This window comes from Numenius arquata, chromosome 3 (assembly GCF_964106895.1).
Source record: "Numenius arquata chromosome 3, bNumArq3.hap1.1, whole genome shotgun sequence".
Classification (NCBI taxonomy): Eukaryota; Metazoa; Chordata; class Aves; order Charadriiformes; family Scolopacidae; genus Numenius; species Numenius arquata.
Window position 1 is genome coordinate 10,146,453 of NC_133578.1, and position 134,651 is coordinate 10,281,103.

General features: G+C 40.3%; 3 protein-coding genes across 3 annotated transcripts; 2 read left to right on the top strand and 1 right to left on the bottom strand.

The window, feature by feature from the left end:
• Positions 1–30,576: 30,576 nt before the first annotated feature.
• Positions 30,577–44,034, top strand: DDX18 (DEAD-box helicase 18). The gene is made up of 14 exons (XM_074145041.1): positions 30,577–30,778; positions 30,941–31,105; positions 31,345–31,491; positions 32,663–32,798; positions 33,529–33,629; positions 33,765–33,964; positions 34,053–34,167; positions 35,698–35,837; positions 36,682–36,843; positions 38,095–38,247; positions 38,974–39,087; positions 39,926–39,982; positions 41,339–41,516; positions 42,174–44,034. Exons 1-14 carry the CDS (start codon positions 30,661–30,663, stop codon positions 42,314–42,316), a joined length of 1,929 nt encoding a protein of 642 aa, XP_074001142.1. The 5' UTR covers positions 30,577–30,660; the 3' UTR covers positions 42,317–44,034.
• Positions 44,035–53,099: 9,065 nt separating this feature from the next.
• Positions 53,100–63,254, top strand: LOC141463262 (5-hydroxytryptamine receptor 5A-like). The gene is given in 3 exon segments (XM_074145582.1): positions 53,100–53,128; positions 53,167–54,076; positions 62,922–63,254. Coding segments are annotated over 3 exon segments (1,272 nt in total).
• A 9,042-nt stretch (positions 63,255–72,296) lies between these two features.
• On the bottom strand, positions 72,297–120,075 carry CCDC93 (CCC complex scaffolding subunit CCDC93). Its single transcript, XM_074145081.1, has 23 exons — positions 119,958–120,075; positions 118,766–118,879; positions 116,897–116,991; positions 114,210–114,321; positions 110,029–110,127; positions 108,550–108,606; positions 105,526–105,626; positions 101,280–101,319; positions 99,962–100,054; positions 99,432–99,482; positions 98,264–98,350; positions 93,752–93,868; positions 90,322–90,384; positions 90,064–90,137; positions 89,428–89,509; positions 87,884–87,955; positions 86,689–86,760; positions 86,309–86,417; positions 82,990–83,072; positions 78,805–78,842; positions 77,470–77,554; positions 73,653–73,766; positions 72,297–72,411 (listed from the first exon to the last, which is right to left on the bottom strand). The coding sequence occupies exons 1-23, from the start codon at positions 119,997–119,999 to the stop codon at positions 72,358–72,360; spliced, it is 1,854 nt and encodes a 617-aa protein (XP_074001182.1). The 5' UTR covers positions 120,000–120,075; the 3' UTR covers positions 72,297–72,357.
• Positions 120,076–134,651: the final 14,576 nt, after the last annotated feature.

Here is a 134,651-nt window from a genome sequence, read left to right on the forward strand (position 1 = left end):
AATAGCAGTAATTAAGAACACAAGGAACTGAAATAGTGTAGGAAGAGAAGGAAGAAGAGAGAAGAAATACAGAAGTAACAGAAGGAAACCCACCTGAAAAGTTTAACTCCTGGGGATTGAAAAAAAAAAAAAAAAAAAATTTAAATAAAAGTTTAAAAAGAAAGAAGTGAAAAAGAAATGGCAATTTTACCTTCAGACAAAAGCTACTAAGGGAAAAAGAAAGTAGAGAATGTAAAAGAGTATTTTCTTTAAAAAAATACTTTACATATTTCAATTCTTGTATTTCCCTTGGGGTTCGCATATTTCGGTCACATAGTTATCCAATTAAAATGAAAACTCTGCATTATCTTTTAGGCGAGGACAGCTGCCAGCTGCTAAGTTTTATAAAGTCTTTAATCTTGTCCATAAATATTTAACAAGAATTGGTTGGTACACAAGCCAAAGTAAAGTAAGAAATCAAAAGCGTGAGCTCTGCAGTAACCTCTGTATTGTCTGAAAGGAGATGAACTACTTGAACAAAATTATGACTTTTCTCTTCTTATGTTAAAATTATTATTAAAACATATCCAGGCAACTTTTCTGATCATTTTCCCATTTTCTTCTCCTCATGTAAAGTACAGAAGAGAAGCAAAGAACTAAACAGATTTCAAAACTGAGATAAATCTCTTTTCCAAACTGAGCTTACAGCACAGCAAACTACCAATCTTTGCCATTTTATCCTATATGCTTTCCATGTTAATCAGTTGTTTTTCAAGCACAGCCTTCAATAAAGGGTAACTTCTTTTCATGATCCGTTGGATATATAGAGACTCAGTAGGCAGAAATATACTCACAGGTGCAATGAGACTGCAGGCATAGCCTGCAACATCAGGTCTTTGCAGCATCAGCAACAGCACAGCCTACACATGGTGCACCGTCTAAACCCCGTGGCAGCAGCAGTGCACGCAGCCTTCTCGTTTAGACTGGCATCAGCTTGATGACAGAGCCGGCAGCCTAAGTCACAGCCAGGAGCAAGGAGGAGTCCTGTCTTCTGCTCTGTTTCCACAGATTGCCTGCACAGGAATGTACCTGGGAGGAGGCAGCCTTCAAAGGCACACGTCTGAGCAAATCATGGATGCAACAGCCCCATTCCAAGTCAGGCAAAACCGGCAGCTCTTGCTTGGACTCAGGATATTCTAACAGGTGCTGAACTGAGGGACTCATAGACTTATATTTGTAAGGCTACACGCAGTCATAGCCTTGCATAACCCCACTTTTGCAGCAAGCGGAGGAATAGTCCTGTTGTCTATAAGGAAAAGATAACTACCAACACCACCAAGCTCTTAATTCCAGGTCTCCAATCCCAATGTTATGTCTGAAAAGGATCAGCAGCAGGAGACATGGCCTTGCCCTGCAGCTGGACATTCATGATAAGCACACAGCAGAGTTACAGCATGTACAGCAGTAGCATTAAAGCATCGTCATCTCTTGTGCTCAAGAGAGCAAGCTCCATGAAAGCTCCACACGTGGCCCTTGCAGGACTGGTCTCTGTTTGTCTCATGCCTCTGCTGACCACCAAACCCCATCTCCATAGCCTGGACTATCAGCTCCAAGGATCCTACACCCATAGGACTAGGGAGTCCAGAGACCATAAGGAACAACCATGAAACAGCACCTTCCAAGTCCTGTATCAGTGATGGACAACCCATGGCCAAGACAGAGAATGACAGCTGCTGGTTCACACTTGTAGATCTCTTTTTCAAAATGTTTGCAAACAGAACCATATGTTTTGGTGCCTAAGGGGGTTTAGCCTGGTTTCACCTTCACCTCAAGTCATTATCTTAGTTTAATTTTTGTTTGGATTTAATACATACTGCTAAGTATAGTCAAACTGAGATAAAGTCCTTTAGCACAGCCTTAAAAAAATAATTAATGAGACCAATTTCTTGCTGAATTGACTGTCAAGCCTGTAGAAACTCAGAGTTGAGAGCCAGAACCTTGAGCATCTCAGTCTAATAAACAAACACACAACAGCAAGCACTGCTCTTAATCGGATCAGTTTGACAGCAGCTCTTTAAACATCATACTATTTCAATGGGCGGAATATTGAAAAATGTAAGCACAAGCTCTCCAAGCACAGATGACCCAAGAAGAGGATCAGCCAGATGACCTAATGATTTTCTTAATCTCTGTGACAAAGGTAGGTATCTTTCTCAGCTGAACCCAGCTCAGGTGAGTCAGAGAGATGCTTTTAAATTGATTGTTTTTTACTAAGGCAGCCACAGCAGAAACAAAACAAACAAAAAAATAATTTTAATTTTCAGAAAGACCATATCACTTATAACAACATAAAATAACTATTTGTGTCAGGATGTCAACCTTGATGTAAACAGACAGTTGGATATTGGAACCACAATCAGTAAACTAAAGCTGCATATGCTATAAATTGGTTATAAGGCACTCCCTGGCACAATGGAGCAAAGCACACGCTAGAGCTTAATCCTTCTGCTTTCTGAATCAATAGAAATATTCTTCTCAATTTAACAGGATGGGATGAAAACACTAGAATCAGCTTCACAGATGTGGCAGAGTGAATTGTGAGGGATGATGGAGTTGAAATCAGATGAAAGGGGTTATTGCCAGGACCTTTGTGAGTGACAAGCGCTTTTCAGAACTTTGCATTTTCAGTTTTAATCTGAAACCCGGAAATAAAGAAACCTGACTTTTCAAAGGAAGATCTTTGGCAATGTTGTTAAGGTGGGAGGTTGGGGGAAGAGGCAAAAGAAAAGGGTTCTTGTGAGATTTCTGGAAATTAAAACCTTGACATATTCAAAATCACTAGTCATTAATGAAAAGTATGACTCATTCTCCCAGCTCTGTCACTGGTGAGTCAAGTAAGCTTGGAAAATTATGGTCAGAAGTACAGGTGACTGCAAGTCTCTCTGAAGTTATTGAAAGCTGCAGAGACAAAGCACAATGGAAAAAATCAGCTCATTAATATTCCTGCACCTAAATTTCATATATTTAAATGTAATTCTGAGGAAATATTGACTCTTCTTCTTCTTCTTCAAGTAATCAAAATAAGGCCTTCAAATAAATGCATGAAAAAAAAATGCTTTAAATTCCTCTGAAGACAGACTCCAAGTACAAAGCCAGTGGCACATCCCACCCAATCTGCGATTAAGATGCTATTTGAACTTTGGATCCAGACTTAAGAGGTATTAGTCCTGAGTTCTGTTAGCCCTGACAGATTAGACCACAGTCCTTCACAGGACTTCACAGGACTGTGAATAATTGAACAAAGGAATTCACTGCTATGGTCAAGGTGAGCAGAACTTTATAAATATTTTCATGGAAGAACTCATCCTCATAAGAAAATTTTATAGCACAGATTCATCTCTGACATGTATTAATTATAGATGAGGGAGCTCAATGCAGAGATAAGCCAGGCAGGATAGGTACTATGAGAGCCTCAGAAAATTTGCACTTAGCCTAGTGAGCAAACGCACTTTTGTTGAAGAAAAGCTCCTCAGGCTCACAAGCCCTTAGGGCAGAGCTAATTAAAGTTCAGAAAGAGCAGCAAGAAGTGATGAGCATGACAATTCCTCTTATGGAGGAAACAATCCAGGGGAAAAGAGTGGGAAGCTGAGCATAATCACCCTGAGGTGAGATGTGTCAAAACTGGGGAAGGCCATAGGAAAACTGGTGATAGCTGGGTGAGCAGAGCTGCGGTAAGCAGCAGGCACTCCCATACTTTGCAGTGGGTGAGGAGGAAAGCAGTAAATTACATAATTCTTTTTTTTCCACTCAATAAAAACTTACGTTTTCTTCAAAAAAAGCACAAACATTTTGTGTGCTGAAGTACAGGGTGACTAACTGAGCCCAACCTCTGGACTAAACCTCTATGTCCAAATGTTTAGTCCTTGGGTCAGAATTAGCTGTACAGAGTGATATGATACTACTGGACGTAGCCATGGCTGCTGGCAGAAACGTTATGAGCACATGAAAAGATGAGCAGTTCAGCTGTATGGACTACCAGGGACACACGATTGCTACCAGCTGTAATGTGGCCTGTGACTGCTGTGGGCCAGTGAGGAGAGGGAAAGCACTTCACTTCCAAAGTATTAAACTGTTCAGCGGAGCGGTATAAGACTGGCAGAAGAGAGAGCAGTATCTTGCTTGTGTGCATCCAGACAGCTATGCACCATCAAGAAGCTTTGGTGAGAGGCACAAACAACATCACTCTCCCATTTTGGATCTCTCCTGCAAACAGGACACATAAGATAGAAGCACAGAATGGTTCAGGTTAGAAGGGACCTTAAAGATCATCGAGTTCCAACCCCCCTGCCACAGGCAGGGACACCTCTCACTACACCAGGTTGCTCAAAGCCCCATCCAGCCTGGTCTTGAACACTTCCAGGGATGGGGCACCCGCAGCTTCTCTGGGCAACCTGTTTCAGCGTCTCACCACCCTCACAGGAAAGAATTTCTTCCTAATATCTAGTCTAAATCTCCCCTCTTTAAGTTTAAAACCATTCTGCCGTGTCCTATCGCTCCACTTCCTGATAAAGAGTCCCTCTCCATCTCTCCTGTATCTCCCTTTAGGTACTGGAAGGAGCTATAAGGTCTCCCTGGAGCCTGTTCTTCTCCAGGCTGAACAACCCCAACTCTCTCAGCCTGTCCTCATAGGAGAGGTGCTCCAGCCCTCGGATCGTTTTTGTGGCCCTCCGCTGGACCCGTTCCAACAGGTCCATGTCCTTCCTGTGTTGAGGACTCCAAAGCTGGACACAGTACTCCAGGTGGGGTTTCACAAGAGCAGAGTGGAGGGGTAGAATCACCTCCCTCAACCTGCTGGCCATACTTTTGATGCAGCCCAGGATGCAGTTGGCTTTCTGGGCTGCAAGTGTACATTGCCAAGATCTACTACAAGACATATAAACAACTTGAAGTGCAGGATATATTGCAGTTCTATTTTTACCTGATGCTACATTGGAGAAGATTGCTATTAAGTTAGTAGAAACTTCTAAAGCAATGCCAACTGCCTTTAACTGATACTATAACTTTAACTGATTCTTTCAGCAAATAGCCAGCAATAGTCTTTATTTCCTAGGTTACTTCCTTGCAACAGTAATCGAATTCTTGCTAACAATTTTCAGTCATGGAGGAAATCTGAACAAACTAATCTCTGATAAAGCACCTCTGTTAACAGCTATGCAATCTGAAGGATTTCTGAGGGAGAGACATATTAAGCCTTGAAATTCTTCCATTTATTATCCTCATGCCAATGAGAAAATGGAACATTTTAATTGAGTTTTGAAAGAGTGTTTGCAAACTGCTGACCTAGAAGGAAAGCCCTGCAAATCATTTGCCATAGATTTCTTACAGGACCGGTGTGAAACCTGACATGAAGTAAAACAGCCGACTGCCACAGCACCGGTGAGTGAGTAGCGCGTACAGCTCAAGTTAATTGCCGTTTTTCACAAGCCTCAGCCAGAGCTACACGTAGCTTTCATTCAGGAGCAGCAGAAACATTTTGCACCACAGCATCATGCACACTATTTCAACTCTCCTTTAAGAGGAAAAAACAAGAAAATATAAACAGATACAGATCATCTGGTTTATAGTGCTTGCCTCTCAGCAGAGCACAGAGGTAGAAACTCAAGTTGCTTAAGCAGCCGTCGGCCTGTTCTCTAATTTGGGGTATCTTTACACAAGTTATCATAAAACTTAAAGTACATACGCTTATGTCATTCTGATAAGAATTGATTCAGGATAATTCAGCTCACTAGAAAATACACAGCACAGCACGACACCATTAGGCTGCAGTCATATATCTGCTTTAATGCCAACTTTCTGTAATAAATGATTCGGTTTTGATTCTACGACTCGATTTCTGATAATGAAACGTGCTATTAAGCTCAGAGATGCTTACAAATGCAGGGGAACTCACACCACAGTTATGAGGAAGGAAAAATATGGAATGATGTAACTCATATTCTTTCACTTCCAGACCCGGAGATTACATTTTGGATTATCTTGACAGGCTGAATTGCAATACTTGATATTTTGGGCAGAGTGCTCATGTCAAATAATTGTTCTATCAGAAAATGAAAGACACATTTATCAGTGAGAGACAGGTGTGAAAGCAGAGATCAAACATGCAGAAGCATCTGTGCAGTCTCCATAGTGCTAACTTCACATCTTAAAAAAATTAAGAAGTTTGACGAAGTTTAAGAAGATGCCAAAGGTCACAGAAAAAGCAAAGGTATTCAATGACTTGTCCACCTTGGCCTTTCACTGGTAAGGCTTGCCATCAGCAATCCCAGGTCCATGAGACCAGTGGGAAAATCTGGAACAAGGAAGACTTATCATTAGTGGAGGAGGATCAGGTTAGGGAACATTTAAACAGATTGGCTTACATAAAAGCACGCAACTTGATGGTGTGTATTCACAAGTGCCGAGAGAGATGGTCAATGTCATTGCAAGGCCACTCAATTACGAAAGGTCATGGTGATCAGGTAAGGTTCCTGAGCACTAGAAGAGAGCAAATATCACTTCTGTCTTCAAGAATGCCAAGGAGGATCCAGGGAACTATGGGCCAGATGTCCTCACTTCAGTCATGGGGAAGGTAATAGGACAAATTTTCCCAGAGGTCCTTTACATACAACTGGAGGTCAGAAAGGTGATTGAGAGTAATTGGCAGGGATTTATGAAAGGGAAATCATGCTTGACCAACCTGATAGCCCTCTACAATGACAAGACCAGCTTGGTGATGACAGTAGATGTTGTTTATCTCTACTTTATTATGGCTTTCAGCACTGTATCCTGCCACATTATCACTGACAAACTGAAATAGACTGGAAACAGGCTGAATTACCGGGCTCCAAGGGTTGTGATCAGCAGCATAAAGTCCAACTGAAGACCATTGCCTGGTGGTTTACACCAACAGTCAATATCAAGACCAATGTTGTTTGAATCTTGATTAATGATCTAGATGATGGGGCAGATCAGGAAGGCATTCTCAGGAAGTTTGCAAATGATACAAAACTGTAAGGAGTGTTTGATAGAACAGATGGTTGTGCTGCTACTTGGGAGGGACCTCAGCAGGGTGGAAAAATGGACAGAATACTGTTGGACTTCAGGAAGATCAACAAAGGGAAATGCAAAATCCTGCACCTGGGGAGAAATAACCCAATACACCAGTTCAGTCTGGGAACAACTGGCTGGCAAACAGCTTTGCAGAGAAGGACCTGGGAGTCCTGATAGACAAGTTAAACATGAATAAGCAATGTCCCTTTGTGGGAAAGAAGACCAAAGGTATCCTGGGCTGCAATATAAACAGCGTTGCCAGCAGGCCAGGGGAGGTGGTGCTTCCTCTCTACTCAGCCCTGATGAGACACAACTGGAGTCCTGTGTCCAGCTCTGGGTTCTCCAGGACAAGAAAGACAGGCACATACTGGAGTGAGTCCAGCAAAATGTGACAAAGATTACTAAAGGCTTTCAGCATACAAGTAGAGGTTGAGATTGCTGGGACTGTTCAGGCTGGAGAAGGGAAGGCTCAAGGTGATCTTCTCAATGTGTATCAACACTTAATGGGGGAATTAAAGAAAATTAAGTCAGACTCTTCTCAGCAGTGCCCAGTGACCAGACAAGAGGCAACGGGCACAAACTGAAATATGGCAAATTCCATATAAACATAAGAAAAAGCTTTTTCACTGAAAGGATGGTCATGCTCTACAACCACTTAGCCAGAGAGTTTGTAGAGAATCCATCTTTGGAACTATTCCAAACCTGACTGGACAGGATCCTGAGTAATCTGCTCTAGCGGACCCTGCTTTCAGAAGGGGAGTTGGACTAGATTATTTCCAGAGGTGCCTTCCAACCTCAACCATTCTGGGATTATGTGAATTTACCATTCTGATCAATTGTCTATATATCTTTCAGTGGGGTAATTCAACAAAATTGTGAGATGACTATTATTTCATCTAAAAAATGTATGTATTCCACTAGACAGGACATGTTTGGTGCTGTGTTTGACAGCTGCAGTTAGGGAAATGGTTTTAAAGTATATTTTCTGTTGCAGTGCATTAGTGTGACTGCTCCTACTACCTGGGTACCACTATTAGACAGAAGTACCTGAAAATGGATGCCATTGCTCTTTTCAAAGCAATGTATCTATGAAAGAGCCCAGCCTCTTTGGTAATGCACAAAGAAATTTTAACTCATATTTTATATATTTTAAAGCTTTCATAATTCAAAGATACCAGCACTTACATCTTATTGATTATACTTACAACTCCTAAGCCCAGGGTCTTGTTTCTCAGAGGCAAGGATCACCTTTTTTCCCCTCTAATCCATCTATATTTTTTATTGAAGAAGAGCTGTTTCACCCACAGGCACCCGCTTGTAGTCAGTTACTGCTTAATAGCAATCACTGCCTCTGTTTTTTCTCTTAGCTTTAGTATAATCTCAACAGAAATTCTGTACTGATTAATCTTACCTAAATTTAGTGTATATATGTCTCAAATAGCAATGAATATTGAATTTCAAAACACCACCCTCCATTCTGGTACTTCTCTGCCTCAGTTTCCCTTCTGAATCTGCTTGTCTCATCTATAAACTTCTTTGGCACAAGAACCATTTCAGCCACACAGGCACTACCTTGATAGATACAGTAGGAAATCTGAACAATAAATCTCTCTCATTGCACGCTGAAAGAAGGTCTTGGCTTCTCTCTGTATGTGCACCTTCAGAAAACAGATTGAGATTACTGAACACAAGAAGACTTTGCCTCTTTGAGAAGGCATGGTGAGGAGGGAATCTAATCAAGTCAGACTTGGATAAGGACATTAAAACCAAAACGAAATAAAACAAAGCTGCATTTCCCTAGAGAATACAATATCATGACTAGCCTTCTCCATAGATTTTCTCCCAGTCAAAAAGCATTAAATGCAGCTGTCTTGCCAATTTAGCCGGCCAACAATGAGTGGCTGGGGTTGGACTTAATGTGCTCTCATCAGCATTCAGTAGCACTACATCATGCTGCAGCAGGGAGGAGACAGAATGGGGGAGGGAGAGAGAAAAGGAAAGAAAGATTAAGACAAATATTATTTCTTAAATTTGACAGTAGGTTTTCATTCTAATGGATATCCCCTTCCAGACTTCATGCTAAGTAAAGAAATTGGCACAGTATGTAGTGTTATGGTTATATATATTTTTCCAGTGGTTACATTTTGGCAGGAATTTTGGCAGCCTTACTCCACACAGACATGTAGACAAATCATTCACTCTGTAAACAGGCCTCCATTACAGCCAGAACAACATCTACTATTATTCTCTTCTTCTCTCTCTATGCTTCTGAGACAACACCATTTTTGCTTCAACAAAGAATACATAGGGTACCTGAGCTCTTAACAGCATCCCAGAGCCAGATCTTTTCTTGGTGCTAATGGCCACAGAGGACAGCAGACCAACACCAGTGCATATCAGCTGACACTCAATTTGCAAAGATCCACCTGGAATTTGTGACAGACATGCATTTTCTTCTGAAGGAAGTATGGTAAGTGCATGCACTGCAGTAGAAAGCAGAAAGAGGGAACTGTAATGAAAATACAGGTATAGATAAAGTTTCAACCTACAGTTTCACATAGCATTACTGTGAAAAGTCTCTGCCATTTAAGTCTCCTTTCCCACTAACATTGCTGGATGTATCAACAGACTTCACTTTCAAATTTCACCACTGAGCAAGATGTAGACAGATCTACAGTTGGTTCTAATTGATTCACTCTACCTGTTTCAGCGACCTTGCCTGGAATTTTATAAAATATAATCCCAGTGGTTTGCAGCAGATCTATTGAAAGTGACCATAGATTTCTGATTCCCATTTGTATTGAAAATTAATAAATACTAGGCATAAGACAACAGAAAAAGATTTGTTATTAAAATGGAAGGTGAGCCCATATATCTAGGTTATACTTCTGGCTTGATGCTCACTACCTGTGGATGCAAGAATATAAATTCTTATTTGTGTATCTAGCTGTCTTTCTAAAATGAAGTATTTAATTTGCAGAAGGCTTGCAGAGGTAAGATACTGTTTAGAAAAAAACTGAAATCTTCAGGTGAAAGGACAGTCTGGTATCACTGGACTAACACTAAGGATCCATTATATTCAGTAGAAACTAAGCTAAATGGGAGCTATTAGGAAAAAAGCCTAGCACACAGCAATTCGTCAAGGCCAGTTCGGTTGCCCTGATTCCCTTCCCTTTGTAAGTCCCTTCTACATTCTGAGTAACACGAGTACCCTGTGGAGAACTATAGGATATTATAATTTAAGACACTGGACATGTAGTTAATGTTGCACAGCCAACCATAAATCTGGTATTTTTCAGCCAAAATACTTGACTTTGCAACTTAAGTAACTTTCTTAATGAACTGCATTGCTCCGAAGAAGTAGACTGTTAATCTAGACAAGCATCACTTTGAAGTGGGAAAAAATATAAATGACATAACTTTTTATTTAAATTTTACCTGGTCCCACAGCTTACATCCACATAGTCAATTTGTCAGTCACTCTATGGATGCGTTTGCTAATCACACAGCCCCATTCCATAGGGGTCTGGCTGCATTTGTACTTCTGGATTCAGAAGGTATCACTGAGCCCTGAAAGACTTTCAGCCCCTTGGTAAAACAAGCATTTACCAAGGAGCTAAAACGGATGTAACAACTCCTTTAATCCCCCATGTGCTACCTGTGAATCACCCCAACTTTGCTTCTTCCCTGGAAGTAGCCCTTGAACACCTATACTGGCATCTACATCCTGTACCACACCCCACCCATTAACACCTGGAAAAGTCCCAGAGACTTCATTTAACACTTATTTGAACTAAATCATGTCTTTCTGTGAAAGAATATTCTTGCTATCTAGAAAGGCAGAGAGATCTAAGCCTTACACTGGCTCTTTATTTCTTGTACAACATTACCATCAAGGGGGAAGGCTGTGTAGGTTAGATGAGCTGCCCAGTTTCACCTGTGTAACACCTCCCACTCTCAGTGTGTTTGCCCAGCTGTGACTTAGCAAATGGGTCTAATGCTGAAGAGAAACAAGGAAAGAAGTGTTTTTCTTTGCGGTACTGACTGAGCAAACCTCACAGGCACTATGCTAACAGAGTAAAAAATCATTCAAAGCTGTCTCTTGTCACACCAGTCAGTGAGTATTATTCTTCGAGTGCAGCCTTGCTGAGAAGGAAAAGGCTACCCTTTCGTAGATACTTTTTGATCTACAAATGTATTTTAAGGTAGTATATATTTTAAAGTGAGAACAGAGAGACCAGTCGGAAAAGAAAGAAATGCAGCATGTGCTAGAATGAATATGCATGTTCTTTTACAGCATGGAAGTTCATCCAAGCAGGGTTCTGCACATGGCAATCCCAGGCACAAATACAGGTTGGGCGGAGGATGGCTGGAGAGCAGCCCTGAGAAGGACTTGGGAGAGATGGGGAGGGACTCTTTATCAGGGAGAAGAGCAATAGGATGAGGGGTAATGGTTTTAAACTTAAAGAGGGGAGATTTAGGTTAGATATTAGGAAGAAATTCTTTCCTGTGAGGGTGGTGAGACACTGAAATAGGTTGCCCAGAGAAGCTGTGGGTGCCCCATCCCTGGAAGTGTTCAAGACCAGGCTGGATGGGGCTTTGAGCAACCTGGTCTAGTGGGAGGTGTCCCTGCCTGTGGCAGGGGGGTTGGAACTCGATCTTTAAGGTTCCTTCCAACCCGAACCATTCTATGATTCTATGATATTCAGCTTCCACATCGCCCTTCACAAAGCCTGGAGGGCTGACCCAGACCCTACTACACCTTACTTCCACACAGAAAATTGCTAGTTGCACCCTGCAGATATTTATACATTTCTTGCAGTAGACACAGTATTTTGTACCTGACGATCAGCCACCATCATTATCCAGCCTGTGGGTGACTGTCTGCTTTTCCATATTGTATGTGTAAAACACGTAAAACTAACTAGGCTGTGATCTGCCTGCTTTCCCTTATCTGTTTATCCTTGAGGCAGTGTTCTATGACTGACATCAGAAAAACAACGGCGTAGGATCCTTCCTAAAAGTGTTTTTTTGCCGAGTCTTTTCATTACAATGGTGCAGCTGGACTCCCGTGGTCCACACAAAAACGTTGATAGGAATGTCCCTGTGGGTCTCCAGAATGGGCTGCACCGGCTTTGTCTTTTGATTTCACTCACACAGATGTTAAAATGAGCATTTCAGCTTCTTATTCTAGAGTCTCACGGCAATCAGACGGGTATCCCTCCTGAGGCAGCAGGACTGAGTGGTAGAAAGCCTTTTTAACCTATGTTGTCATTAAATATAGTCTTCTTCAAGTTAAATGTAGAAACCGAAGAAACAGCTGGAAAAGTACAGCTGCATTGAAAAGTACAGTGACCTTCATTTCACAGAGACACGTTCCCAGTCCAGTCCAGCCCAGTCCTATCTCCCTAGAAGAGTCACCACAGTGTCAAGGATAAAAAGGTCACTGGAGTTTCACTCTGCAGTGTGCGATTTTGTAGTGCACCAGAAGCAGACATAGAGACAGCATACACAATGTGTGGAAAAGTACTTCTAGCTGTTAGTTCAGTTCATAGATATATTAGTAGCTAGCATGCAGTTTCTCCTCCTAAATCTGGCATATTTTAAAGTTGTCTCTAGAAAAAAAGTGCTAGAGCAGGATCCCGCTGAGAAACAAGCTGTTTTCGAAAACAAGTTTTTGATTTAAAAAGTAGATTTAACACTAAAATGAACTAAGTTTTCTGCCATTTTGAACGTGATATTTGCAAAACTGTGCTAGTGTACTCTCTTTTCTACAAGAAGCAGTTGATATGTGCCAAAATTTCCAAGGCAATAAAGACAGCATTTCATGTGTCGTTTCAGTGCCTTCATTTTGGGGTTTTCAGCTTGTGACACTTTAATGAAACTTACTCCTTTTCACAGCAAATATTGCTGTCAGATGGACACTACTCAATCAAAGCACCAACTAGCTCATTGCTTTGGAAAGCATGAGTCATGTTTTTTTAAGGTAAGGACTAAACTACAGGCCAATGGCTGTATCAGTTGCCCCACTCTAACAAAATGTTTCATTTCTTACAAAAAAGTCTTGACACTATGAAAATCCACTATCTATGATGAGGTATACGAAAGGTGATGTAAAGGAAAAGGTGCACATGTGCTCTCTGTCTCTCCCCCATGCCAAGATGTGACGGAAGCATTCAGACTCCTTCCCCCCATAATGTGCTATGCCATGCATTAAAAGTCTATGGTGCTGCCTCTGCAGTCTCTTTAGGGTTTATGTATTTTTCATTTCTCGGTCAAAAATTACTGCTTCAGCTTGTTTCTGAAAATACAGGCAAATCTAAAAGGGGATCAACAGACAACCTATTTGAGAAATTAAATGTAATTTTTCATATTTAAAAAGGAATACATATGCAACATAAATATGAAGCCAGAGGGTGCTCTTTTTATTTACAATGTCCTGGTTAATAAGGCTGGTTTCTATGGCAGCAGAAAAGGAGTTTGCTTTTTCCCATACACACACCCCTCAGAGGAACTATTCAGCTACTGAATTTAAGAAGATTCACTTAGCTTATTAAAAATACTTTTTCTTCTTTGATGATATGCCAAAAGTGACAAAAGATCAGCTATTTATATCATATCCCACTTTAAACATTGCCTTTGATGTATCTGCAATTGTATTTTCTTATTGCTGTTCTGTCCTTCAAAAGATTGAGTGCACCCCCAGCAAGTTTGTGGACGACACCAAGCTGAGTGGTGTGGTTGACATGCCTGAGGGATGGGATGTCATCCAGAGGGACCTGGACAAGGTCAAGAAGTGGGCCCGTTTGAACCTCATAAGGTTCAACAAGGCCAAGTGCAGGGTCCTGCACCTGGGTCAGGACAATCCCCGGTACCAATACAGGCTGAGGGATGAAGGGATTGAGAGCAGCCCTGCTGAGAAGGACTTGGAGTACTCGTGGATGAAAAACTGGACATGAGCTGGCAATGTGCACTTGCAGCCCAGAAAGCCAACCATATCTTGGGCTGCTTCAAATGAAGTGTGGCCAGCAGGTTGAGGGAGGTCGTTCTGCCCCTCTGCTCCGCTCTCGTGAGACCCCAACTGGAGTACTGCATCCAGCTCTGGAGTCCTCAGCACAGGAAAGACACAGACCTGTTGGAGAGGGCCCAGAGGACAACTACAAGAATGATCAGAGGGATAGAGGGCTGGAGCACCCCTCCTATGAGGACAGGCTGAGAGAGTTGGGGTTGTTCAGCCTGGAGAAGAGAAGGCTCCAGGGAGACCTTATTGCAGCCTTCCATTACTCAAAGGGGACCTACATGAAAGATGGGGACAAACATTTTAGCAGGGCCTGTTGCAATAGGACAAGGGGTAATGGTTTTAAACTAAAAGAAGGTAGATTTAGACTAGAGAGAAGGAAGATGGTCCATCCCTGGAAATATTCACGGTCAGGTTGGACAGGGCTCTGAGCAACCTGATCTAGTTGAAGGTGTCCCTGCTCATTGCAGGGGAGGTTGAAGTAGATGACCTTTGAAGGTCTCTTGCTACCCAAACTGTTCTATGATTCTAAGAGGCATTTAGCATTACATTAAGCATTACAGCAAGGGCATTTGATTATTCAGCACCAGCCGAGGTTAGAGAGTCACACTGATTAAAGATATTAAGCTGAGAAGAGTCACAAAATTAATTATAACTTTACATCAGACCTTTACAAGCAGGTAGATCTAGGTTCATAAGAATGACATTAAGTTTTGGATAAACAGCTATATAGCTGAAGGTAATTTTTCCTATAAAAAGTATATGCATTTATATTTTCTATTTTTATATCTGATAGCAAAATCTATAATCACCAACTCATTGTGCAGATATGGGAAGTTCCATTCTAAGAAGTTTGGATTAGGTAAAACATTGCAGAAAAAAAGAAACACGGTCCATTTCAATTTACTACCTCACAGCCACACGCTACTAGGGAAGTTCAAAGATTCAAAGACTGTCATCTCTTTACATCGCCTGTGGAAGACTAATATACTCTCAGATGGCACAATATGTAGATCTGTGCTTAAAAAAAACCAAACATACAGACTGGCATTCAACAGTGGTGAACAAGTGAAAGGGCAAATTTAGGATATCAGCTCAGGATTATTTAGACAGATAGGCACTTGGAGATTGATCTTATTTCCACTGAACTCAACCATTACACTTCTGTTCACATCCCTGGTAGAGATTTGACAGTTTGACTAAATAGTTTCCCTGTTGCTTGATAGTCTTTTACAATAACATATGTCAAGCTGCACAGCTTCCCAGCACTAGAGGTATGTCTATATAACCAACATCTGGACAAACTTTAGCTCTTTCCTGGGACCCTTTTGTTTGCACATGAGCAAATATTGCAAGGAGTCCTGCACTCCAAGCAAGTGCATGCAACAATTTACATACACAGCTTATGCACAGCTCTACTTTTACCTTCCTCTCAGGTGTTTTCATGGCAGTCTCCCTTAAATCTACAAGAGAAGCAGCTTTGATACAGTGAAGATTATCTATGCAGTTCCATTCCACTCTTTGTAGGACCTCTTCCATTTTCTCTGCAGCACCAGGCTACCTTCTGGAACATAGCAAGTAAAGGCCATATAATTTCCTTGGTGTTTTCAGGAGGATTCATGCACAGAAAAAATGTTAGCATTAGTGTGGTCTCCAGTCAAAAACCACTGTTTTATGGCATTTACATCCTATATTCATATTTCTTTGCAAACCTGACCTTATAACCTTCAATTCTGATGTCACAAATATTTACACGCATAAGCGGTTTCTGGCAAAATCCAGTTTTGCTCAAAATGCAGAATCCCATCTATGGAACACAGTTCACCTATCTAAATATTTGTGTTAACAAATACTGATTAATTTGGAGCACTACCTTTAGCACATCGCTGTCCTTAACTCTTAGCATTTCTTTTTTATTCCAGGATGCCACACTGATGAAACATTTCAAGAACCCAGCACAGACCGGGAGGGGTTTGGTCCAGACCCTGCCATCACACACCATCTTTCACTGACCTGAATGAAAGCTGCATCAAGCCTGATAGATACAACTCCCACTGAGAAATTCTACTGGACAAACAGGTTTGCTTCATTGTCCTGTGAAGACATTCAGTTCTTCAACTGCATCAGTGCAAGACTCTCCTGGCACAGAGTCCCACCTCCCACCTCACTCCTATTGACTGCAGCATGAATTACACTTCATACCTTTACAAATCTCATTCTTCCCTCTCTCAGATGGAAACTGCCCAATTTCTACTGAAGGGAGAGGAAAAAAAATGCATTAAAAAGGCAGCGAAGTGTATGGTGATTGCCTTTTTCCCTATCTAGTGAATACTGTCCTGAAGATGAAAACGAATAATATATTTTAATATCACTGCAGGCAAAGTTTGACCTTTAAATATTAATATTCAAATATTAATGAAATAGCAGGAGGAAAGCAGACTGACAGGTGTAATACAAGTCAGACAAAATAGCACAGTAAAATTATATGCTGCACTGAAATTCTCATTAGTGATAATGAGATATGCACATATAATCCATGATCTGAAGATGTACTCCAGAAAATCCAGGTAGAATAAATGATCAGAAAATTTTGCTAAGAGTAATTATTCTTATTTTATAACTTTGGGGGCAATTCTTTAAGAGAAGAAAAGTCAGACACCTGTACTTATGCATGTAAGTGGATTTTTTTCTTTAAATTGGACCCTTATTGGATTTGTTTCCTGAAATATTTTACCCAAGGGTCTCTTTCCATTCCAACAGTATAGGAAAATCTTAATCTTTACACAGTTCTTCACAGTAGCTCACTAGTCTGTTCTTTATTAATCAAGGTGTATCTCTCAAACACTCCCTGAGTACTGCTTATACCACTAAAGCTGTCTGAGAATGGTGGAAAATTACTTGCTAAAATTATAAACATTTTCCCATTAAATGCAATATAACAAGATACAGACATAATTTTGAAGTAGGATCCATTCTTCATTCAGCACCTTCACTGCAGTATAAAAAGGCAAAAAACACCGAAGTCGAGACACTGGGAGCTTTCAAATCATTCACACATAAAATCATATGTGCAAATCTACAAGACAGTTTTGAAAACATGACTGAAAAAATCTGTCTTAAAACCAGTGAAAACAAGACATTAATAATGAAGGAGAGCTTAACAGATCCACAGCTGCTGCATCATAGGTCTATGTCTCTGCTAGATCTGTGCTGTTTAATGGAAAGATAATATGATGTTGGAAATTATGTAATTTTAAAAATTATTTACAATTAGGTTGTTTATCCATTTTGATAGCTAACTACCTAGAAGGTATAAAGTTGTAAACGGTGTAAATGTTTAGAAATGCATGGTGGAGGTGAGGTTTAACTTCCCTGGGAGCAGTAAATATTCTACACTAATATCAGGCTGGCTAGGGAATTCAATTTCTTCTATCTCTCAGTGTCTCTCAGCATCACATGCAGGACCAGACTTATTCAATGCTTTACCTTCTTCTGTCAGAAAAAAAAAAGCGACTAACACTAATTCTATGGCACAGCACAAATGACTTTACTTTTGCAGGTAAATTCTTATCCCAAGCAATCAGACTCCAGAAAAAGTCTGATATAGTGACCTATAAATAGCTGCACAACATCAGCCAATGTGAGAGTACTGTGAGACCATGAATGTAGAATACAACTACAATGCTGTTTTCACAGGGCATGTATATTCCGAGGAGGCTGAGATCTCTGCATGTCCTAAGTCTGAGCTGCCAGCATAGCAAGTTTTATATTAATAACAGCTGTACTACCTACTCCATCCTTACTGAGCTTCCGACATAGCCCTTCCAATACTTATGTCCCCACCACCTCACCTGCACTACGTACGACTCCACGGCTCAATACAGTCCAACCAAGTGTCCTGCCAGCTCCTTTCTCTCCCTAATGATTTCTCCTGACTTTATTGTGCCAGAATCCTGTAACAGGCTCATGAAATTCAGGAAGAACAACTGAGGGAGCTGAGACACAGCATCCAGCTTATCCCAGACACTACACTGCCCAAAGCCCTGTGAGATATGGGTCTGGATGAGGCAGCCTCTAAGCACGGGTTGAGCTCATGCCAAAGACATCTTCACTGTTCTTAATAAGAATGACCCATCAGCAGAGATGCTCATTGTCCTGATGTGAGATGATCGACCAGGAGCCATTAATTTCAGGATGTAACAGGACTCTTGAGAAAACATAAGCTTATCTTTAAGGGCACACAACATGTAAATGGTGGCAACTGAAATGTGGCACAGGCTTTGGTGTTGCATTTTGGCATCATCAAAGGACTGTCCCACTACTGTTGTCAGGGTCAGTGAGGGAATGTGCTCTTTTAGAAGAGCAGACTCAGGGGACTCCAGGGTAAAGGAAAATAAATTCTTTTTGTTGCAGTTGACTATCATTTTTTTTTAAATCAAAAGTTAGTTCTATAGCACTTCAAATAGCATTTTTACAACTGAAATTTTTCTCCACATTTGGTATCTAAATAGAAGACATTTTTTGGATGCTTACAGTTGCTGGGGTGTTAAGGCTTAGGGCCTAAGAAGTCACACAGAGATCTGCTTCATTCATCAAAACCTACCCCACATCTCCAAAACATATATATGTCTTATGCTGCAGGTCTCCATGTGCATTGTTGCTTTATTTTTCTTTACATATACAAATCCCAGCTCAGGATATTTTTTTTTTGATTTTGCCATCTAAATCAGTTAGGCAGTTCTTGTTTTTCTTGCTTTCTTTTGCGAAATTACGTAATTACAGATTAATGTGTTTTGCTATTCAAGGTTGAAGTAATTCAGAGGGGGCAGAGTGGCTGGAGAGCTGCCTGGCAGAAAAGGACCTGGGGGTGTTGGTCGACTGTCAGCTGAACATGAGCCAGCAGTGTGCCCAGGTGGCCAAAAAGGCCAACAGCATCCTGGCCTGTATCAAGAACAGTGTGGTGAGTAGGACCCGAGAGGTGATCATCGCCCTGTACTCGGCACTGGTGAGACCCCACCTCGAGTACTGTGTCCAGTTTTGGGCCCCTTACCACAGGAAAGACATTGAGGTGCTGGAGCAGGTCCAGAGAAGGGCAACGAAGCTGGTGAGGGGTCTGGAGCACAAGTCTTACGAGGAGAGGCTGAGGGAGCTGGGGTTGTTCAGTCTGGGGAAGAGGAGACTGAGGGGAGACCTTATCGCTGTCTACAACTACCTGAAAGGAGGCTGTAGAGAGGCAGGGGTCGGTCTCTTCTCCCAAGTTACAGATGATAGGACAAGGGGTAATGGCCTCAAGTTACGCCAGGGGAAGTTCAGGTTAGATATTAGGAAATATTTCTTTACTGAAAGGGTTATCAGGCATTGGAATGGGCTGCCCAGGGAGATGGTTGAGGCACCATCCCTGGAGGTATTCAAGAGAGGAGTTGACATGGTGCTCAGGGATATGGATTAGTGTTGGGTGGTGTGGTGGTGTGTGTGGGGGTTGTGTGTGGTGTGTTGTGTGTGTGTGGTTTTGTTTTGTTTTGTTTTTTTTCATTGGTTGGACTAGATGATCTTAAAGGGTCCCTTCCAACCTAGGTGATTCTGTGATTCTGTGATAATTCAGGCTTCACTTAAAGCCCTAAATTGCCCTTTTGAACGCTACACAGTGAGTATATTTACTCTCTGTCTGGAGCTTACCTATATTAATTTGCTGCCTCCTTTTCTTTGTCTTTGATTTTCTTATGGGAAAAGGTAAAACACACTACTAACCCAAAGGATGGTTTAAGAGTGGAACACAGGAAATTCCATCTCAACATGAGGCAAAGCTTGTTTACTTTAAGGGTAACAGAGCACTGGAACAGACTGCCCAGTGAGGTTGTGGAGTCTCTTTCTCTGGAGATATTCAAAACCCACCTCGATGCGCTCCTGTACAGCCTGCTCTGGGTGAGCCTGCTCTGGGTGAACCTGCTCTGGGAGGGTGTTAGACTACATAATCTCCAAAGGTCCCTTCCAACCCCGGCCATTCTGTGATTCTGTGATGCTGTATTATACAGAAGCAACATCATTCTAAGACTACAAAAAAATTAAAAATCCTTTCTATTTCACTCAATCTTATTTTAAAGAATTTTTTTTTTTCACTCCCTACCCTCCAGAAGAGAAACGAAGGCATAGGCACAAAACCTGCTGCAAAGCAAGTTGCATATCAGGACTCCCACATGTTTAGTGCAGAGAGGGCTGAGGGTGGACAGGCTCTCTGAGAGACTAAGGGCTCACCTGAAGGACACAGGAACACCTCTAGGCCAGACCCTGTCTCTGACAGTAACCAGGAGCTTTGATTCCCTACATATTCTAGACCTGGGGCAAAGGCTGATTGTTTTATTATTAATGTAATTTCTTTACACCTGCCAATTTACATGAGAATGTTTTAAGCTGTCAGACTACAGGGGAGTGTAGAAACCAGAATGTATGCTATGGCTGAACACTGTTTCAATCACTAAATGCTTCCTTCCTTTACTAATACAGATCCTCTAACAAGGCTCTGTTAATTCCCTTCAAGAACATTCCAATACCTGATGTGCTGTTGCATGCTTGGTAAATGACCTGTGTTTTACCATTATGTAAGTAAAGATGGAACATCTCTCTTTGCACGATTCAATGATTTAATAATTATTAATGAGACATTATGCCTTAAAACATTTCTGGTAGATGATTAAGTGCACACTAAATGTTTAACATAGCTTTCAGAGGCTTGTATTATGATGCTGCATAGCAACTGAAACTTTGTCTACACAGCTAAGGCAAATTCCATTATAGCTATCGGGGAATTGTTGCTGAGATTTTGTGAAGTGGACAAAATAACAAACTTTTGTCAATATATTTGGTGTCTTTTGTATATCAAGCAGTTTTGCTACACCAAGGAGTTGTGTACTCTCAATGTATCCGTATGCCAAACCTACATCCAGATACTCCTTACCACGTACATGATTCTCACCTGCAGAATCCTGGCACGCCAGTCCAAAGACATTTGCCTTCTCCTAGATGTGAACAGCTCATCCTCCTGCAGGCCAAGTTTAAAACAGAGCTCTGCTCCGAGAACCAGTCATCTGCAGGTTGTCTACAGGGATGAATGCTCAGGAAAACTGTGGCAGGACATTAAGTAACGTGCATCAATCTGAACATGGTGAGCTGCAGAAGAAAGGTTGAGGACCTTTACACACAAACATGACATGGAGGTCTGTTATCACTAACTTAAAAAACCAAAAACATTTCCCTTATAATACTGACATATAACAAGTGAGAATATAGCTGGAAATTTGGAACCATTTATTGTTTTCCCCCTTTGCTTGGTTCTGCAATAAGCCCAGGTAGCAACTGAAATACTTAATAAACATTAGCTATCTTCTACATCTGCTCATCTCATTCAGCATTGCCTGAAATAATTTATTCATGTTATTATTGTAATCAGTCAGTGAGAGGTTGTTTAAAACACTTTGAAATGGTTGTAAGGTGCAAAGCAAGAATTTGCCCAAGTAGAAGACAAAGTGTTAGTCCAAAGAGTGTATATGCCTGCTGTGGTCCTGAATAATATTTGCTCTTGATCTCTATACACTTGCCATTCCCATGCACCTTGCTGCAGTTAAAGGGAAGGAGTGGTAACACTGAGAAGCAGCTTTAGAAGTCCAAAAGCAACAATGACCATGGAGATATAAGATCTTTAGTTTGTTAGAATTAAATGTATCACTTGGTTCTAGTAGATGGTTGAAGACAGATCATGGCTTTTCCTAAGCTCTGTTTTAGATGGATTAGGACAATAAGGACAAAGAGTCAATTTAAGCCACTTCTATGCTCTCCTGTCTCAAAGTTTCTGGTGCTTACCCTACAGAAAAACATATAGAAAGGTAAGAAGTTTTTGTTCATGTTTGCTCAAAAGAAACTAATATCTAATAGTTCTATTCAGCAATTATTTCTCCAGTAAGAACAGACAATAGCATATCTTAGTACAATGATATCCCACTGGGTTATAAGCTGATGTGAAGCTGCTTTTTTCAGGTTACATGAACAGAGACCAAAAGCACCACAGCCAGTCAAGACCACCTTGAGCCCCTGTGGAGGTTCTCAGTTGTCCAAGAATGGTGACAGATATGTTAAGGAGCAAACTGATAGACAGACTAGGTCATAAAGTCTCCGGGTGACTACATTTTTTACCTATTAAACATACATGAATGAACTGTGTTTTGTTTCAAAGTTTTCTCTGAAATAGTCTGCCTTCAGATGAAGTTCCCAGTCTTAGGAAGGCTGGGTGGTCATTGACTTCTCCTATAAATACTACCAGAGAAGAGAGAATTGTAGCTCAGGCATGTTGAAACAGTCAGACTGCACTAAGGCCAATCTGAAGAGTGGGAAGACCATGATTCCCCATGGATTTATGTGATGTTCAAGATCTGACACCTGAAAGAAAAGGCTCTGGAAGATACCAGAGGTGTCAAGCATGCAATGACTTGCTGTGCCAGCAAGACAAGGTGTATGCCTGTTCCTTCACTTAGTTTTAAATTTTTGCCTATTCTGGGGCACAAGAACAGAAATTGTCATCATCAGTAGAATTTAACTGTGATCCATTACGAAAGACTGCCATCTCCTGGTTTCTTCAACAACAGTCTTCCATGGAAAAAAGAGTTGGTTTAGTTAAAGCTTACAGCTGATCATAAAGTCATGTGTGCTCTGAACCTTTAAGTGAAAATGTCACTGATAATAAAGGACAGGGAACTCCAAGTTGGAAAGGCTAATGCATTATGACTACACTGTATAGGTTAAGCCAACGTGTGCAATAATTATAACTATCACAGCTTGACACAGTTTATAATGGCTTGAACCATAAAAGCACAGAGTCCAATAACACAAGCTATTGAGCGTTCTCTTATGGAGTGCTGACTGTCCGAGCTTCCACTGAGCTTCACTCAAAAAAACGCAATGTCACATAACAGACTAATAATTAACCATTCTCATTCTCAGGAATTTTAAAACTCCTTTAAATGGCAATCTGAAAGAGTCTTAAGAGTAAAAGCAACTTACACTGTTTTTTTAGGACATGCAAAATGATGTAAAGCAGAAGACTGGTGTAAAACTATGGCTGCAGGAGCATACTAATAGTATTGAGAGAGTGAGGGGTGAGCTACTTCAAGGAAATCACTAGTAAGTACATTACTAACTGCACCTTGCAGCAAGCATGAGAATGAGCTCATTTGATATTTGGTCACCTAAGATGAATACTTTGTTATCAAATAGCATTTTACTATCACTTGTATATTTAAATTTTGGTGGTTAAGAGTAATATACTTTTGTTTAATATTACAATAGTGCCCAGGCCTTCTTTGTTATAGGTCCCATACAAACGTATTTTTCAAATTAGTCCTTGCTTTAAGGGCTTGCTATCTAAATACAAACAGGCAGTGAAAGTAAAGAAATATGGCTATTCTCATCTTACAGATGAAGACGTTCTCACTGTCTAGATGAGATAAATGAAGTTAGAATGATCACCTTAATAATGTGAGCATCTACGCTGTAACAAGGCACTGAGTTCTGCCCTCACAAGTCCCAGATAGATGTTTTGACTGCAAAACTTTCTTTTATTATTTTATACAGGAAGGAAAAAAACATTTAAAGAATAAATGTCATTTTGAAAATAGGCATATTGTCAGCACTACTGAAGTCAAGGGCCTGAGTTCAAGGAGTTTAATATTTAAGATATCAGTTCCTCATCCATAATCAGAAGAATGTTTTTCATAACAAATACCATTGGTTAAGTAATGCTTTGTTTAATTCAAGATTTTCAACAACTTTTTCCTTGAAGGAAGATTTTTGCACTGTTTAGAGTAAAGGTAAAGGGAATTTCAAACACATAAAGAAAATATTACTCTTGAGTACAAAAAGGTTTACACAGTTTAGGAAGAAACATAACAATTTAACTATGTTATTTTATCTGAAAGCTTTTCCCAATAGTTGCCATTGCATTCTTCTAAGAGCTTTTAGACTTCTAGGCACATGTACGAAAATGAATAAGACTGACGAAAACTCAGAAAAATATTGCTCTGTGTTCTCCATCATCTTTTCCACTAACAGTATAAGAAAAATAGGGCTACTAACCAAGGAAGTCAAATCTGACTTCAAATTTCAGGAACCTACTTTAAAACAGCAATTAAAAAAATATATAAATGGGATGATAGAATTGAATTAAAAATATTCAGCAATGCATAGAAAATTTTGTAGTGAAACAGTGTTATGTGATCGTTAAATGAAGGAACACTTCAAACACAACTTATGGGGAAAAAAGAAAGTAACCTCAATTTTTCATTCCCTTTCCTCTTCAGCTAACAGCATTTTTGTGCTGGAGCTATCTCACGGCCAGGGTGACATCTTGTGTTCATTCCATCCACAAAATGCCACAGATTTGTCTCCATCCAGCTGCCATGTACCCAGAACGTCCAAAGCTCTAGGACTCCCTTTCAAATTTTATCTTCAGAATAGTTGCAGAATCTTATATATAGCTGACCCTACATAGTATTGCACTTACTGTCTCAGATTTCATAATCTCTTTAATTGTGATTTTATATTATTCGAACAGAGCTATTTTAAATGAGGACATGTAAATGATAAGGCAATATAAAAGACACACCCCTTCTGAAAAGGAGACAGTAATATATTTACTAGGATACTTTAAATTAATGAGAGAACTGTAAAAGGAAAGCCTTTTCTGCCTGAGAAAATTATTATTTTAAAGATTATGAACCTATCAGTCTGTAAATTATAAACTAGCTGCTACACCTGCGGTTTGATTAATCTGTTAATTAATCACTTGATTCTACTTGTAGCCTTTGCAGTATTTTGGGAAAACCTTCACTCAGTTTTTTTAAAAGCAGAAAAATACTAAAAAATGGATCTTCATATGTAAAGAAAGAATATAGTGAATTTAAAGACTATCATAGTAAAAGTGACTGTATCTTACTGTTATATGCAAAACAGGCCATTTATCAGCACTTACAAGGGATGGTGGAAGAGTTGAAACAAACAGCTACAAACAGCCTCCCGAAATAAAACAGAAAATGTTTGATTATTATTTCATCCAATTCAGAAAAGCAGTTTCTGAGTACCCAAAAAATACTGCGTAAGTTTAAATTGCAAATGCCAGAAACAACTTGCTGTGCATCGATAAAATAAAGTAGAATGTAAACTATTCAGCTGTGTGCCAGTCGTGCTTTTACACTACAGTTATCCTCATGGTACCCTCCTGACTGCCAGCAGTACAGTACAAATTGTGCATTGCTCTTGTATTATGTATTACTTGTTCTCTCATTGCCTCTGTGAGGATAAAAATGTGTACAGCACCTTTTTCTTTCCTAGAGGATTTTTTTATTTGCAGCGTGTAGGTGTTAAATATAAAATGACGACTTGGAAATGGTGAAGTTACACAATTATAACAGAAAGACCCACTGTGACAACTGTGACACACAAAAGGGAGGTGATCCTTCCCTCTACTCAGCACTGGTGAGACACATGTGGAGTATTGTGTCCAACTCTACTTAGCACTGATGAGACACGTGTCCAACTCTGGGCTCCCCAGTACAAGGACATGGACATACTGGAGGAAGTTCAGCAAATGGCCACAAAGATGATAAAGGGATTAGAGCACCTGGCATACAAGGAGAAACTGAAAAAGCTGGGACTGGTCAGCCTGGAGAAAAGGAGGTTCAGTGTGTGTCAATACCTGATGGGAGGGAGTAAATAAAGTCTTCAGTGGTGCCTCCATCCTTGGCACCATTCAAAGTCTGAGTGGACAAGAGCAACCTGCTCTTGCTGACCCTGCTTGAGCAGGGAGGTTGGACTAGGCAATCTCCAGAGATTGCAACCTCAGCCATTCTGTGATTCTCTGATTCCATGATTCCAACTGTCTTCTTAATTTCAGAGAGATTTAAGCAATATTTTAGATAAACTGGGCCCAGTGACGATGTATTTTGGGGATGAGGATGAAAATACTGACCTTAGCATAAATTTCTGTGGCAAACAAATGCATAAACCCTGTTACTGCAGGGAAGAACTACAGCATTTTACACTAGGAAATGTGTGGGTTTCCAGCCATTAAGGATCAAGTAAGGTAGGCATGCAGCTGGTCATCACTCTCTGTTGGCCCAGACTAGTACAGTAACCTGGACTCCTGCCATCCATATGAATGGCACCAGGATTTCACCATCAACCATGCTAAACCCTGCAGAGAGGTCTAAAAGAGTGAGGTTAGATTTTGGTCCTCTATGCATATAAAAGAGGAGATCATTCATTAGAACAATTAAAATGGCTTCAGTTTCTTACCCTGGCATGATCCAGATTATTCCAACTCTAGAATATTGGCTTCCCTTTAATGAACTAAAAAGGGCAATGGTGATGGCCTAACACTTTGAGATTAAAGTGCTTCTCAGAAATACCTGAGCAATTATAAGTTCCAGAAAATCCACGAGAACTATGCAAAATCTACAAGGTCTTCTATAAAATGAAACTCAACACATCTCTAGTTTGTCATCCCAGCTGCAGGTCTGCACTGGTTTTGATTTGGAACACATGCAAGTACATGCCCATCTGCATTTACAACTGACACACTGAATAGCTTCAGTTGTAAAACATGGGGTAAACGAGAAATTTCCTTGAACCCAGTTGTATTCCACATGCTACACAAAGCGTTCATGATGCTATAACTGACACAATACCCCCATGTGACACAAGGGAGACATTATTTGGAAGCAATATTAAAACAAAACCTTAAAAAATTGTGATTATGATAGCCTAGTTTGCTTTTTCCAAACACAAATATGTTACTCTTCTTGTCTTAAATTCAAAGGCATACTCTAAATTCCCACACAGATTCACTGAAATTCAATGATGCCCTATGGAGATGCAATTTGCACTGGCAATTTGTAAGGCCCATTAACATCAACACTTTCTATTAATCAAGTAGTCTGTTGTCTATGTGCTATATCTTGATATATCTGTATCTACATCATTTATATCAGTTTAGGTGTGGGTAACTTTTCCAAATTCCAGATTTCAGAATTATATGTCTCAACTAAATTGGAAAATTGATTATTTCTGCAGATACCTTTGTATCCATCACTTACATACACATACAGACTTTTTCTTACATAAGTTAGAGACATTCAAAAAAAATTGATATCTACCTGATACTCAATTTTAAAACCCAGTGCCTATCGGGTACTTATTACTGTCTGACAGATAAATTTGATCTAACAGGGAAAATTATAATCTGTTAAAATGAAAAGACATCTCTGAAAGGTTTTCCAGTTTGTGGCTGTAAGCAATAAAAGCTCTAGTTTTCTAGTTCAAAACTTTTAGCTTAATGGTGCAGATGTTCATAAATTACATCAGTGGTGGATTTTTCCATGTCCAACCTAAGAAATCAAAAGACCATCTTTTCAGAGATTCTGCTTTCTGAAAATAAAACCTGTCTGCCTTAACTCTGCTCTGTACCACAACTCCAGTATCCAAAATTGACTATACACTTTTGTTTCATGATCTTTTCCAAATGGGATTTTGATACCTTTTGTATAAGTTATCACCATCTACCTGAAATGATACAACTGACATCAATGACTACTTTCGTGTTACATTGTTAACACAAGTTAGTTAATAGTAACTTCGATGATGAACTTAGCCTGGGAGATAATATACTGACATTGGCAGCCTGTTAAAAACATTCATCTTCAAAGATAAATCCAGAGTCTCTAATAGGGACTTCTTCAGCTCTAAGGCTTTGATAAACCAAAACATGATTCCCCACAAACCTTCCTGCGAGATCATGCGTAGAGAATTTGAGGCATTTTGACAACAACTCAACAATCATTTGAGAAAATCCTATTGTTAGTAACGATTGCCTGATAAGTCAAGCAATTAGGAATGAATCCATTGCACAGAAATGAGACACGTGCCAGGGGGAATTCATATGATTTCTAAGAAATGCCAAACTTCAGAGAAAAACTGTTAACATGAGTTAGTGGTTTAAACTATTGTCTAGACCTGTCACAATAAAATTATCAATATTGCTCTCTCAGTCTTCTCTTCTTTTTTGACTTTCCACAATTGCAGCTTGAAGAAAAAAACAAAGACAAGAAGAAAGAAGCTCATAAAATGTGTTTTGAAATTTCCAGAGAAGCACGCTTCTTTGCTGACTCTAAGCAACATCTTTTATAAGATATTGAGACAAAGCAATGTTGGAGCACATGATAGTTTGCCACCGAACGACATCTGAAATTTCTGAATTCCTATACATAATGCCATGAGATCTGTTTACACAGATGCAAGATCATCATTCATCTGCAAATGCAACAAAGTTTTCCTTGTGCACCACACTGATTATAGTTAATTGACACAGCCAATATATTCTGCTCAGCAGGATTTAACATACCTTCTCAGGACAGTTTATCAATTTGGGCCTCGTGCCACACTAATGCAATCTCAGGAAGACTTGCCAAGTCAGCTGGGACCCAACATGGACACTGAGGTGAGTTCTTTATTTAGGGTTTTACCTGACCAGGGTTTCCAGGTCCTAATTCTTGGCAGAGCTGGGGGTCTGATGACGTGGGTGAAAGCAAAATAGCGATGAACCTGGCAGTACTGGTTAAGATAGGAACACGTGAACCTTGACATGCCAAAAGGACATAATTTTCTCCTCCCTCAATGCAAGTATAAGTGTCATCTCCCTCCTGTCCAGATTTTTAACTCACTCTAACTGCATAATGACCATATTCCAGAAAGTAGCACCACCTGGGTTAACTCTGCATCCAAATACTGAACCTAGTCACATACATATAAATCAGTACAGACTAGAAAGAGCAAACCCATATCTACTTAAAAATATATTCTGCAGCCGCAATATAAAGTAGCCAAGAAGAAAATATGTCCAGAACATAAATTCCACTGACTTGCAGTAAGGAACTTTTACCTGCTTAAAATTCAGCCTTTTACTGACTTCCCCTGGAATTTTGTACCAAGAGCCTTTCTTCCTGAGGATGGTTCAGTTTATTTTCAAAAGCAGGTGGTGGAGATGGCAATTATCCTTTAAACTTAATAAAGCCAGTGGCCAGACTTACTATCCAGTCTGTGAAAGTCTGGACAAGATGAAGTTGTTCATATTCTGAAGTTCTGGTAAAACAAATTTAATTCTCATCCTGCTGATCCATATGACCTCTGCAAGGCACCAATTACAGATGGTGAAAAATGACCTTTGTCTCATCTCTAACATTAGTAGCTTTAAAAAAAAAAAAAAGGTATAGGGCTTCGAAATTAATAGAGTAATAGTTCTGCGGTTTATTCTGCGTTACAGCAGGGTATTGCCGGCTGAGCCTTACACAACTTGAAGTCATTCAGAGTTCTAAGAACACAGTGGTTACTGGTTGAAAGCAGCAAAGCAATCTGCTGTGAATTCCTGTACTGCTTGTGCCATCTGCTGGCCAAGAAGGATCTGCAGGGCGCTGCATTTCAGCCTGCAGGAATGGCTCTTGGGAAAAGAATGCAGAGCCAAAAAGCAGGAGGACACTAGAAGGAAAGGTCACGTTGCCTGTCACTGGAATCAAGGAGCAGCTGGGAGCTCCAGCTAGCCAGCTGGAAAGCGCTGCCTGAAAGAGCTCCAAGAAACCGTGCCCTGGAAATGAGGGGCTCCCAGATTTGGCCCAGTTGCTAGCACTGCTGGGCCGGTGAAAATCCAAAGGATTTCCATGTTCTTTGAGCCCATCAGGAGGAACAAACAGCAGACCAGGTGGCTACTGAAGGTGCTGGACTTCACCAAAGATGCAGCTGTGTCCTTTATCCCAAGGATCAGCGCCACGGATTCTTCAAGCCCGAAAGTTTCAGCAGCTTTAATGCTGGAAGTTGGCACGGAATGTTTACACTGCCCGGTGCAGCTTCCCCTGGGGATGCCAGCGCAGCTAACAGGCGGCAGGGATCTCCGCTTTCGGCTGATGCCAGCAGTCTGGCAGCGCTGTGGGGCACACTGCCGTGTCTCCAGCCCCTCCGGCCTGCGCACAAGAGGACAGGCTGGGTGTCCCCAAAACCACCTCTCCCAGAGATGCTAAATTGGGGACCGCACAGGCAAATGCCCGGGAGCATTTCTGTCTTCCATTGGCGTTAAACACCTGTAACCGTGAGCGGAGGCAACGCCACCAGGCGCAGTGGTACTGTGGGGCAGGAGGTGGCTACGGAGGAGATGTTGGAGATGGAGGAGATCCCTTCCTCAGAGTAACACCGGGCTTTTCCCGCCCTATCTCGGTGAGCTACCGGGGACGGGCAGGAAAGCAGGGGAACGGGCAGGAGCGGGACACGCCGTGCCACCTCCCACCCGTGTCTGAGGTCATCCCCATCGGAGGCGGGGACCCTGTCGCTGCCTCCCGGCGAGGCGATGTCTCCGCCGGGCCGGCGGAGGCCGCTGCGGGCCGCCCGTCAGGCCTGGCGGGGAGGAGGAGGGTGGTGGTGTTCCGGCGGGGCCCGCATCCGCCGTCCCCACGTGTGACCGGCTGAGCCGAGAGCGGGAAGAGGCGGCGGAGATGTCGGTGTCTGTGGCCGCGGGCAACCTGCCCATGCGGCTGCTGCACAGGAAGATCCACAAGCGCAACCTGAAGCTGCGGCAGCGCAACCTGAAGCAGCGGGAGGCGGAGGGCGCAGGTACGGTGGGGCCGGGACCGGGACGGGGACCGCAGCCGGGGCCGGGCGGGTGGCTGTGAGGAGCCTCTGGCCGGCTGAGCTCTTGCGGAGCCGCCGCTGACTTTGGGGTGTCTTTTCTCCCCCCCCCCCCCCGTCTCCGAAACGCGTCTCCGCGCCGTGCAGCCGAGGCGGCATCGCAGGCAGCCCCGGAGGAGGAGGTGGAGGAGGCGGCGGCCGGAGCGGCCTCGGACGCTGCCGGTGCTGCCGATGCGGCCGGTCCCCGCGGCGGGGAGGAGAAGAAGAGGAAGAAGAAGAAGAAGAGGAAAGCGGCGGCTAATGCGGAAAACGGTACGTTATCTTAACGAGTACGACTTGTCTCCCTGGGCGGAGTTATTCCCAGAGACCCCAAAAAGCGCCCGATCTCGTTTTCCGTTTTACATATTTTTATACGTAGACACTGTATATATAGGTGTGGCATTTGTGAGTGGTTTACAGGCTAAAGAAATTCACTCCGTGGAACAACGTTTAGTGATGAACTTGCGTTTTGCATCTCTGACAGACTTGTTTTCTGTAAAATAACGCTCTAGATACAGAAAGTAAAAAAGTGAAAACTGAAGAAAGTGAATGTGCGGAGGTAGAAGATGCAGATCAGCAGGATTCCGGAGAGAAAGAAGGGGAAGAGGAGAAGGAGGGGGAGGAGGATGAAGTGCCCAGTTTACCACTAGGTGTAACAGGTATCGTGTGTCCTCTTTTTCATACGTGTGCAAAAAGCCAAGCTCTAACGCTTTCTTCCAGAGCAAGCTGCAGTTCTCAAATTAGCTTTATGAATCAGGTGTTTGAATATAGGTGACGTGACGCTGGCAGCTGTACAGCTGTTACTCGGTTCCAGTTCTTTGAAACTTGCATTGTATACACGCTCCTATTAGACTTAAAACTACTAGCAAAAATCTGTTTTAAAATATATATACACATATATGTTTAATTACAGAAGACAAAGTCAGCAAAGAGCAAGATCACAGAATCACAGAATCTTCTAGGTTGGAAGGGACCTTCAAGATCATCTTGTCCAACCATCAACCTAACTGACAAACACCCACAAAACAACTAAATGCAACACCATCACTAAACCATGCCTCCCAGCATCACGTCAACCTGTCTTTTGAACACTTCCAGGGATGGTGCCTCAACCACCTCCCTGGGCAGCCCATTCCAATGTCTGATAACCCTTTCAGTGAAAAAATTTTTCCTAATATCCAGCCTGAGGCCATTTCCTCTAGTCCTGTCGCCCGTGACTTGGGAGAAGAGACCGACCCCCGCCTCTCTACACCCTCCTTTCCGGTAGTTGTAGAGAGCAATAAGGTCTCCCCTCAGCTTCCTTTTCTCCAGGCTGAATAACCCTAGTTCCCTCAGCTGCTCCTCATAAGACTTGTGCTCCAGACCCCTCACCAGCCTTGTTGCTCTTCTCTGGACCCGCTCCAGCACCTCGATGTCTTTTTTGCGGTAGGGGGCCCAAAACTGGACACAGTACTCAAGGTGGGGCCTTACCAGTGCCGAGTACAGGGAGACGATCACCTCCTGAGTCCTACTCGCCACACTGTTCCTGATACAGGCCAGGAGATGGGGAGGTACAAGATGGAGGCGTACAACTAGTAAATTTGGCCTGAGAAGCAGCGCGTTCCTGTTTGTTTATAACGTCTCTGTGTAGTACTCCTAGGAACACATTAATACAGAGTATTTGATCAGTATCTTTGGATTTTATGGTAAAAAGGAGTAAGGAAAAGTCCTTTGCTGTGATTTTTTTTTTTTTTCATCTAGATCAGTTTTAACTGGATGATGTCAGAGAATAGATGGAACAGAAGAAATAAGTTTTAATTTTTTTTTTTCTTCCCCCTCCCCTCACTACAGGTGCTTTTGAAGACAATTCTTTTACTTCCTTGGCTGGTCTTGTCAGTGAGAATACACTGAAAGGCATAAATGACATGGGTTTTACGCATATGACCGAAATTCAGCATAAAAGTATTAAGCCCCTTCTGGAAGGCAGGTAAGATATACGTGTTTTAATCACTATATTGCCCCCAAATGTTGTATAAATTTTGTTAGCAAGCTAAATACATTAAATATAATTTTCTGCAGCTGAACTGTTTTTAATTATGTTCTCGTAAGTTTTAAATATTTTGTTTATAGTCATTAATCATTGAATCATAGAATTGTCTAGGTTGGAAGGGGCCTTTAAGATCATCTAGTCCAACCATCAACTTAACTCTGATAAAAACCATCACAAAACCACGTCACTAAGCACTATGTCAACCCGTCTTTGAAATACCTCCAGGGATGGTGCCTCAACCACTTCCCTGGGCAGCCCATTCCAAGGCTTAATAACCCCTTCAGTGTAAAAATTTTTCCTAATATCCGATCTGAACCTCCCCTGGTGCAACTTGATCCCATAATACAAGTTAATACAAGTTAACACAGTATATCTGTGTTGTGTGTGAACAAGTACTTGGGGTAAGCTCATGGAAGCTGCTTTGCATTTGGCTTTGAAAACAGGGAAGTGTGTTTTCACTCATCTTGTGTCACTGTGTCTCAAAGAATCTCAGGAGACATAGTGACCATTTGCTGTGAACCACACCTGCTGCCAAGCTCTTAATACCAACTCTACTGGTGTCCTGGATGCCATGTTATGTTTTTACTATGTCAACAATGTTCAAAATAGGATTGTTCTTTTCTTTGTAGGATTAACTAAATACTCTTTCTAACTTCGTTGCATACAGGGATATTTTAGCAGCTGCAAAAACAGGCAGTGGCAAGACACTTGCGTTTCTTATTCCTGCAGTAGAGCTCATCTACAAGTTAAAATTCATGCCTAGGAACGGTAAGGCTCTTCATTTCTCAGTTGAATTTTACTGTGGTTTACTGAATTTACTGAATTTTACTGTAATAGCCATTTAGAGACGTGGCTAGGAGGGGGAGTGGATGAGTTGTTGTAACTTACTCTTGTATTTTTTAGGAACGGGTGTTGTTATTCTTTCTCCTACTCGAGAGCTTGCTATGCAAACCTATGGAGTTCTTAAAGAACTTATGAATCATCATGTGCACACCTATGGTCTGATAATGGGGGGCAGTAACAGATCAGCAGAAGCACAGAAACTTGGAAATGGAATCAACATCATTGTAGCAACACCAGGAAGACTGCTGGATCATATGCAGGTAGATAACAATGCATATTAGACATCAATATTTTAAAGCATAATAAAACTCCTGTCCCTGTCTGACTCTGAATCCGTTAATCTTGTAGAACACTCCAGGTTTCATGTACAAGAACTTGCAGTGTTTGGTAATTGATGAGGCGGATCGTATCTTGGAGGTTGGATTTGAAGAAGAAATGAAACAGATCATAAAACTTCTGCCAAGTAAGAAAACTTCTTTTCTGGAAGTCACTTGACTAACATTATGTCTTCTTTATGACTCAATTATTATAAAAGAAGTCATTAATTCTTATAGTTCTGTAAATGCACTTGCGAGCGGTTGTCTTGCTCTGTCCTCTTTTCCTGACAGCTAGTGTGTACTATGTCATTTAACATCATTTATCTGAAGGAGAGAGTTTTCGTATGCACTTTAGTGATATAATTCTGTTCATACATGATTCTTTTAGTTTAACATCTATGTTCCCTCATTCATCTTCCTCTGTCCATTTATTTCCTACCATGCATTGTTTCCTAATACGGCTTAAACATAAGGAAAAAGGTCTTCTGACTTGCAGTTCAAATTTTCTTCTTGCCTCCAAGAACAGTACCTTAAGGAAGTTTTTCTCTTAATTTTTCATTTCATTATTCCTTCCAATTGATATATTAAACACATTCTGTAAGTCAACAAGGCTTTCCCTTAGCTTTCAAAATGCAGGAAAAAAAAAAAAACAAACATGAAAATAGTATATAAAAAATCAGTGATAAATATTTTGAGGTTCCACATCTTAAATATTAAAATTCAGATTTGCATGTTTAAAACATGGGTATATAAAACTAATAAATAACATCCTGTGAGGAATATAAATAAACAGTGCCAAAAAAAAAGGGAAGGAAGAGTGGGAAAATGACATGTTCTTCGTGAAATGGAAAATGATAGATAAAAGAAATTGTTACTTTGCATGATTTTAATTTGATTTTGTCCCATTATGAAGGAAATTATATTTTAAAACAGACAATTCAAAATATTTTTTAAAAAGATATTAAAAAATCATGGCACCGGTTGTTCAGCAAGAACAATTGCTACTGTTCTTGCAGCTGTGAAATGGAACAGGCTAAGTCTGCATTTTCCATGCACTCGTGTAACAAGAAAACATTAGAGAAATAGGATATATATTTAAGCTGGGAGACGCCAGGCAGGCGGGAGATTTCCTATCCCCGCTTTAAGATCACTGAAGTCCCTGAGGCTCAGTACAGTCGTACAGCCACATGACTAAATAGCATGCAGAGATGTGTAGGTGCTAGGCTGATTTTGCAAGACAAACAGTAACAATTCCCTTTAATTTCAGTAAATTTTTTCTTGCACGATCTCTAGCATGTTTTTTTTTTTTTAACAAAAACATTTTAGTATTCATGGGAATGAAATCAATTTATAGTTAGAATTACAAGGTCAGTCTCTGTTTAAATCATTGTTTTTCGTCTAAAGTGGAGTGCAAATGATTATTAACATTTTCTCAGAGAGTATAATTGTGTTTTGATAGCTGTTAGGATTTTGGGGGTGGGGGCAGCCTAAGTAAACATCCTGCACAATCCATAATACAACTACACCTGTCTGTTTGTCATTGTCAGTATGTTTGAATTAGAATTTAATTGAAAGAAGTAGACTTGCTCAGGGAAGTTTGCAGCTATAGATTTTATGGACTTGCTATTTGAATTCACCTTTAAAAACTGAGGCTGTCTTTCAAAATATTTTTTCAGAACGCAGACAGACGATGCTTTTTTCTGCCACACAAACCAGAAAGGTTGAAGATCTGGCAAAGATTTCTCTGAAGAAAGAGCCACTATATGTTGGGGTTGATGATAACAAGGAGACAGCAACAGTAGATGGTCTTGAACAGGTAAAACACCAATGTTATTAAAAGAGGTATGATCTGTGAACGTACCAAGTCCTGTGTGTTTTTAACAGGGTTGTACAAACACTGTCTTAAGGGTTGTTTACCAGCCTAATGGTAAAAGCTATCAGTTGTTTAAAGGGCTTTATTCAGTCTGCTCACTATAGTCAGTTCTACGCATCTAGTCAGTGTTTGCAGGACAGATGATATAAAACCTCATGAAATAGAATATAGTTACTTACAGTTGTCTATTTCTATTTACATTACATACCTAAGCTCCAGTTGTCTTTCTGACTGTATTTTCCATGTTACTGACTAGAGAGATATATACTTCAGATATGTTTCATTGTTGCTGCTGCAGATAATGGCTAAATAGAGCTGCACAGCAGTTTCTGGGTTTGTGCAGTTGATTTGATGAGTGTTGTTATAAAATTACCAGTAGCTATGTATTACCTTAAAAGAGTAAACTGGTAGCAAGAATTCCATGAAATAAATATCTTGAAATCATAAAAAATGTTAAAGAACCCTATACAGTTATTTTCATGCCTAATGTCAGTAATTAAAATTTCTTGAAAGGAATTTTTATTGTATAAACTAATAACTTTGCACTGAACTTACACGTTTGGTTAATTAATTTAAAATTACTTTTTCACATTTCAAGTTAGTACAGTAAGTTTCTTGCTAAGTTCATCATCTTTAGGAGTTTCATGTACCAAGGTGAGGGACAGACAAAAAATTAACTATTTCACATATTTGTTTCACAACATAACACTTCCCTGATTTAATTATATTGCTGAAGCAAAAGTTTGTCCCATACTACTTTATTTAACAATATTTACAAATTTTCCAGGGGTATGTAGTGTGTCCATCTGAAAAAAGATTCCTTTTGCTCTTCACATTCCTTAAGAAGAACCGGAAGAAGAAACTAATGGTATTTTTTTCTTCATGTATGTCAGTGAAGTACCATTATGAATTACTCAACTATATTGATCTGCCTGTTTTGGCCATTCATGTAAGTATTTCATTAATTGATTAACTATCTGATAGTTGTTGTAAGTTGTTACTGACCTTATATTTGCCTTGTTTATTTCAGTCCAGTTTCAAATAAACAGATACAATGCTCATAAAGCTGAAGATGATCTTGATTACCCTGTAGAGGAAGGACATAAAGGAAAGACTATGTAATAACTACACTTCAACGTTGTTGATCTTGCTATTTTTCAAACCAGGGTTGAACACTGATATTAATTTTCTGTTTGTAGAAAGCTTTCTGTTTTCTTCGCAGGGGTTGCCTTTTATAAGCACTAAGACTTAATTTATGGAGCAAAGCTATTGTCAGAGGAGTCCAAACACCCTGATCGCTGGAGTGTTGGGTGCTTTGTCTAAAGCCAGGGTGGTGTTTGGTTTCACTATGCCAATTCTCACCATTTGGATATTTTAAATTTTTATGCAACCCACAAAATGCCTAGTTTAGGAGAAAGAATTGACTGAAAGTTTATGAAATAGTTATAACTGGCCACAAATGTCCTTTTTTATTTCTTTCATCATTATTATTATTTTGGGGATTTTTTTACTATCTTTTGATAGAACTGTTACAAGTATTCCTTCTTTTTTATTAAACCTGTAATGTAACATATTGCTAGACTTGCAAATGTCCTTTTCCTGAACTTCAGCCATTTATGCAGCTCTCTTGAAAGGAACGCTCATGCAACCAAATTTCAGAATCAGAATCAGAATCGTAGTGGTTGGAAGGGACCTCAGAGATCATCGAGTCCAACCAACAGTAAAAAAAAAAAAAAAAAAAAAAACCAAAAAAACAACACCACAAACAAAACCACCACCCACCACCTGAACACACAACAACAACAACCAAACCAAAAACCATCACCCACCCACACAGCACCCCACCACAAACCAGTAATCTTGGACACTAGAGCATGCTCTGAAGAACCATGTCTACACGTTTCTTAAATACCTCCAGGGATGGTGACTCCACCATGTAATGCTTTGGAAGATACAGGGGTCTCTCTGAGAGATATCATTTCATGTAGCCCTGTGCTGGTGACTATGGTAGCGTTGTTTCTTCACTGTGAAATGGTCCTGTTTGGTCCGTACAATTCCATGATATGGAAAGATGCCTCATTTTATTTTTTGTGGCAGAAATATGCAAAATAGGAACTTCAAATTTGAGCTTGCAAGATTGCTTTTAATTTTCTTTTTTAGTTGCTATTTCATCCTTCATGTGTTTCTTTCCTTTCTTCAGGGCAAGCAAAAACAAACCAAACGTACTACAACATTTTTCCAGTTCTGTAATGCAGAATCTGGGATACTGCTGTGCACTGACGTGGCTGCCAGAGGACTGGATATTCCTGAAGTTGACTGGATTGTCCAGTATGACCCTCCAGATGATCCAAAAGTAAGTTAAGGAAACAGAGAAACTTCACAGCAACAAATCAAATCCTAACTACAAACGTGGTTGCAGAGAAAAGCTGAAGCTGCTGCTTGACAGAGGTCAGGATTCAGCCGTGTTCACATCCAGCAGCTGATTTCTTCCACTTCCCTTCACCAGCTCCTAAGAAACGCCGCACCTAGCTGAGCCCTTTGGTACCTTCTTAAGAGTTGCTTTTTAAAACATTATTCTTTGTGTTGTTAAATTAAGTTAAAATCTAATCAGCTAAATAACAAAACACTTCTCAGGAGGAGTATGAGTTTATATATGAATCCCTGAGTCTCCTAAACGGGTTTTCCCAGTGGAAGTTAGATATTTTTATTTAAAAATCACTATTCTTGTTTGAATAATGTCCAGTGTAAACAAGCGAAACTCAAAAAAACTCAGAAGTTTTAGCAAATATACAGGGCAAATACACCAAAAGCAAAGTTTCATTTTCAGTTACAGCAGACTAAGATTTTTTTCTTCAGTAAAAGGTAAAATACTTGTAGTCAGGGGTTTCTGTCTCAGCCTAATTATGCTTTGCATCTTCAGCACTTGGTTTCCCTCATCCGTGTGTTGGTGCTAAGAAAAAGTCTTATAAAATAATGGATGATGCATTACACTATCAATGTTAAGTTTGGAGGCTTTTTGTGAAGTTTATTGCATGTTTGAAAGACTGATAGGACTTCCTGTTTCTTATTCTTCCAAAAGGAATATATTCATCGTGTTGGTAGAACTGCCAGAGGCATAAATGGTAGAGGACACGCTCTGCTCATTTTACGACCAGAAGAACTGGGCTTTCTTCGTTACCTAAAGCAAGCCAGGGTAAACTTATGTCTAGATGTTTTTAACTATTTATTTTTTTAAGCAAAAACCATTCTGTTACTTAGAAAATATTTGACTGAACATCTGACTGCTGTTTAAAGTAAGCAGCACAAAGGTAAATATTGGGTGTGTTTTATAGTTGCTTTGCAACTGTGCAACTTGTGTTTTTAAAAAATAAATAAGTTTCCCGTGTCCTGCCTGTGGAATGATGCTTGGCCAAGGGAGCTTTGCCATCCAGAGGAAATTAAAACCTGAATGTTGCTCGTGCAGTTTTTAATTTTTCTATTCAAAGAATCAATTGCTTTTTGGTCAATTCCAAAAGAAGGGTGGCCACCTTCTAAATGTAATCATTTTAATAAGATAGAACTGCACATAGTTTCGTGGTTGCTCTCCTTATGGGCTTGTTTACAGAGTTTTGCCACTTGTAACTGAAGTGCTATAGCATCTAAAGCAAAAGCTGAAGGGGTAAAAGTGTCATACTGTGAGCATCTTTATTACTGTAGATTAAAGGAAGTGGTAATACTTGGCATATTGATGTGAAGGCGCTTTATGTGTATGATAAGGGTAGTAATGGTATAATGGTCTGATCATTGCTTTGAATAAAAGATGATGCCAAAAACCTAAAAATAAAAATGCGTACAGGTGTGCTTTTCGTTCATAAAAACATCCTTGAACTTGAGAGTTGTAATTATATATTAACAGATACAGCTGTGGTACTAAAAATAAAAATCTTCTGATAATCTTGCAGGTCTTTTTCTATTTGTCTTAGGTCATTAATACATCCAGTGTTTAGATAGTATAAATAATATCAGAATGTTCTTTTTTTTTTTTTTTTAAGGTACCCCTAAGTGAATTTGAATTTTCATGGTCAAAAATTTCAGACATCCAGTCTCAGGTATGAAATGACTTCGTACTGCAGCTACTCTGTGTAATAATTTATATGGAGAATGTTATAGTCTATAATGACCAAAGTTTAAAAATATGTATGCTTGTCTGGAAAAGTTCCTCTAGATGACTATTGTGCAGTAAATAATTCTGCCATGTTGTCACTCCTTGACATTAAAGCAATAAAACATTCTGAAATTAAAGATGAATTTTAATATTGAGTACTAAACTGTCATCATTATACGGTATGAATTTGCTTGCAAGAATTACTTTTTAGTAAAACCACAGTGATGTAAACCTGCTTTCAGCTTTTTGAACAGAACGTTCTTGTCTAGCATAGCAAACAGGGTTTCAGTAGCTTTCATTGAATAGTTCCGTATGTTCAGATTAATTGGGAGTAACGTGTCTTATAAGATGATTTACTCAGACTTCAGTGTGCAGAAGGAGATCCAGTACCAACACTTAGAAATGCTAGTATATACTTCAGGTGTATTTAAATGATATTAATAAAGCCAATTATCAGATAAACTTGTTTCGTGCTCCAGTGCCGCGAAAATAGCCATGGAGCATGAAGTTGAATAGCATAGATAGTTCTGTAGATGTGAATTTCTATTGTTCCTTAATTCTGTGAATTATTCTTTTGATAAGAGCTCTGTAAAGCTTCTTTGCAGTAGCTTAAATTTGAAATAGCAAGTACAAGAAACAGGGAAGAAGGTCCTTAGAGTAGGAAGTTCCTAGTTAAGAATAATTAGGAAGTAATGATGTCTAATGTAACTTATTTTTAGTATGCTGAATTAATGTATCCAAATATCAAATGTGACACTTTGACCTAAAGAGTATTGGTCTCCAACAAATAAAATGTCTCGGTCTATACTAGTCCATCTGCATTTTTGTCATAGAATTAATACTATTTATTTTACAATGCATTTGCACTATAATAGATGAGACTACATATAAAATTACGTGGAATGGTACAGTTTACATGTCTGACTTAGAAGTATACTGTCATTGTCCATTAATTCTGAATATATTAATTCTGAATATACGTAGTTTCACAGTATGACTGCAGTTGTAAACTCCTTGATGAGCTTGTTTGGGACAACCCAATTTAATATTTCTGTAAACTTTCATAATGCTGAGGCTTTGGACTGTAATTCAGCATTAGGCTATTTTGTCTCTCTATTTGTTTATAAAAGCACTCTGATACACATACACGCGCTCTACCATCACAGGGCAATTTTGATGAAGTGAATAGTGAATGTCACTGCAACTCACATAGTAAATAATTTGCTTGAATATAATTTATACACTTGTTATAGCTATAATTGGATATGTCTTTTGGTTTTGTGTTTTTTCCCCTCACCAGCTGGAGAAACTGATTGAAAAGAACTACTTCCTTCACAAGTCAGCCCAGGAAGCCTACAAAGCTTACATTAGAGCTTATGACTCCCATTCTCTGAAGCAGATCTATGATGTCAATAACTTGGATCTTCCCAAAGTCAGCCTTTCATTTGGCTTTAAAGTTCCTCCGTTTGTCGACCTCAGTATCCTTTTACTGCAGCATTTCAAAGCTGAATTTCTGCTTTCTCGATGTTAAATGCAACTTACTGAAGTTCCTATGCTACTTCAAATTCTGATCGATTTATTTTTTTTGCTATTAATCACATAAATGCATCATGCTCCAATAATAGTTTATGAAAGAAAATGCTAAATAGCAAATATTCAAATGGCAACAGTTGCCTACAAACATCCATGTTTTGGTGCATGTACATGCTGTATGTCCTTCACTTGCTGTAGGGTGGCAAATACTGAAATGCATACATGCCAACATGTTCTAGAGCACTGTTCTCCTCCATGCAAAATTATTTTCATCGAAAGGTACATCCTTAAATTTAATAATCGTAGAATATTGAAATAGAGGGACAAGAGCATGAAATAGAAGACCATATCTAGATTATGGTCAAACCTGCTAATGAATGGAATTTGAAGAAGTAGTACTTTGGCCAAATTAGTTGGATAACTGGAGAAATAAAAGCATTATTTAGAACCACAGGCACTAAATTCTAATTTTGTCTGTAGTTATGCTACTCAACTTTTTGTATAATGCTGCTATTTTTCCTCACGTTAAGGACTCTTACAATACCTAAAAAGCAACATCTCAAATTACTCCTTTTTAAGTTCTTTAACCAATAAAATTCCAGATGTTAACAGCAACCATGGCAGAAGACTACAGAAAAGAGGTGGAGGTGGAGGATTTGGTTACCAGAAATCAAAGAACGTCCACAAAGCTAAAATCTTCAAACACATCAGCAAGAAATCGGACAGTCGGCAGTTTTCTCGTTAATCATACATTCATTAAAACAGCTTCTGGCATTGGAATAGATTACCTTGATCAAAACCATCTGACAGTTACTTCCAATTTAAACTGCTCTGTTCACATTTTCAGGGGTCTTTATGGTATTGTTTCTGGGAACATCTTTTATCTTTCACTTCAGGAAGACACTTTGGAAGGGAAACTGAAGGTAGGAATGAAGAATATGGCCCTCTAATTTTTCCATACTTAGTTGTATGGAAGAAGATAGTTGAATATAATTGTCTTAAGTCAGTACTACAGAGCTTTTTATTAAAGAAAGAAAAAATACTTTAAGGTTTTATAGAAGAATTTGCTTTATGTTCACCCTTTTTTCTATGCACGCCTCTGAAAATTATTGAAGTAGACAACACAAGGACAGAATACGATGTGAGATTAAAAAAATTTGTTCACGTGAATCGTTGCAAGGGTTTCTAGTGCTACAGAACTCTGTGCATCAAATATGCTGAAGAATATAGGAAGATTCCTTTAAAACAGAACATACCTATGAATAATTAAGGCTGTATGAGTTTGTGATTAATTTCAGTTATGGTATCTGTATAACAATTGACAGCGTTGAAGATAAAAAAATCTCTTCCATCACATCTGGTACATGCTTAATGCTGTTTCTTTTAATGTGATAAAATGGTAACATTCTAGTGAAATGTTTGGTTTTCCTTGATATTCTCTTTAAAAATCTGAATTTATGCAGCTGGTAATGCCTAGTGTACTCTCTTATGAATATGCAAAAAAATGAAGAAAAGCAGATTACATAAATTGAAGCACTCAGCCCAGATAATTTTTTAAAATGCTCCATAACCTTGATGCAGCGAGAATTTTTGCAGCTGTATCTTGTAAATTACAAAAGTGAATGGCTCTTCAGTCTTAGTTTATCAGATCAGCGATGGGCAAAGTCAAAGATACCACCACAGGATTGAGGGGGTGGAGAGAGAATCAGTAAGTGAAAAAGTGAAATGGGGTGTAAATATACTGGAAGGATATTTCATGGGAGAAATGTAGAAGACTGAAATGGAAGAGGATGGAATATGCATTGCAAATAGAACAAACATGGAGACAAGTAAAAATACACAAGTTGAGCAAAAGTAGAATTTTTTTCTTTTTCTTTGTTGTTGGACTCGATGATCTCAAAGGTCCCTTCCAACCATGAAGGTTCTGTTCTGTGATCTAAAATGTAACCCCGGACCAATTATGAATACAAAAGCATATGTCGTTATTCCAATATCAAGTGGACTGTTATTCCATGAGTCTTTTGGAGTAGCATGTCAGATTTGAAGCTATGATATATGCATTGAAGTATTGCAGAAGAACATCGGTGAACTTTGTTAGCCTTGTTTTCACCCTTGGAGAAACCAGATCTTTTTTTTTGTGGAAAATAGTATGACCATTCTGTTGCTAGTGCTTCCACCATTCAGAACTGAGAGTGGTGCCACCTTTTCCCTTTTTTTGTGAAACAACTGACTTTTAGCCCTAGTGGACTTTTCAAGACTCTTTATTAACATTGGTCAGATGTTAAGAACTTCTGATACGTCAAAATACTGAAGTAAGCTAATTTTGTTAGGATTTGAATGTCTCGTGCTTCCAGGCTTGCAGTGAGAAAGCAAAATCTGCAATAGTAAATACGTGATGCCTGGTTCATGGAGTTTTAATCTTTGATTCTGGGTTTGCTTATATATTTATAAATAATAGTTGTCAAAAATAGATCTCATGTCTGTTTATTAATAGCACATTTTTAGAATTATCTCTCAGATCTACAGCATAACACACTTGAAGGGTTCTGTCTACACCTGCAAGCTGTGCAGTTACAGTACAGAAATTAACTTACGTTATAGTGAAATTGACTGAGGGGATTATTAGATGAACCACAAAATTAATTACTTGGAAAGAGATGTAAGCAAAGCTGCAGTAAACCACTGTAAAGATCAGAGCGTGATGATGTGGGCACAAGCAGTGTGAATGAAATGGTGGGGAGTATTCGTTTGGAACAAGGAAAAAGCTGAGATGATGGGCACAGTCAGTGACCACTTGTCTGACCATGTGCTGCAGAGCCAGAACTGGTTGGGCTTCAAAGCCCATCAGAATTCCTGCCACTTCTCTGTGTAGGCAAAAATCTGCTTCTCGGAGAACTGCTTTTTTCTGTCATTCCTCCTCATTCTGCGAACAGAAGGCTGACTGCTTTCCCAGCAGCGAGACGAACCTCCAGCTCCACCTCATTTTTTCTTTGGAAGAGTGGAGGCACTGTCAGTTTCTAAAGTCTGATATGTGGACTACTGAAAAATAGGGGTTTGGCACGAGTCTGCACAATTCCTTGCTGGTATTTTTTGTTTGCATTTTCTTATATACAAATAATTCTTGGAAATAATCATCTCATCTAGGAGATTAAAAGGCTGGATGGTATTGCTCTGGAGTAGCACTAGCTTACCCTAAAAAACAAACAAACAAAAAAGTTAATGCTGTTACTTAAGACATTGTAGATGTATAATGGCTGCACAGTCTGAAGTAACTACATAGTCTGCTATTTCACACTGTAATTTTGTGATAAAGTAGGAGAGAAATTCCTGAGCTGAGACTAAGTGGGTATTGAAAAAGAAGGGCTTCAGCTTCCTGACTTGTGCAGATGCAGTTAGCTTTCTCTTTGTCTATGGAATCATAAATGAAAAATAGTTCCTGATGAAATATCTACGTGTATCAGGCAGCTTCTATTCTACTGTGGTATTGCAAGAAGTTTAAAAGATTGTCGAACTGATTCAAAATCTAACGTTTCCTTTGCAACTTACCCTGTTATCAATCTTGTGAGCAGTTAATAGACCTCAGCCATCAGACTCTCAAGGCTTGTCTCATAACAGTGACTGATAGGTTGGGGACTAATATTGTGTGCCTTGAGAAATTGCCTTTTTTCTCTGAGAACCTTGACAAAGAAATTGGACTCTTTAAACCACTTAAGGGGGTGATCAAAACTGTCCTGCTTGAACTGGAAGATTTTTTCGACAGTTCTTGGAACAGGCCCATAAAGGAGAATTCCATTGCTGAGCTACTGCTCATAATCATGAAAAATCTTGTCACGAGTTTCCTACACCATAACGCTGCCAAGTTATAGACAAGCACAAGACTAGTCAGAAAGCGTTGCCATCAAATTTTTCAGGGTGAATGTCACAGGTAGAGGGCACGTTTATTGACAGTGTAGAGCAAGAATACTTGAGAGCTGGATAAGATATTATCTACTTAGGTCTGCTGTAAATAAGTGTGTTTATATTTTGGCAGTAATTAGCCTTGTTGTTTCACGTATGAGTTGATAACTCAGTTTAAGCAAGCTGCCGAAGACTAATGATTTGCTTTCAAGCCAGTAATCTAAGGCTCAGGGGAAGCAAGCTCTCACAGGAAAGGTGAAAAAGACTATGTGATTTTAAAAAACAAAACCAAAAAAAAAGGTGAGTAGAGGTCTCCACTTTCTTCCGACTGTGAAGGAAGGCAAGGTACTGACAGGATACAGCACAGGTCTGTGGCTTGTGTTTTGAGATCTACCACTATCCTGTGTAGGAGATAGTTGTCCAGTTACTTCAACTCCCCAAAACTTAAAAGGGATTTTACAGAGATCTAAAAACCTAACAACTAGAAATGAACATGTTATTAGCCCTTAAAAGGTTAGTTGGTTTGGGTTTGTTTTTCTTCAAACTAAAATAACAATGCTGAAAGAAGCCTAGAATCAGCTGGCTAGGCATGCAGAATAAAATCTGTCTCTGCTCTTGACTCTTCCTTGACTACCTTGTTTTCCTTAGGATTTTAGCTGCTTGGTTTGACAGGACAATTCATGCAGCTGTTTCTGATGCTTTTGTTTGCTCTAGATTTATAGAAGATGTTGAGCCGTGACAATAAGAATCCAGCCTCTTGAACTGGAATGCTCTTTGCTTCTAAAAAATTTGCTGGCTTGCATCAAAGTCATAAATACAATAATGTTGCTTGTGTCAAATCTCTTTATTGCACAGCCACGTGGGGAAGAGATTACCTTTTCCTTCTTCTCTTAGCCACCGTGATAAAGTTTTGATATGGAGTTGTGAGGAGAGGTAAAGGAAGGATGCCATTAAGAGAAGGGAAGACAAATGGAAAATCGGGGTGCTGTCTAGACACACACTCACTTTGTTATATCGGTGTCATCCAGCTTAAGAACTGCATTCACCTTTCAAAAAAATATCTGAGCATACTCTACAATAGCAGTTCATCTTCCCAAATACTTTTGTAAGCTACAACCCTGAAAAACATATAAACCATCTCCTATTTTTTCCCAGTTGGTCAGAATAAAAAGAAGAAAATCATAGTCTCTGCAAAATCTTGTATAGTTCATCCAAACACTTCTCTCTATTTTAGCTGTCATCTTAAGGTGTTTAGCTGCTCAGGGCTTTCTGAGCTCCTCAATGAGTGGTTGCAATGCCCTAGGAATGTTGAGAATCACAGGAATATTAAATGTCTTATTCTGCATAACTAAAACTAGATGTTCATTCATAGGAGTTGATAGACCATGTGAATTTGTAGGAGCATCGAGTCTTCCTTACAAGCTCTGGATAAGTGTTCTTGATATATTGTCACTTCTTCTAATTAATAAAACTCTTTCTGTATGCAAAGAGAGAACAGACTTGAGCAGCAGGTAAGTTCTGCCCAGCACCTTTCTCCAATTGTTATTAGAAAAACTAAGAATGAATTTATGAAGGTGTAAGTAACACTAACACCTACAAAATGTAATTTGAGAACATAAATGTAACCATAAAATCATGTTACTTAAAAAAAAATAAATCATAAAGCAACTTCATTTTTCCATAGAAATTGTATTCTCCAATATCTTTACGTTCTTCTCTTAATTGTGGCAGAAAAAAAGGTAGCTAAATGGCCTGCAACACTAAAAGAGGTAATTCTTTAATGCTAGAAAAAGAATCCTTAACTTCTACTAAGCACTAGCTGCAGATGACCTGTAACAAAACTATATGAAGTGCTAAGTAATTATTTAAACATTGTATTTTCCACTTCATTGCAAAATTTTATGAATCTTTTTTCTGGTGCACTGCAAGTATGTACTACTATAACCTTATGTAAATAATTTTTTGTCCCACTTTCTACATAAATTCAACAAAGGATTATTTGTAAATAAGGATAGTTAATATTTCAGGTGCGAACTAAGCAATAAAGGATACACGTTTTAATTATTAAACTAATTCAAAGAATTCTTTCTTTGAATATGGGTATGAAACTATTCAAAAATACTGCACAGAGAAATAAACCACACACACATATATTCCAGACTTGTACTCAAATTCATGTAAAGGCCTTGCCTTTACTTTATGGTCACTCCACATCATAACGGCAGTAGAATTAATTAGTAGCAATACGTGGCCCCTGTGAGGAATGTTTGTGAACACTTTGTCCATGGAAAGAAGGTGAATGTGAAAGAGGTGCTGCACAGGTTTGAAATGAGCTAGAATGAGAATCAGAGGCATTTGGGCATCACAACTTTCTCAGACACCAATTAAAATAGAAATCAATGGACGTGAGCTCCTAAATAACTTTGAATCTGACACTTAAAATATTAAAATCCACCAGTGGAAAGCCCATGTCTTGTACATAGTCAAAATTATAATTAAAAAAAAATAAAACAAAAAAGAAAAAATCTAGCTCTTCCTCAAGATTATTGGTGGTAGCAGAAGCCAATAGTCAAGGTCAAGCAAATTAAATTTACTCCATTATGGATTGCTAGTTGAGGGGGTTTTTTTATGTGGCTGCTCTAACGGAAGGAAAGGCTAATATTAGCAAATCTGCTGCTATATAATCCCCTTCGTATTCATGTGTTGGCCTTAGCTGTGCTAGGGCTCATTATCTGTTAACATACACGCACACATTCCTGTGGCAGAGCTTATTCATGCAGGTACACAGATCTTTGCTGACTACCCCTCCTGTTTGAAAACCTCCTGCTTAGTGGCTTGCATCCTCATAGGTTACATAAAACTGATATTTGAATGGAAATTATTCTACTGATATTTGAATGGAAATTATTCTCCTGATATTTGAATGGAAATTAAAAATAATGAGATTTGCTCATTATTATTAATAAAATCAATACTAGCTAGCATTTATGTGACTTCTAGATTCTCCATCACATTTTCAATCATAAAACTACGGAGCCAGCTGTCAAAGGGCCTTTGAGGGTTTGTTCTTCCCTTGAGCTGAAAGTTTTTCTGATATTTATCAAATTAATTGCAGGATTTATAAAGTGAGTTTTCTTAGAAATGCTTTATAAAGGAGGCTGGGTTTCTGTTGAAGAGCTAGCAGTGAACAGAGGATGGAATAAAATTGCATCTACTAGAAGCTCTCAAAGGACTTTTGTATCTAAAACAAAAAATGGAAAATGAGTCAAAACAGTCAAGTTCAGTGGTCCCTTTATAATGATCTAAAAATAATTTGCTTCTATCTCTAACAGATAAAAGCAAACTTCTGAAAATTGTGAGCTACATTTAAATTTTATAAATTTGCTATAAAAATACAGCGTCACTTCACATAATGAGTTGAAATTCTGTTATCTGGATGAATCACCGTCCTCCGAAGAGCGGTTCCTAAGCAGCATGCTGTCCTTGAAAGTGCTTGAAAACAGAGAGCTGCAATGAAGCTGGCCTGGGAAGCTGCCGTCTGGAGAAGACAGACACTTCTTTAGCACAACTGTAGAGAGGGGAGCTCGGACAGGGGAGGATTAAGCTAAGTTAAGAACTTTCAGACTGACAGAAAAAAATAAAATTATGACAAGGCTGGCTCTGAGGAGATTCATTTCAACATTGGCAGTCAGAAGAGTTTTACAGGCGGTGTTTGGTAAGGCAATAAGGACTAGGAAATATGTTTTGCAATTCCTCGCCTTTCTCGCAAGCCCTTTTCTCAGCAATTCTCAGGTAGCCAGGGAACAGTGAGAAAAGTTGCAAAGTACAATGTAAAGGATTTCTATGCTTGGTTATAAAACTATTTTCCAGAGAGTACTATTTTCCACCCCTTTGTGTTTTGCATCACTCAGACTTCTCAGCCCACAAAGCTCCAAACATCCAGATGGAAAGATGACGCTCTTGTATTTACTGTTAATTCCATCATCTAGCTCCAACTCCTTAGCCACGTATTTATTTGCTTATTTTAAGAGCAATGGAACAGTTGGTGATACCAGTTATCTTTTGAGGATACACACTGCCATACTTGAGAGAAGAAACTATGAAGAAGCAATTTCTGAAACCATTGAAAAGAATCAGAGTATTTTCATTGTTTTCATTGTACTTTGACGCAACAGCAACTTGTAATATTGTAACTGTACATAAAATTAAAGTAAGTTCTCCTTTAGTTTTAGCACAAGGAAAGTGTGTTTTCGTTTTGTTTTGTCTCTTTCTTGGTGTTGAGGGTTTTTTATAATTTCATGCAATATTTACTTGCTTTTCTGTTATTTAGAACCCATGAATACCTGCAAGTCTCCTAATTTTTTAAAATTCCCTCTTCTCTTCTGCAAAGTATACCCTGGTTTCTGAGACATTGTAACATGTTGCCATAGCAATCTTTGAGGAGAACTAAGCCTTTGCATTCACAGGACAAGACAACAGTGGGGTAATTATCAAGAAAAAATAAATCCCTTTGAGACTTTATTCAAGCCTGTGTATTATAGGACCAGGTTATTTCAGCCAAGAGGGAGGAAGAAGTGGGAGATTTCAATGCATTTGACGCGTGAACTGGAATGTAAGTATCCGGATGTGGCACATAACTTACACATAATAAACAGGAGTACAAGGATGGGACACAAGGTTTCTAGGAAAGGAAGATTTTGAGATCATCTGGGCTGCTTTAATGGTGGCCCACTCATAGTCCGCAATCCACAAATGAAGTACCCTCACACAAGAAAAAGACAACCTAATTTCCTGCAGAAGCAGGAACAAACTGATCATATTCTGGCCTGTGTGGGCCCCTGAACATGAAACTTTTGCAGTTATTCTGATTTTTGTTTGTTTGCTTGCAGTCTTTATTAGCTGAGTTATTCAAATTGTGACAAGATTCTTTTATTCCTTTATGAAGTTCACAGAATTGGACTGACAATTGTTGAAACATTTATAGGTTAAAGGGCTTCTTTATCTGTTTGTTTCCCTTACTGCTTTTAGGTCTGGGTGCCTTTTAAAGGAATAAAGTGTTGTTCAGTAATTCTTTAGCTGGCATTTTAAAAGTGGCGTAAATTAACAAAACGAGACACAAATCAGAAAGGAGCAATATACAGACAAAGCACGCAAAGCTGCCTGTGAAGCAGACACATGCTGTCTGCCAACCCTGACATTTTTACCAGTGCCTCATTGTTTCAGATGCTGCTTTAGGCTTAACTTGCAGCAGTACTGTGAAAAGACTCCTCTTGACAAGCTCTGTCAGGTTCTGCCTATTGGAAGCTCAAGCGGCAAAATGTGACACATTTAGCACTCAGAAGTCCTTTTCTCCTAATAATAAAAGCTGGTAAGTAATGCAGATAGTTTTCTCTTAGCTGCTGGCTTACACTAGAGCACTTTTTAGGAATACTATAGGAAAGAATAACCAAAATCATGCCTGCGTTAAGAGCCTGGGAAAGGATTTATTTGCTTTTTCACCTGGTGAGTGAAGTGCCATGTGAAAGTTAACCAGCAAAACAGCCTGGTCATTCTGACTACAGTCATTGTCTTTCATTTCTGTAACATTTCATCATTGTCTCAGCTTTTGAAGTTGGGACCCCTAAGTAAGGCAAGCTGGACCCTGCTTGCTGTGGGTAACATAGTGGTGCTGTGAGAGGTTTCTGTTTTGTCAGATGGTGCTGTTCCTTCAGTGAACGTGAATGCAAGTGAAGAATATTGATCTGAAGATCGTTCATTTAGACGGGACTACTCTGACCCAGAAAATACTCCTCTGCCTCAAAAACGAGCAATGAATTTCCTGTCCCTGAACTCTGCCCCTTTACAGTCTGTGATGGTAAGTGTGCTGCTGTTGTGGATGTCCCATCCCTGGAAGCATTCAAGGCCAGATTCGACAGGGCTTTGAGTAACTTTGGTCTACTGGGAGGTGCCCCTGCCCATGGCAGGGGGGTTGGAACTAGATGATCTTTAAGGTTCCTTCCAACCCAAACCATTCTGATTCCAAATTTCACTGACCTTCTTTGATCTTTTCTTCTTCACTGACCTCAACAACTTCAAACTCCAAAGAGAGTTCTTTGGAGATCTCTCAGTAGCACCATATGACCTGGTAAGGGAAAAGAGCCTGTGTTCTGTCCAGTAACTCCCACTGAAATTGTCCAGGTAACAGACTAAGGGGAAACAAAGGAGGTGGAAATACTGGTCCTTTACGGATGGTAGGCTAGGATAAAGGATACCTCCCAAAGACCTTAGATATAATACCTTAAACGCACCTTAGATATAATTCTTTAGGAAGAATTACTTTGCTGAGAGGGTGGTCAGGCACTGGAACAGCCTGCCCAGGGAGGTGGTGGAATCGCCATCCCTGGAGGTATTTAAGAAACGTGTAGACATGGCACTTCAGGGCATGCTCTAGTGTCCGAGACTGTTGGTTTGTGTCTGTTTGTGGGTGGGGTGGGGTGTGGTTGTGGGCGTTTGTTTTGGTTTGGTTTTGGTGTTTGGTGTTCTGGGATTTTTGTTTTTGGGGGTTTTTTTGTTTTGTTTTTGTTTTGGTGGGGTTTTTTTTGGTTTTTTTTTTGGTTGGACTCCATGATCTCAAAAGGTCCCACCCAACCAAAAATATTCTGTGATACCGAGGATGCTATATGATCCTGTCACTACTTGTCACCATTTATTAGTCGGGAGGTGACAAAGCTCATCACTGCCACCTCCTTTATGTGTACCACCCTATTAACATCTATTACAGGCTTTAAAAGAGGTTGTGTAACAAGTTTAAAATTATTTTTGAAACATCTTGATTTTGAGGGTTGTTACTGGAAAGGGCTTGGAGAAGGGCGCATTTTCAGAGGCTGGGCGAGTGCTCTTAGTAAAAAAAACCGTGCCATGAACCTGCTCCGAAACAGCCGCGAAGATAGAGATTGTTCCAGCCACTTAAAAAATTTAAGAGAGCTTCCGAGTTTGGGGGTGTTTTTTTCTAAGTCGAGAAATTCCCATTTAAATACTGCAGCCTAGAAATAACCTCCTGTCCGGTACTAAAACCCTCACCAACCTTGCAGGCAGCGGTGGATGCAGGCAACCGGCGGCGAGGTGACGCTCCGGCCGCGGCGCTGAGGGGAGAACATGGCGGGCGGGGGCCGTGAGGGGAAAGGGACGCCCCGCCGCCTCAGGGGGACCGCGAGGGGAAAGGGACGCCCCGCCGCCTCAGGGGGAAGCGTGAGGGGAAAGGGGCGTCCCGCCGCCTCAGGGGGAAGCGTGAGGGGAAAGGGGCGTCCCGCCGCCTCAGGGGGGCAGCGAGGGGAACGGGGCGTCCCGCCACCGCAGGGGTGCGGTGAGAAGCGGGGACTCCGCTGCCTCAGGGTGGGCCGTGAGGAGAAGGGGATGCCCCGCCGCCTCAGGGGAGCCGTCAGGAGAAGGGGATGCCTCGCCGCCTCAGGGGAGCCGTCAGGAGAAGCCGGCAGAAGCGGCGCCTCTCCCCACACCGGCGCGGTCCGGCCGCCGCGGAGGGGCTCCGCCACCGCCCCCGAGGCGGCCGCCGGGGCGGGGCGGGAGCGGCGGTGCCGCCCTCCCCGTGCCTGCCCCTCGCCGCGGTCCCTGGTCGCCGCCGCAGCCGCCCGGTTATGGGCGTGAGGAGCGGCGGGCCCGGGCGGCGGCGGGTGGCCGGCGGCGCCGCGGCGGGGGGTGGAGCGGGCTGCGGTGGCGACCAGCCGCTGAGGGAAGCCCGGCGTGGGCTCCTGCTCGCCGGCAGCGGGGCCGGGAAGGGGGAGAGTGCTGGTGTGCGGGAGTAGTGAGGGGCTGAGCTCCTGTCCCGGGCATGGCGGAGACCCTGAGCCCCTGCACCCCACGGGGACAGTGTCAGGCCAACATGGGTGCCAACACCTCGTCGGCCAACGTGGATGCCAACTCCTCCTCGGCTGCCTCCGCGCTGGAGGGCAGCAGTGCGTGGAGGGGCCGTGAGCCCTTCTCCATCTTCACCATCCTCATCCTGACCCTGCTGGTGCTCCTGACTGTGGCCACCTTTCTCTGGAACCTGCTGGTGTTAGCGACCATCCTGCGAGTGAAGGCTTTCCACCGGGTGCCCCACAACCTCGTGGCCTCCACGGCGGTGTCGGATGTGCTGGTGGCAGCCCTGGTGATGCCGCTGAGCTTGGTGAAGGAGCTGTCAGCTGGGCGGCGTTGGCGGCTGGGCCGGGAGCTATGCCTCGTGTGGGTCTGCTTCGATGTGCTGTGCTGCACGGCCAGCATCTGGAACGTCACCGCCATCGCCCTGGACCGCTACTGGTCCATCACCCGCCACCTGGAGTACACGTTGCTCACCCGCCGCCGCATCTCCAACGTCATGATCGCTCTCACCTGGGCACTCTCCGCCGCCATTTCTCTTGCCCCCCTCTTCGGCTGGGGGGAGACCTACAGCCCTGAGCAGGAACGCTGCCAGGTCAGCCAGGAGCCCTCCTACACCATCGTCTCCACCGGCGGGGCTTTCTACCTGCCCCTCTGCGTGGTGCTCTTCGTCTACTGGAAGATCTACAAGGCGGCCAAGTTCCGCATGGGGAGCCGCAGGAGGAACGCAGTGGTGCCCCTGCCCGAGGCTCCCCAGGTAAGGGTGGGGACAGGGAGGAGATCCCCCGCTGCCTGCCCTGGGCACCTGTGCTCCTGCTTCTCCTCTGCTCCCAGCCACCACACCGGCGTTGGTGGTTTCGGCAAGTGAGAAGACCGAGACGTGCCCTGGGGCTCTCGTGAGAATTTAGCTGTGTTACAGACTAGGTGTGAGCCGTAATTAGCCAGTCAAAAAGTGCCACTCTTGGAGAAGAGTTTCATTCTCATTCTTTTCTTAAGTGTGCTGTAGGAGTCAGTGACATGTGCAGTCACTGCCAGTCTGGAGAGCCATTTAAAAATCATCTCTTTAGTCTGAATTTAGGATTCCTTGGGTGTTTTTTCTCTTTACTTTTTTACAGTGTTGCTGGGGTAAACAAAGACATAAACAGATCCCTAGGTTGCGTATAGAGTAAACGCACGCACATTTATCTGCCAGCAGGGACTTTGTGTGGGATCTATTGGTGTCTGAATAGATTTTAACAAGGAAATTATACACTTTGTTTATGTGCTTGTGCTGTTTTACCTTGAATGCTGGGAACATATGCTCACTGCATAGTATTGAAGTAACGAGCAATGAATGGTTTCTATTTTAAAATTACCAGCTGTGTTAAAAATCATGTCCTCCTCCTCCTTATCCCAAGCATTGCCTGTAATCCTGCAAAGCCCTGCAAAGTCAGGTGGGAGTTGTTATTCATTTTAGGAATGCAGTTAGCTAACAGGAAAACTGTGTCCCTGTTAAAGGGTTGGGGTCAGCCCGTTGTGTCCTGTTACGTCAGGGTCTCTGGATGACAACGCTGTCACCCATGCTAAGTCGCCGAGGTGCCCGGTAGCGCTCTCTGTAAACTCCTTCTGCTTTCTGTCACATACCCTTACTTTCACTCCTGACTGTGGAGGAACTGCTTCTTTATAGTACATTTTTGTGGTTGTGTGTTGCGCTTGCTGAGTTCAGTCCCTTCCCATTAACAAAAGATGAGCTGTGTGCAGGTTAGAGATAGATACCTAGAAAGACATGGAACGTTTCTGTTCAATTTGGGCTAATCCTGCAGAGCCTCACTCCTCTGCTAAATCCCTCTAACTTTGATTTGGAGTCATGGTAGGAAATGGTTTATTATGGTCATGAATAAAAGTCTGAAAGTTGTGTCCCGATTCTAGCAAGAGGCGACAGGACTGGCAGTTATATGCAGTCAGACTTGCACACTTGGATCCTAATGTCCTGAAGATGTTTTTAATATAAATTGATTTATGAAGCTGTCTTCTATGCAAAAGCAGAAAACGTGTTAGAAAAGATGAGAATGTCCCCTCTAGTGGCATTCTTTTTTTTTTCCCTATGGCCTTCATCCCCTTGTTTGCACCAAATTTCTTTCCAAGTTCTTTTAAGTATGATGAATGTATTGCTTGGAGTTAATGTATAATCTTTCCAAGCATGAGAGCTAACTGAATATTTGCAGTGGGTTTGCGTGCTCTATATTACATACTCATGCAGGACTAGTTGTTGGGGATCTAAAATTCTGGGAAGCTAAATGAAGCTGAGGCATTGCTGCTTCAGCTTTAGCCTGTTGTTGCTTATGTCAGTTTTAACACAAAATCGGGTGTCTCTTAATTGTCATAGTTCTGTCTGCAAAAGCCCTTGCGTGGGCACAGCCAGGCTGGCAGGTAAGTGCTTTTTGCTGATGCAGTGTCTGGGAGCTGGTTTAGGTTATACTGATAAAAGAGTGCCTGTCAGCTCGAGCTAATAGCCATTTTGGAGGGGTAGCCATTATAGCTGTTATTGCAATACCAGCAAATGCTCAAGCCAGTAGTTCTTCATCTTTCTCGTATTGGCACTGATTGACATATTAAGTTCTTCTTTTATAATAGTGATTCTTAAATCTGCAATTGGTGTATAGCGCCAACCTTCCCCATTGTCCCAGCAGCTTCATTTGCTAACTTAAATAAGACGACTTTTGTGATTCACATGCAAAACTTGACTCATCACATTTTACATCATCATGCCCAGCTGCACACAAGTACGTGAGATGAACCTGTGGATCAAGGGAGCTGGTGGCATTCAGGATGCATTTATTAGTTTTCTCTCTAAGTTAAGAGACTGAGACTTATTCACAAAATTTTATCCTGATCTCACTTAAGCTTATAGGAGCGGGTTCCATCACGTCCACAGGAACAGCAGCAGTTCCCCAGGGAATTCAGGAGAAGAACCTTCAAACACATCAATACTGTTCCTTTGGGAAAACCCATTTTTTTAACATGCAAACACAAAGGTAACATTGCCAGGGAATGTGGCAAACCTGGTGAGATAATCCAGCTTTGCTTCTCTGCATGCAGGGGTCATTAGGCTGTCAGCATCAGCTCTGTCCTTTTCTCTGATGGGGCAAATCCTGTCCCACTTCTCGTTTTGCCCATCCACTCTAATTTTACATTTCTTTCTCCCTTAATGTCTCTCCTACCTCTACTTTCTTTCGTCCCTTCCTTCTCTGGGAATGCTCACCCTTCCAGCATCTTTCTTTTGTCACTGTTACTCTGGCTGTGAAGTGCCCTCTGCATCTATATCAGTTCTCACCCCGAGTTGCCCTGCTCTGGTTGATCTAAAAAACATTAGAGGGAATTTCAGCAGCTGATGCCAAAGGCTGGCAGCGCTTCCCGGGCTGGGAGAGACGTGTGTGTTGCACTCAGGAATTAGCTGTCAGGTAGCCCGGAGTTGGGACTGTGGCCTGAGGTATACTCGGCAGTGTAGCTGGTTAATTCTAGAAAGTGAATTGAACGAGGGAAGTATTTAAGATTATTGTTCTCACGTGCCAGAGGAAGAAACGGCTGCACCGCGTGGAGCAATTATGATGATACCTTCATGTTTTTGCACAGTGCGTTTCGGCCAACAGAGCCAGGTGCCCAAGTGCTTTGCAGGTTGCCTCTGTGTGTATATGTATATATATTATATATATGTATGTAATATATGTACATATATATACACACATATATATGTCTATATATGCATACATATGCAGAGAAAGGGCAGTTGTCTCAGAGCTGAGAGTTGGCATACATATGTTTCTATACTCTTATAGAGGTGCAGAATAGAATAGTTACAAAATAACTACTTTGAGTCATTTTTGGTTAAAATTGTATTTTTGAAAAACACTTTTTGAAGTATTTGAAAAAAATTAAAGTGAGGGGGATGGACGTGAAACATCTGAAGTACTTCTGGTTTTAATGAGAGTTTGTTTCTTACTTTCCCTTGGAACAAAAAAAATGCAGAATTGGGACCCTAAATTAGGCTGGTGCTTTTAGAATTATGTTGCTAATAATGAAACTCTTTAAAGAGTGAGTCATAAAAAAAACCAGTGACACACCATCACTGACACTGACAACTATACTCTGTCACACCTTGTTGACAGTAGGTAATAATTCTCTCTGTAAGTAGTCCAATTGAAATAAGTGAGACTGCCTGAAAAACAGGAGATAACTGCTGTTTAGGGCCCTTTTAAATCCATGAAGTCACTTGTAGCGTAGGTTTTGGCCAGCAAGAACAAGGATGGCAGAATCTGAATGTCAGGTTTACTTACGTGTGGCAATTGCGGGGCAGGATTAAATTTCGATGTGAGGAGTTAGAAATCAAGTTCTGTTGATGGTTGGTTTTGTGTTGTGTTTTTTTTTTTTTTTTTCTTTTTCCACTCTTAAAGTTCCTCGTATAGTCAGGGTATGAGTAATTAGGCCTGATCCAAACCTTATCAGTTTTGTGAGAGAGCTTCCCACTACTTAGGTAGTATCGGGCCCCAGAGCTCCAATGGTGCAGTGTTGGTTTGCGCCTTGGCCCGTGCAGTCTCTCCAACCCAGGAAACCAGTGAGGACAGCATGGGAGAGAAAATGGATTCTCCTTTTCTCTGAAGGAGTTGCAGGCCTTCTGTTTCGTATTTCTGCCTCTGACTGTGCAAGTAGAAGAGGTGGGTCAGGAAACAAAGTGCAACCGTCCAGAAGAGTGGCAACAGATGTCCGATAGGAGAAAGATGAGGCAGGAAGCTGAGTGGAGTGGCTAGCGATTTCCTGGGAGAAATGCAGAGCTATTCCTGCCTACAGAAGAAGAAAATCCTGTGAAAGAAAGCAGGTATTCTTCTCCCTGTCAAATGTACTATGTGTCGTATCGGTGGAGCATCCAAGAAAGCGCAGACATTCCTATGTTTTGATCCTTAGTTGCGCATTTCAGTTTCTCATGTCCTTGTTTAAAGAGCAAGAAGCGTGCCAAACCTGCACTGAGGAAACGATGATCTTTTTCTTTGCTGAATCACACTGTAATAGGCAAAACTCTGGATTTGTGGTAGTAAGCCAGATTTAATTGATGTTTATCATCTTTACTGTTGTTTAAATCAGAAGTTATTGCAGAGCCTGGAGGCATATTACAAACGCACAAACAGTACCTGCCATGAAGGACCAGTAACAGCAATCATTAAAGCTCTAAGGGACATTTTAGATCAAGGGATTTCATCAGAATCTCCTTGGTGGCATATTTTTAATAATGCTTCTAGGAACACAGGAATTGGGAACATACAGCTCTAGGAGCATACAGCTATTCAGCAGTAGGAATGTACTGGGAATAGACAAACAACAGAGGTGGCATTGAACTGTAGCTGCTGATCAACGTACAGAAGAATGAATTCTGAAACTAAAACCAAACTCCTTTATGTCTCTGGAAGAATTTGTACTTGAGAGCTCTTTTCCTTCATTTAACTCTCTTTATGACGCTCTCACTGCAAAGAGGTCATCTCTGCACTTCGCAGAGCCTGTTGTCCTGGAAATTTCATGAATTTAGAACTGAATTCTGGCCTCAGAGTAGCAGTCCTTTCATACCAGCATTTTCCCCTACTGCTCCTGCAGCAGAACCTGGGTGGAGGGAAGGAAATCTCTGCCCAGGGCTTAGTGTGCTGCCAGCCACTGGGCGAGAACAGCGTTCAACACCGTGCAGAGATGGTCATATGTGAGAGATGTCCCCAGTATGAACTGGGACATCTTCATGGATTGCTTTAATTTACAGTCTGTGACCACCTTTTTCCCCATCAGAGCCTGTTTGTTAGCGCTGATCAGCAGGCCCAAAATAGCGTGAAAAGTTTTATATTGGGCTTGTCCTTTCTTCCATGTGGCACAGGGATAATGGTCAGGTATTGTGACTTAGCTTAGAAATTGGAGTCATGCAAAGCCTCCAGGGCTGGCACTGGAAACCGCAGATTCGGTATAGTCAGAGCTGTGTTTAGTTCAGGAACATCACAACTGAGAAGGCTGGAAAGCAGCTACATAATCTTCTTGGCTTGCGCTCCTGTTCAGAAAATGCCAAATCTCAGTGGATTACCCCATGCCTGCATAAGGGGGAGATCCTGTAGCATGGTTCCCCCGCCAGCGCTGTGTGCCCCAACAGCGTTTCCCTACAGTGAACTAATTTACTTTCCATGTACCTCGTGTGCGTTGGCTTATAACAAACAGCCTTGACAACATAATCTTGGGGGGCCGATAGTTGTAGCAAGGATAATCTTGCACCAGCCAGGCCAGGGAGATGAATCAGGCCTGCAGCAAATCATAGAGACAGCAATAAAATCAAAAAACTTGAAGTTATAATGAAAGGTTGGACTTCCCCAGCTTTGCCATATGCTCTGATACATATTATCCGATATGAACAGCACTTCAGATTATATCCGTGTTTAACTTTAAAAATCTAGTGGACTTGTCCCCTGATGAATCAGCCCCCACGGCAGGGATGAGCTGCTGGCAGTCCTGTAGCAGGTGTGTACGGTGACCAGGCAGAGAGGGAGCACAGTACCGCAAAGCTGACGCATTTACAGGGTCATTGAGCACAGGAGCATTGAGCACAGGGCCTCAACAGAAACCCTCGGTAAAGTCTGGTCCCTTTTGTGACAGTACAAGCCAGGAGCAGCTGGCCAGTGGATCCCAGCCTGCCAAGTGGCAGCACTCACAGCGGGGGGGGTGGCCCTTGGAACGGTACCCCTTGCCGGGAATGCCCGAGAGGCTGGTGTGGTGGCGGGTGAGCCTGGTGGAGAGCCAACTGAGCGAGGGTCGTGTGCGGCTGGTCAGCTGGAAGTCACGTACGGGGTGAGCATTAGACACTGATGATCACGGAAAGCTGAGCTTTCATACAGCTTCCAAGGTTTAAATGCTTGTATGAGTCCTGTTGAAGGCACAGGCTGAAGGACCTTCCTGAGCAGGGACACTACTTACCTTTTCAAGGAACATCCTTTCAAAAGGATTTCTTATGGAAAATTGAAGGAAAATATCTCCACTCTGCCAGGGATATGTACAGTTTACTTAATGGAAAGTTCCATGAGAGATCCCGTTATTTTTCCAAGCGTGCCAGGCTATTTGCACTGTTATTATTATTACTGTTATTACAACATTATTCAGAAGCCCCAGGCAGAACTAGTCAAAAAATAATTGAAAAATCAGCTGTGACAACAGAGGAAGTAGAAATTACGTTGACAGGAAGACAACTGCTGTCTTGTAATTTACAAAAAAATACCATGATCTATTTTACTTGCTGCTTAGTATTCAGAGGCCTGATCTAACAACCAGTGGAGTTTGCGGAAACTTCTCTGATTTCAGTAGGAGCTTGACCACGCTGTAAATGCATGGTTCCTTAGGGAAAATACCTGAGGACTGTGGTGTCTTCTATCAAAATAATTCAAATAACTTTTTCTCACAATATGAAATTAAGTGATAAAAAAGTCTCTACTAGTAAATTCTGCAGTTCAGTCACAAGCCTTCTAAAACCCGAAGTGTTGAAAAGGCCCTGATTTGATGGTGGCACACTGCAAGCTCTGTCTTTTGAGTGAGAGTTGAAGGTTAAATATAGTACCAGACTGTGCCCGATGCTAGTGACAAAGTCCTTTGTATGGCTCATCCCAAGAGGCATTCTTATGTAGCTATTCCTCAGGGCTAAGACGTAATCTTTCAGGGTTGCTTGTCACAAATTTGTCCTCATGTCATCCATTCATCCCTTTTTGCAGAGTGTGATTAAGGATGTGCAGAGCAAGTCCTTCTGCAGACAAATGGTGTGATCCTTGCTACATGAGGGGTGTCCCATTTTAATTGTCAGGACAGATGTGATTTTCATTTTCCTCCATTATTTGCCTGCACCCATAATCTGCTGCTCTTACATTCTGCAGCCATGTCTCACGTCTGAGGGGGAAGACAGGGATATCCATCTTGAAGAGTGATTGTCCGGCCATTGCCAGTGCTTCCCTCTCCGAGCTGCTCTGCTCATATTAAGTAGAGGCCCTCCATCTATTAGAAAGCTCGCACAAAGGTGGCACGCGCATGTGGAACATGCAGCTAATTTAACAACAACCCATCTTTGGAGCGGTGTCAAAGTCTTGCCGTGCCTGTGAATTATCACGTAGGCAAATTTTAGATCCTCGGGTTGCATCCTTAAACGGTTTATTTTACTGCACCGTTCATAGTGCCTAGAACTTTAAGCTCGCAGATACTTTAATCTTCAGATTAAAATCACAAGGGAGTATCTTTTTCTGGATAGCCTCTAAGCACATTAATAACTTGTGCCACAGTCTGGCTGCTGTCCGGGGCACCGTGTTGTACTCACTGGAGTAGCTGACGGTTTCCCCTCTCTTGTGTAACTTCTGTTGAAGCTGGAGCTTAAACTGAAGGCTGATTGAAATGATGGTTTTCTGGCAACGGAGGACTTTTTGTGAGAATACCAAGTAGATCTGAGTGAAATAAAAGAAGACAGGTGACAGAAGAGAGAAAATGAGGACCAGAAAATGCTGCTTCTCCAGGAAAGCTTTTCTTTGATCACTACCAGAGTATTTTATAAGCTAATTGAAAATGGTGGCGCAGTGCCTGAGGGTACGTCACGTTCAGGTGCGTCCTTATGCTCCCATTTCATATACTGTGTTGGCACTGTGACCAGGCTGCACCTGGTGTGATATGCAGCTCTGTCCCTCTCCAGGAGGGAGAAGTGCCTGTGATGAGTGTCAAAGAAGAGCAGAAGGCATCCAAGTTCTGTCTTTCATAAGGGACTCTACTTGATGGGTTTACTTACTACTGAAATATTTCCAAAGTATTCAGTTTTATTTCAGGCATTTAAGATTTTGGGAGGGTGATGAAGTATCAGCATTTTCCAAAGATCAGATGCATTTCTTAAAACTTTCTTTTAATTGAAATCCCATTATTTTGTTAAAAATGGTTCTCATGGAAAAATATTCCTGTAGATTCAGCTGAGGTTTTTGGGATGTGCTCTGTCCCTTCTGCTGAACAAGTGGTAGTGCCAAGCTCCTGCACCCACCTGGGATGGGATTTTGAGCTCTGTATCCAGGCAGTTAGGCTGAAGAAAATATCTTATCGTCTAAAGACAAGGCGTTTGCTGCAGGTCCCTCCCTAACGCCTTAGGGAGATGACCCAAAGGGCCTGCAGTGGAATGAAATGAATTTACGATGCAGGCCTGTGGAGCCCTAAAGGTCACGTAGCAGCAGAGGAGAGTCTAATTTAGGGATAGGCAGAGGCACATGCCTTTGTTAGCCTTCCTCAACAACCTGATTTCCCACTAGGTATCAAGGCATCCAATAAAATAAAATAAACTGAAATAGAATGCCTACAACACACATGGCATCAGTTACTCTTTATTTAATTTTGTTTTTTAGTCGCACTCAGCAGCTTTTCCAACATAATGAGAAGTCTGGCAATTTTGGCACTCTGGGGCATTTTCTTTCTTTTAGCCTGGAAGGAACGGAGTTGGGGCCTTTTGTTGTAGGTGCACAGATGTCGTGCTGTCATTTAAAAGTAATACTTCACTCAAACAAATTGTCTTGGTAAAAATCCATGTTTGCTTTTGTTTTGAGGTGAAGGAAGCTTCGCATGAACCACAGATGGTGTTTACAGCTCGTCATGCAGCTATCACTTTCCAGACAGATGGAGAAACATGGAGAGAACAGAAAGAGAAAAAGGCAGCTCTGATGGTTGGCATCTTAATTGGAGTTTTTGTACTGTGCTGGATCCCTTTCTTCATCACAGAATTAATAAGTCCTCTCTGTTCCTGCAACATCCCACCCATCTGGAAAAGCATCTTTCTTTGGCTTGGCTACTCCAACTCTTTCTTTAATCCTCTCATATATACAGCATTTAACAAAAATTACAACAACGCCTTCAAGAACCTTTTTGTAAAGCAGAGATAAAAGAGGACACAGAGGAGAAAATCATTCCTTTCTTGCATAATACAGAGGTTTCTTGAGGGAGATGTGCCTGCGGTATGTACAGTTTTCATGCGCTAGAGCTACTTAAAAGGATTTAGGAGCAATGAAGAAGATGGAAGATGCTTGAATATAAACCTACTGACAGTTTACCATTCCCCCTTGGAAATATGTATATGATGCTCCAGGGTTGGGCAAAGAAGGTCGAAGCAGTGAATACCTCCTGTCTGCTCTTCGGATCCACACCTGTTAAGGTCTGGAAGCAAAGCACTGTGTGTGTCTAATACCGTGACTGTCAAACCTAACCAGACTGATCTCATCTAACCAGCTACAGGTGCCATTCTGTAGCTCGCTCATCATTAGCAAAGGCACTGGGGGGAACTGCTAATTGAGCAATACTGAAATGTTTATGATATGGGCAGGCTGCTGGCTTCATTTTTGAGATTTATTTGGAGAGGAGGGAATAAACATGCTGTATTCAATCAGTTGTTGCATTCCTGTGAAATTAAAATGGATGACTAAGCAGCTCAAAAACACGCCCTGGTATGATTGAAGGGCTGCGTGTTCTCTAGCGAGCAGCAGTTCTTGACGGGAGGTCTTGGTGAAATACAGGTCAGTTGTGTCCCCTGGGGTTAAGTGACATTTTAGAGCCAAGTGTAGAATCATTCAGAGCTACCGGTAACGCGCTTGCACCCGCTCGCACAGGAGGAGGATCAAGGGCAGCGTTCACTTGTCTTGTGCCTTCTACCCTGCAGGGCTCAGGCTCTCCCTCTTTTCTGAAACCCAGGTGAGCTCAAGGTAGACAGAACTGATACCTCCAAGTGCAGGGGGACTGTACACGTTATTATTTCCTGCTGCCATAAAACTAAGCGTGCGTTTGTGTTCCAAACACCAAACATGCTGTATTCAATCGCTAGGTATGCTGGGAGCCGTACGTGGCTGCTTGTCAGTGGTAGGTGAGTATCCCCACCGCGCTCTCTGGGGTCCTTGCATCATAAATGTTGTGCTCTGTACCCCACCTGAGTGAATTCCACCATTTGTCAGCGTACATCGACTTTCTCCTGCTCTAAGGATGGCATTGATGCCATCGGGTCTAAGCGACTCCAAAACCTGCAAAGTGACTCAAAACCAAGCCTTAAGTTGTTTTTCCAAGATCTAACAAACACTTTTTTCCCAATAATATATACATAAATAAATTAAAAGGTAAGAATTTCCATGCCTACTGCCCTGTATTTGTTCTTCTAGGGAGTTTTACTTCTTCCCCTTCCCTGAGGGGGGATGCTGGCAGTATCTTTGAGTAGTTCTGTTTTTAACTGATAGAGACCCAGCACCCTCTCCCATCCCATCCTAAAGCTTCTTTAGGACCTGCGAAACACCGTAGCCCTGATGGGGCTGGGAAACATCATGGGTGCTGCTGAAGCTGAGGTTTAACCTTTTACACTGCCTTTGCCAGTTTTGTGTTTTCTGCTGCTTAAGCAACCCTTTGACTCGAAGCGTAACCTCAGGGAAATGCCACGAAACTGCACAGAATGACTGAAAGTCACGAATGACGGGTCCAGCAATATGCACCACTGGCATCTTTTGCTCCCTGCAGCGCATCCCGCTCAGCCTCATCTCTGGCTGTTGCCCAGCTAACGGGCATCGCAGCCACACCAGTGCTGACTGGGAAGCTCCTACCAAAGCCTTGATTCCCTGGCAGTCTCGGAGGCACCGGCAGCAAGGAGTGTTTCCAGCAGCTGGGGACTGACGTACGTAACAGCCGTGTCGGAGAGGTGTTCTGAAAAACAGAAAAATGATGCAGCCTGTACTTGCTTAACTGTAAAGCAGAGCTTATTGCAGTGTAGCCTAACACGGTTTGTGTACCTGCTGATGTCAATTCACGCTTACCCTCAGGTACAAGGGCAACTTGGACCGAGGCAAGTTCCAGCTCCTTTCTAAATAAGGGATTTTAATAAATGCTGTCAAAGCACACGTTCCTCCAGTTCCTTACGGGAACCGCCTGGCCTCGTGCTGAGATCAGGCACTGCTGTACTTCACACCCTGCAGTACTGTGAAATTCCAGTGTGACCTGCTGTGTCTGCAGCCACAGGCATCTCCCTATCTTATGTACCTGCAGAGGATGCTTCTCCTCTCGCTTTCAGTGGGAATTAAGAAATGTTGATAACCTAGAATTTCAAAAAGTTGTTAGATAACAGCTCAGACTTTTAAATGCCAAGTTAAATTTCCCTTGTGAATGTCAATTTGCCTGCATATGGAATAGCTACCGTTCAAACTAGTGTTTGGAGGCTTAATTACACTAGAAGGAAGACACGTGAGAGTCTAAAAGTTACTGAAACCTGCTGGCCTTACTCAGAACCATCAATGAATGTTTTAAGTGAACGGAATTTTTCATCTAAGATAGTCACTGTTCTCTCTTGAACACATCCCTGGAGGTGTTCAAGGCCAGGCTGGATTGGGCTTTGAGCAACCTGCTCTAGTGGGAGGTGTCCCTGCCCATGGCAGGGAGGTTGGAACTCGATGATCTTTAAGGTCCCTTCCAACTCTAACCAGTCATTCTATGACTCTAGAAACCTTAAAATCTAAACGGGTGATGTGGAAGGAGGAAAAGAGGTCATCTTAAGCTGGTTGTTGAAGAGCATGAAAATCTCCTGCATGTGGCCACTCCTGAAGCTTCCACTAGTCACTCTTTGGGCAGATGTTAGTGCCTGCAGCCCATCCGGGTGGTGAGACAGACGGTCACCAGCAGCAGGTCTCACAGTGACCCTGTTGCACTGACATTAAGGCACATCACAGTCTGTGCCCGCAGCAGCAGCAGCGACACTTGTTCCAACCGCAAGCACCAGCTGCTGGAGGAACCCCAGACCCTGGTTCTGGTGCAGCAACCCTTTCAAGAAGCAATGGAGATTTTGAAGGTACGTTTTACCGTCACTCGGCATCTGGAATTTGAGAAAACACCATAAGGCCGGAAGAGCACTGGGCAGTGCAGGGTAGCTGAACACGTGCACTGGTATTGCTGCAAATGCTGAAGGTGCTGCAGGACTATCTTCAGCTGGCTGGAGGGCTGGTAGCAGGGCTACTGACATAGTGTAAAATATAGCTCTGCCCCTCCTCAGAGATGGATTTAGCTTCCGTAAGAGGTGAGTCTGAGCCTCTGTAATTTTACCGTGAGACGTTCTCAAGATAAGAAGTACTTCAGTGCTCTGCCCGCCCAAGCATCTGCAACGGCAGGGAGTTGTTGCAGAAGGAGAGGCTCCCGCTGGGAGCAGCCTGGCTTCACGCTCACCCGAGATGACATGAAAAAAGCAGAGTTTTCGCTTCACTACAGTGCAGTTTGAGAAAGCTCTTAACAAAATCAGCTTCTCACACCAGCTCTGTGCATGTCTGGCATTTAGAAGAGCAGCGGCGCACGTTCAGGATTTAAAATCCTGGATTTTAATCAGGTGGAATCTGAGCTTAGTGTGGGGGGAAGAAACACGTTACCCAGCGTTATGGCCCAACGTGGTGGATGCTGCTTCCTCCTTAAGGCCAGAACAGGCACCACCGTCCCCCAGCACAGCCTGTTGCCCACGTGTTTGTGTGCCAAACCCAGTCATGGTGCGATGGGAGCATCGCTGCTGGAGAGTCATCAACCTTGATTAAAAAAAAGCTGGAACTGTGGATAATTTTCTACCTCCCTTGGTACCTTATTTCTGTGATTAATTACTCTCATTATTAAAACTTGCAACTTTATTTTAATTGACAAAAGAGGGAACAGTAAAATCAGGCATGTAAGCATTCCTCTTTCAGGCACTTCCAAGCATTAGTTTAGCTCTTATGTTATTGCTGTGTTGTGATCCTTGGCTTCCAGATGGACCAAAAAAAGATATGGAAAATACAACTCCCACGTGAACTAAGATAAACAAGACAGTATCTTGAATATCCAGATAGAAAACAAAATCAAATCAGCTATTCAAAAGAAACATCATTTGGCAGGGCTTAGACCTACAGTCATGTATTTCCCCAAATACAAGTTGCCAGTTTGGATTACACCAGTCATCTCTGCTTGTACACAGCAGACTACTAGTTTTACTGTTATTTCCTGACAGTGAATCTGCTCCTGGAGACCCCTGCTCAGCAGAAAGACATTGCTGTATCCTGCAGCAAGGCTCCGAGAACGCTGCAGCTATACTGAAATTAAGGCCTCGGTTTGTTGTGCTCCTGGAATCCACAGATTGTGCAGAAATCACAGAATTACAGAATGATATGGGGTTGGAAAGGACCTCCGGAGATCAACTAGTCCAACCCCCCTGCCAAAGCAGGTCCACCCAGAGCAGGTTGCACAGGAACGTCTCCAGGCGGGTTTTGAACGTCTCCAGAGACGGAGACTCCACCACCTCTCTGGGCAGCCTGTTCCAGTGCTCTGCCACCCTCAAAGGAAAGAAGTTCCTCCTCATGTTTAGATGGAATTTCTTATGTACAAGTTTGTGCCCATTTCCTCTTGTCCTGTCACTGGGCACCACTGAAAAAAGACTGGCCCCATCCTCTTGACACCCATCCTTTAAGTATTCATAAGCATTGATCAGATCCCCCCCCCCCCAGAGTCTTCTCATCTCCAGACTAAAAAGACCCAAGTCCCTCAGCCTTTCCTCGTAAGAGAGAAGCTCCAGGCCCCTAATCCTGTTTGTAGGCCTTTGCTGTGCCCTCTCCATCAGTTCCCTGTCCTTCTTGAACTGGGGAGCCCAGATGAATGCGACCAGAAAACACTAATAACTTTCAATGCTCCTCTCTCCGAGAGACCCATGTCCATCCTACAGCTTCCACAACAAAAGCTCTTTGGTAAATTTATTATTGTACCCAGGAGTTCCTGATCTTTCAACCATACTTCAGTCTCTCCATCTAAATAGCTATTTTACATGAGAATTCCCAACAATTCCTACGTGAAGATTGATGCAAAAAAGCCGTGAAGGGTTTGGCCCTGAGAACACGTGTTTACAACCCCCTGTGACCTCATAACCCAGTCTACTCCACAGTCACCAAGGCACCAGGTACGAGCAGCAGATTATGGGAAGACGCTGCTGCCTGCCCTGCAGCCACCAACCCCACCTGAAGAGCTGGGCAAAGAGGCAGCACCCACCTCGAGCCCTGGGGACCACGGCCTGAGCAGCTCCGATGGCCGCTGGCTGAGCTGGTGCAGGCAGCAGCCGGGGCTGTGCAGGCATCACATGAATAAATGGGCTTGTGTTCACAAATTTTTTTAGAGAAAAGACTCTAAGTGTACGTCACCCACCACCAAAACGGGCGAGATTTGTGTATCGCCTTGTACGTCTGCCCTACTTACGTGCCTAATTTAGCAAAGGCAGTGGGTGTAGTGGCACAATCCTCCAGCTGTCTGTTGCGCCTGTTTCCAGCAGCTATACAAAGTGGGACCTAAAATAAGTAATACCCTTTCTCCCATGCAATTAATTTCATGTTTCTAAAGGAATCTGAGCAGTTTTGCTATGTCCTGTATGGCTGGCTATACCTGTACCATGGCTGTCTCTGGAGAATAAAGAGTGCAACGTGCTGCTTTGTCACACAGAGAAGTGCTTTTGCACATCATATATTTCTCCCCCATCAAATACTGTTTGGTTCAGGGATCTACACCTTAACTTCACACTTCAATAAGCAGATTTTTCATAAAATGAAGAGGAGAAGAAACTGTAAGAAAAAAAAAAAATTGTTCTCGTTTTAACTTGCCTTCAAAGATTTTCTTTTATTCAGATGAGTAGCGACTTGGTGCGGCGCTTCGTTCATTTTGATATACTGTAACAAAAAGACTGGATTCTGTCATGCTTGGATTAGGTGTACGTCACTGATTTCACTCTCAACAGCTATTTTACAAGTGCACTTGTGGAACTACATTTAAAAGGAAGCTGTCACGGTCTAAAAGGTAAGCGTACGCCTGGAGTTCAAAGGCTGTCTCAGCTTCTGAAACAAAGAGCAGAGTTAGTTTACAGGAGTTTATTCATCAGCACATCAAAATAACTAAGTTTATTGAAATGCAAATTAAAGCTCTGAGCAGGCTCTGTCAAATGGAAAAAAAAAAAAAAAAAAAAGAAGTTTTGCTACAACTCCTGTAAATGTTATTTTACAAGCCTGGTAACACCAAATGAATTCAGGGCAAGATCTTTCTATTTAAACAGTCAAAGAAATCCAGTAGCACTGAGGCAAAATTCAGAGAAACTCTTAGCTCCTCCCTTGCAACCAGCTGAAATGGAAGATGAAGAGAGATTCTGCTTGCTGGAGGTTTGTATAATGCTTTGCACACACGTGTCTACACTCTCAGAATTTAGTGCCTCAGCTGCACAGCTCCAGTCACCAAACTGTGGCCATTAAAAATGAATGTAACAATTACGCAAAAAGGACCCTTAAATCTCCAGCAAAGCCACGATACAGATTGAAGGTAATTGACTTAAAGGAAAATTACCACTTTAAGCACTGCCCTCCTTTCTTTGAAAACTCAGCTTAGAAGTTACCTCCTGATACCGCCCTTCACTTTGACGAAGAGCCATCAGCGTTTTACTGGAAGCCAAAATTAACTCAGTTGTTTCTGTTTAGTAGGATTGTCATGTTTCTAGTGTCAAAGCATCTTGGAGACAGTTCCCAAAAATCACCTTCCCACGAGCAGCCATGGCATGATACATCCCCGTTCCTCCACACCAGCACTGCCTGGGGCCAGCCTGATCTAATGGCTAAGCCTGACAGGCAGCAGGTTAAGCAGGAGGAGGAACGAAGTTGGCTGTGAGTAGGAGCACCTCTTTCATTTGGGTTTGTCCAAACCAATCGGGACTCTGATTGATTTTCTGTGAGCAATAACTGGATCTTCACAAACCCCAGATTTGTATCTTAGTCAGAATCGCTGGCTCCTAGCCAGAGCAACGGATCTAATGGGTTTATATTCCATGGTGAAGTTTCCAGGTTCCAGGTAAGCATGAAGTTTAATGTTATACTGAACAAATAATCACATCATTTATTCTACATGTAAGTTCATTACTTACCCTACCTGGGAGATTTTCCTTGATACTAAAGCAATTTTCATGAAAATCGTAAAACCCAAATTGAAATGGCCATTCAAGTTACTTCTGTAGAAGTGCATGGTATGCAAATACATCACAGCTTGAATTTACAAACAGCTTATCTTGGTGCCAAAGTTGAATGATTCAATTTGCAAATTAGAAAGAAAAAGAATTGTTGTTTTTATAGAGGGCAAAGTTCGTAGACATAAATAATGTCTCCTAATACCAAAGCTGACTAGAGAAAATCTGCAGTGAAAATTTCCTTCTTTGGAGGAACTCTGAATGCAATTTTTTCCTTCTTTGACGGTACTCGGAGTGCGATTTTGCCTTCATTATTTCACTCGCTCTGGGAAGACGCGACTTTTTGCATAGGTACAAGAGGAGCAGCCTGTATATATTCAGTCACTAACTAGCGCAGGGGAGAAAGGTACAGGCTGGCTCAGCAGAAAGTTTTCCTTCAGTACAAAACAGAAAGAACAGGAAAAGTGTTTCAGGTTGTCACAAAACCAGCATCTCACTTCTGAGAAGGTCCATCACATTGAACCTGGTCTAGCACAGTTCTGGCAGCTCACTCCAGTTCACCTGGACACAACATCAACAATCTCCTTCTGCAAGGCTTAACAATTGCCTACACTTCTCCGCTCTCAATGCTACTGGGTTTGCATAAATTCACATGCTAATATCAAACCTTCCGTTGTATTCAAAAGGAGTGGAATCAGGTATTGTAGTGTGATGAACCTGGACTGTCTTCACCGAGAGGGGGGGAAAAAAAAAAAAAGCAGGAAAAGAAAACAAAATGTTACCAATTGCTGTGACACATGAAAACATCCTTATGAATAAATATTGACACAATTCGTCTTTTAACACACTCGTAATTCAAAACCACATTAAGGCTTCTAAAGTAAGTGCCACCTTAAAAACACGATAGCAGAAGGTCACTGGATTCCAAACATTCTTTATTTTATATTTGCTGCCATAGAAATAATCGACCAGCACTGTCATCAGTGTTACTGGGGAAAAAAGAACGTTGAGTTTTCTTCTCCTGAAGATGTGACGTGCATTAAGAAGTCAATCCAAAATCCTGATGTCAAGTACAAAAAGCAACTGTTTGAATTATAAAATACTGTATATACAGATATAAAAATGTTTCAGAAAGTGTTCCACAAAATTTCTAAACTTTCAAGGGCAAGTCTTCAGCAGGGTAAACAGGTTGTTGTCTTCGAAGGTGAGCGTCAGTTCGTTTGAACAGAAGGTCTGAATCTTTATCTTCCCATATTACATGTGACACAGACTTTGATTTTCATCCCAGCCAGGGGTAACATGATGGTCCTAGTGATTAAGGTGTTTTTTCCTGAAGCTATTAATTTAAGAAGCACACTCTCTATATATAAAAATGAAACTTCAAAGAAATTTATACAACAGCTAGACTTTATAAAAATATAGATCTATATTTTTACACCAGGGATTATCCAAGGTAAGTTTCCATTTTCTCATGTCTTAACCATTAGAAATTAATTTTTATCCTTTGGAATCTTATCTATGGCTAAAGTGTAAATTAAAATAATGTGAAGTTATTAGCTGGTGAAGAGAGTTTCAAGAATCTCACTCTGTGGGCTTTTTTGGCCAGAATTTATAAACCACTGTATTCTGAAGTGCTTGTCTTGTGGTCCTGGCCACGTTACACAGTATATATTTACTTATTCCAGAATCTAATTCAGTGTGAAAACCCAAATAAAAAACATCCCCGTTGTCCTTACTGTGGAAAAAAAAAAAAATCAAACCCAAATAAATAAAATTAGACAATATTTCTATTTTTCTGTACTGCGTTAGCTCTTTACTGTGTAGTGGAGGCAATAATGAATAATACAGCCATGTGATGAAGGAAGTAAAACTGAATACATACTGGAAAAAAACCCAGACTTTTACAGCTGTGTGTATATATTTTTTATATATATATATCTATATATATCTACATTGCAGTTATAACTGTCACCTCACAAAAGAGATTCCAATGGACTGAACAATCATCTCTAAACTTCACCAGCTGGAGTTCTTCAGGAAGAATTAGCTTTCAGCTTGGAGAGCAGCATTTCATTCTTACGGCATTCCTGGTAACAGAAAGCAAACAGGTAAGGAGGGGAGTTGCTCTTAACTCTTCTAGTTATAGCTACACATCAGCAAAACTGAAACCCTTTATTTTGAAAGATCTTCAAAATCCATAGTAGTCTGACAGGATGATGAGCTGAAGATAATTCTGATTCATCCCTAATGTTATTCCAATGGTAACAGTCATTAAATTTTATGACATTCAAGCCAAAAGGAATGCTGCTTGGCCATTCGTCTGAAGTTGTTACAAGTAGCTAGAGCAAATCCACCTTTTTACTTATAAATTGAATAAATCTGAAATTGAGATTACTTTTAGGTGATCTGCAACTTCACAATTCAGTTTGCAAAAAAAAAAAAAGTCAGTGTTCAGGGAACAACTCCAGGTCAAGAAATATATTTACATAAGTGCATACCACCTGTTTGCAGCACCACAACCATGGCGCCATTTATTTTTAAGGAGAGCAAGGTTGAGTAGAAGTTCCCTCACAAGGCAATGGAAGAAAAATGGCTTATTCATGCTTCCACAGAAAAAATAAAAAAATACTTCCACTTAAGTTCTGCAACTAGGACGTACAATTCCGTATGTCAGAAAAGTAGCTGCAAAGTCCCTGTCACTCTCCCAGAGCACATTGACTGGAACTGGAAGGAACTGTCTCAGAACAAAGCGGGGCAAATTATAGAAAGATGTTTTTCCTCAACCATCTGAAGCCAAATGACAATTTAACCTGGCAGCACTACTTTGTCATTCATTATCACGGAGACAACAGTTAACACAAGCACATTATGATGAAAAGCTCGGGAAAGGCTAAAGCAATCAAGTGTTAAACAGGGCTTTCACAGGGGTTAGAAAACAAGGCTGGTTCCTAAAGGTATTTATAACTACGGAGACTCTGGATTCCATCCCTTATTCACACAGATTTCCACAACCCTCTTTGCTCCAATACCTGACTGCTCATAGAGCTTCAAGAGATTCCATCTGGAAACCTAAATATACAGCTTGCAAATTAATTAACAAATTAATCCTTCCCCTGTACATAGAGGGCTGCTAGTCTATCAGTGAAAAAAGAATTTCCAGAATCAAACTCTGAGTCCAAGAATCACGTGGAGATAACCACCAAGAGACACGGTGAACATGGTGTGATGAGCATCACGTTAGGAACTCTTGTGCATACACTAATGCACAAGTCAAGACAAAATGGGTCACTGAACACTTGCCAGTTTAGATTAGCAAAAATGTTCTTACCTCTTTAAATTCTTTCACTGTTTTAAAGTAAAGCCTCTGTTTCTCTAGAAGCTCTAAGTATTCGTCATTCAACTGGTCCCTTCGCATTTTGTTTTCTTGCTTCTTCTTTTCCATCTGTTGGTATACAGGAAGGATAAGAGACCGTACACTGTGTAAGGCATAACAGGAACAACTATCTATAATAGACAATAGGAGACAGATGCTTCATAAATGATACCCCTGGCTTGGGCTTTAAATGAAATGAACATTTAGGCCAGCTCTTAAAAAAACAATAAAAAAAGCTCATGCTGACGTCTCGGTACCAGTGGCACTACAGGCAGCATTCAGAATTCGGCTAAGGCTTACATCTCTGCAAGCCAGGAATCTTGATCAGGGAACGCTGACCCATTGGAACTAGTTAACAACATCAACAACAAAAGGTTAAAAGAGAAAGGTTTTTGATGCAACACTGAGATCTTGTTTTGGTTGGCTGTTAGTTGTATCAAACGAGGAGGGCAGTAGACATCTTTGCCTTCCTGTGCAACGCTGTACTTGCTGAACACCCACACGAAAGAAATCTCTTCTCTCCTTGTGCCAAAGTTGTGACAAACAACTTAAGTCACTAAGTGTGAAGAGTGTCGGTTCTTATTACAGAACAGACTGCCTTCCTCTCAGGGGTAGCTCTAATGAAGTTCTTCCACCACTGCATCCCGGACAAATTTGCTGCTACTCTAGAATGTCAGTTTTCCCTTCCTCCCTCCCTCCGGCGCTAGGGCACAACCACATCAAAAGCCCTGTTGTATTTCTCTCCCCAAAAATTATTTTTGCATTCTCTCTGACAGGCTTTCCCCTCCTAAGTTTTTGACAGGAGAAAATACAATTCCCAAAACTGCAAGAATCCCCCAAAGCCCAAACAAGCAGGTAATTCCACAGCAGCAGAACTTACTGCATTTTTAGATTTATGTATCGACATTGATCTTATTGATAGTTAAGCCTAAAAATGAGCAGATCCCAAACTCTCCCCGAGCATGAACACTGCTACCAAGGTACGCCTCCTTTACAACGCCAGCTGCTGTCTAAAACATCAGGGAATCTCTCTTAAAGTAACTTATCAGGGCCAGTAGGTTTTTAAAGTTATGCTTGAGGAATAAAAAGCATCAAATGTGTTAATGCAGGAAAAAGCACTATCACATGCATCCCATTTCTTTAGGATGAGGCTGAAAACAGCATTGCTAAAAGATCTAGGAACAAGATTATTGTGAAGAGAGAAGGTCCTATTGCCATCCTTTGATAAATTGCTTCCTTTATGCATGACCATGACAGATCTCTCGTCACACCCCTCTCAGTAGAAACTGGCCTGCTCTGTCCTTAGAAAGTCTCATGAGTATCTGTTATCACACAAAAATGCTTGTTTGCGAGTTACTCGTTCTCGGTAACAAGTATGTCTGTTTTCCCCCTAGGCCTCTTTTACAATGCAGTTACAATACGATGGGCTTCGAAAACGGAAATTTCTCTTCAGGTACAAAGTATAAGGTCTTCAGGGCTGTACAGAAAACAATTACAGTAGATGTCCTTTAAGAGGGAATCATGAAACTGTGAGCACTTTTAATGCGCTGCAGACAGAAGTCAAATAGGTAAGTAATAAACCATCACGGGGATGAACAACCCTTGCAGTGTACAACTAGCCTGTCTGTTGAAAAAGCCACCCATCAGGCATCTCCAAGGTGAAGAATAAGAAAACCTTCCCTTTTGTCACAGAGCTGCTCCCCAAGGAACCATGTGAATTATTAAGACTTTCTTAGCATCCATTTGTTGTCGGTATCTTCACTGGCATTGAGAAATCAACTATGAGAAGGTACCAAATGATTATCTACTCCATCACTAATAATCAAATTTTTTCTTCTAATTGAGATAAGCTTATCTTTTTCATTCAGAAACTTTTGGTTTTCTTCATTAGTTGTAACTTCCACCTCCTGCTGATCCGGACACCTACACCCAGGAATGAAATGCCACTTGTGAATTCTCTCACAATACACCAGTGGCCAAACTGCTGTTGCAGAAATGCAGCACAAGTGACATGAGCTGCCACTGCTTTCAGTGACCATCAGTGATGCTGAAATTATTTTCCCAAAATAAGGAGCCATCTGACACGGCAGCTCCCATTCGCTTCCCTCTCCCGTATCTGCACATAAAGCAGCTGAAAGTTTTGATTCCATTCAAGAATATAGTAAGAAGTGCAGAACGATTTTATGGACTTCAATGTTTTAACAGTTCAATTGCAAGAACCTGAAGTCAGTCACCCATCTCTGGGTGCATAATGGAGGGCAAGACACAAAACAAAACACTCAACTCCTGGACAGTTTCTATTTGGGGCAGTTGCTTGCTGCAGCAATTAAAATAATGTCAGAAAGAAATGAAATTATCTTTAAGTTCATCTTCACAAGTCAGAATTGCACTGCTCTACAGTATTTTCATAATCTTAATTTGAAGCTGAGTCACTCATTATGTCAACAGCCTTGACAACGGAAGGATGACCCATACATACAACCACCTCCATCACTATTCTTTCTGCTGTCACTTGTCCTCTCTGAAAATAAGAAGTCAGGCAAATAAAATAATTCATTGTAAGAAAAAAAAATAAAAATGCAATGAACTAGCCACCTATTCGAACACAGCAGTCTACAGAAAGTATCATATTTTTTATAGTGGAGTTTATTAGTGCCAAAGAGCTTTATCACAGCCTGAGCTCCATTCTGTTCTGGTTTTCTATATACACACGCTTATCATATTTTGTACTTGATGTTTCTATTTAGCCATGGAGATAAAACAGCCCAATACCTGGCCAGACTGCATTTTCAGTACACATTCTAGTATATATCGTTTTATAGTCGATGATACTTCCATTTAAACTCAGATGAAGAACAGCTATAATTTGCTACTGAATCTGTCTCTACAGAGAAAAGAATCTCAAAGCCCCTTTATGGGACTTGGGAAAATAGGAGTATGTTCGCATATGAAAATAAAAGAGTAAAACAACACAACAGCTACAAGTTGGTAACTACCATTATCAAGAAGTACTGTCCCCACTGTATGTAAACATGCCTGTGGACAGCTTTACTCGGAGCTGCTGTTGGACCTCATGCTTGTGTTGCCCCAAGACCATTTAACACAAGTCCCCTGAGGCTCTGCTTTCAGAAAACAGCCCTCAGATGTTACCAGAGGCAGCTCTGTCTTCCCTGAATGAGCACTGGGGCTCTGCTCACCCACAAACCCCCGTCACTTCCTGTGCGGATACAACACACTCATCAGCAACACTGAGCCTTTTCCAAATTGGGTTAAAAACAACAAAAAACCACCCGAAGGATTCAGCAAGGTGTCAGCTGGCGCTACAGCTGGGACAAGGGAAGCTGATGGCTGGGACTCCTCCAGGTGCTGCCGACCCTCTGCAGCAGCAGAAAGCGGCTTCAAACAGCTCCAGCTGCCCGAGAAACCGTGATCCGACACAGGTCTGACTGCGCCCACACATCCCAAATGTAAGAATTCTCTACTGAATTAGGTGACCTACAGCCGTTTCAAGCACCCAAATCCCTACACTGCCAATAACCAAGTTAAGGGTGTGAGCTTCCTGCCCAGAGAGGAGTGTTATAATACCTCTGCTCTACTCTATTCATTAACATTTCAGTGGTGAGCAGTTTCTTATGGATGTGAAAATAAGTACTACTTGTAGTTGTTTAATTTGCACCTCACATAATGGTTACTCCCTGCATAGCTATTAACCAAGAGGCTTTTCTCAAAGAATTCCCAGCTTCTAGCAAAGAGAGAGAGAAGAGTCTCAGACCTTCATCCGATTCTGTTTGATGCCTTCTACAATCTGCTCCATCTGCCGTAAAAACTGCTCTCGAGAACCAGAAGATGCCATTGCTCTAGAAAGAAAAAAAGAAAACAACTGACAGGGACAGTGTGGGACAACATGTCTCATCTTCTGCTGTCTCGCATATTCACCCGTGCCCAAGAATTCACATTGTTTAGTGTTTTATGTCAAAATCCATCTTTTTAATCACTGATTCAAGGTAACAACGCAGCTCTTCAGCTGATATAAACTATTAAAAAGACGGGAACAGAGACTACAGAGCTCATCACAAGTGTTCTCCCTGTCGCCTCAAGTCTGTTGCTTTCTCTCATGTATTGTACAGAAATAAATTGCTATTAACTAACCAAAAGCACAAACTTCTAAGAAAAGCAGCTGTTGTGAACATTAAGAGGGTGAGTAGAGGACTAGTAGATCAGTAAATATTCTAAAAAATAGTTTAATGCCCTGATAAGCAAAGCCCAGAAGTAGTTTTAGACTCGTAACATATCTTAAACAGATTAAGGAAAATAAAACAAAGAAAATACAACACCCCTCCCATACACACCCCCAACAAAAAAACCCACACAATCCAAAACCCAGCTGTCACCAAACACAGGACACGAGTGTAGCAGAGTAATGAGACAATGACTTGCTGCGGGGAAAAAAAAGGAGCTTGTAATTTCACAACAGAATTATATATTAAAAAAAAAAATAATGGGAAGAATTGCTTAAAACTATTAAATGGCCATCTCCTCCCCCAGGACTCTACTGAATGGTACTGTTGTGACAAAAATTCATACTGAACTTTTGGTTTTCTGCAAAGTCAAAAAAACAGAGGAAAAAAAAAATGCCGACTGCATCATAGACTGATATTTGACCTTGAACTTCCAAAGGAACCATAATTTTACCTAAAGGCTTCACACTTCATCAAAACCTTTAAATACAGAGTTAGTCTATAATAAACATGTCTGAAATATGTCCGAATGTCTATAATGTTTTGTACATAATGTAATAAACAGAACTTCACAAAATGGAAAAAAATATTTAAATTAATGCCAGGAAAATTATGAGTGAATGTTTTCTCTCCACAATTGCAACTGAAGAGCCAGATATTAAAAACATATGTTGGCTATAAAATTTAGGTAATTCCAAGTCTTTGATTCCCCAAACATTGGCTTAAACAGAACAAACTAATTTCTAAAATAGTTTACGCTAATAAAAAATTGTAACAATTTTTTAGCCTATAACTCATGCCTGCTCCCATTTTTCCAACCAGCCGCGCTACTCACTGCAACTATCAAGAGAAAAATGACCACTACTTACTGATGAAAGTTGTCATGAATAGAATTCAGTAAGTTAACCTGTGAAATAGGAGGGGAAAAAGAAGAAAAAAGAAGTAGTTACACATTTTTTCCTTTCAGGTATGAGTTTTCACAGACAATGAAGTGAAACTTAAGTTAAAAAAAATTGACTATATAGATGCTGTCCTGACAAGCCATCAGCTCTGTGAAACTCACCATGAGCTTTCTTTTGGAAGAGAAACCACAATCCCTCTGTACTAGTAAAACCTATCCCAGGGGAGGAGCCACAGAAAGCAGGAGCAAGTCTTGGACCACAGTTGTGATTTTTAAATTTACTGATGCCCAATTATACCACTGAGAATTTTCCAGCGTGACAACTTTCCAAACCAAAGCGATGAAGTGAAACGGTGTATGCATCTGCTCAACACGTGTTGAAACTCAACACACAAGTAACTTACAGGTTTCTCATCCAGCGTTCAACAGTGACGGTGCACACCCATATGCTGTGGCTACGTTAGGGTGGCATAATTAGTCTTATTTGTAGTGATAAAGCAGAACTGTTTCATTTAGGCATATCCCAGACTATGCTTCCAAGCCAGCCAGGATAGCAAATGGAGAAATATCCTTAAAAAAACCCCCACCAAACAAAACCAAAAGAACCAAGCAGTAACTCCCCAGCGCCCAAACCCAGGAAACCCAGACTGTGTTAACAGTACTGAAGATGCCAGCTTTGATGCTGTCAGCAGCACAGCTCCGCCAAAATGCTGCAACCTGGCTCACCTGCCTGAGCAAAGCGTGGCATCAGAGGGGGGAAAAACACCCCCACAAAACAACAAAAGACCCCCTACTTTTGCTTCTGAGACTGGAACCAGCATCTCCACACAATACTGTGTGGACTCACCGAGCAGTGCAGGGCCAGCAGGTGCATTTCTGCATTGCTTTCATTGCGCAGATGAGTTTTACAGGTTTCCAAACAGCCAAGCATCATTACTCACTTTGCTTATATTTATTTTACAGGCTGTTAAAAGACGAACTTCTAAAAAGTACAGAATGGCATTTCACATGCGTGACTTCTATTATGAGATGCTAACATTGCACTGAATCGACAGAAATAGATATTTATAACAATGTCACAGGAATATTTTGTTGCTCCCCCAACTAATTAAACCACATATTGAATATTTTCTATCGAACAATCTTTGATTTTTTCCTTGCTGAGAGCACTAAAATTCACCAAGTAGCAATTAATGTGATTCTCTCTCGTCTCTGAATCCTTCTTGCAAGCCTCCTGTGATTAAACCTTCCAAGCAGTTTCTCCTTTTGATGAATATTTGAATATCACCTGCCCCATTGCTGTGGAAAGCTAAACTCATCTCTCCTGAATTTAAAATCTCCCATCTGATCGAGCCAGCGATAAGCACACACGTGGCAGGATCTGCAGCTGTTCCTGACCTTCCTTAGAAAAATTCAAACAAATTCTGAAGACTCCAAAGCAGCCAAGTTGCTTAAGAATTCCTGTTACTTAGAGGAAATAAATTATTGCATGACTCATCAATATTTGCCAAGTCCATATCTTTGCCTCAAGATATTTCCAATAAGCACGTGTTTAAGAATGTAAGTAGTTTATACTGCAAAACATTCAAGTCAGGAAAGCAGGTACTGCACAGCTATTGCACAGTGAGAGTGGTGCTGATGTATTACATTACAGACAGTAACATCAGTGTACAAACCCCCAAAACAAAAAAAAAACCTTTATGAAAAAATGACTTTAAAAAGCATTTTAAAGGTGAGTCTTCCACAAAATGTGATTAAAATATCAACTATATTCACAGCAACTTTCCATGTCAGAGCTATAACCTTTATAGACAAAATTCCACTGCGTAACAATTCCTGCTATTGTTATTTTCAAGCCTTATGCTCAATGTATTTTATGAAAAGGTTGGTTTTGGGGGAAGAAAAAAAAGAAAAGAAGGGGGGGAACAAGACAAATCACAAGCATATTCCAGAAATCTTTGTGAGGCAGAGATGCCAAAGGCATCTTTTGTACATTAATAAATAATATCTCCTTGCTGAAGCCTTGGTTCTAATATTAAAAGCAACACAAGGAAACCTCAACTATATTACGCTTTTAACAAAGTTAAGGCCACATCAGAAGACATTCAGACCTCTCTCTGTCTTGTGATTGACATCAAGCTAAAAGAAACCCTTGATCAATTTATTTGCCTTTTGAAATTATATCCACGTAAGTGAAGCTTGGAACTGAAAAAATACCAACCAACTAAAACCCCCCCGAAAGGCACTGAATTCTACTGGCAAGAGTACTCCCAGTCCATACAACAGTGCAATACATCTGCTCTGTATTCTGCCGGCTGGTTTTTATGTGCCTATTTCAAAAACAATCTCTGTATGCTTTTTAAATTTGCAGGCTTACCCTCAAAATAAAAAACAAAACAAAACAAAAAAGATCTGTGTTAAACTCTTACCTGGGGGAGAAAAAGTAGCAAGAATTCTATAGCTGCTACTTAACATAGTATTTTAAGTCTGTATATTGTTATCTGCAACCTGTTGTATTATATATTGTGAATACATTTCACCATTTGGAATAAGAAAATAAAAACAATGAAAGACCACAGACATACAAAGCATGTGGTAGTCTTCTTACAGACTCAGGTAAAGCTGGCAGCCTTTATACCACCCACTCTCGCGTAGGGGTGTAAGCTGGGGCTCCTAAATATTCAGGATGTAACTGACACTCCATGGTACCATTGCTGGTGGTTTGTAAGAAGCTGATGTTTGAAAAACTTTCAGGGAAAAAATTCCTACTGGTATTTTCAGGGGACAAAAAAGTAAGTTACACCACTAATTCCAAGATAATTTGAGCATCTTAGGGATCATCAGATAGAATAATTTTTAGAAACAGCATTCTCTCATGCTAAACTGAAACCTCTGCCAGGAATCAGGTATTTCCACAGCATGTGAAAATCATTGCCGCACGTTAAACACTGGCAAGGTCCTGCTTTGTACTGACCTACCTCAAAATATATATACCTACACATCAATAAAAGAGCCATAAGGCTCAATTCAGCACAGAATTTGAGATGTTTTTACATACACTATTTACAACTGTTGTTAAATCACCTAGTCACAGAAGATACTTTTAAATTTATTGTGATGCAACTGGGATTCTGACAACATTGATAGAGCGGCACAACACTTTTCTGCAGCAGAAAGGGCCAGATCTACCCCGAAACTGCCGTCGTGCCTTATAGTACTTATATCTGGGTAAACTGAGGAAAGTTATAGTTTGGAATGGAAACTGTATTCGGGGTGGGGGCCTTTTCCATCATCCTGGCCTCCAGAAAAATCTATACGGAAGTCCAGTACTGCATGTTTGCCAAAGGAAAAAGATATACTTAGGGATCTAGTATCTCTGAGTAAGGTCTGTGCAGAAGCACAACATCGTTGAGCTTTCCACCTTTCTGTTCTTATTTTATTAGAATAAACAGAGAAGACCGAAGTATCAAAACACTATATACTTTTAAAGTAATGTCATAATTTTATCAAGTCTCGATTGCTCCTATTTCTCCACCTTTACTGAAGTCACATGTTTGTCTCCACAAAAAAAGACAAAGGAAATCACTCGATTAAGTCGTCCCCAAGGAAGAGCCAACCTCTACACAATAGGGATAGAGGGGAGGGAAAAAAACCACGAAAACTACTTTTCTGAAATTAGTTTTCGCTTTCATGAAAACTGCTTTTCTAATCCTGATACAGTAAAACCCCCACTGACCACGGTGTAGGCAACCTCTGAGCCTGAGAGCTAACTCGGATGTTGGTGACAGCAGCTGGAATTTGCTCTCCAAAGTTACTGACTGCAGCATTGCTTCATAATAAAAGATGTTGACCAAAAAGAGGGCAATTTGGTCCTGTGATACCAAGACAGAGATATTTGCTAATCAAAAGCTACTCATTTTTTGTGAACACAGTGAGTAGTTTAAACGTGCTGTACTAATAGCAGTTATTTTACAACACAGACCATTTCCCCCTCAACATTAAAAATATTCTTATAAATCAGTTGTTTCATTTTTACTTACAAAGACTGTTAACTCCGCTCTGACATGACTGAATATAGTGAAAGCCAAGTAAAAAGTCTTTATCTCCTTTCCACAGACTGAATATTTAGAAAACAGTAATAACATTTTCTTACCTCCTTTTCCAAATATACTTTCTTATCATCCAGTGTATTATAAAGAGTAAAGAACTGCTTCGTTTCTTTGTGAGTTGCTGAGACTGCAAACAAAAAAAAAAAAAAAGGGTAGAATAATAAAAAAGCATGAGGTGAAATGGAATCTGTAAAAATACTTCATAGGTTTTATATAACATACTTTCCACTATCAATAATGGAACACGCTCCTTAATACATTCTGGAAGAATATTCCTTCTGTATGTAAATCTCCAGCCGGGTTTGCAGCTATCAGATTTTATGAGAACACCCCAGCTCAGTGTTTAAATCGAGCCTCAGCGGCTGACAGTCCTTTCTGCGAATGTATGTTGGCACCATCAGCTGTGTGTCCTTACCCCTGTCTGTCCATCCTTCCTCCACGAGCTCTACCCTCACGCCACACAGGCTGCTGTGCTACTAATGGTTGCCCTCGCACAGCTTGCCCGCGGTGGCAGGGAGGCAGAGGCCACGCAGGGACAGGTAGGAAACAGATCATCTGACAGTACCGTGTGGGAAAAACGTGCATTTTACTATATATTTCAAGCTACACATGTGCAAGATGCCCAAGAAAGCCTTTACTGTTTTATAGCCTTTTTTCTCTTCTTACAGTTTATTCACGCTGATAGGATTAAATAATAATTTACTTTTAAATAATACTTTTCCGGTTTAGGTGATTATAGCAGCTGTTGGTCATAGCTCGGGGGGGAAGGTAAGGCTCAGACGTGCATTCCCTTTGGACCTACGAGAAAATGACTGATACTCAAATCTGCTACGTGGTCATCTATTCTTTAGTTCTTCAGCTCGTAAGGAAACCTAAGGTATTTGTGATTCTCAAAGAAAGAGTTCAACAGGGAAGGACAGTTGGCAAAAGTTATTATGGTTAATATGAACCTGAACTAACATAAAAACATACAGGGTAAAAGAGATAAACCTGAGTGAAATCATGATTGTTATATTAAACTCTAAAGGCTAACAAGTTGCCATCTTAAAATAAAACCTTTACCAAACTGATATGCTGGATTAAACTTTTAAATGGAACCATTTACAGACAGCATGATTCCCTCCCCATATCACAATGTCATTAAACATACACATTTTTCAAGGAAGTCCAACTTTTGATTTGTACAATTCTGTCCTCCAGCTGAAGCCCAAGAGCAACCCACAGCCCAAAGCTGAACATTTTAGTGACAGAAATCCAGCAGTGTCTCCTTCTTGCAGCACTGAGATGTTTGGGACCAAGGAGCTTTCTCACCATCACAGTGTGATTGTGACACATGTTCTGCACAGGCTGTGGCCTCCAGCAGCACACTGAATACTGGGAACCTGAAAGTACCAAGGAATTCAGGAAAGCCTGGGACAGGTCAACAAATTAGTAAGGGCTATTCAGCATGTTCCACAAACATTTACCAAGTGCTGAAATCACTTGGAAACAAAGGATTGTCAACAAGCTTACTTCAGGTATCCTCTCTTAATTAGTTTGCTTTTTGCAGGACTTGCTGCTGCCAAATGGAAGAGGCCTTTCCCAAACCATTTCCTTCTGTGCAGCTCTTCCCTGTCTTGCAGCAGCTCTGGTAGTCACAGATCTTTTATGAGTGGATTTCACACGCCAAACCAGAAGAAAACTTTTCAGGATTTCCATTGCGTTAGAAAGTTGTACCAGCTCACGGAGCCTTATAGGCATGCACCGGAGCCCACGTGAGGTAAGACAGGCAAAGAAAGAAGAGGAAGGAGCCAACTGGCTCACTGATTCTCTTGAAACCACAGCTTAATGTTTTCAAGGGAAGAGGTTTCATTAGGTTAAAACAAAGCAGGGAATACTGGAGCTTAAGAGCATTCTAGTACAGAATTACTGAGGTTGGACACATCACTGAAGACTGATTTGTCCAACAACCCTTTGTTCAAAGTTGAAAAAAAAAAAAAAACAACCCAGGTTTTGGCAACTCTGAAGATCACATGAATCTGGCTAAATGACAAGCCCCTAAAAAATACCACAGTTCACAGAAAGACTTGCTAGAGATTTTCAGCTCATTTTTCCAAAAGCTTAGCCTGTACAATACAGGTTCCCAGCCACAACTGAGCAGTGTGTTATCCTAAGTTGCTATGCATATTTTGTACTATAGAAAACAAAATTCCATAAAATGCAAGGCATCTTAAATCTACATGCAAAGCTGCACAAGTCTCTTCGTCCTTAATCTTTCTGTACTTCAAATACCACTGAAACCTCCATCTCCTGAGCAGGTAGATGCTCTGACCACAGATTATTTGTCTGGATTCACTTAGACATGCCAGGGAAAACAATCTGTAAAAAATCTACTACAAGGCAACAAAGCTGTCTTTATAGCTGGACTTGATTAACTAAACTGCACAGCACAAGAGCAGCAAAGCGAGGGGAAAGAGGTACTGGATTTGTACTCGCTAAAGGAGCATGTCTGTTCCATGCACCGGCTTAGACAACGCACACAGAAGGGAGCACACGACTATGTCACTGGAGATGCCTCATCGGGGCAAGGGATTTGGATCAAAGTTAGATAATTTTACAACTACTCAACCTTCAAGAGCTTGGTTCACACACATATTTAGTAAATGCTGAGTATCTTTAAAACATTAGCTAGTTCTTCTGGGTAGAAACATTTTAGTTCATGCTAATACACAAGCTACATTAAATATACACCAATATGTATACTGGTCTATTACCAGTAGTTTGCATGCTCCATACCAGCCATGCATGGCAAACGCATACCTATCCAAAAAGTCAACTGACCACTTTTCTCCATTTTATAACTTCTTATAAAATAAAGGTAAAGACAATTTGTACAGTGAGCCTACCAAGACATTGCAGGATATTTATAAAACATAAAAATGAAAGAAAACAATCTCCCTTCAAGAAATTGCCTTTCCTCTGTAGTTCTTCATTATAGTTTGGTTCAGAACCAGTATCTCAGGTCAATGAAAGCAACATAACATTAATAGCAATTAATTAAACATGACTCAAATTTACAGCAACCTCATTTGTAAAAGGTGAATTAAGGACTTTCTAAACACACTGGTTATTAACCCAAATGACTGAACATGTTGCAGACAATATTTACTCCAGAGATCTTGTGCACTGTTTCACCCTCAAGAAAATTCTTACAGGCAGCTTATAAAGGCTTGAAAATCAGGTGTATAACATGAATACCAAAAGACCCTTAAAATACCACCAAATTAGCAAGTGCTGTTGTTACAGGTTATATGCTTAAAATGCAATTGCCCTCCCCTTCAGGGCTTTAGCCTTCAGCAGGATGTTCCTGCTTGATATACATACCCTGACTGTAAAGTTCAATAAATCTCTTCTGATACTGTGTTAGCTCAGCTCGGCTGGGTACTTCATCAATCTTGCGTTGTAAAATGGCTATTTCTCTGTTTCTTCGTGCCTGAATAGAAAGTTAGGAGGGGAGAAAACAAAGCCTCTTCTTGTTCTTTTCTTAAAATGGATGAAGCTCCCCCCCCCCAGCAATATTTTGTTACTAAATAATTAATTTAAAAAACAAAAAAAAAGCGTTGGTTGAGGCTCAATGTTTTTTGTTATTGATTTGTGACAGAAAAACTTTTTAAAATTAGAACAACAAAAAGAAGTATAAGTAGCTACAAGATCAGAAAAATGTCAATGATTTTGTACAACAAAATTTACAAAGAGTTACTCACCAATAACAAACGGATCTTTTGAAGTTTATCTTTCTCGGTTTTGTACTGCTGTTCTATAATCTTATTCGGCTCCTAGAATTTGAGAACCCAAAACAATTGTGTATTACAGTAGCATATGAGAGCTGCAGGTACAAACAGCTGCAGACTGGGTTTGATTTCTGTATTTGCCTATCTTCTATTTAATGGCTCCCACAAAAACACCACCATTTGCTGGTTTTCTTTTAAAAAAAAAATAATTCATAATCTGCATTAAAAAACCTGACATCTTTTACTGTAAACAAGTGCAATTTGCCAGCTTTTTAGCTTTTGATATTTTAGTTTTTAGGATTTGTCCATAGTTTTTCCACTGCTTTACAACAGTCACACTTTAAATGAAGATATGCATTGGAAGATTGTCTGTACTCCTTGTCTGAATACTTTGATTGAGCAGCGGGGTTAAGGATAAACATGGCCCAGGACAGAACTCTGACACGTATTCTAGATTTCCTGGATTGTGGACTTTAAGATAATTTTTTTCTCATTTAAGATTTAGGTTTACCTTTTAATTTTTTCCATGCTGTGTTCAGAAGGACAGCAGCGTCATGGAACCTGTGTTCTACCTCATTTCAGAGGCATAAATGCATCAATGTTTACCTACTAAAAATACAAGTAATTCAAGCTTTTCCTTTTTTGTTCATTCATTATTCATTGCCATCAGTCTGGATGCACTTGTGTTAAAGCCTAACTTCTGACAGCTGCTCATGGCGTGCTCATGTACTGAGCCACTGAAAACTCGTGCTTTCATCCTTCAAATAAATCTACTTTTAAGAAAAAAAAAAAAAACAAAAACACACCAGAACAAACATGCTTTCTGAGTAAGACCCGTTTTTGTGAGAGGTATGCACTGCTCTTAACACAACATCCAGAGATTCTGCTCTGGTACTACAAAGAAAGAAGTTAAAAGGCACCAAAGCATCTATGAGTTAGCCCCATGAGTTCTGCAAGAGTAATGAAGAATACTATGGCTATTTTCAGTTTACTGTATTTCTATGTTTATTAGCCTGAATTGTGGCTTTACTGGTGGTGAAGAATAAAATTTTTCAGAGATTGCAACAGATACGTTAATGCTTATGAAAATGTGCCAGAAGTCAGAAGGACCTAAAGCAACATTTTAAAACACAAATTGAAAATAAACACGTAGACATTTGTTATTTACCTGTTCCTCCCCATCTTCCACAGTCTCAGCTTTCAAATTCTCAATATCTTGTTGAAGTCTCTCCATTTCTTCCTTTAAAACAAAAAAAGTTTATGTTGGTTTTAATTGAGACCCGTCCTCTTAACGCGGAAGGTCAGGAAGCTTGATAACTTACAACCAACAAAATTGTGGAGCCGACCACACGCTTTGCATTTAAATTTGTAAGATTAAACAGCATTCCCTGCCTAATGATAAGGCATCTGTTATCACTCATTACATTGAGCTGTTTGCTTTTGTCAAACACAGGAACAGATTTATTTCTTACCTGCAAATATGCTAGATCTAGCTAAGACAACTAATGAGCGACATGGAAAATTAAACTGAGGAAGCAAAGGAATACTACAACAGCAGCAGCGTGACATGGGACTGCAACATACAGCATTTGTAGGAATAAACAAACTTACAGTTACTTGCAAGGTAGTCTCTATTAGAACTCTTTAGAGCTTTCCAAAGGAGTACGTATGGGAAAATGAGGTTCCTATACTCAGCCTATGCCTCAGGGCACTATTTCTTTTTACTACTTTTTATTCTATTAAATCCCATCCACTATTGTTTAAATAGAAGAGAATGAAAACAATTCTCTCCGATAGTATTTTTAGGCAGTCCATGAACACAGCAGTAAACAGGACAGAAAACACAGTAATTAAGCAGTAAAACTGAAACATGCTCTGAAAACTGCAATAGTTTCATCTCAGTCTGGTCTCTTTTGGTGGGTTGCTGCTCCAAAGCCAAGGCTTTCATGAAGCTCTTCCCTCCTGGGGAGGGAATCCTTATCAGGGAGTGTAGCGATACAATGAGGGGTAACTAAACTGAAAGAGGGGAAATTTAGACTAGATATCAGGAAGAAATTCTTTACTGTGAGGGTGGTGAGACACTGGAACAGGTTGCCCAGAGAAGCTGTGGATGTCCTATCCCCGGAGATGTTCAAGACCAGGCTGGATGGGGCTTTCAGCAACCTGCTCTAGTGGGAGGTGTCCCTGCCCATGGCAGGGGGGTTGGAACTCAATGATATTTAAGGTCCCTTCCAACCCAAACCACTCTATGATTCTTTGGCACTGTACCTCTCCTCAGGTCACTGTTGGCCACGTTATCCATTTCAGGCTGTGAACAGCACAGGTGGGGATCTAGTACAGCCCAATCTCAACTTGCATTTAAGTGCTGCCTATAGTCTTGCTCTCAGCCAAAAATAGCTCAACCTTCCTTACACCTCCCTGCCTCAGGGCAGGGGGCAAGCCTTTCTGGTCAATCCAATGCCAACCTTCTTGGTCCTCAGCCTGTTGCAGACCTGATCCACTGCAGAACTGGGCAACTGTTCATAATTCTGCCGCAAACCAAGCTGATGGCAATATTAAATATAAACCTGGAAATACCAACAAATTGGGGAGGGGGGAAGGTGTGGGACAGATGATGGACAGGGACACACACCACAATGACAAATCAGGAACAAGTATAATGCTTATTTGCCAAGTTTTAAATAAATTCTTATACAAGAAGCTAAAACTTACCCTACAATGTGCTTTGAACTCTTGCTCCTGGCTTTTTAGGTTTTCATTCATGGCCACCAGTGCTCGCAGACTCTGTAATACGCTAAATTTGAAGATCCAGTAAACTACATTAGCTTTTTAGTTTCAAGTTTAAACAGATGGAGAACTAAAAGACATTAGAACAAGCTTAGTTCTAAATAAGTTTCCAATAAAATATGTGTAAATTGAAAAACCCACCAAATATCACCACTGATATAGCAAGGTCAAAATAAAAATACAGTATTATACTAAGTATTTTGATCATTTTGCTAGGTTCTGACCTCATTACTGTGCAAGTTTGAGAGTCTCCTATTTAATTTATGTGAGATGGAGGCTTCCAATATGAAGAAAATAAAATCAGAAAGGTCTCATCTACCTGTCAAATGTGTCTCCGGTTCTTCTGCTTGAAACACCTACAATTATTTTTAACTACAGATTGACATTTCTCATTCTGACCGAATAGTATGGTAATATTTTCCTGTCTTTGGAAAGCAAGCAGGCGCATTGTTTAATTTTTAAATTCTAGTTGTTTAGATTGAAAAAACAAAAAACATTGAAGAATTAATTTTAAAACCATTATTTTTCAGAATTTCAAAGGTCATAAAGGAAGAAACTTACCTAGAATCTGCTTGGGATTCTATTGTTTCTAAGGCTGCCAATTCCTTGTCCAGCTTTTCACCATAACTCTTAACCTAAGGGTGGCAATTGATAATAAATTCAAATAAATTCCACACATAAAATGATTCCTGGTACTCAGCCTTCCCACACCGTGGGATCAATGGTGTAAGTTGTCAAACAGCTTCACCATTTAATACACCAAACTTCTCAAAAATGACTCGGTTAGAATCAGTGCACAGAAAAACAAAGAAAAATTACCTCGCTTAACGTCTTTTTTGCTTCGGTACATTTTGCCTGCAGATCAGCACATTTAGCTTGCAACTATTATGGAAAGAGAAAGAGAAGAATTTGATTGTATATTCACGCTAATTACATCTGTATTGGAGAACAACAATATTTGAGCTGTTAATAATGGTTGTCTACTAAACAACAGGCCAAGCATCACAAACACTTTCTTTTCTTGTCATCCATTCTGAGAGCATTTGCTTGCAAGAATTCTGATTGAATATTTAATTAATAACAGCAAACATTTTCCACCTGACCCTCTAGATGTATTAGATTCCAGCATAAATAGCAGCTTTTGCAAAATGGATGCCAACAGAATGGCAATTTATTGGACAGAATCTCTGCTAAATTGCTCGGTTATTTCCCCTGGTTATACCTGCCTAGTTTCACACCAGGCTAAGAAGAGAGTTCCATTTCATACTTTTCCAAATAAGTTAGGGCTATTCCGGAAAAATATTTTTTACCAATATTTCACCAATAGACTGTAAAAATAGTTGAAAAAAAAATGTATAATTTAAGACTGCAATCCACATTTCGTTAAAATTGACATAAAGATTGAAGAACTATTTGTTCTATGAGAACGTGAGCCGAAACTTATTGCAGTAGTGAAGCCAGAAATTCACAAACATTTTTTAAAAGGGGGGTCTTGACTGTCAGGGATTTCACTGTCACTTCTCCCTCACCCTTCAAAATCTCTCTTTGGCAAGTGGCAAAAAAAAGAATCCAGCCAGGAAATTTTTACTTTGCTAAAGTGTTAAAAGGATTATATTTAGCTTATAGCTGTCAGCACTCCTTTTCCACATAAAAACAAAGCACTGAGACTGTTACTTACTGCAAATAAACAACACAGAATTAAAGGACCCTCAACTGTTAAAACGGCAAACAGCATGACACCAGATTTAGGAAACACTTTTAAGTTTTCCTGTGGATTATGAAGTTTGTTTGGCAGTTAAAAACAAATCTGTAATGAAGTAAGGACTTTATCAATTTTGTGTGGTTTGCAATCATGTCTGCTCCCCACCCCAAACTGCTTTCCTCTTCTCAGCAGTATGTCGAAAACAAGCAAATACATTAATTCATTCATATGCCAGGGAAAGTGGTAAAGGAAATTACTTGCACCAGACATGAAAATGTAATATATTCAACATATATCAAGTTACAGGCATATTCTGTATCACTAATTCAGCAGTCCCACCATGCTACAATTCTGTGGAATACAAGCAACATCTGCTCCAGAAAATAAATGCTTTTGAACGTGTCAGTCATTGAGGCTGGATACAGACATTGCCTGATCCTGTCTGCTTCCCAGACCATAATGGCACAACACAGAATACCTGCAAAAGCCCCCCCCCGCAAGCTGCTCGGCTTGTTTGCCAGCCTGTCTTACCGCTCGGTTAGGCAGGAAAGATCAAGGAAACAGCATGGCTCGAGAGGCTTGTACAATATTGAAGAATTTTATTTTTTTGGAACCTGAGCTAGCTGTGGCAGTTTCCCAAAGCCACCCTTAGTACACATTTGTACCTAGGTTGTCCTCCCCCAGATTAAGTTTGAGCTGACTGCCTCTGAGAACACGAACTGTTCTCACAATGCAAGGGCTGTGGTGTAGAATTATAGCATCTATACATTCAAACTGAGCATGTCTACATACTGCCTGCAGAAAAACTGCAAATCGATGTGAGCCATTTGTTCAAAATCTGTAGAACTTCACTAGAAAATGCTTAAACCTGAGCAAACATCCCCTCTTGTATCATCGAGCAGTGCTAAATTGCTGCCAGTCATGAAAACAAAACTTCTTATCTGGAACATGTTTGCAACCTGCTCGCTCGGAGGGGATGCTGAGAGCGCCTGCATCTGTCTCCGTGCTACATAAAATACACACAGCACATCTCTATCTCCCTTCATATTTGTCTTAGAGCCTTTAAGGTTTAAAGGAAGAATTAAAGTGTGATAGAATCATACTGCACTGACTTAGGATACAGTGAAAATCCTCTTCCTTTCCCCTACTTTTGAAATTCCAAAGATCTCATTCTGTAATTTATGTTTCTACTTCAGGAAAAAACCTCAAGCCAGCATGGGAATTCAGGCAGGATTTAACTGTCTGTAAGCTCATATTATGATTTTGAAAGCCTGACACTTCAGCCTGCATTTAAATGCTAGGTATTGACAATATTTTTTAACTAACAGTCATCATTTTGACAGGGCACCCAAGTTTTGTTTGACATAAATATGGAAAATTCATATTACCAAATGGTTAAAAGAATACAAACTCAAGGAAAAAAAAGTATAATTAATTTCAGTATATCATAATTATAATACCTTCTAATATTTCACTCTAGAATAAAGAGTAATTGTGACAGACATAGTTCACTTTCAACACACAGAGCAAATAATAATTATAGAGTTATCAACTATGAAAAAAAATCCTAGTTTTAACAGACAGGGCATGCCAGAGGACAACACAGAAACAGAAATGATTCAGTTTAAGATGTAACGGGTTAAGGCTTTACTGATGAGAGCAGAGCAAAACAAAACAAAAACCAGATGAAGGCTGCTGGAGCAGTGCTGTACTTGACAGAGTATCAACCACAGAAGTCATCAGCAAGAGTTCTTCCTCGAGTACTATCTGTCTTTTGGCAAGCTCTTCCCATTACTGACTCTGATGCAATATGTTTTCATCAGATTCTGCAAGCTAAAGATGGCATGGTGCTGATTGCAGCCGTATGCATAATTAAAAGCAGCATTTCATTAATGGCATAGCTTTTCCACTTATGCATTTCTGAGTTTAAATAGCAATAACATAAATTGGTTGAAATACAGGAATGGTAGTTCTTGCTCTTACTTATAGATATGAGCAGAACATCAGTCACAAATGCAAGAGCCTTTCCCCCCCTAAAACAAATGTGAAAATGTGAACTAAGCAGCGACTGTGCAAGAATACCTCCAACAAACAAGTAAAAAAAACCAAAACACCTTAGTGAGACAAAGTGGCTCATATAGAAGGACAGGAAGAGAGAAAAAGTAATCTGTAGCATATTTTCGAGTAACTTCCTAAACTGCTTCTTGAGAACCTGTGAAGAGAGCCCATTCAACACTACAGCTACCAGGTCAAATGGAGAACCTCTCTCTGTTTTTCTCCAAGAGAGGTATGCAAAAAAAGGAAAAGCATGCTTTGATTAGCTAGCCCCCTCCTCACAGACAGGGCTAGACAATTTTTAATATAAAACCAGCCACATTGTCTTAGTAATAAATGTGCAAGCAAGACATTCAGAGATGCTGAAATGAATGTTCAGCATGACAAATTGCCGGTACAGAAGATAGCTTCAAATCTTTTCTGGATGGCAAAAACTTTGTGATCAACCGCATTCATCAATGTTTTTTTCTTTATTACACACACAACACTTACCTCTTCCAGAAGTTTGGTTTTTTGCAAAATCTGCTTATTCAGAGATGCCACCTTCCTTCTGTGTTGCTGGGCAGCTCCGAGCCTTTCTGGTCGCTCCTCAGCAGAAAGCTCAGATTGCTAAAATAAACAATAACAACAGCCTGCTCAACCTCCTGCCATTACTTTTTGCTTCTTCAGTAGCTCAGGAAATGCCAAAGTGGGACACAACTCTGACATTCCTTATCAAGAACTGTGTCCTGCTATCCAACAGAAAGAATGACTTACTGATTTATCTCGCATCAAGAAAAAGAAGCAGCTGAACAACTGAATTACACCCCAAAATGAACAGGTAAAGTAAGTGAGAAATAAAGTTAGATGCCCTGGGACAGGTGGAAACTACTACAGTATACTAGAAGAAATGAGTAATTTTTTGCAGCAGCATTACAGTTAAACCTAGTAGAGTTCTTTAACATAAAAACTACAACCATGCTAAAAACCACCTTAAGCAGTGGTATTTACTGAACTTGTTGGCTCAGAGATGGTCCATACCCCAGTAAGTAGATCCAGAACTTTCAAAGGCCTTGAACAATTGTGTATTTAGATTCTGAAGTACTGGCTTTGATGTATCTTTATGCTGAATGACAATGACATACTCAGTGTGGTAGATCATTTACCACTCAAAGCTCTTCTTTGCGTGTGTGTGCGCGCGCTGTGGACACTGAAAACAGCGCTCTGAAAACCACTGGATCCAGCATGCGTTGCCAAGAAAGTGTCTCATAAATACATAATGAAGACAACAATCTGGATCCAGTCTCCTGTTCTCTCCAAATTGTGAAAAGAAGGCTGCCAGAAACACTCTTTATCAGGAATAACATTTAGAATAGAAATTGTATATTTGCAATAGACTAAAAAAGGATTAAAAATCAGTGATGTCTAGATGTCTAAGCGATTATTTGCCTAAACATTATTTGCACCTTTTGGAAGCCCTCACTTTAATACTTGCATCCATTTTGGTAATTTGCTTCATGCACTCACACTTCTTTTTCCAGTTAATCCATTTTCCAGTATTTCATTAGAAAAACAGTTAATTTTCAACTACCTCAGGTGCTAATTTGCAGAGTCTGTCAAATACACTTCAATACTAAGTGCTTTTTATATAATTATGAAATGTTGACAACCACTACAATGTATAATCAGCAAAAATGTTACAAGAAGTGTGAAATATTCTTCAGTCATATTTGCTCCTGGTATTGACTCTAGGCAGGTGGGTAAGCAGGTCTTCATTAACAGCTTAACTTTAAATGAAAACAAGAGGCAAAACCTATCTTTGTTGTCTTCATTTTCTATATTACTCATGTTAAAGAACATTGTAAATGACTTGTTAACTTTTACATCTACAGCAAGAAAAGACCAATTTTGACATCTTATCCCAACAATTCACATACATACTTTCAACTTGTTAGGAAAGGAAAAAATGCCTCTACGCAGCACGTGTAACACTGAACTATTCAACAAACACGCACTTATTTCTCTTATTATTTAGCCAAATCACACAGAGGTTTCTGCAGAAAACTCCTTCTGGTCTGCAAGTGAAAAAGCTATGATTAAGCCTCAAGCAGTCAAAGTGGGCTGAGGATCTGCTCTGCAGCAACACTGCTGCTTTAAAGTTACTGAGGAATTGGGTTCCAATTCGTGGAGAAAAAAAATGCATCTTTCACCATAGGAGAAAAAAGCACAAACTATAGAAGCTACTTTGCTTTTGACAGTATTGTTCTTACCTGGTCTCTTATTAGACTGAAACAGCAGTTGCCTTTTGAACCTAATTTAAGAAAGCTGCATCTGAGCACTACAGTCTCTGACTCAATGTGCTTCTCCATCTCAAACCAAGAACTTCAATTACACATGACAAAAAGGGATACCTGGATACATCCTGTAATTGTTCTGTTAACACACATTATCCCCACCACTGACAGGTGAGGACTCACTTCTGCATTCCTCCCCATTCCCTGCAACTGCCCTAAAAAGATTTAGCCAAGTTAAATAAACAAGTTAAACAAGAAGTGTTAGTAGCCCCATTTTCTATGACAGAATTTTTTAAGTTAAAACTCCCTATTAATTATGCATAAGGATCATTAATCTATGGCAGCTCAAAACCTGCTAGCCAAAATAAATGGCTAATTCTAGATTTTAAGAGTCTGCCTCCCAAGGTTCACATGTAAAATTTTTAATGGGAAGGAGGAAGGAAATATATCCAATGGATGTTATTCTTTGTAATGAGATTCTCTCACACACATTACTGCTATAAACTTCCCAATAATTAAAGAAAGAGATTCAATCATTAGTCTACAAAACTTCACATTCTCAAAAAAAAAAAAAAAAAAAAGAAGCCTCTGTACAAAAATACAAACTTTGCAGCAGTAAATAATTTCCTTTATCTCTTCATGTTTGACCATCTAGCAAATAGACTTCAGAAGTTTAGATCTGTGACTAACTCCAACACTGCTGTTTTGGTTTGAAGTCCACTGTCTGAAGTCCATTGGGAAAACAAAAACAATCTCCAGCCCTGTAACAGCTCAAATCTGTTTTCAGTCAAGTTCGACTTAGATCTTTAGCAGTCATTCCAATGTAATTTGTCATCGTTTTTCGTTGACGCTTTCCCCAAGGCTCAGGAACCCAAAGATAAAAATCACTGCATCTCACCTTATCTTTCAGGATTTCCTCAAACAGAAAAAACAAAACAAAAAACCCCATCCAGTTTTGTATCTTCCTTGAAAAACAATCTCTATGGTTGAAATTCTTATTTCATGTTACTTCAACTGACTGTGTATAGGGTGCATAGAAATCTCTGATGCAAGATTCCAGAAGTCCAAAAATATTCTGAGTCAACTTCTCAAGATGCAAGCAACTTGCAAACAGCATTTAAAACCGTTGAACAGGATTCTCCTTCAGGAATTTTTGAATGAGGTGGTTTTGAGACAGCACTTCTCCAGTTTTAGTTATTCTCTCATTTTATCAGGGAACAAGCTTTTTGTCCTATTCTACTCCTAGCAAAACCTCTCATAATATATGATGATACTTGCAAATTCTCAGAGGAAGAATCCTTCTAACACAGTAAAATCAAAACTACTTTGTATAATTGGCCTTAGAAAGCTGGTGATGAATAGGCAGATAAAAGACAATTTTCTGCCAGGACTTTTAGAAAGTGAGGAACAACATCAGAATCTTCCTTCCAGTTTAGCCAACAAGTTAACAAAGCAGCAGAAAGGAGGGGCAAATGCAATTTGCAAAATTGCAAAATGCAAATTTTGTCTTCTGCAAAAATACCATCTTGTAAGAAAGGTCCTGGCACATGGCAACATCAGATCTAGATTTTTGTTTGCCAGCTTTTACAACTATTACAACTCTGGTAGACAAATAAGCACTGCCATGTTCTTCAGACTATGTATAGTTATAAGGAGTTAAAAACTATTAGAACTATATCCAAACATTGCTGATGCTTCAATAAACTGTTTGATAACATCCTTAATTCTCTCTTCCTGGTCCATGCATGCACACACAGAAATTATTTTTTTTTGGTCACATCCAATAGATTTGAAAAGCGATATATTTTTGGTTTGACTTGAATCAGTTCTTACTTTCCAGAGTATTAATCATTGTTCTACTATAATAGTCAAGGTCCTGCTGCCTTCTCTCAGAACAGAAGAAATGTAACATTGAAATATGACCCTTGGGCTTCTGGTCTTCCAATCCTTTATAATAAAGAAAGGCCAAGAATTTGCTATAGACTCTGTTGAGTTATAGGGTTTATCTCCCAAATGGGAAAGCTCCATACCTCATGTGTCAACAAAAAGGAAGAAATATGAGAAGACTATTGGACAAATAAGAGCAACCTATAACTCATATCTGGCAGTGATGTATTGTATGTATTAATTGCTTGAAGAGCCAGATTTTCTTTTCACATTACTGTAAAAACAATCACAGTTCAACACAATAAATGGAGCTAATATACACAGCTAATTGCCTTGACTTCTATAAGCAACAAAGGTTTGTTTTTCACGATACTAGATTCAGAACGAGAGATCCAGGGCATGACTGGTAATTGGAGCCCACTGCAAGTAACATCCCAGTGTATGAAAATATGAGTGGAAGATGCCTAGATTTTTCTGCGAGCAGGCCCACAGAACTGCATTTCTGTGCTTAACACAGAACATTTTAAAATGCATTAAGAGTTTAGGCCTCTGGTTTGAAGAGATATCAACCCAGGCCCTTCTTTATTCATGAAAACATTTAAGCAAGTGCTTAAACCCAAACTACTCATGAATGCAATTCAGGAATATGCGCTGTCACACCAAAAGCTCATGTTTGTTTAAATCTCATTAAAATACTTTCCTGGATCCTGACTGTGCTGTTACCCATAGCATATACGAAACACTGTTGTTTCAAGACAATCATGGCAATTAAGTTGGAAGTAAGGCCTAAATTAATAAGCTATCAAACGTGATTTGGTAAAACATAATCAGGTAACACACTTACCTTTTCAGCGTATTCTGACACTATTTGCTTGATCTCGTCTGACTGGAGTCCGACAATCTGGCCAACTGTGCTTGCTGTCAACTTGCCCTGCAATTGTGTCAAGAAAACATTTGGAGTTTTAGAACTGCCTGTGCTTTTACCACGGCAATTTCCCCAAGTTCTAATTTTAACAAAAATGTACAAAATCTTTACACTGGCTAAAAATCTCTAATTTTTAAGACCAAGAAACATTCCACCCCCTAAAAAAAACTCTGCTGATGGAAAATTCTCACTTACAGCCTTTTAGCAAACAACAGTGGTAACCTGAATTCAGATTTCCAAAAACTTACTTCGAATTGTATTCTGTACACTGAATTTTGCATATACAGTGATAAAACTCACTTTTAGACATTTTGAGCCAAACGATAACAATGCAGATGTGTAAAAGAATGCACCTTTCCAGTTGGATGCATGTACTAAAACAACTTTCAAGTACAATTGAATTCTACAGTGGATTTCAGTAGAAAGCATGTCAATCAACTTTGAGACTAGACTAATTACTACCTTTTCTTCTGTGACTTCAGCATAAACAGAAACAATGTTTCACAACTTAATTTCTTCCCAGTCCTCTCGGCCAGAAATCAAAATGTAAGAATTTTCAAAATTACAGCCGCCTAAAAGTTCCATTATATCATTTGTCTACAACCACTTAAGAATTTTAAAGCGAGATACACATCCAGTATTTTCACTGTCTTACACTGATGGTGTTGCTTATAAATATTTATCAGTGCTTTGAAAAACACCTTGAAACGCATACAATTTTCCTCCACTCTCCCCAGCAAAACGATTACTCCTCTGGCTATCTTCACAAGATGAATAAAGTTAAGATCATAAAGCATCTTGGGTAGCTGCACGGTGATGTCTTTCCCCTGAAATTCTCCTTGTAGAAATCATTTGAAAGAGGCACGCACTTATATCGGTTTTATCACTTCAAGGCAAATGATTAAGTCATCAGCTTCGTAAAAATTACTGTCTTCCTAATTCAACCATCTTGTCTCGCATTCCCTTCATGAAAATTTAAATGCAGTCATTCCAAGACTTCAGACTCAACGTTAATCCAATTTTAGGAATAACTGCCATAACCAACCATAACTTAAACAAAGCTGTATCAGTTTTAAGTGCTTCTTACCTCCTCTGTTGCCATCGCAGCCATTCCAGTCATCAGAGTTTTAATGCGAAGCTAGGGCAAAATATGAAGAATTACACATAAAAATGTATCTTTTATTATTTAACTTATTTCTGCACAGTGTCAGGGATGCACGTATACAATTAGTATCACACATCTGTATTTTAATGCACGTAATGGGACCATATGTCTATGAAAGTTAAAGAAGAGGTGGCTAAAGTTATCAAATAAAGGAAAATTCCTTATAACAGTACAGGTTCACTCAGAGTATCCAGCTCCCACTATCAACCCAAACCTGACCTATTAAACATGCTCAGATTCCAAAACAAAAGTTGCATTTTTCAGTATTAAACATCAACAAACATTTAAGTTTGTGCATCAGTTTCAGGTTGCTTATTCTCCTGCGGGAAGCAATTGCCACTTCAGCTAAGCATGGAAATTTTCCTCCTTGCAGAGAATGACGGGGCAGCAGTAAGTGCTGCCCCCCCCAGCCCAGGTCAGTAACCTCCATGCCTACGATGCGTATGGCACACCTCTTCAGCAGCCTGAAGGTCATCTTCATCACACGGCTCAGCTTTTCCTGCTGCTGCAAGCCCTGGAGGTAGCACAATTTTTTTATCTTCAGCCTTTTAAAGAAAATTTAAGAAAATAATGTATCTAGTTCCAGTAATCTAAATTATTAAGATAGACAACAAGGAGAAAACTAAGATAAAGCTGTTCTATGAATACACGTTAGCTACTGGAACATACTCACCTTCCAATTCATGCCAACTGAGATGTAAGCCTCCCTGACTTCTTAAGTATTCCAAGTACTCCAGCTGTTCTAAACAGTGTCTCTGGCTTGCTATGGACACATCTGGTACAAAGATCCCTTATGCCACAACCTTCTAAGAACTACCAACCTCAAGAGACAACTGGCTACCCCAGAATATGATGTTTGCTATATAGGAGAAAGCTGATAATTATTTTATTTTAATTAATCAAAACTTAAACTTTTGAAGAAACAGAATGAATTCTGTAAACATGACTGTAGCCTGGCAGTTAGTTAGAGGGGAAAAAGAGATATGCCTAGATTAGGAAACATCTCATTTATAAAATTTAAATGCTAAATTTGTATGCGAAATATTGAGATAATGAAGAAGGGCAACCTTAATGTACTCAGTGTATTGCTGGGTCCATGACATGCTTAATGCATTTCTTCATTATCTCTGCCTGTAGTAAAAGCTTGTAGCCAAAGTGATATCTGTACTGAAATAATAAAACTGCATATACTTGAACAAGGACATTTTATGATTCCATAATCATCAGAAGCACAGCAAGGATTCTACTTTTCAAGATGCTTTATGATTTATTTATGGTATGGTACCATCTTCCCCTATCACATTAAATAACCTGTTATGTAACAAATGCCTACAAAATTTCTTACCAAGCTGAAATGTTCTTTAAGAAGAAAAGGAAAAAAAACCTCTTTAATGATCACATCACGGGACACTTCGTTAAAAGATACTCATTAAACAGACAGGGTATGTTCATTACCTCACATAAAAAAAGAAAACAAAACAAAACACCCAATCCCCCTTTCTTCTAAGTGAAAAATGTTTCAAAATGTGATCTTGATATGATATGAATGATAAACGAAATGCTTTAAAAAAGGACACAGTAATCAATTGCGTCTTTCACTGCATACAGCTTTTTAGTTCCAATTAGCCATTTTTAAGAGGTGGGAATAATAAAGGAACACAACAGAATAAACAGAATAATAACTTCTAAGATCTTACAGTAACCAACACTCCAACTAAAACAATGCAATTCTTCCCACAATATGAATATTTAAAATTAGTATATTTTTACCTGTTCTGTTTTCCCTGCTTGTCTGCTAAATCCGTATCTCCTAAAAGAATAATAACACGAAAGAAATACATTATTATTTACAACTACCACAAATAAATTAAGTTTCTATCAGTTTTCAACTTACGAAATGCACTAAAAAGTGAATCGTTTAAGAAAAACAACAGCCAGGTTCCAGTTAGTTTTGAAATGCTTTTAACTAAATAAGCAGGTACTGCAGCACATTTACAGAATAATTTCAACTCCATCTACTCCTTCCATTACGATGTGCAAATCTAGACTGTTCATAAAAATATGGTCATGTAAAGCTCATGAAAGGAAAACGCAATACTCTCTTTCCATTTGGAAGTGAATCCTCAGCTACTGGCTGTATACTTCCGAATTCTGAAAGGCCTCAGAAAGTTGTCAGCGCAATCTCTACTCCCCAAAAAACCCATTCATGCTTGTGTAGTTTGATGAATCTTCAATTTCTTTCAGAAGCCTGGTGTTCAGAGCTTTAAATATATACTCAAATAAACCTTTTAGTTCTTTTTTTTTTTGAGGGAAATGAAAATTGACATTTGAGTTATGCTGTTAGTTTAGAAATATTATCTCAAAGAAAAAACAGGTAGAAAGAAATTTTAGATATGAGGAAACAATCATCTTCAGTATTACGAAGCACTAAACCCAGCACGTACACAGATATGAAAAGAAGCGATGCTCCTGAGTAACAGCTACAACTGTTTAATCCCTTAACTACTGGAGAAGCAGGACTATTTACAAGACTTTTATGGCTAAAAGTGATGTGATCCTCAGCACCGGTATCAATTGTCAACAGTTCTGCATTTATTCAACACTCAAGAGGTAAATTCAGTCATATTTTATTACAGTATAACACCAAGTTTTCAAGAATTCCCCAACATGAAGATTTCTCTGCATTTTAAAGCTTAGCAGTACAAAGAATGCGGCAGAGCACTACCCTCCCAGAGAATAGGCGTAAAGTTGTATCGGTATAAAAGCATTTGTCATTAGTATCGCCATTATTGTATACCTGTTCTTGCTTTTTGTAGGAGCACAATTTTATTTTCACAGAGATAAACCATCCAAGTAACGAACTGCACCAAAAGAGCAGTAACAAAAACTTAAACATCAGTTATATCAACAGAGAACCCCGCTGCCTCCCAGGCTTAACGTTTCACATCTGTTAAAGGAACCCACCTTTGCTGAAAACTGATTGATAATATGCAAAGAAGCGGCAACCAAAGCTCTTGGCTGAAACAGACGATGCAACTGTTTGGAAGGATGCTCGTTGGCATCACTCCACTCTCCAGGCAGGCTCTCCCCTACCACATTCAAGCTCATTTGTGATAACCTTTAAGCTGGAGGCCACAGGATCAAAAAACAATTTAGAATATGGCACTACCACTCACTCCATCTGAATAATGCCGCATTTGGCATCAGGACATTGCAAGACCCTATACTATTTGCTGGACTGAGAAAATTAACTTTTATGATTAGTATGCTCTGAAAGGAGCCATTTCTATGATAGTCAAGGGGCATTTAGGAGGGAAAAAAACCCTCTCACAATTTTCTATGACTGTCGTCTACATGCAGTAAAAGAATGAAGGGTTCGCTTTAACTATTTGAATTCTAGAAACATTCAACTCTAAAGTCTATAAAAAATTTACTATTTGCTTTTTTCAGCAGTGTTGTAGTTCCCCTAACATTGCTGAAGAGTGGACAGTAATCCCTACTGCCCCCACAGATTCCTCTAAGTATCTGAGTCCTTGTACTCCTGTTATTATATTACTAGGTTCAGAGCAGACATACTATCACCCTCCTTAAGAGTTTCTTTGTCTACCAGAACACATGAACTAGACATTTTGTGTGGCTCACTACTGTCATCTTCTCAGAGTTCTTTATTTTTGCACTGTATTTTTCTGATAAAGAGTTTTATGCTTTGAGAACTCCTTATGAAGGCATTACCAAAATAATTTCAAAGCTTCCAACTATCCTAATTTTCTCCCACTTCCATTCAATTCATGTTAAGCTTTTCACACCAAAAAACTAACTCTATTTCTAGTAAGTACTGTCCTTCATTCATATCACCAATCGAAATAATCAGTCCAGCAAGCCTTCTCCATTTTTTCTTTTGCTAGGACTCTGCAGTGTCATCAAGATCATCTCAACAAATACTACCCTGAAGACATATTTCCCTTCCCCAGATTCACAAGTTCTTGGTCATCCTTCTTATCGGTCCCAAACCACACCTCATATCTATGTACTGATGGACACTACACAACAGAAGAGCAGTTCCCTTATGTCTTCAACAACTCATACTTTTCTGTTCTTATTTACTCTCTCTGTACTGAAACTTTCTCCATCATCCTTTTTCACTGCTTTTATATTAAAGATTTATCTGTTTTTCCAGAAGAAATGAGCTTTACTTAGGTCTCAACTGTACCTAAAGCTAAAACAATTTGTGAGAATCTATAGAAAACATCTATTTACTTCAATTCTCAAGCTATATAGTGATTTCCAGTTTTGCCTTTTTTAAAAAAAAACACCCTGAAATTACTGTAGAAAAACCATATACAAAAATCCCCTTAAACTGCATAAACTATTTTATACTTTTTGTTTATTAGGAGATGTCTATTGACACTGAAACAGTACAAGAAACTATAAATGGACAGAATAGGAGTACACAGCTTCATTTTTCCATACCAGCTCTTTGGATTCCCATTTGAGCACCGGTGAGGTATGAATGATGTGATCTAAATCTAAAGATTTCAGCATGAGCATCTTCCCCTGAAGAGTCAGAGAAGAAATCCACATGCCAAATAGAATAATCCCCGACAGTGTCACCAACTTGCAAATTCAATTTTCATTGAGGAGGAAGAAATTGGACTCTGAAGTGAACGAGGTAAATCAAGCCTAACTCCTTACCAGCATCAGAAAAATACTAAGACTCATTGAAGATTACAGCCCACAGAATTTGTGAATGCTAACTCTGTTATCAAAATCAGCTGTTTAACATATATAGACATATATATGTATTAACATATATAGAAGAGGCACTGTATTTCCTTGTAGCGCTCTGTGTTTTGAGCAGATTAAGCTCACTATAGCATCAGTCATCTTGGGCTTTTAAATCAGCTTGCTATACTTCAGATAACTGCACTGAACTCCACTGGTGGTGGAAGGAAGGGAAAAGTTCTATAGTTAACCCTTTGTATATGAAGTTTATGCAACACCAGAAGAGCTCTGCTGAGTAACAGGACACCCGGATATCTCCCAATAGTTTCACTCCATTTGGAACACACAGAGGATTTCATCCCACTTTAATGGAAAATAAACTGAAAGATGTTAATTTGTTCGTGCTGCCCTCACAAATAACCAACACGAATGAAAGGGGAAGATTATAAGCGATCAGCAACCAGAACGCTTGCCGATTTCAACTGTGTGTGGAGACAAATGTGCAAAAAGGGTAAGAGGAAGAAACTCAAAATAATGACACACACACACACACAAATATCATAATCTATGGCTTTGTAGCAGAACCTACAGAAGATACAAAACCGAATTCAAAAGTAATTTGCACTAATTAAGTATTAAGATCTCAGACAACAGACAAGCTGTCCATCTCACTAAACTACGAAAAGAAAATTGGAAATAGAAGCTAGAAACAGAAATTCTGTAACATTATTTTTGTATGTTTGGAGAGCTCTCAGTTACCCAGAGGGACTTCCAAAGGAAATGGGTAAGCGCAAACCTTAGTAACTTTATCTCTATACGGAAGTTTGGAAAAAGTAAGAAGAAAAAGCACTAAAACCATAATTCAGTTTCCTGATGTAGCAACCATGTTAGAAATAAAAAGAAGCACTAACAACTTCACCTCATTTTTTCCCCCCACTTTCTGGGGATTGCTTGCAAAGAGGTAATATTGATTGACAAACACTACTTAGAAGCATGAAGAATTTAAGCCATTTTTATGAAGCAAAGAACAAGTATGTTAAATAAACATGCCCTACTAGCAGCATAAAGTCAAAACTTGGGCTTCTGTATTACAAAACATTGTTCACACATGTAAGGACTGTCCAGTTCCCAGAGAATTTACAGGGTAAGCAAACAGATTCTGAAACCAAACAGTAGTAAATCTCAAACCATTTGATTCTCTAGTGGCAAAAAACCCCACAATCTGAATTTCATGTGGAACGCTTGTAAATACACACAATACAAAACCCACAGACAATTAAATGAAGCCTTTCACCTGCCATATTCCAGAAGCGTAGCATGAACCTTTGATTCCTCATCTAGCAGTTCTTCAGCTCCTTTCTGACGTTTATATTTTCTCTGGGGTTTGTAAACCTCCTGTTAAGACAGTGAAGGAATTCAGAGCTTGTATAAGGCTTTTCTAAAAGAAACGAAGTATTGTTATCTAGAGTGATATATACCACTGTTTGCTTTCCAACTCAATATACTTACACAAATAAACATCCTTCACTTTCTCTTTTTGGAATTACTTGATAAAATCTTACTATTTACTTCTAAACAATCTGCTACAAGACCTTTCTTTCCAGGTTTTGAAAAATTATGAGTATTTAACAACAAACATGATTTCTTCAAACATCTCCTCCATGACGTTTGAAAGATGAATCAAACACAATCAACATCTATTAAAAAAAGCCTTATGATTTAGCTGATAATGACAGTCTAGAAATCTTCCCTCCTTTGTGAGCTAATTCTATTTTTGATCTATTAGATAACTAAATGTAATTATTATCTACTCAATGATCACAGGTTACAATGTAATTAAAGCAGATTTTATTGCAATTTAAGGAACAAAAATCTTAAGAAGTTTGGAATTAAAACCATTCAACCTCATGCTATCCTAATGTGATCCTACAGCTGGACAACAGCCCATCCAACTAAACAAGGATTCACAAGTACTATTTTGTGCTGACAGAGCTACTTCCAATTTAAAAACAAAATTGAAACAGAAGGACAGAGTCACTATCCTGACCATTTACATAGACACAACTGTTATAATACTGTAAACATGGCCTAGATTAAAGTATCTTTTTTTTTCCTCCTTCCATATAGATCAACTATGCCACTATGAAAGTCTATATAATAACATTAGAAAAATTATTCTACTTCAAGCTCAAAAAAACCAAAAACCAAACCAAACAAAAAAATAATCATGAGAGCCTCAGCTTTCTCCAAATTAGAAACTGGAAACAAGATAAGATTTACTTTGATTGGAATTATTTTTGCCCTTTGTTTGGCAAGTCCGTAATGCAACATTTCTGTTGCCAGAACAAAGACTTTGAAGTTACTTGAAGTCTAGTATTTAGTGCTCTCATGCTAGCAAGTACTGGAAAAACTGGCCAAGAATCTGTCATCTCAAACACATTCTTTTTTAGTCCAACTGCTATGTTTTAAAAAGTGTATTCCTCAATCAATTAAGTGATGTTTTCTCTTCTTTTTCTGAAATGAAATTCTAGCCCTCATCACAGCAGAGAAAAACTTCACCATCACCAAATGAACAGCATCAAAAAGAAACAGGCCCCTCTCTTCTGGTCTGTTTTACATTCCTATCTTTTGAATCCTTTGGGGCCCAGGTTCAGAATGCTCATAAAAAATACCTTACAAAAAACCAAAAGTTGAAAGCAAAACTTGGGCTTTCCATATATACATTTAACTTCAGAAAATCCTATTCAGATGTGACAAAAGATTCAATGCAAGAAGTTGCAAAAATTCTAAAAGAAAATAAAAAAGGAAGACCTTTTGCTTGACCTGGCTTTTTGTACAACACAAACTATTATTTTCCACAAGCAATTCCTGCACCATAACATTGTTGAAATAGCTTTCAACCTTTTTCAAAGACATGTAATCCCAAAGCAGAGATTTCAAACAAGTGAAAACAGACACTATTCCTTGGCAAGTTTCTCCTAAATTTGTCCGTTACCCTTTGCAATTTTTACTTCATTTCTAATCTGAATTACTGTCATCTCGGTTACCAGCTATTAAATCTTGCTATATTTTTGCCTGCCACATGAAAAAGCTTTTTATGATCAAGAATTTCCGATAAAAACGTGCTTTCACACCTACAGAAAAGCAAGTCATAAAAGCTGTAATTACTTTTATGATGGCATTCTAGATTACACCTGTGCTATATAAAGTGTAGGCATCATACCGTAAACATTAGTCTTGGCATCAGAAAGTTGAGTAGCTGAACAAAACCACTGCAAGATCATCTCAGTTCACTAGATAGTCACCTTTCAGCTGCAGTAGCTCTTATTCCAATAACCATTACTGATATTTAATATTCCCTCTTCTAACCTTTAGTCCTGATCGTAACCATAAATCTCACTGTATTGTCCCCTTGAGAAGGGAAGGGTAGGTCCATAGACCAGAGTTGTAATAATGAATTCAGACAACAGACTAATCTTTCACACTTGCTGGTCCTCTTTTAGGAAAGTGGATTTCTCTTCCAATTCCAATGCATAATGATTTAAAGGTGACCTGCGAAAGAGCCTTCATCTAATAGCCGCCTTCTCCTTCTTCCAGTTTCTATGGATAGATAGGGACACTTGTGCACTTTCTCCCCTGGAAATTCACTGTGTGTTCTTCTAGACCGCACTCGTGCCTTGATGCCTTAAGAGGTCTCAGGAACTAATCCTGCCGTTAAGAAGATCAAGTGCCAGCTGTAGAGGATATAATCCTGACAGAGCTCATGCATTTAATGAAGAGCTGTTTGTCTGATGATACTCTGAGCAGCGATGAACAAATGTCAAACCTTTATCTACCATGAAGATGCACGTAAAAACTAGACATTTCCAGAGCAGAGTGTGTGTTTTCATTGCTAATTACAAGAAGTAAAAAAGACAAGTTCTGAAATGCAGGCGTTTAAATTGAGGAGATTAATTGCCATTTTGATTAATTACAAGATAAATAGTCCAACTGCTGATAGCTTCAAACAAACACTTAGTCTGCTCAGGATTTAATAGCCTGTAAGCTACCTTGTGACTTCTGTTTGATAGCATGGAACTCCACACTTTCTGTGCAGGCAGTTGATACAGTTTACCTACTCCTAGAGACTACATCTAAAGGGGTTTCAATCTGGTATGTTGGCATTTGAGACTCGTTCTAAGAATGAAGCTCGATATGTAACTTAATTGGGACCTTCTCATGAGAAAACCCAGGATCAGAGGCATTAAAGAAAATTACCCTCCACCATCTCATTACTAAAACCACTTGCTTCTTGATCATAAAAATCCAACATACTTACAAAAATATCAGTAACAGTTTTGATAGCCTTCTCTTTTCTTTGCATAAATTCATCATCCTGCAAGAAGTTAACAGCGGTGATTAAAAATACCAGGAATGGAAATTAAATCTCAAGCATCATAATGAGTTTAGCAAACAAAATTGTCACATAGTTTCTAACTGAGCTACCCAATTATTTGGTAAAATGTTAGTGATTTCCTGTAACACAGAAAAGTATTTGCTTCTCTCATCAGGTAGGTAGGCGGGTCTTTAAAACTGTATCCAGATCAGCAGTATTTCTGCTCTCAGCTTATGCACTACCTGACATAAATGCAACCAGCCCACTACTGGGATCTCCAATCATTACTACACTATGAAGAAACGAAGCTGGGATGGGCTTAACGCAGAAAAGCGAAGTTTCCCCTACTTTTATTATAGTTTCTAAGCATTAAAAACAATCAAAACCAACAAATCAAACAAAATCCAAACCACCTCAACCGAATAAAATCCAGCTGTCTTCCCCAATAATGGGGACATCTACCTTTAATGCTGTTACTGAATTAGAGACCAAACTTGCGTTCTAGTTTTTAAACATGGAATTGCCTTAGGATACGCATGAACAGAACTGATGGCTCTGCACTAAAGGCACAAATCCAAGCTTGTTCTGGCTTTTCTCCTGCACCAAGGAACCTTCGTAACATTACTGCAGGACAGGAAGAGAGGATCACAATGCTGTTCTAAGCATGTAACTTCAAAGTGGGCAGCATTTCACTACCATCAGAAGGAGAAGGATATGATCAAGGTACCTCAAACAGTGCAAAATTAATCTTACCATTACACTTCTAAATAAAACTCCACTTCTCACTCCTCTGGCAATCATATTTTACAGAGACAAATGTATTTCCTTTTAACCCAAACCTGTCCCTCTCTGTCTTTCCCCAAGTTCAGTTTTTGAATGAACTTTTTTTAGGAATCTAGTTTTCAAGAATAAATTTTGTGGTTTGGATACAGAGAGACAAGAGCTGACTTCGAGCGCTCTAAAACAAAACCCAAGTCACAGAGCATTAAGAGTATATAAATTTTCATTTCGCTAGATCAGCTTCTCCACAGCAGGCCGGGTGTTCTCAAATATATTTCAGGCAACCCAGCTCCAGTCACACTGTTTGCCTGGATCCAGTGCACGAAGCTCTAGATCCACTCCAGAAGTGAGCTACCTGGCAAGCCAGACTGACTGAAAAGTACCAAATATTGCCAAAAGTACCAAATAGAAAAACAAAGGCAACTGTTAAGCAAAAGTTAACCAGTATCTATGAACTCTCTGTCATAACAATGTTTTAATTTTTTTCCCAGCTGAATTTGTGCATGGAGTCCTCTAGGACCTATTACTAAAACGATAGCAAAGGCGCTCTGGTATATTGTCCTGGTTTCAGAGCTGTGACGCTGGTACTTCACCTGAGCATTTGACGTATTGTAACAGAAACACGAACTGGCCTGATCTTACCTCCGGTAGTCTATGAGTTTTTTGAAATTGTGATATAGAGTAAGACCGGATATAGTCTCCCATTTCTTCCCTTGTTTCTATTGCACGTTTCACCAGCCACTGGGGGAAAAAAACAAAACAAAAGCAACACGTTTGTGTCAGTGGAAAGCGGAAGAATAACAGCAGCAAACACCAAACTACCGCATAATTATTTTTAATACAGGATAAAAGCTAAAAGCACATTTTAAGCACACAAACAAGAACATCTATTTGTAAATATGGTAACTCAGGGTCCTATTCCTAACAAAATGACTCAGCATTAGCTATTTAAAAAACTGAGCTTTTTATTACACAGAAGAAGAGCAAAGTAGAGCAACCAGATAATGTATAAACTAAGAAACCACAGGGCTTCTCTTATAATCAAAGTTTTATCAATGCAAAAGCTTAAATATTCTTCACCCTATTAAACTATATTGAACAACACAAACCTCAGTGAGCCATACTGTTCATACTACAGTGGGAGTCAAAAGACCAAACTGCCTTCCCTTATAAGCTCCTTGGAGCAGAGTGTGCTATTCCAAAAAACTCCACTTTTCTGAATGTTATTTGTAAATAGTGTATTCCAAATCTAGTTATTTTGTTGCATGATTGCCCCTTTACGTAGCCTGCACTGTAACTTCTCATATACTAAATTGCTTTTACTATAAGAAATTAATTAGAGTGTAAGTATGGAAAGAGAAATCTATTGCAAATTTCAACTATTAGGAATTCTTACTTGAAAAATTCATTTATAAATAAAAACATATGAAATCTTCACAAGCGTAAGCAAAGTCCATTGAAATTTTGCCAATATGAATTTTTGTAATCAAAAAAATTGCATCTTCAATAAAATCATTCCAAAAAGAAACAGGGGGGAAAAGGGAGCATCTGTGGAATAGAAATGGATGGGGGCCACTTCAAACATTATTCTTTTAGCTACAATCTTTAAGGAGGAAAAAAAAAGTTAAAAATATACCCCACCCCAAAAAAAACCTCTGAATTGCCCTCCCAAAATAATCTGAGCGGCATAAACCCTACCTCTAGCACAAGAAATCTACTATTTAAGCTAAAAATATGTTTTAACAAAGTACATCTATAGTATTCATTGTTACTAATTGTTAAACATGAATGTTATATTATCAAAATAGAGAATAATACACAATATAGAAAATATGCAGCGGTAGTTGACGAAACAAAGTGATGTTAATTTTCTGGCTTTTTCTTTTCATCTACACCATGAAATAACATGCACTCCTCACAACTCACGAGACCAAAAGCTCAGCTGTACCAGCCAGCACAACATTCATCCTATCCTATGTTCAAAAATCTCAAAACCCTACTGTACTCTAAAAGCTATCAACGTTGTTCTTCTACTGAGCAGACCATACTGAATAACTAATAAATCCCTCAGTTCTAGGAAGCACTGGATTTACAGCATGTATACAAAAATGTGATTGTACTCTGCATTGCATACAGGTTCATCCCTTTCTACTCCAAAGAAGTCCTTAGGAGCACATTTTAGAACAAATGGATACTCAGGTGGCTTTTATACAGTCTGTGGGTTATGCTATGGTCATCCTTCCTCAAAGCAAGCTTGAACCGCTCACAGTACCCATCTCTATGAGTCTGAGCGGGAGGAGACGGGCTGGAGCTCTGCTAGAATTTGAAGCAATTAGAAGAAGTTGAACAGAAAAATGTTCTGGGCTCTCAGTGCCTGGACCCAACACTGAACTCGCCTTGCATCATTAGTTTGTTATACTCTGACAGAAGACACCACTTTGAACACGACCTCAATCTCATTAATCTTGGCTGTACCCCAGGTAGAAGGCATTACAGCTAGATTATATGCATTTCTATCAAATTTTCCTACTATAGATCACTTATTGCTTTCAAAAACTACAGTTCCACCATGAAAAGACGTATCTTCAAGCCTATGAAGTATTCAAGAAGAACCACATGCCCGTAGAAGGAAAAAAGACTTCTTCTGACATTTATAAGACCACACAAAAAGCCACAAGAGATTGAAGTACATTTTAAACAATGCTGGAGAAGATAAATCTTGTGGGCTGTTGACAGGCTGTGCAGGAGGTCACATAAGAGATCAGATCAATCTTGGGATCCAAGTTTAAACTAGGAAGAGTTTTCTGTGCTATAACCATGAACCCCTGGAAAGTGAGGGGAAGATGATGACAAGAAGAGAGATGAAAATGCAAGCTGTTAATTACAAAGCACATCTCAACAGAAGATTGTACATACTTTTCCCTGGGAACATAAGCAGATTTTACTAGGAAGAACAGCACCATTTCTGCCCACTGGAATTTTTTTTTAGTCTTTTTCTTTTTTAAGTTCTGCTACAGTGTTTGGCAGTGAGCCAGCTCAAGCTAATTTCTTCCTGTTGGGAAGGATTAATATAAATTCCGTCCCATCAAGTTCACCAGAGTAGTTTGCAAAGTCCAAGAACTATTGGGACACAACGCCAGGCTTCTGCAAGATTTGGGGACTGAGATGAGAATTACAGATAGCAAGTGAAATGCCGAATTTAAGAGGACACTTTGTAAAGTGTCATTATCAAATACGTAATTCCTACATCCCATGGTGTGATCAACCTATTATAGCACTCACACGGTCTTTTTCAGAGCAGAGTATACTGGTGACACCAGTAAAAGTTTTCTTGAAAGTCTAGCTTGGTTGGGACAAAATGAGGAAATAACAATATCTGGAGTAAGCAGAACTTTACAGGGACCTGACAGAATGCCACAATTTCTAAAAAAGATCCTCTACATACAAAAAAACCCTGAGCTCATCAAGAAAGACTTCTTCATCAAGTATGGATTAGATATACCACCTACTGGTCAGCTACCAAGAATCACTGCTCTCAGAGAAAGCCGATTTCCTTCCTGCTTATAATTAATCTTTCTCCTTTGTAGAGGTAATATCACAGATCAAGATTTCAGATAAAGCAGGTCAGAGAAAAGAATACCTAGTGCTATAGTTTTTACAGCAGGAGTAATAGTTCATGTTCTCACTTTAGGAGAGGAGTTATTTCTCCCACCAAAGAACTCTTATATTTGATAAATGTAACCATTCATTATCATCAAGTGACCAGGGCAAGAAATTAACCTGAGTTGGGATTTTTTTATTTTTTGGTGGGAAAATACAGCTTCAGAAGTAAAAAACTCACATTAACAAGATACAAACTTTCCACCCTTGGCAGCACAAGCACAGCTTGAAAGCTGTGTAACAGTAGCGCACACCACGTATCTTTGTGGGGAGTGCAGTTAAGTGTGGTTTTCCTCAGGAGCCCCCTACTAGAAGATAAAGAGACAACAGGAAGTTTTCTCCACTTCTTACAAACTGGAATTTAGATTGAACTCTTACTTGCTAAATTCTTTCACAGGCAGGAGGTAAGGAGTTATTTAATGAAAAAGCAGCTTGCTTAACAGTCTTCATTCTCCCTATTTATCAAAGATACTTTTCTGTGTGCAGATGAAAGTAAAATCAAAAAATGGTAACAACATACCAAGGATTCTCAAGATACCACACTAAGGGGAACACACCACGTGTTAGCTTAAACCTTATAAAATGGGGAACTACGAGCGTGCACATGGTAAGTGATGCTCAACAAATACACAGCAATAGGATCACGTCAGAGCAATTTATTTTTCCACCCATACAGTTTTTAAGTGATATGAACAAAGGATGAATTATGCTTAAAGAAACAACCCCAACTGGCTTTCACCTTATTGATATCCTTCTGATTGAATGACTATCTGCATAACTTACTCCATAAACTTAAACACAGACTGTAAAATGTTTGTTCTACATCCTAGTCTGGCAAAGTAGATTATCGGGTTCCGAAACAAGCTTAAACTTTAAAATTCTTTGAAGTGGAGTCAGATTCTGCCTTTTGTCGAATCCCTGCTTAAAGAAACTAAAAGTCTGTTTTGTGTTTTTCTTAAATGTGGATCAAACAATATTTAAGAATTGTATCATCCATAACGTCACTCAATTCTTTAAAAAAATTCATTTAAACTACTTCCTCTGTGATTGTTCCTTCCAAAGTTAAATAAAGAGCCAAACAATAATACAGGTCTTTGTTCAAATGTTTGTGCAAGTTTTACGGCTTTTTTCAGCAAGGTATCGATACACCACAAAATTATTACCTGTACAACAGGAAATATATGAATGAAATCCAGTCCCTGGATCTGATGTGGTTCCAAACGATGAGGACACTTCATTTTTGGTAATACTGACACAATTTTTTCAGTTAAGGCACTATCATAAAACAACAAAAACACACATTTATATATGCTACAATTTTCTTTTGTAAATTACAATTTATTTTTGCAAACACAGTTAGTAGTTAGAAGGTTCCCTCTAGTGGCTTCCATCGTATACAGCTGTGAAAAGCAATCAAACTTTCATTTACAAAACAGCTTTTACATTGTACTATATACATTGTCTGCGAAGAGGTGATTAAAGCGCTCCCTTGCAGGCTTCTACCTTGTGATTTCATTTTAAAATCTGCATGTCTGGTCAGATGAAAAGCCCATGTAAGATGTACCTACAAGCACCTCTGCATATTGTAATACATGCACACATGAAGAAACACTAGCTTTAAAAACAGTTATATTAAGTAAAGGATACACACTCAAAGAAAGTTCAGAATCAAATGTAAGGACTTAATAATTTGTTTATCAGAACTCCCAAAATATATCTTGACATTGCTACTGAAACTTTATGAGTTTAAATACATATTATACCTAAAAGCTAAATGCACAATATACTTCACATGGTTTTCTAGTGAGTAAAACTGAATTTGCTGGCAACCATCTCGTTCTTCAGCTCAGGTAAGAGCTGGTAAAGCGAAAGGATTACCCTGACACAATGGATTCATCTACAAGAACATCATCCTGAATCCCTTATTTTAAGGCAAGGTATTTTTTTGCTGCCAATGCTGTCAAGCACATTTTTAAAGCAGGTGTCAGCACTGTGGAGGAACACTGTAGTGGGAAAACTAAAACTATTTTTCCATGAAGGAAAAAAATTAACTGGCCCAGTACTGCCCAAATGGACAACTGATACTCTGGAAGAACAAAAGGGGAGCAAGAGATATGAGAAAGAGACCGAAGTCTGGGGACAGAGCCTGAAAAGTTACACTTCTTAAGAGAAGTGAAAAATTTGCCATAATTCTTAAAGGGCAATTTCCATTATGGCACCATGCTAATGTTCTACAACATGAAAATAGCAGCACCTCTCTGCATAATCAAAGCAAATGCAATTTAAAAAAAAAAAAAAAAAAAAGTTCTTTATCCAGTAGATGCAAGATCGTCCCTGAATGTATGTTTCCATGTTTATCTCAACCCAGCAATTAAATAATAGGACACCATCAAAGGGTCTTCAGAATAATACTGAGAAAACACAACTTTTCCTTATCTTGAGAACTTCACAGAAGCACTGAGCCACCACCAATATAAACATTACACTGATATCAAAATAGCCTATGCTTGTGTGACTCTGAACACTTCAAATTTACAAATAAATCACTGTTGCTGTTTTGGGAGAGGAGCCTGGTTTTTGTTTTGCCAGTTTTACATCCACTCAGCTGGAAAGATAACAGAACATTTTCAGAACAACTTAACTATTTCCTAACCTGCTGTTCTTAAGGATAACAAAGACAGCAATTATAAAATCTTGGCAATTGTAAAAACTGCCACCACCATCTTCATGCCTAGTCTCTGCTTAATTCTGTGCACTTAATTACATAAAGCATTGTTATCTGTGATGATTTGAGTATCTCCAAGTTAAATGGCAATAACCACAAAACTTTATTTTTAAATGTGTTACAGTCTTGCCAATGCTAAATGACTTTCAAGAAAACAGCACTAAAAATGTTCTTTTCAACTACATTGAGCAAACAAGTCTCTTCACGCAACTGTAACTTGACTGGATATTCTTACTTCCTGCAAATTTTAATTACGGCTCTTTTATCACAGAAATGCATAAAGAAATAACATAGTTTAGAATGTATTCCCTTTTCTCAGCATAAACAATTTTTACAACCTCCCTACTACAGGAATTATCTGGCTTATGAGCAAATTCCATGCATAAGAAATGAATCAAACCAAAATGGCCTCATTGGGTCACTAACAGGAAGGAACTCCTCCTCTTCCTCCTCACTATGGGGCAGGTAACTGTTTCAGCAACAGCAATATGCTTTAAATTCTGCTGGCTGATGTCTACAATTCCAACTCAGAACCACAAAGGAGAATCAGGGGTTATAAACACAGCAAAACTGCAGACATAGAGAACTCAAGGAAGGTCTTCTAACGTTGCACTCCAGTTTCCAGCAGCGTGGTCTCCCTCTGCCCTTTGTTTTGGCCTCTGCATCATCCCCTTGTGCCAGCACAAGCATCTGTGCAGCTGCAGAGAGAACAGGATCCAGGAACTGATTCATGTTAAAACTATTTTCCCCCATTTTTTTTTTTTTGGTAGGTTTTAATCTGGATCAGTTCCCAATCCAGTTCAATGTGGAGCCACGTAAACCCTTTCACTGCTAAGTAGGGATATAAGAACATGGCAGACCAGAGGGGAACAGCACTGCCTTTTTTGGAATAAGCTTCTTTTTGGTTTTATAGTTTGTGGAACTACAGTCTGAGAAACCCAGAAAGCAGTGAAAAGTTTTGCAAATGAGTGGTCTTGAAAAGCAGGAAATTCAGACTGAAAATCTACCTTATAAACAAGCAAATACCAGGTAACTTCCCCACCCCTACCCCACCCGCTTCTTCTTTCCTAAGAACTAAAAAAAAAAAAAAAACCACAAACCACACTTGCCATTTACTCAACTTACATTTTTTGACCAATAGTAGAGTTTTCCTGAAACAATAAATCAACATCGATGTCAAAGTTGCATGTAGTGATACACCACGTCATGCCGCCTACCACCTAGCAAAGGAGCAACAGCATGATTAGTTCCATTTTAATTTGAAGAGGTGAAACCAAATACATCTTAAAGGCTTTATTTATTTTAGAAACTACAGCTTAGTATTTTCTTCATCCTCAATATTCTTATATAGAGACTGAAATACATACAAATAATGTATATTTATCAACTTCTGCATATAATACACATATACAAGACCACAGGAAAAAAAAAAAAACCACCACAAAACAGCAGCTAGTGGCATTCTAAAGTCCCCTCTTAGCTTTATACATTAGTTTTGAAACAAATCTCAGATTAAAAAAAACTAATAGATAAACCACAACAGTGTGTTAAATGTATGCTCACTTTTTAAAGTGACCATATCAAAATTTTATCAAGGCTCATAATTTCCGTATTCACATATTTACCTTTATATATACACCTTTACTGCTATTATTCTTTGCTTGCTGACATATGCAACACCAAGTGCTAGGCACAGTATCAACATAGTAATGGAAATTCACAGCTCTCTAGAATTCTGTATTTCAGGCCCTATTCCTACAGATACTTAGGCATATTTAAACTCCTGATCCATTTCATCAACTTTACATAAATTCCATAAATATTTATGACAACCTTGCATAAACATAGACAAGATAACCTAAATGTATGCCAAGGCAAAGAACAGAAAAAAGGGATTAAAATGTGGAATAACTTACCAACATCACACAGCAAATTGGGGTGCTCTATACAAGGTTTTCTAACACATTCCTGCTCTCACATTCCCCTCTGAAACAGTCAACCAGTATCCCTTTTATACCAGCAGCTAGATTATTTTCAAGGGCAATGCTCATTTTTGTAAAGGTTGGGCACTGTCATGAAATGGTAACTGTGCAATTACATTTAGGCAAGTATAAACCTGATGCATCCATTTCTACACTTAAATGCAACAGTATTACATCCCGAGGCAGCCTCCTTCTCACTGCTTTGTGTCTGTGTGCACAGCCTCCTGAGCAGGTAAGGTCAGTAACGCCACACAGTTTGAAGAAACTAAAATTGCATTGCAAAGTAAGGCTGTGCTATGATGAAAGAAACAGCAGAAAACAGAAGAGTCCATTTCAAGGCTGCCGTAGTTCTGTGCTTCCAAACCTTGGTTCAGGAATTTCTCACAGAGTCAGCAATAAAACAATTCAGAACTCTTGTTTCAACCTGAACTTTGCTCACTGTCAGTGTCACATACTTCCTGACTAGGACAATGAAAGGCCAACATACATGACATTCTAAAGATATGTAAAAACAGCCCCAAAGTAAGCTAAGCTAACTGTTCCATTCTTACACTGAGCCTCTCAAGACAAATATTTCCTCATTTCTCATTAATGAATACTTCTTTTTAAAATTACCACGCTATCTCCAAGTATCAAATCTTTCTAGCTATTCTAACTGCAGTTGAGAGAAGGGCTCATATACTTCTTCATATATTTTCTCATAGTTTTATATATATATACGTAATTTCCCCATGTATGACTAACTTAGGCCGTAACACCCACAAAAAAAGCACACCAGCAATCTGCTGGCATCCAGTTGTCTCCTTTAAAACAGGCCTTGCTGCACAGAATCATTTTTCAAGACTGAGGAGGAGGTCCTGTGTCTGAAACTGGGAATTATTTACATAGGAAAGCCTCATGTGTTCCAAGAATCTTTTTTTTTAATCACCTATAACTGCTAAACTAACCTGCAAAAAATACGTCACCTTCATATACTTAAAAAAGGTTTTAAAAAATACTACATTGGTCTTACCTTGTCAAAGGGTGATAATCCTTTGATTCTTGCTCGAAAATACCCAGCAGCCACCAACAGTTCCAAAATTTCAGTCAACTTGATGTTTTGTTCCTCATCTTCTCTTGTTTCAACCTGGCAAACGAAACACGCAACACTAATTCAATGTTTCTCTTTCGTTCTTTGAACGAATATTCTCCAAACTTTACCTTAACGCAGAGCACGTATCAGAAAAAACCTTCACTTCCATCAGCAACTTGGTCGTTAGTTTGAAAGACATTAAAGAAACAGGTAATGCATTTCTACATGGATTTAACATCACATCTTTTTCACCCAGTTAAATACTTTAATCTGCTTTTGCTGTTCAAACTCCTGGTCCGCTGCTTGCCTCCAGCCAGACAGATTGCTCCTATTGCCATAAGACAGTTAATTTATTCTCCGTGTTGTACATTTCTTTCAATTTCAGGGTTCTCAAAACTCCACACCTCGCATTAATGCTTCTATAATATTTTTAGGAAAACAGGAGAAGAAATTCGCTTGGAATTCCACCTTTTGGGGCAATGCAATTTTCAGCAAACCCAAAGCAGGGCAGTAACAAAAAAGTTAAACTCTGACGGGCAGCCTGGATAGTCCGAGCGCTCCAAAGCCCCATCAGCACAGCACCCTTTGAAGAGCGCTCTTGTCCCCGTGTGATGGGGTGAAACCCCGCAGCTCCAGGGCTAGACGTGATTTTACCGGGGGCACAGAGCACCCGGACACCTCAGACCCACAGGCGGCCAACGGGGCTTCAGCTCTCCCCTTTAGAGGCTGCGGGCACCCACCTCCGCGCCCTCCCCCCCTCCCTCCGCCCCTCTCTTCCCCAAAATCTGCTCGACAGCTTCCTCCTCTCCCTTCCTTTCCCCACGGGGACCTGAGAAGAGGGAGACGGGGGGACGGCGAGGCGAAATGCCGCACGGAAGGTGACCTACACAGGCGCCGCCCGCAACCCCACAGGGCCCGGCTCCCCCCACCCCGCCGGACCCCACCTCACGGGGCGGGGGAGGCCGCAGGGCCCAGCCCGCTGTGCAACACCGACCCCCGGGCTCCCGACGGAACCCTGGCCCCGCGGGGAGGGGAAGGAGCAGGCAGGGAGCCCGGGGGAAGCCGGTGCAGCGGGGCCGGAGGAACGACTGCACCTCCGCCGCTCTGCCCGGGAGAGACGCCGCTACGGTACCTCCTGGGGGGCCTGGTGCTCCTGTCCCCTGGGGAGCACCATCGCCCTCCGTCTCCGGCAGCCTGCGCCCGGCCTGTCACGTCCGCTCCCCCCGCCGCAACGCCCGGGCGAAGGGGGTGTTCCCAGCCGGCGGCTGCCGGGTTCCCCCGCCCCCGCTCAATGGTTCGCCCGCACCCTCCTTGCGTACAAGCGCATCCGGGCCGTGCCATTCGCGGCCAAAGGGGTGCGGGGGGGGGGGGAGGGGGGGGGAAGGAGGGCGGGGGCTGCGCGGCTCCCCCGGCGGCTCATGTGACTGACTGCGCGCAGCGCAACCGCCGGCCCGCCCCTGCCCGCGCCCCTACCGGCCCCCCCCCCGGGTGCTCCCGTGCCCAGGGCAGGCCCCTCACGGCCCGCCGCCGCCATGCCCGCACACCCGGGCGCCTCTCTGGCCGTCCCTCCTTCCCTTTTTTCCTCTGTTGCAAGGGGACCTGAGGCCTCTCGGCAGCATGGAGGGCAAGTCACCGAGAGCTCCGTGAGCTGAGAGATGCCTCACGGGCTCTCGTGCCCCACAGGGCACCCACCGCCCCTGATCAGCAGCTTGGTCGCGTTAGGTGACCTCGCAGCTGAGGGGAATTTCACTGTTTTTATTGTCCTGCGCGTGTGTCCCACGCTCAGGAGCCCTTGCACCGGGCGCTACCTCAGCCTCCTGACAGCGAGCGCGCGGTGGGGCCTGTGTGGAAGCGCAGCCCTGTTGGGAAGGTGGGCAGCTCTTTGCCGGCAGGGACTGGGTGTGCTGGAGCCTGGCTTCCCGTCCCACCTTGGCCATGCAGGAGCTCGGCCCCCCCCTTCCCGTGTTGGCCAGCACCAGGAAAGGCCCGGTGGCCCAGTGGGTGTAACTTGCCTGGCCAGGGGCTGGAGAGCTGCGCCCAGGCACAGCTCGGTCGCTAACACGCTTTGGACTCAGGAATAAAATTGCACCGATGGACAAGGGTTTATGGGCTGGTAAGAGGCTGGTAGTAACCGAACCCACAGCTTGGGTAGCTGTTCTTGGCTTCGGAAATACCTGACAGGGGTCTCTTTTCAAGTCTACTACCCCAGGCGTTTATTTTCTAGGCTCTTCGCCATACACAGAGCATTATAGAAGATAAGCTTTGTGTTAGGCTGCAACTAGAGACATCTCGGGGAGGCGAAGGAACAGGAGAAGCCACGCAAGAGCCTGGTCTCCCATCAGTTGGAGGGCAGCACGGCGTACACGAGCCAGCCTGTAATGACTGCTGCCCTGACAGAGGGATCAAAACAATAATAATAAAAGCAAAAATATGCCAGACTGGCTCAGGCCACGTACTGTTGTAACCACAGGCCACGTCTTAATTAGAGTTGCAGAAAGCTGTTATGCAGCCCCAGAGGCTAACATGCTCACCAGAGCAATGCAAGCTTTCTGCTTTTTGTCTGCCTTCTCCTCCCAGAGAACTGTACGGCTCTAATTTAATTGTCATGGAGAGGAAGACTCAAACAAACAAACAAACCAAAAACAGAGAAGAAGAAGGGCTGAAACAGAGGAGCGTTAGGAAGGGATGTATGTGACCTTCAGAGGCAGTGGCCAGCACAGGTTCATAACCACTGAAAAGAAACATCAACTTGGAAAAAAGCTTGCTGAGCCATGATATGGTCATAAAAATCATTTTCAAAGAAGCACATTAAATAAAAGGATAAATAAAAAGCCAAGGGCAGTATAAACTAGGGGCTTAAGTAGTAACTGAGTATCAGACAAGGCAAGGATCAAACTTAACCAGGAAAACTTAACTGTTTCTTTGGCTTTTTAAAGCACAGTAGAGGAAAGACAGGAGACAGGGCTAATTAACTCCCAGGGACTTTAATACTCATGCAACTGGCACCCAAAATTACAAAGCTGGCTTGGAATTATATACTTGCAGGACGGTAATAGGTTCTTTTCATTTGCTTTAGGTCTGTGCAACCACAAGGACTGGAAACATTTTTCTGCTTTACAGTGAAGGCTGGAATTTTCCTTCACCTGGTGTACGGTTAGGAAATGAAAAGGAAAGGCATGAAGATACAAAAATGTATCTCTGTTGTCATTACAACTCATCTTTGATGACTTGAACCTCAATAAAATCCTCCACAAAGGCAGTGCTTCCCAATACCTCATTGTGATGCAAATTCATGCAGTTATTCAGAGTGAGCCGTTGTTCCCCATGACATTTGGATAATCAATCTTCTAAATAACAATTAGGTTTAAAAAAAGTCCAAAAAGGGGTATCGCCTAAAAAAGAGAAACCTCTCTTCCTTCAGATCTTTAGATTTCATGCTTGCAAATCTCTAGCAGGTTCAGCTTTAGTCTCCGTTTTCTCTTTCCCTGCTCTATTTTGATCTGTGAAGGTAAGTCAAATTGCTGCAGCTGCTTTGAACAATCCCTTCTTGATTTTTCAATTTCGTTAATGTTTACCCCATGAAACTAAAGAGCTTCCTCCATTTTTTATAGCCACATGATTTATTTTGCTGTTCAGCCTAGACTTCTGACGACATCAGACTTGGTCACCACTGAAAAACATGGCGATAGGTTTCACTGTGTCATTTAGCACATATTTTTTTTTTCTTGTAATAAGAACTAAAATTTGAGATGGGGTTGTAACAGCAACAGCAAGGGCTCCACTCGTTGTTGGGCAGGCACAGTTAGACAAAGAGAGAGACTTAGGTAATTTTCCAGTGATCTCTATGCTGAGGAGGCCTAAAAGATTTATTTCCATAAATCCTGCATGATATCCTGCAGATAAAATAAAATAAGTATAACTCCCTGTGTAATGGTACAGTGTCTGTTAGGGTACAACATTCTTTCATGTATACCATAAAACAAAGTCTCATGGACTGATCTTAGAGTAAATGGAAAGGATCCTAGAGACGGCATTGGACTCTGGACCCCAGGAATGCCATGACTGCATATTCCGAGTTGCATCCCTAGTTACAGGAGAAGCTGAAGCCAACTGTGGGGGACTGAACCCAAGCCTTCCGAAGTCAGTATCAATTTTTGCATTGTTTTCTGTAGCTCTTATCCTGGATGGGCTCTGTTTTCAACCCATTTTGTTGCCTGGCAGCTCCAGCACAGAGATCACCTCCATCCTGATCTGTAATGAAATTATTCCTGCCGTGTTTTTCATCTAGATTTCTGTAATTAGTAATACTGCCAGGCACAGCAGCAGCATCTTTGTATGCACTTACCCTTCTTTTTTATTTGTTGTCTTTGTTGTATCCTGTCTCCTTAGAGTTAATTCAGCCCCCCCTTCGTCTATTTTGAGATGTCGTAGGCATGAGGAACCACTCGGTAGGCAATTGCAAATGCCCAATTATCATCTGTGGAAGCCAGACTCTGTGCACTGTGAAATGACAAAGTCACAGACCTGTTACAGTAGCCACTGCGTTAGAGGCTGCGCAACAGACCATTGCATCCCATCAAACAGGCTGATGTGTTTTGCAAGGTATAGTGCCCTTTCAGCAATCACGTATAACATTAAATAGTGATGTTTTAAACATGCCCAACATCACATCCATTGGCGACATCCAGAAGGCACAGCCTAGCCAAGATCATATTCAGTCTGTCCTCTGAACGATTCCTATTCTCAGCATTTAGTAGTTTAGAATATACAGGGAGACAGGAAGACATTTTCCTTGAAAATGGTGTTTGAGTCATATGTAATATTTTTTTATTACGATTGGCAATGTTAACACAAACATTTTTAGCTCACTTACCAACTTCATCCCAACAAACCTCAGGCAAATGCAGGTAAAACAGGTGGGAGTCGCGGATGAGAAAATGGAATAAGGTCCTGTTCGTGGTGACTTCCTTGGTGATGCAGTTAGCAAAGGGCTATGCTATAGTTCCATCTTTAAGCAGGATAAAGAGGAAAGACTTTATGGCCTGTGGGATTTGTAAATGACAAGACAGTCCAATAGTGAAAATGCTGATGTTCCGGTAAGAAAGAAAAACACAGGTCTCTCATGGTCGCCAAGACAAAGGTTGACAAAGTTGGTGGCTGGTCCTCTCTACAATTTCATCTGTGCAAGCTCTCTCATAGCAGTCTGTCTGGAGAATAAGAGACTAATATAACTAAGTGTATGATTAATACTACAGTTTTTAATGGACTTCTCTTTTGCGGTGTGATGATTTTGGTCACACCACTCAAAGACCGTGGTCGGAGTATTCAAGTAAACTAGTCATTTTGGGTACTTTGTTTTTTGAGGAACTTCATGAGAGGCTTGATTTTCAGAGAGTGCCTGCTGTGCCCTCTGTGAAAATCAGGCTGCTGAGGAGTTTCTCAGTTTCTACATGGGTACATATTGTGAAGCCCAGGCAAGGACAGGCACAATACACCCTGGTACAGAGTAATTACCCATCGTGAAGCTTGTTTGGGACAGTGCCATTAGACATCTTCTCTTCTGAGAGTCTCAGGGCATCTATAGCTATCACAGTCAAGAGAAATTAATCTATGGGAGAATGAAGCGGGTTTTTCTGACTCAGTATTATCCGTGGAACAACTAATTAAGTCTGAGTCATCAAGCCTTTACCTTAGAAGGTACAAAGAAACCAAGAATAATTGCACTGTAAGTGCGTCACACAGTCTTCGATTTGGGCCAGGATATTAAATTTCAGATCGCAGCTGTGTCTGTGATGCTAGCACCGGGAAAAAACGTTTTGTTTCTGTTTTATATTTAGACAGAGCAAGTCTGATTTGGAATTGTTGGAAAACAAAAAGCCCAGGAACTTATAGTATACTTTTAAAAGGTAAAACTTTTCCAAATAGAATCACGCTTTAAGATTTATTTGATGTTCAAAGGCAAAAAGAATATAGGTTGCTGCATCACTGGCTGTCTTGGAACAAATCCTTACAAAGGGGCAGGGAGGTGTATATTTTCCCTGTGGCTTTTTTTAGGCAAAATATATGGATTTAGACTGTACCTTCTACGTGTCATAATGGTACGGCACATCCCTCAGTTAAAATAGTTGTAAGAATGAACAGTTAAGTTCTCTGATGGAGCCAGATAATCTGAAAGAGTAGGAGACTTCTGACAGATACACCTCACTCCCAAGAGAAACACCATCTAAGGCGGAGGAGTCTCTTTGGCTTTTCTTCTTCCATGTCAATTTTTGTGACAGAGAATTGAAAAGGCAGAGAAGTAGTGAGAGGTGCAAGAGAAAATAGCAGTGATGTAGAAGTAGAAAAGACAGAAAGGCAGAGATACAAGACGAGCACTTGGAAGTGTTACCTTGAACAGAGCGAAGCAAAAAGGAAAATAGACTGCAGAGTGAGTGGAAAGGCATGTGAAGTACTGAACAAAGACATTCCCGCTTTTCTCATTCCTGTTTAATTCAAGTAAATAGGACTTTGCCTTTTCTGTGAATTACAAGCATTGCATCAGTAATTATTTCACTTCATTGACTTTAAAATAATCTACATCCTTTTCTGATGAAAAAATCTGGCTGAAAAATGTTAACATTTATAAATCCTCCATCTTCTTCTTGTACTAATATCTCGTTATGACACTAATAACACACGTTTAAGATATCCAGGACCATTTACAAGCTGCTTTACAGTGCAGCTTCTCTGCAGAAGGAATTAGCTGTATATTGTCTGCGTAGACATCACCTTTAACTTGATGAATTTACACATGGATCCATTCTGAAACAGTCCCACAGAGCAATGTTTAACTTTGTTTAACAATGCTTAGCAATATTTTAAGAAACTTAACCCTAAATGAAAAAGAAACTGCTACCATTCGGTCTACTCCCCCTTCCATCTTCCAGCTAATTCTAAGTGGCAGATTCTGACATATTCCAAAGCTGCCATTAGAACAACATAGCTTGTTAAGAATCAAATCTTGCTTATGAGAAGGAAAACACTTTGACAAATGGTGGAAGAGCACCATCTGGTGACACCAGGCACATCACTATATTCTGCTGCCATTATACAGCCTGTGTTCTGGAAAGCCTGTCTCAATGTGTTTTAATAAGTTTTAGTCCATTACCCAATTAAGCATAAGGAGTAAAAGAGTGAACTTGCTGAAAGCAAATCTGAGCTGGCAGTGACCCTATCTCTACTGTCTCTTAAATCACTGAGAAGGTCTTGTAATTTGAATCAAACATTTTCTGAAATGTTCTGAGCCATTTTTAGGAGGCTTTGGAGCACATTTTATGGGTACCATGAAACGGAGTCCCAAGTTTTATTGCACTGGACATTTCAAGGTTTTTCCGTGTCTGATCCAAGTATTTTCTTGCAGTGTTCAAGAGACTTGGTTAGCTGTCTTTTCAAAGGTTTTCTTTTGCCACAGAAGCAATTATTAAGAAAAATGAATTACCTTTTGCCATTCTAGCTCTTCAGAGGTAGGGAAAAAGGATGGTTCTTAACCTGACTATTATTTGCAAATTATAGCTAATTTCAGCACAAATTGAACCTGAATATGCTAACAAATAAAATACATGATTTTTCTGAATAGGTTCCTTTTCACAATGATGATCACACCCATTTCATTAAAGTTCAAGGGCAAATTAATGTGAGTTTAGTTAGGGATTAATAAAAGCAGATAGTAAGTATAATAAGCTTAGAAAACACTTCTGGTCTGCAAAGAACTAGTTTTCTAAGGCTATGGTTTCTGCAGACTAACTCTCTCACACTTCAAAAGCTGTGCAAAAACCCTAAAGCTCAGGGAACCTTGCCAAAAATTAGATAAAGGTCAAGAATAAGGGAATCATGGAAGTTCTTAGCTTTCATGTGGGAATCAAGTATATAATTCATGAAAAACACAGTCACAGAATTACCAAGTTATTTTTGAATTTATCATATGAACCTGGTCCACGTAATATTGATTTAATCTTTTCTTTCATAAGATAATAAAGCGTATCTCCAAAGTGTAAAGATAATCATCAGAATGTCACCTAACATAGAAGCGTGTCTGAATAAGTCTGCACGTAGCATATGATGATTATCCTGGAAGAGAAGTGATACGCCCTCCTTCCTCCCACCACCTCGCAGCAGTGGGATGATAAATCTTCAGCCTGTGGTGCCATCTGAAAGTATTAAGTTTGTTTAAAAGTTGAACACACTGTAGCAGAAACACCCCACTGGTAAGTCTACTGTTTTGTGCAGAGAAAAATACTGAGAAAAGTTGCAGTAGCTGATGAATTGATGAAAAATCACTCATACTAAAGAGTAAATTAGAAAACAGGTCCAATGTTGCCTGAAAGAATGAGGGAGGAAGAAGTTACATCTCCAAAAGCCTTAACTTCCAATTCATGCAGGACTTCTAAGGCTTCTTAGGGGGCAAGAATCCAAAAGTAGGAAGCGAGAGAGACCCAGGTCCAGAAGACTCAGGTTCTAGCTCAGTTGTTAAAAAGCCACCTTTTTAGGTAGGGTTACATTCACAGTAAAGGTTCATCACGTTCAGCTCTCTCTGCCGCTTGGGAGAAGCTGCCTCACGCAGAGACAGTAAGCAGCCCACATTCAGTCATGAGAGCTTTCTGTCCTTTCTCACGGCAGGACCAGATGCCCGTTCTGGCCAGAAAGGGTATGTTGTTTACCACCATAAGTTAACTTCAGTGGGGGCTCTTGCTTTTAGAATCAGATATCTGCAATTCAGTCTTGCTAAAGGTCTAATGTCACATGCCAGAAGGGGAAGATTCCTCTTTGGCAGATTTACGTGTCCCAGACAAGATTATTTCCTTTCCTGTGTGCCACAGAGTGATGCTATTGCCATTATCTTTTGCATCTAATGTCAGTCACGTGGCAACTCAGTTTGGAAACAGCCAGGGATGCGGGCTCTGTCTTTATACTGCACGTTCTGCTTAGCTGCAGTCATACAGGTAATATCAGCCATCAGCGCTACATGTTTGGTTTTTTTTCCCTTCACAAGTGCTATCACAAAGGAGTCGACTGACTTGAGCTTGGAGTCCTCTGAAGCTGTTTTGTTGCTAATTAAAAGATGGGTCGTTTAAAAAAGAAACCTTCTCTTGGGTTTGGCATCATCAGCGTTACTAAACGATGAATATTTAAAATTCAGTCTCCATAAATAATGTAATCAACTTAAATCAGGTGATTTAATATATCTAAACCATATATCAATATGAAGGGTTTTCTATCAGCTTTTTTGGCTTTTGTGCCCTTGGAGATTTTTTTTTCCAGTAACCACAAAATGAAGAAAACCTGTCTTGTTTGTTTCTTAATTAAAACAGAGACTTTCACCTAATCTCTTGATTCTGGGAGCTGGGCTTTAAACAAACATCAAATATTGCAAGGCCCACCATAAAAATAGGGAGAATTGGCAATGCCTTATTACACAGCTCCACATCCTTTATGCAGAGCCACTTAGGACAAAGATTTGCCTCTAAGATTGTTAGCATTTTCCTTATCAGTCAACTCAAAAGCAGCAGTTTGGCTGACTCCTGTGACTGTTGGGGTTTTTTATAGTTCAAGGCTAATGAGGTCTTTTTGTTGTAGAATTCTCCTAGCAATTTCTCCGCTGTCTCCAGCAGTTCACATTCTTGTGAGTTTGAAAGGCTGGAAGTAATATGTTTGGAGTTATACTGCATATCCCCAAAGCAGGCCCTCTTATCAGTGACTATGCCTTCTAGAAACCGAAGATGGAAAAGGATGCCTTGTAACTTCCATGACTTTTCAAATCAGGAAAAAAGTTCCTACAGATACACAAACACCCAGGCTATGCAGCAGGCTGTCCCGTCTAGTTTGTTCGGAATGGCTACTAAAATCACAGCTCATTCACAGAGCAAGCATTAAACGCTTCAAAAAGCTCTGCTCCCCATTGCTGCTGCCCTCTTTCTAGGGATCAGCATTACTTTTGCTTAGAATAAGACGCAGATGTGCCACTATCTCTTCTCTCCTAAATCTGCCTCTGTGTAGGGAATAGAACCTCTTCCAGCTTCATATACCTTGGCCCTGCTCTTAGAACTTCCTGGTACTCCTTTAGCACCGTACCCCGTACCCTGTGATGACCTATGATGGCAGAGACATGTTGCTTCTCTTATTCAGCCTTTTTGTAAACTAAAATAGCATTCTATAAGACCATCCATTCCCTGCAGATGGACTTAGCAGAAATTACTTCTTTTTGCTTTGGGAAGCCTAGGGCTGGTGGGAAGCTGAGCACTGAGCAATGCTATAAATTGGCAGCTTCAGCACAGTCCATGTGGAGCAAAAATAACCAAATCCAGTAGCTGTTTCAGGGGGAAATGCATTTGCCCCTTTAATTCAGGGACTGTAACTTCCACAGAGACAATAATTAACCTCTTACCTTGACTGTTCTACTGAGCTTAGATACTTCTCTCTCTTCATCTCTTTTGGCTAGACTCTCTCCCGGCTCCCTTTCTACTCAGATTTAAAGAAAAATCTGACAATGCGTTTTCTTTTTTGTCAGTCTCTGCTTCCCTAGCTGGCTGCCTTGTAGTCAGTCCTTCTGCTATACTTCTCCCTTTGTATAGCAGAAAATAGCCTGCAATTTTTTTGATTTAGAAAGTAGGATGAAATGAGCTGCATATGCCGTATCAGAACCTCACATCAGGATTCGCCTGCCTTTATTTCTGAACCTGCAGATGAAGTGAAGCAGCACTCTTCGCAATTGCTCAAAGAAAACAGGTTTGTGGTGACCCGTAAGAGAGAGGAAAACCAAGTCTGCTTTCAGTAAGACAAAGTGAACAGGGGGGCTTCCAAAGTAAGATGGCAAGCAGTGGCTCTCATTCCATCAGTAAGTCAGCAGTACCGGTGATTTCCCATCCGCTTGGCAGCAGAGGCAGAATTTCAAACGTTAAGGCAGTTCTGAAGAGATGCTGGTATACTGAAATTCTGCCTGCATGTGTGCTGGGTGCTTGTGTGAAGGAGTGGGTGTTCCTGTAGGAGAAACGAAAGAGAAGAAGAAATGCATGGTGGTTAAGGGTTAAAGTCAGGACAATAATTTAAAATACTTTATGGAGAAATAAACCAAAGAAAAACCCCCACACCTCTCGCCTTTGACGTTGGCCAGCTCTAGACCAACCTCTTTCCGAAGTGTTTTACTTAATTCTTTCATTTTAAGAGTGTTTTGTTCCATGTTTCATACAGAGGTTTTTCAGGCGATCTGGACCTGCGTATGACTGTTAATATTTCCTGTTCCCCAGAACACACTCCGGTGCCCCCAGGTAACCCAGTGCTGGGTAATACTTCATACAAATCTGGTTGCCCCAAGGGATGTTCTACTTGGAAACCAGTATGTTGGTGTTCCATTCTGATGGTTCTTCACTGACTTCCTTATCAAATTCACTCAGTTTATAAGGCAAAATAAGATTTTTCTAACTGCCAGCTCTGCGCTTAACAGAGTATCTGAAAATCGAGCTGCATTTTTTCTGCCATATAGTTCATAACTTAGCTTTGATAGCAACAGATATTCTGAGATCAGGACTGAACTGCAATTTTATTGCTAAAGCATAAGGGGAGATAGACTCTATCTTGCTTTTTCTACAGCTGTATTGATTATCAAGCCTTTTAGTAATTAAAAAAAAAAAATCAGAAAAGCAAGAAGATTGTAGGCGTTGCCATGGGGAAAGAGTTAATACTGGAGTAGTAACCTGCTTCTGACAAGAGCCTCTCCCTGAAACTGCAGAGGAAAACTAAACTATTTTTAATAAATGTATATAACTGTGTAACATCATAATTTACCTTTCAAGGCCATCAGCTTAACTATCTAAAACCAATATTTAGGTTAATCTTCAAATATCACTTTAGCTTGTGTAGTAGTTTTATTGATCGTGTCAACCAAAGCCTACTGAGGTTAAAGTAAAGTTTTCCAGTCCTTTATATTGAATCAGGCCAAATAATTAAGTCATTGAGTCAGAGCTGGATAAGTGTACAGAGGAAGTAATAGTGAATGTCTTGCTTTACAGGCTTCCTATCTCCAACTTTACCCAGCAGTGATGAAATATTTTTTCTTCTTCTTCTTTTTCTTCTTCTTTTTCTACTTTTTTTCCATAATAAAACTCTATTTTTTGAATTCATAGTCTTTATATACAGACCTGGGGAATTTTTTCTGGATGCAACCCATTACCCATACTGAGGATACTTCTATTTGTTAAATACAGTGAAAACGCCCCAGCATCAGGTAATTAGACTGGAAGGAACTACCTGACATACTGAATGACAAGAGTTGATGATCCATCTGGTCCCGTCCTCTCTGCCTAATAAACTGCTGGTGCTTCCATTGCACAGAATGAGAGATCCTGTAATTACTGATTACTTTTCAAGCTGTTCTCCTAGGTGCTTTTAAGCTAAAAAAAAAAAAAAAGATGGGATTTTCCAGGATCTGTTTGAAGGAACATAGGTCAATCGTGCTGGGAAAAGGAACACGAGGAAGGCTTTCTCTCTAGAGCAAAAGCGGGAGGAAGATGCAGAAGAAGAAACATGCAGAAGGAGCGATGGCATTACTTAGGTTGGTGCTGCTGGAGTTGAGTGATAAAACACTCCCTTGGGCAGAGTGTAAGCATGCACAGGATGGCATCAAGCAGCAATCTGCATTAGGGGCCAGGCTTGCTTCTCATTTAATCAGTGGCCATTTTAACACTTCATTTAGTAGGAACACAGCATCTTCTAGTCTATTAGAAGAGCTCCTGGCAATGGTAGCGGTAGCATAGTGTCCCGTGGGACACAAGCCTTATGGGCAAGTATTTCCCTCTCGTCCTTTACAACCCATTAAAATGTGGAAGAGTTAGAAGTGCTATGGCAATCGATATCAGGGCACATCACAGATATTCCCCGGGCCTGTGGTACAGGTTCTCTTCCTTAACAGCAGATGGCAGTGAAGTTAAACAAATGGGTGGAAATAAATGGAGAAAATGTGTTTTGCCTGCTGTATGGCAGTGCTGCGAAGAGCTTATAGAGCTCCGTGCATATTCAGACAGTGCAAGGTTCATTTCCAGTGCAGAGATCACCCATGGCACATTCAGGTAGCAGATAACATTAATTCATCCATAGCTGTTTGTAAGCCAAGTCATATTTATTTTGTTTGTGATTTTTTTGGTCATAGAAACAGCAGAACAGATAGAATCTGTTATCATTTCTTTCTTACATCCGTATTTAAAGCTTATGCATAGCTGAACAGATGAGGATGAAGCTCAGTTTCAAGTGAGTAAACTTTTATTCTTTGTTACATGTCTTGTGCTACGTTTGGGAGAATGAAGATATGTCACCATGGGTTGCTTTAAAAGTTTTATAATGCCAGTTTTTTTACCGCCAAAAAAAGCTGCGTGAAAGGGTTAATAAGATATCAGTTTAAAGCAACAAGAACAAAGAGACTGAGAGTAAAGTTTTACAGTCCTGCCTTACACTTTAAATTAATTTCACTTCTGGTGGAAGGATGGGAGAGGAGGATGTTTGTTTTCCAGTTTCCAGCAGGCAAATGATAGAGCTGTCACTGTAGATATCTGATTGCAACTTTTAAATGCCTTGCCTAAACTGAAAAAGGGACAAAAAGGTATTTGGGATATCTACTTAATGTCATTAATATCTTAGTTCGATAGCAGTGTCATGAAAAAAACCATGCTTGCGGGGTTTGTGATTTCCAAATACAGTATCTATTTCCCTTATTTACTGCTCAGTGCTTGATCCACCTGAGGAAACCCAGCACGACTCTCCCTCCGTCACATACCAAGATAATTACTCAGTCCTGTATGATTATGCAAAGCACTGAAGGAGTGCCTTGCTTACGGCACTCAAGGCCCAGGTCTGCCGTTCAAAACCCATTCAAGACGTTATCAAGCTCTGGCTGAAGTCCTCAGCTGTCAACAGTGCTGATCGGAATGTCAACACCGTGACAGCAGAAAGACAGGAACCTTTCTTGTCACCCTCTTTTGGACCATTAACTGCAACACAGACCTGGGCTTTGCAGCCCTGGTCCTGAGAGGCATCAAACCAGTGGGACCACTCAGAGAAGAGAGGGCTTCAAGGCTGCTCTCAAGAGTTTGATTGCCCTTATCATAGCATGCCTAACTACGTATTTTCTTTTCAAGCTCATATTTATATGTATTAGAGTCCTATTAGAATTTTTGGTTAAAAAATGTGCATGACGCTCCACTAGACATATTTATAACAAGCAAGGGCACAAGTTTCAATCACTTGTGAAGAAGCAGCCCTTCTTAATCTGTCAATCAGCCCATGCACAAAAGGCACAGAGCATCAATTGCTTTTTAGGTTATTTACTGTGACTTATGTATCTGCCAATAAATCTAAAATACAGGTCAAAGAATATGTAGCTCAAGTAAATCCATAAATGTAGCAGAAAAGCTTCACTAACTACCTCGGATTGCCAAAGGTGAGGTTACTTCCTTGTTGTGAAAAATACTGAGGTCCATAAATTATTTTTATCACCTCTGAGGCAATGCAAACAGTTTCTCACAGATGCTGAAAGTATGATATGCTTTTTATTTAATATCAGAACACCACTTTTACACAGCTCTTAAAATATGAGGTCCAAGATTCTGCTTGTGCTTTAAGGCCCCAATTCAGCAACATATTAAAACAGATGCTTCAGGTCCTGACATTAAACACGTGCCAAAGTGCTTTGTTGCATAGTCATAGATTGCTGAACCAGAGCCTAAAGACTAGATCTTTTTCCCATGAAACTCAGAATTTTCCTTCCATTTTCCTTCAAGGAAAACAAGGCATTTATTCAAATATAATATAAATAAACATTTAAAACCATTCAAAAAGGCTTGTCTTTCAGAGATCACTGGGTGAGCAATAGCGCTGGATGTAAAGCTTGGACAAAAGTTACATATCATTACCATTTTTTGCAATGGTTTAACTGGTGTTTATTTACGACTTAGTTAGCGTTGTTTCCACAAAGAGAATAAAAATACCTTGAACATATAAAGAACGTAAGCATAAATGGTGAACGTCCTACAGAGAACTTTGGAGAAAACACCACTGAATTAACTTACAGTACATTTGTTAAACATGAGCAGCTCTAATAATGACATTTCATTTAACAATGCCCTTTGTCTTTTCAGTTCATCAGTTACCTATTTCAGTAATGAACTGCAGTCATACCATTCTGATTTTCTCCTAATGTAAAGGCTGAGATCACTTCACTTGCAGTGGAGCGTGATGCTATTATTCTGTTTGTGGCTTAGGAAAAAAGCTATAGAATGTATCACAATTGTAATTGGCTAACAAATATTAAAGTCTGTGATCGGTAAGGATACCAATAGTTTCGTTTAGCTTTTAATGGAAACAAGTAAAATTAAAAAAAATAATAAAAGAAATGACAGAAATGGTTGAAAATGCGCAGCGTTTCTATTTCATGAGCAGAGCAATGAGTATTCAGCTGGGAAAAAAAAATGAGCTACGCATTAAACGTTATTTTAATTTTTTATCAACAGTCCATGCATAGAACTTAACAGCAACGTTTTCAGTTAGGGTGAATAATCTCAGTCGCAAAAATAAAATGGAGTTGCCTGCCCTATTTAAGGAGGATTTTCTAAAGAACTAGAGGAAGTCAGATTAAGTGGGTAATATCCCACTTTACACTATGTAAACACAAGACAGATAAAAAATATCACAGGTCTACTCGATATGATCCATAAGTCTTACAAGGGGTAATGGAGCCTACTTTCGCTCATTTGCCTGCCTCTTTTTGGGGTTTCTTAAATTTCAAAAGCTTTTTTATTGCCTTTCT

What these genes read in the sequence shown, in the direction of transcription:
- CCDC93 (XM_074145081.1), bottom strand. Translation starts at nt 119,999, where the DNA reads ATGGTGCTCCCCAGGGGACAGGAGCACCAGGCCCCCCAGGAG. An exon ending in TGGAAGATGGGGAGGAACAG is followed by an intron (nt 86,761 to 87,883) that starts GTAAATAACAAA and finishes CTCAAATTCTAG; the next exon opens with GAGCCGAATAAGATTATAGA. An exon ending in TCAAACAGAATCGGATGAAG is followed by an intron (nt 73,767 to 77,469) that starts GTCTGAGACTCT and finishes GTATACCAACAG; the next exon opens with ATGGAAAAGAAGAAGCAAGA.
- DDX18 (XM_074145041.1), top strand. Translation starts at nt 30,661, where the DNA reads ATGTCGGTGTCTGTGGCCGCGGGCAACCTGCCCATGCGGCTGCTGCAC. An exon ending in AAAATTCATGCCTAGGAACG is followed by an intron (nt 33,630 to 33,764) that starts GTAAGGCTCTTC and finishes TGTATTTTTTAG; the next exon opens with GAACGGGTGTTGTTATTCTT. An exon ending in GTTACCTAAAGCAAGCCAGG is followed by an intron (nt 39,088 to 39,925) that starts GTAAACTTATGT and finishes TTTTTTTTTAAG; the next exon opens with GTACCCCTAAGTGAATTTGA.